The 144,179-nt window shown below is 43.8% G+C and overlaps 1 protein-coding gene across 2 annotated transcripts; it reads right to left on the bottom strand.

Annotated features, from left to right (window-relative positions):
• Nucleotides 1-59,269: 59,269 nt before the first annotated feature.
• LOC138662009 (uncharacterized) lies at nucleotides 59,270-133,277 on the bottom strand. 2 transcript variants are annotated; one of them, XM_069747094.1, is made up of 20 exons: nucleotides 133,041-133,277; nucleotides 120,355-120,415; nucleotides 118,279-118,507; nucleotides 116,183-116,316; nucleotides 112,025-112,271; nucleotides 107,332-107,369; nucleotides 105,078-105,169; nucleotides 103,843-104,001; nucleotides 102,659-102,784; nucleotides 100,793-100,903; nucleotides 99,776-99,889; nucleotides 96,824-96,962; nucleotides 96,153-96,211; nucleotides 95,094-95,196; nucleotides 70,874-70,935; nucleotides 69,792-69,957; nucleotides 66,419-66,449; nucleotides 63,379-63,560; nucleotides 62,798-62,901; nucleotides 59,270-60,330 (listed from the first exon to the last, which is right to left on the bottom strand). In XM_069747094.1, exons 1-20 carry the CDS (start codon nucleotides 133,215-133,217, stop codon nucleotides 60,283-60,285), a joined length of 2,382 nt encoding a protein of 793 aa, XP_069603195.1. In that variant the 5' UTR covers nucleotides 133,218-133,277; the 3' UTR covers nucleotides 59,270-60,282. The 2 variants fall into 2 exon arrangements, with proteins under 2 accessions (XP_069603195.1, XP_069603196.1); XM_069747095.1 differs by lacking the exons at nucleotides 70,874-70,935; nucleotides 95,094-95,196 and having other exon boundaries at nucleotides 60,138-60,330; nucleotides 133,041-133,252.
• Nucleotides 133,278-144,179: the final 10,902 nt, after the last annotated feature.

The following is a 144,179-nucleotide window of genomic DNA, read 5'->3' as shown; positions in this document are numbered from 1 at the left end:
GACGAACCCCTCTCGGACGAGCTGACCAGGTGGACCGCCCCCTATACAGGGAGAGTTAGGGGCAGGCCCGTGAGGGACTATCGCCACGGAAGCTGGAGGGTCGACTGAGAACAGATGGGAACACAGCAGGCACAAAGGGAAAGAGGGAACAGAAAGGAAATACTGAGACAAGGGAGAAGATGGGAACGCTACAGAGGCACGGAGACTGGCAGGACAATATGGAGAGACCGAGGCTGACGGGAGCAAGGAAAAGATATAGGAGCCGGGCAGGTACTGCAGAGGAAAAAGAACTGAAGGAACAAGGCAGGAACACAGGAAACAGGCAGGCACTGCAGAGGGCGGAGGAGACCCAAAGTCAGAGAGCTAGGAACGCTCAGAGACCACAGGTGGCCAGAAGCACTTGTAAACACAAATGAACATCAGGCACAGAGAAGCAGCAGGAAGCAGTTTACATAGCAGCATGGGAGCTACTTCCGGGTTACAGTCCTCCAGGATGACAGAGAGGACAGGAAAGAGCGCCAACAGAGGAATCAGATGTGCGCACGCGCAGAGCTGAATGCGGCGCGCGCGCGCACCCGGCGAGCTGCAGTGGGAAGAGCCGGCGGCAGCAACGGCATGACACATTATTAAGGAGGATCTGAAATACCATCCTGACCTGTTTCACATGAGACTCCCAATCATTGGAAAAAATCAAAATATCATCCAAATATACAACCATGAATTTATCAAGATAACTCCGAAAGATATCATGCATGAAGGAATGGAATACAGATGGGGCATTAGAGAGTCCGAATGGCATTACAAGGTATTCAAAATGGCCTTCGGGCGTATTAAATGCAGTTTTCCATTCGTCACCCTGCTTGATACGAATAAGATTATATGCCCCTCGAAGGTCAATCTTAGTAAACCAGCTAGACCCCTTAATCCTAGCAAACAAATCAGTAAGCAAAGGCAAGGGGTATTGAAATTTAACCGTGATCTTATTCAAGAGGCGATAATCAATACAGGGTCTCAAGGAGCCATCCTTCTTGGCAACAAAAAAGAACCCCGCTCCCAACGGTGAAGAAGATGGCCGAATATGCCCTTTCTCCAAAGACTCCTTAATATAGCTCCGCATGGCGGTATGTTCAGGCACAGACAGGTTGAAAAGTCGGCCCTTAGGGAACTTACAACCTGGAATCAAATCAATAGCACAATCACAGTCCCTATGCGGCGGACGGGAACTGGATTTGGGCTCATCGAATACATCCTGGAAGTCAGACAAAAACTCAGGAACTTCAGAAGAGGGGGGAGAGGAGATTGACATCAAAGGAACCTGATCATGAACCCCCTGACAACCCCAACTAGTCACAGACATGGATTTCCAATCTAACACCGGATTATGTAGCTGCAACCATGGAAAACCCAGCACAATATCATCATGCAAATTATGCAACACCAGAAAACGACAATCTTCCTGATGGGCTGGCGCCATGCGCATGGTCAGCTGTGTCCAAAACTGAGGTTTATTTTTAGCCAACGGTGTAGCATCAATGCCCCTCAAAGGAATAGGGTTCTGCAAAGGCTGCAAGGGAAAACCACAACGTCTGGCAAATTCGAAGTCCATTAAGTTCAGAGCGGCGCCTGAATCCACAAATGCCATGACAGAAAATGACAACAATGAGCAGATCAAGGTCACAGATAACAGAAATTTAGGTTGTATAGTACTGATGGCAACAGAACTAGCGATTCTCTTAGTACGCTTAGGGCAATCAGAAATAACATGAGCAGAATCGCCGCAGTAAAAACACAACCTATTCTGATGCCTGAATGTTTGACGTTCAGCTCTAGACAAAATCCTATCACACTGCATAGGCTCAGGGCTCCGCTCAGAGGACAAAGCCACAGTGTGCACAATTCTGCGCTCACGCAAGCGCCGATCAATCTGAATGGCCAGAGACATAGAATCACTCAGACCAGCAGGCGTGGGGAACCCCACCATAACATCTTTAACGGATTCAGAAAGACCCTTTCTGAAAATTGCCACCAAGGCATCCTCATTCCATTTAGTCAGTACAGACCATTTTCTAAATTTCTGGCAATACAATTCTGCCGCTTTTTGACCTTGACACAGGGCTAACAAGATTTTCTCAGCCTGATCCACAGAATTAGGATCATCATACAACAACCCCAATGCCTGAAAGAACGAATCAACATTAAGCAAAGCAGGATTGCCAGATTCCAGGGAAAATGCCCAATACTGTGGGTCACCACGCAGCAGAGATATGATGATTTTAACCTGCTGAATAGGATCACAAGAAGACCGGGGTCTTAATGCAAAAATCATTTTACAGTTATTTTTGAAACTCAAAAATTTGGATCTGTCACCAAAGAATAAATCAGGAGTGGGAATCTTAGGCTCTAAGGCAGGAGTCTGAACAATGAAATCTGAAATATCCTGTACCCTAGCAGCAAGCTGATCCACCCGAGAAACTAACTCCTGAACATTCATGTTAATACTAGACTCCGTAGCCACCCAGAGGTAAAGAGGGAGGAACAGACCAAACAGACTAAGGAAAAAAAAATGGCTCAAAATCTTTCCACCCTTCTTCTGAGATGCAATTAACTCATTGTTGGCCAGTTGTACTGTTATGATCTGGTGGCCTTGGAGCAGCATGAGACGTAGTCTGGAGAAGGTGGTCCCTGTACTGACCGCAAACCCTGAACCTAGCAGCGCAACTAAAAGTAGCCGTGGGGGGGTACCTAGCACTCCCTAGACCCCTCGACACAGCCTAAGATCTAACTACCCCTAAAGACAGAAACAGGAAACCTATCTTGCCTCAGAGAAAATCCCCAAAGGATAGATAGCCCCCCACAAATATTGACTGTGAGAGGAGAGGGAAAAAACATACGCAGAAATGAAATCAGATTTTAGCATAGGAGGCCATACTAGCTAAAAAGAAAGAATAGAACAGAGTACTATGCGGTCAGTATAAAAATACTAGAAAATATCCACCACAGAAAATACGGATCACCACATCTGACTAAAGACATGGGGGGTATATCTGCATCTCCAGAGAAATAGCTAGGCTGCAAAAAATCCTTCACAGACCAAGCTGGACAAGACAAAAACATGAAAATGCACAGAACTATAAGGTCCACTGCAGGTGGACAGCAAAAACAAAGCCAGGACTTATCTTTGTAGAAAAACACAGCAAACTGGAGAGACCAGCAGGGAAGTGAATCCTTCAAGAACAATGGACAACTGGCACTGACTAAAGGATCCAGCAAAGCTATATACCCCAGTCAGTTTTGCAATTAGTAGATACACCTGTCCACTCCTGCAGTCCAGGCACAACTGCATTACCCTCTACAACCACCGGAGGGAGCCCAAAAGCTGAATTCACAACAGCTGGCCTGCAAGACATCTGAGCTTCTCCAGACTGACATCTGTCCACAGGACCTCCTGGAAGCTCTGACTGTCAGACTGCAGGCCCTGGCCTAGTGTGACTGCCAGGGCCTGGTGTGAAGCTGAGTCTTCAGTGTCTGTTATCAGGGTGTAAGAGGGTGGTGCTGTTATGGACAGTAAGGAACACGCTGTCACTTTAAGAGACTGCACCCCCTTGGCTGGCGTGATGGAATGTTCTGCTTCTCCCCTGCAATAGACTGTGTGAATGAACTGGACTGAGCAGAGGGTGGGGGTGGAGCCTGGACAGTGTGTGTGAACTTTGTGCTTATAGCTGCAAGAGAGGACCCACAGCCTGTAGTGGAGTGGACTTGTGAAATTTGACAGACTTTTTCGGGTGCAGCAAGAGTGGCTGTCCTGTGTGAGTTTGAGAAGCCATGAAGATAGCGAGAAAGGGATTTACAGTTTCCAGGAGCACCTCCAGGACCCCGAAGCAAGGAGAAGACCACGTTCCACGGAGCTGGCAGAAAGCCGTGTGCACCACCGTACTAGACTGTTGGGGGCCCCTGGGACTGGATCTGAGTTCCCAACATCACCGTGAGTTTGTTCCTGTTTGTGCACATGTCAGGGCCTAGTGTAGGCTTCAATAGTCAGTACACGGGAGCCGTGTGGCCTGCTTAGTAAATGCCAGGAAGGTTATACGTAGAGGTAGAGTAGCATCATTATTTGTTTATTGTTTGCATTTGCTTGTGTTCTGTAACAGTTGGAGCACCGTGCTATTTTACGGACAAGCTAAAGAATATAACTCTTGTAAATTATGTTTTGCCATTGCATAACCCTGTTTGCATCTTCCTCATCCACTTCATTCCTTGCCTTCCAATAAATCTACCCTTTGTTGTTTGCACCTCATCTTGTGTACGGTAGTCTTCCTGCACCGTGGTGGTCCCCCGGCCATCGCTTCAAGGGACCTTGGTGGGTCTTCCATGTGAGGAGGCTCTGGGACCACAGTATGGGCCTCCTGTTCTGGCAGTTGTGTCTGAGACTCATTCTCTAATCTCTGGGGCTGAGTCTGAGCAGCATCCTGACTCCGGGTCACAGCTGTCACATACGTACAGTCCTGTGCATTGGCACATTTTCCCTCCTCGCACGGGATCTCAGGTGGGTCACTTGCTTCCACCTTCTCTGTAGCATTTACTTGCAAGGGAGGAACATAGTGGGACACCATCCTCCCCAGGTCTGTGCCTAGCAATACATTGGTGGGGATAGCCTCTGATACTCCTACTTCTCTCAGTCCTTTCCCTGCTCCCCAGTCCAGGTAGACACGGGCCATGGGCACGGCAGGGCTGACCCCTCCAATCCCGGTTATAGACATAGAGTAGTCTTTCCTGGTATGATATTGGCAGGGTTCACTATAGGCTGAACTGGATGGACAAATGTCTTTTTTCGGCCTTACTATGTTACTATGTTACCATTGCTGGACGCACCAGGGTCACCTCTGCCCCAGTGTCTCTGAGACCAATGGTTACTTTATTGCCAACAGTGACAGATTGACAGTTCTCATTAGCCCTCGCATCAGAGCCGGCCACAAAAAGGACAGACGGTGGGGACATAGACAGCTTTGTGGCTGTGGTTGGGCGTTTCTCCCTATCAGGGCAGACAGCGCTAACATGTCCCACTTTTTTGCAGGAGAAGCACCGGCGTGCATCACCTAAAGAATGTCTAGTCCCTGGGATCCCATAGGAGGTGGGCTTGGACAGCACTGGTGATCGTCCAGCAGAGGGAGAAGGGTTCCTGTTTGGCTTACCTCCCTTCCAGCTAAATCCTGATGGCTTTCGCACCTCAGGCATCCTGTTAACCACATAGCAGTCCGCAATCTTTGCAGCCTGATCCGCAGTTTGTGGCTCCCGATCACACAAAAATTGTTGTACATCCGTGGGGCGCATGTGAACAAATTGATCCTTGACCATAAGATCTGTTAAGTTCTCAAAGCTGTTAACAGAAAGTCCCCTGATCCATTGGTGGAACAGTCGGTTGATCCATGTTGTAGGTTCCGGAACTTTCTCCGATACACTTCTGGGTTAGGTTGTATTTCCTGATCAAGGATTCTTTTATGGCCTCATAGTTCCCATCTAGCTCTGGTGGGAGGCCAGCAAAAACTTGCAGGGCTTTGCCGCTCAACCCTGGGGTTAGATACTGCGCTCACTGCTCACGGGGTAGATGGTATTGCCTGCAGGTTTTTTCAAAACCCCGAATGACAGTATCTAAGTCTGTATCCGTCTCCATCACAGGGAAGTATTCCAGACGTCTCCTCAGATTTATGTCCTGGGAGGGGGTTAGCTGAGAACTGATACCCCTCTCTATTTGAGCCATCTGAAGCTGGAAAGCTCTCTCGTCCCGGCGTTCTGCAGCCTCTCTCTCAGTCTGGCGTTCTGCAGTCTGTCGGTACTGTAGAATAAGCTGCATGCGCAGATTGGGATCACTTGTTCCCAGCTATTGTAAGTCCATTTGTAAAGTAGAGTCCATATGCTCCTCAGCACTGGCACTTCGATCAAGTATCTCCGAGCTGGCATTGCTGGGTCTCTCTGAGGTGGACTCGCTCCTTGCCCAGACGTTCCAGTACTTTGCTCTATGTCCTGCTCGACCAAGGCGCTTATCAGCAGTTCCTTGGATTTGTAGGCTGTCTCTATTCCTCTCTGCGCACAGAGGTCGGTCAGAGCCTCTTTGCCCTGCTTCTTGTACTGGGCTGCCATATTGATGAACAGCCTTTGCCAAATAAGAGATAGAAAAGAAAAACGAGGAAGGAAACTGTTTGCAAGTATGTCTAAGTAAGCACTGAGTTGAACCTTGTAGAACTGGTGCACTCCTCGCAAGGATACCAATTATTTAGTACAGGCAATAATTGCTTGACCATGCACTAACGCTCTAATAGAAATAATTCTATCCCACCGCTCTGCCACCAATTTTTCACGTACCTGCTCTCAGTACGTGACTTGGGGTTGCGCCTGCAAGAGTTAATCTATCTCCCCTCTCTCAGTCCAGCATTCAACCTCTCAAATAGATCAATGGCTGCACTCAATATTACTGTGCTAAAGCAAGGAAATGTGCAATACATGAAATGTGAATAGCATAATGGCTTGTGAAATCTATGAAAAAACACATGAGATGCTTAGCACATGATTTGGCCAAAAATTGTGAGCCCATCCACCAAACGTCAAGGTAATCTCAGATCGGATGGGTACCTGACCTGTCTGCCTAGTGTGAACACTTACCTCTTACTAATAACATGGTAAAGCCTGCATTTATAGGAAGGTCGGAACCAACTGTGTTTGGATGTAATTAAAATCACAGCATGGTGAAGAGCGGGGCGTTCAAGTCAGAAAGTCAGAAAAAATAGTACATAGTAAATATAGGAAAACAGACTGAAGAGCAATCTAGTCTGAACTGGTGCATAACCAAAAAAGACTTACATAGCAAATAGATCAATGGCTGCACTCAATTTTACTGTGCTAAAGCAAGGAAATGTGCAATACATGAAATGTGAATAGCATAATGGCTTGTGAAATCTATGAAAAAACACGAGATGCTTAGCACAAGATTTGGCCAAAAATTGTGAGCCCATCCACCAAACGTCAAGGTAATCTCAGATCGAATGGGTACCTGTCCTATGCTGTAATGGGAGCATAAATCACACACCGACCCAGGCCACACACCCTCTCATACACGCTGCCACCACTCACCGAACACATGGGCGATGAGTCCCGGAAATATTACTACTACTGTCTGCCACTTCTAAGGCTCACACAGTTTAAGGCTTTGGATTCTCTAGAACATACAAGGTTCAACTTGTTAAAATTTTATGCTTTAACCCTGCTGTTCTGTTGGTCAAAAATGACCGACTTTGAACTTCAATATTCTTTAAAATATTCAAGATGCGGCTCTGAAACCCGTGGCCGACCGACCCATCCTCATTTAAGTCAATCAACCACAAGTTTCAGAACCGCATCTTGAACACCCCAAAAAATACCAAAGTTCAAAATAGGTCTCCCCAGACCGAACAGAACAGCAGGGTTTGCAAAAAGGTACAGTGCTTATAATAAGAAAAAGGTTTAAAAATATGGTAATAAAAAGACATACAACTATGCAAAACAGTTATAAATATAAACAGGAGAAAACTTACAGAAATAGCTAACTTTGTAGTCTGCTTCTTGCTCCATGAAGGGGGGATGAATATGGACTGGAACACATCAGCTAGGCTGCCCCTCAATCTGTGAACACGATTCTATGTATACAGGCCTAATTTCTAGAGTCACCCTGGAGGTCAGATTTCTAGAACAGCCTCTAAGGTTGATATTATAATTGCTTGCTTTTCACTGGGCCATGGCCACTCCACCAATAAATATATTATTTTCTCTGAAATTCTTTGTGTAAATTTTCTCACAGATAGTGTCAGGCTGTAATTGACATCTCTCTTCAAAAGAGCTAGAAGGTGTGAAAAGTTTCCCTTTCCTGGTTCCCAGCAACACCCCCCTGGCAAGATTGGAGACAGTAGACTGCTTGCTCAGGATACCATATGCTGTGACCCCCTGTGAGACCTGCAGTCTCAGGAAAGATGTTAAATTATTGCTAGTCACACATATATACCTATCCATATTTCACTACACACATATATACCTATACATATTTCCCCACAGATAGCATAAAGGATGCCGCATATATAACACTATACTAGTGGTCTAGTTAGGGGACCTGACAAGTTCTCTGTATAAAAATAGTAGTTCACTAATATCCTTATCACAGATGCCCAAACCCTCAGCTCTCGCCCCTCTGGTCCCCAGTATGGGACGTACACTTACGGCTCTGTGCTTAATACAGGAGAGAGTTTTCTATGATCATATGCCGCCATAAGATACACGCTCTGTCAAGGAGACATAAGATATAGAATCTGAATGGTCATTCACTGGACAATCCCTTTAATTAATGACCATTCCTATTCTGTGGCAGATATATTTTACTGGCCTGAAAATTATTAAGATAAAAATTTCTTTGTGGAGAGAGATAACCAACAACTTATACTTGATATGGAAACCTATATGGAAAGTTTTTGGAGGAACTCATAAGGTTTTACACGTTTGCCCTTTTTGATCAAATCAGAGAGTCGATCGATCGGTGATAAGGACACACAACCAGTGTCTGCTAGTGCAGGGGTCCCCAACTCCAGTCCTCAAGGCCCACCAACATGTCATGTTTTCAGGATTTCCTTAGTCTTGCCCAGGTAATAATTGCATCACCTGTGCAATGCAAAGGAAATCCTGAAAACATGACCTGTTGGTGGGCCTTGAGGACTGGAGTTGGGGACCTCTGTGCTAGTGTACCGGCTTGTCTGACTCTCAGATGCCCAGTCACAAGTTTTTATTATTTTATTACAACCACAAAGATAAGGAGAAGTTGGAATGGCTTCTTACATTGCATTACCTAAGTCAGAAGATATATAAGTTGTGAAAAACAAAATTGTAAATTTTGGATTCTGCCAAAATTGCTGTCAGACTAGTTGTACCCAGCTTTTATGCCTTCTGTAGCAAAGAAAGCTTAATACAAAGACACCTCTATATCAGAGACAACGACCTGTCTGTGTTATTGCTTTTCTGAATAACACTTATCAAGTTAACACTAAAATACTAAATTATCAAAGATATATAGGTAGATTTAATGGTCTAAAGAATAATCAATGCAAAGTATAAATATTTACCATGACATACTCCACTACGAGTCCTGCCATTGTAGGTACATTTGTTTGCATCTTCTTTGGTAGAGTAAACACATGTGATATGCTGGGTCACCTCAGTTTGCATATATTTGTATGTTTCATATCTCTATACACTGGCTGTGATATATCTGTAGGCATCTACTTAATGCGGAAATATGACCCTTCATACTTGTAGCCCTAGTGATTGCACAACACTTCCACAGCACAGACTTTACTGTGGGCATGAAGCAGATGAACTCTACTCTCTGAAAGGCGTAAATGCAAAATGCAGATATTTATAACACTTATACAATAAAGTCCATGATATTATGTTCTTGGACTGAATAGTGATGTCTTCCATGAAGCATGTTGTGTTTTGTGATGGAAGGACCTCTGGTGAAATTTGAGGGTCTGATGATGAATAAGTAATGATAAGGTGCTCTCCACCTGTCCTCCAGTCCATGAAGATTGACAGATGGAGGCAGATCACTACCATTGCCTCCAGACGACATATGCCTGCAAACTAATTGTCCTTATTAGTTTGAACATTATGGGTCATGATGTTAAGTCCACGGGCATCATAAGGAATTGCTTGAAGTAAAACTTAGTCCTTCCTAGTGCCCAGTTGATGATAGCAGAACGGAACCAGGATAAGTAGGAGATACAGAGAAAGGGGGTCATAAGAATGGTCAGACAAGTGTCCAGACTAAAAGTACTAAGCAAAAAATAATAAATAAAAACAGTTAAAACCAACAAACAAAAAAAGTGCATATTAAAAGGAGAAACCTGTGAAGGAAAATACATAACACGATTATAGAAAGGGGGCAAACGATAGTTTTTCATTCTAGTCATGGGGAGACATTGTGTCTAGGGTCACAAACCACCTGCACTCAAGCTGCGCCAAGATACGTTTGTAATCCCCACCTCTGGTGCCACAGTTCACCCTATCAATGCCACGTATATGAAGTGTGGTGGGGTCACAATCATGGCAGAGCTTGAAAGGGCTCACATGCTTTCTTGCCCTAATGCGGAATTTGTTAATCCTACATAACCCAGTTTGCACATACAAGTGGCATAATTAACGAGATACCTAGTGCTACACAAGATGTGGCAAGTAGTAGTAGTCCCTACCTCCTTCAGCCGTTGAAAAAGTAGTGGTCCTAATGATATTCTTGCATGCCATACAAGAGCCACACGTATGCCAAGCTCATTTTTGCCCTACTATGCCGAAGGGGTTGGAAGGACTTGCCACATAATGGCTCCTTACTAATAAGTCCTTCAAATTTCTCCCCTTTCTTGCAGTCACTAGTGGGCAATCGGGTAGATTCTTACTATATTTGGTAGACGCCTTGCTACACTCATCAGAAGAGCTTTAAACTACAGCAATATGGGATGGGAAATATACAGCCAGGAAAAAATATACAGCTACTGAATTCTTTTGAGAAACCTGCTATTAGAAGAGGAAATAGAAAACAAAAACAACAAACTGTGAATGAAAATAGAGGAGCAAGAGAATCCGACTACAAAATAAAATGTTTCTACACAAATGCACAGAGCATGGAAAACAAACAAGGAGAATTTGAGCTAACACAGGAATAGAGATATGATGTAATAGGCATAACTGAAATTTGGTGGGAGGATACATATGATTGGAATTCAAACCTTGAAGGCTACAACTTATTTATTACAAACAGGATTAACAAGAAGGGAGGAGGTGTTGCATTGTATGTTAGGAAAACATGCCTCCACAGAGATCCAAGCTTCAGAGGCTGGTAGCTCTGTAGAAACTGTTTGGGTAAGAATACAAGAAGAGAAGAACAGAAAGAACACTATTGTAGGTGTTTACTATACGCTACCTGGACAGACTGAAGATTTGGATGAACTTTTTTTTTACTTCACATGTCTCTGTTGTCAAAAAAGTACGACATTGAGATTATGGGAAATTTTAACTATCCAGATATTTGTTGGGAATCTTTCTCAGGCAAAAGTAATGGGTCCAGAAAATTCTTATCTTCTCTTGCTGACAACTTTATCTTTCAAAAAGTAGAAGAGAAGACAAGAGGATCTTCAGTCTTGGTCCTAATTCATACCAACAGGGAGGAAATGGTTGAAGAAGTAAAGGTGGCTGAGAATTTTGGATTACAAGAGGCGGAAGACCTGCGTGGACTTCAGAAAGTCATATTTTAAGGGACACAGAAAGAGGGTAGGAAAGGTCAAATAACTGGATGTTGCAAAGGACAGAAATATCCAAGAAGGATGGGAGGTTTTGCTAAATTGAATTCTCACCTTACAAATGGTAACAATGCTGAAAAGAAGGAAGAATTTGGAACATTTAAATAAACCAGGGTGGATTAACATATAAATTAATCCCTTGTTAAAAAGGAAAAAAGAAATGGCAAATGTTGTCCCTATCTTCAAAAAAGGAATGAAGATGGGGCCAGGAAATTACTGGCCAGTGAGCCAGGAAAGCTCTTTGAACAAATTCTTAACAAGCATGTATGTAAAGTACTTGGATAATAATACAGTAATTAACCAGAGTCTGCATGGGTTTGTAGCAAACAAGTCATGCCAGACTAATCTAATTTCCTTCTTTGATGGAATCACTGACTGGGTGGATCAGGGAAATGTGGTAGATATACTATGTCTTGACTACAGCAAAGAATTTGATAAAATATCTCATGCTATCCTTATTGAAAAAATGACCAAGTATGGGATTGACAAGGCTACTAACCGTAGCCTTGTCAATCCCATACTTGGTCATTTTTTTTGGTGGATTCATAACTGGCTCAGTGATCGTACTCAAAGAATGGTAATAAATAGTTACACATGTAGTTGGAAGAGTGTATCAAGTGGGGTACCACAAGGCTCTCTCTTGGCCCCAGTGTTGTTCAACATTTTTATAAATGATCTAGGTAAGGGAACTGGAGGTACCTGATCAAATTTGCAGACAATGCAAAGCTAGGAGGGATAGCTAATACTAGAGAAGACAAAGAAAGGATTCAGAAGAATCTAGATAAGTTTGAACAATGGGCAGCGACTAATAGAATGGTATTTAACAGGGAGAAATGCAAGATTCTTCATCTGGGCAAGAAAAAGAAAATTACATCTACAGAATGGAAGGAATAGAACTAGGCAACAGCACATGTGAAAAAGACTTGGCTGTACTAATAGATCACAGACTGCACAGGAGTCAACCAACAGTTTGATGCAGCAGTAAAAAAGGCAAACTAAGTTGTAGGATGTATTAAGAGAAGCATAAAGTCTAGATCATGTGAAGTAATTATCCCTCTCTACTCCTTCTTAGTCAGGCCTCATTTGGAATACTGTGTCCTTTTTTTGACACCACATTTTAAAAAAAGACATTGAAAAACTGGAGCAAGTTGAGAGAAGAGCTACCAGGATGGTGAGCGGACTGCAAAGTATGTCCTAAAAGAAACAATTACAGGATCTGAGAATGTTTAGCTTGCAAAAAAGAAGGCTAAGAGGTGACTTAGTAGCTGTCTACAGCTAAATATCTAAAGGACTGTCACAGTGCAGACAGATCATCCTTATTCTCATTTGCACATGGAAACACGAGAAGCAATAGAATGAACCTGAAAGGGAGAAGATACAGATTAGATATTAAAAGAAAAAAAAAGCTGAAAAGGCCACCACAAGAGGTGGTGAGTAGGGTTGAGCGAAACGGGTCGAACATTTTCAAAAGTCGCCGACTTTTGGCGAAGTCGAGTTTCATGAAACCCGATCCGACCCCTGTGCGTGGTCGGCCATGCGGTACGCGACTTTCGCGCCAAACTCGCGTTTCAATGACGCGAAAAGCGCCATTTCTCAGCCAATGAAGGTAAACGCAGAGTGTGGGCAGCGTGATGACATAGGTCCTGGTCCCCACCATCTTAGAGAAGGGCATTGCAGTGATTGGCTTGCTGTCTGCGGCGTCACAGGGGCTATAAAGGGGAGTTCCCGCCGACCGCCATGTTACTGCTGCTGATCTGAGCTTAGGAAGAGGTTGCTGCCGCTTCGTCAGAAGCAGGGATAGCGTTAGGCAGGGTCCATTAACCACAAAACCGCTTGTGCTGTAGCGATTTCCACTGCCCAACACCACCTTCGGTGTGCAGGGACAGTGGAAGCTCCTTTTTTTTTTTTTTCCTCAGTGCTGTAGCTCATTGGGCTGCCCTAGAAGGCTCCTTGATAGCTGCATTGCTGTGTGTATGCCGCTGTGCAAACCAACTGCTTTTTTCAAAGCACAAATCCTCTTGTTCCTTCCTTTCTGCACAGCTATCTTGTTTGTTTGTCCACACTTTTTATTTAATTTGTGCATCAGCCCACTCCTTATTGCTGCCTGCCATACCTGGCTGAGATTACTGCAGGGAGATAGTAATTGAAGGACAGTTCCTTTTTTTTTTTTTTTTGTGGGAGATTAAGATTGACATTTCTGCTAGAGTGCCATCTCTGTCTGTGTCATCTCTCACTCAGTGGGCCATAGAAAGCCTATTTATTTTTTTGCTTGATTTGGGTTCCAAAATCTACCAGAAAAAATCACAACATCAATCAGTGGGAGAAAAATATTGGCCTCAGGGCTTGTGTGCCACTCCTTACTCCTGTGTGTGCCATCTCTCACTCAGTGGGCCATAGAAAGCCTATTAATTTTTTTGCTTGATTTGGGTTCTAAATTCTACCTGAAAAAATCAATAAATCAATCAGTGGGAGATTAATATTGGCCTTTGGGCTTGTGTGCCAGTCCTAAGCGTGCCATCTCTCTCTCTCTCAGATAGTGGGCCATAGAAAGCCTATTTTTTTATTATTTTATTGGGTTTATAAATTTTCCCTGGAAAAAAAAAAAAAGTGGGAGATTAATATTGGCCTCTGGGCTTGTGTGCCAGTCCTGAGCGTGCCATCTCTCTCACAAATAGTGGGCCATAGAAAGCCTATTTATTTTTTTGGTTGATTTGGGTTCATAATTCTACCTGAAAAAATCAATCAATCAATCAGTGGGAGATTAATATTGGCCTTTGGGCTTGTGTGCCAGTCCTAAGCGTGCCATCTCTCTCTCTCAGATAGTGGGCCATAGAAAGCCTATTTATTATTATTTTTTTTATTGGGTTTATAAATTTTCCCTGGAAAAAAAAAAAAGTGGGAGATTAATATTGGCCTCTGGGCTTGTGTGCCAGTCCTGAGCGTGCCATCTCTCTCACAAATAGTGGGCCATAGAAAGCCTATTTATTTTTTGGGTTGATTTGGGTTCCTAATTCTACCTGAAAAAATCAATCAATCAATCAGTGGGAGAAAAATATTGGCCTCAGGGCTTGTGTGCCACTCCTTACTCCTGTGTGTGCCATCTCTCACTCAGTGGGCCATAGAAAGCCTATTAATTTTTTTGCTTGATTTGGGTTCTAAATTCTACCTGAAAAAATCATTAAATCAATCAGTGGGAGATTAATATTGGGCTTTGGGCTTGTGTGCCAGTCCTAAGCGTGCCATCTCTCTCTCTCAGATAGTGGGCCATAGAAAGCCTATTATTATTTTTTTTATTGGGTTTATAAATTTTCCCTGGAAAAAAAAAATATGGGAGATTAATATTGGCCTCTGGGCTTGTGTGCCAGTCCTGAGCGTGCCATCTCTCTCACAAATAGTGGGCCATAGAAAGCCTATTAATTTTTTTGCTTGATTTGGGTTCCAAAATCTACCTGAAAAAAATCACTAAATCAATCAGTGGGAGATTAATATTGGCCTCTGGGCTTGTGTGCCACTCCTGACTCCTGTGTGCGTCATCTGTCACTCAGTGGGCCCTAGAAAGCCTATTTTTTGTTTTATTTGTTTTCTAAATTCTCCCTGAAACAATCATTTTATTTTCATTGGTTTCTAAATTATTCCTGAAAAAAATCATTTTTTTGGTATTTTTTTTCTCTCAAGTCTCCCTGAAAAAAAAAAAAAAAAAATCTGTGGGAGATTCATATTGCCCCTTCTGCTTGTGTGCCAGTCTTGACTCCTGGGTGTGCCATCTCTCTCTCTCCCCAATTGTGGGCCATAGAAAGCCTATTAATTTTTTTGCTTGATTTGGGTTCCAAAATCTACCAAAAAAAATCACTAAATCAATCAGTGGGAGATTAATATTGGCCTCTGGGCTTGTGTGCCACTCCTGACTCCTGTGTGCGTCATCTGTCACTCAGTGGGCCCTAGAAAGCCTATTTTTTGTTTTATTTGTTTTCTAAATTCTCCCTGAAACAATCATTTTATTTTCTTTGGTTTCTAAATTATTCCTGAAAAAAATCATTTTTTTGGTATTTTTTTTTCTCTCAAGTCTCCCTGAAAAAAAAAAAAAACTGTGGGAGATTCATATTGCCCTTTCTGCTTGTGTGCCAGTCTTGACTCCTGGGTGTGCCATCTCTCTCTCTCTCCCCAATTGTGGGCCATAGAAAGCCTATTAATTTTTTTGCTTGATTTGGGTTCCAAAATCTACCAAAAAAAATCACTAAATCAATCAGTGGGAGATTAATATTGGCCTCTGGGCTTGTGTGCCACTCCTGACTCCTGTGTGCGTCATCTGTCACTCAGTGGGCCCTAGAAAGCCTATTTTTTGTTTTATTTGTTTTCTAAATTCTCCCTGAAACAATCATTTTATTTTCTTTGGTTTCTAAATTATTCCTGAAAAAAAATCATTTTTTTGGTATTTTTTTTTCTCTCAAGTCTCCCTGAAAAAAAAAAAAAAAAACTGTGGGAGATTCATATTGCCCCTTCTGCTTGTGTGCCAGTCTTGACTCCTGGGTGTGCCATCTCTCTCTCTCTCCCCAATTGTGGGCCATAGAAAGCCTATTAATTTTTTTGCTTGATTTGGGTTCCAAAATCTACCAAAAAAAATCACTAAATCAATCAGTGGGAGATTAATATTGGCCTCTGGGCTTGTGTGCCACTCCTGACTCCTGTGTGCGTCATCTGTCACTCAGTGGGCCCTAGAAAGCCTATTTTTTGTTTTATTTGTTTTCTAAATTCTCCCTGAAACAATCATTTTATTTTCTTTGGTTTCTAAATTATTCCTGAAAAAAATCATTTTTTTTGTATTTTTTTTTCTCTCAAGTCTCCCTGAAAAAAAAAAAACTGTGGGAGATTCATATTGCCCTTTCTGCTTGTGTGCCAGTCTTGACTCCTGGGTGTGCCATCTCTCTCTCTCTCCCCAATTGTGGGCCATAGAAAGCCTATTAATTTTTTTGCTTGATTTGGGTTCCAAAATCTACCAAAAAAAATCACTAAATCAATCAGTGGGAGATTAATATTGGCCTCTGGGCTTGTGTGCCACTCCTGACTCCTGTGTGCGTCATCTGTCACTCAGTGGGCCCTAGAAAGCCTATTTTTTGTTTTATTTGTTTTCTAAATTCTCCCTGAAACAATCATTTTATTTTCTTTGGTTTCTAAATTATTCCTGAAAAAAATCATTTTTTTGGTATTTTTTTTCTCTCAAGTCTCCCTTAAAAAAAAAAAAAAAAAAAAAACTGTGGGAGATTCATATTGCCCCTTCTGCTTGTGTGCCAGTCTTGACTCCTGGGTGTGCCATCTCTCTCTCTCTCCCCAATTGTGGGCCATAGAAAGCCTATTAATTTTTTTGCTTGATTTGGGTTCCAAAATCTACCAAAAAAAATCACTAAATCAATCAGTGGGAGATTAATATTGGCCTCTGGGCTTGTGTGCCACTCCTGACTCCTGTGTGCGTCATCTGTCACTCAGTGGGCCCTAGAAAGCCTATTTTTTGTTTTATTTGTTTTCTAAATTCTCCCTGAAACAATCATTTTATTTTCTTTGGTTTCTAAATTATTCCTCAAAAAAATAATTTTTTTTGTATTTTTTTTTCTCTCAAGTCTCCCTGAAAAAAAAAAAAAAAAAAAATCTGTGGGAGATTCATATTGCCCCTTCTGCTTGTGTGCCAGTCTTGACTCCAGGGTGTGCCATCTCTCTCTCTCTCCCCAATTGTGGGCCATAGAAAGCCTATTAATTTTTTTGCTTGATTTGGGTTCCAAAATCTACCAAAAAAAATAACTAAATCAATCGGTGGGAGATTAATATTGGCCTCTGGGCTTGTGTGCCACTCCTGACTCCTGTGTGCGTCCTCTCTCACTCAGTGGGCCCTACAAAGCCTTTTTTTTTTTCCTAAATTCTCCCTGAAACAATCATTTCATTTTATTTGTTTTATAAATTCTTCTGTAAAAAATAATTTTTTTTTAATTTTTTTTTTTCTGAAGTCTCCCTTTTAAAAAAAACAAACACAAATCAGTGGGAGATAAATATTTACATTTGCGCTTCAGTGACAGTCCTGCGTGTGTGCCATCTCATTTGTTGCCAACAACAACAGAGTGTGTAACATTGTGGCTGATTTTCGTTGTGGTCTCACCCACCTGTAAAGGGGTAGCTAAATCATACTGAAGTTATAGCTCACCGTGTAAGTTGTGTGACAGCAACAAATACCGTTCGTTTGTTAACGTTTTTAAAACAATGAGGAAGTCTGGTGGAAGAGGTCGTGGCCGGGGGCGTTCATTGTCAGCTGGTAATGAGGGTAGTGGTAGTGGTGGAGCATCAGCTGGTCGTGGGAAAAAAAATATTGCACCTAAGTCTGGAGCTGTGGAGCCAGGTTCGTCGTCTGGCTACACAAGGCCTCGAATGCTCCCTTTTCTGGGAGTAGGAAAACCGCTTTTAAAGCTGGAGCAGCAAGAGCAAGTTTTGGCTTATCTTGCTGACTCAGCCTCTAGCTCTTTTGCCTCCTCTCGTGAAACTGGTAAATGTCAAAGCAGCGCGTCGTTAGTGGATGTTCACGGTCAGGGACAAGTCGCTTCTGTGACGCCCGAGAGACCGGGGTACCCAGCACCGGACCAATGGGGTCTGTCTCTTGAGGGGAATGTCACAGGTGGCTTGACCCGGTGCTGTGGCCTCAGGCAATGCACAGTGTAAGGGGTATCGTGAGGGGACAGGCACTTACTTGATCAGCAGCAGGTTCTCCCAGCGGTGATGATCCCAATCCTGGATAGATGGCTATTGTCCAAATGAAAGACTGAGGCACTGAAACGTTTAACCAGTTTACTTTAACATAAAAGGATTTACAACCAGTCCTGTCACCGGCGTCTGTATGGGAACTCTGAGTTACTTTGACCCTGCCGGGGTCTTCGCCTCTTATTGTGCGCAATTTCTGTGTGGCCCTGCTGCTGTATGTGAACTGGCTGCCAGCCCAATCTGTCCCCTCCGGGTCCTGGTTCGACGGGCAACCCGAGTCCTTTTATCGGCTTACACCCTCCGGGAGTACCGCTGAACTCTGTGTCTGTTGCTGCGTCCGACCCTAGTGAAGCTGATATCACCTCACGTTTTTCCGGTTGCTGTATTATATATAATGAATACAGCCACGGATCCGGTATCCGTCTTTGCGCCTGTTCTGGGTAGTGATTAATGCTACCCGGTTCTCACAATGTCCCTTTTCTCTGTCCCTCTTCTCCTCAGGCTGGTGATTTGGGCCTGGAAACCGTCATAGGGCTGTTAGAAATTCAGCTGTATGACCTCTCACTATCAGCTCCTTAGCCCAACTGCCATTTCTTCTCTCAGACCAGAATGGATCAAGGGGAGTCTCTGGAGCTCCCCCTTCTGGCCGGAGGTGGTAGTGCAGTCTTGCTACTTTAGTATTTGTATTTACTGTCAGTAACTATTTTTGTGGCAAATACCCCTAGGGGTGCCACATTCCCCCTTAGTTAAGAACAGTACTCCGGGACTGTGGGACAATAACATTTTGAAATAACAATTAATATGTACAGAGTCTTAAAAAGGAAAAGTTACAAAAACCACTCAAGGAAACAAAAATAGAGTTCTGCAAAAAGTCACTTCAAATAGCGTCCATTAATACAGTTCTATCCTTGAAGGTATTAGGAAAGGCACTGTACTTAGTGTCCAGGAATTTAGTACCATTTTTCCAACGGAGTTATCAATATAAAGTCTAAAGAAAGTTCAAAAAGAGCAAAAAGCAAAGTTCAAAAAGCAGTCTTTCCGGAGCTTTGATTTAGTGCCTCCGGGCTGATAAAAAGTTCCAGAATATGCAAGAAGTTCATACAGACAAGTCTCTGTAGGCACTGGGCTTAAACGTTGCAGACTGATAACAATGACTATACTACATTTTCTGTTTAACTATATACGGCATAACATATATACAATTCACATTATGAGCTTTATAGTTGGTAATCTGCATACCTGGCCGGTAATTGACCCTGGGTACTACGCTGTGATCTACGTAATAGCGGTGTCTCTTCATGTGGTGTACTACTGTCTACTGCGGATGTAGTATCTGCCCGCCCTGCTAAAGATAATTCCACGACTATGGAGTTGGCAAGTCCACCGTGAATGGGATTACTCTTACCAGGAATCTGTTCTTCCTGGCCTGGAACCTCCTGTAGTACGGGGTCAGCCTCTTCCTGTCTTGGGACTTCTGGTATTGGGTTCGGTGTTGGGGGGTAAAAGGCCACCATGGGAACCACTACTGCACCATGGTATGTTAGCAGGGTTTTGGGAAAGTCTCCGATACAGGTGTGATACACTTCCTCTTCTTTTTCCTTTACTGGTTGAACTTGTATGGGTTGAATAACTTCTGGTTCTGGCTGGACAACTTCTGGCTCTTTCAATGCTTCCGGACATAATTTAAGATTGTCTCTTGACACTAGTACAGATGTTAAGCCTCCGTTTTTGCTAATGAGACACATTTTAGGATTATCCATTCTTGTTGGTAAAACTCTGTAGGGTACGGCTTCCCACTGATTGTCTAGTTTATTGGTTCGACGATTTCTCTTGAGCACTTGGTCACCCGGTCTTAATGGGGTCGCTAGAGCATTCTGGTTGAAAGTTCGCTCTTGTCTTTCTCTAGTTTGCTGAAGACTTCTTTCCACACTCTCTTGCACTTGGCGATACTGCTTTTGCCGTATGATATCCCAATTGGAGTCTTGAACTTCTGCGTCTGGTTTCAGAATTCCCATTTCTAGATCGATTGGTAATTGGCCGGGTCTTGCACGCATAAGGTAAGCTGGGGTGCAGTTGGTGGAGCTTACCGGGACATGATTATATAGATCTACCAAGTCAGGCAATTTCTCTGGCCATTGATTCCTTTCTGTCTCAGGTAAAGTCTTTAGTAGGTCTATTATAATATGGTTCATCTTCTCGCATAAGCCGTTTGTTTGTGGATGATAGGCCGTCGTCCGGATCTTTTTGCAACCATACATATTACAGAATTCTCTGAAGATCTCTGATTCAAAGGCTGTACCTTGGTCGGTGAGAACCTGTTCCGGATATCCATGGGGTCTACAAAAGTACGTTTGGAACACTTTGGCTGCTGTTTTTGCTGTCAGATCTTTTACGGGTACTACTACCAAGAAGCGTGAATAATGGTCCACGATGGTCAAGGCATAGACATAGCCGGACCGGCTTGGTGTCAACTTCACGTGGTCCATGGCTACAAGTTCAAGTGGTTGTTTGGTGATTATGGGCTGCAGTGGTGCTCTTTGGTTCTTTTGATCGTTTCTTCTGAGGTTGCACGGGCCACAATTTCTGCACCACTGTTCGATTGATTTTCTCATCCCGACCCAATAAAATCTTTCTCTTAGAAGTACTTCTAACTTTTTCCAACCGAAGTGACCAGCACCATTATGGTAAGCTTCGAGGACCATCTTGACATCTTGTTTAGGCACGATAATCTGCCAAACCAATTCATGTGTTTTCGGATTGGTGTACCTTCTACAGAGCTTCCCTTGATACAGGAACATTTTGTCTCTCTCTTTCCAGAGTTGATGCGTCTCTTCTGGGGCATCCTCATCGGGATATGCACTTTGCTCAGTCAGCAGTTCCTTCACCAACTTCACAGCCGGATTGCTGTCTTGAGTGTCAGCCCATCTATGGTGTGCTAACGGATTAAAATTCACCTCTTGTTGTTTCTGATAGGTACTTGACTGATGATGTTTTGCCTTGGGATGATGGAAGGCTGGTAGTTCAATTTCTTCAAGCTCCCCCGTTTCTTCTTCTACATCTCTCAAGTGTGGCATCCGGGATAGGGCATCGGCATTTCCATTCTTGCGACCTGCTCGATACTTGATCTTGAAGTTGTAATTAGATAACCGGGCTATCCATCGCTGTTCTAACGCACCTAATTTGGCTGTGTCCAGGTGGGTCAACGGATTGTTGTCAGTATAGACAATAAATTCTGCAGCAGCCAGATAGTGTTTGAAACGTTCAGTCACAACCCAAACTACTGCCAGTAGTTCCAATTTGAAGGAGCTATAATTTTCTGGATTTCTTTCAGTAGGCCGGAGCTTTCTACTTGCAAAGGCGATGACTTTCTCCCGACCTTCTTGCTTTTGTGACAGCACCGCTCCTAGTCCCACATTACTGGCATCGGTGTAGAGGATGAAAGGTTGATGGTAATCTGGGTATGCCAGAACCTCTTCTCCGGTTAGTGCCTTCTTTAGTTGTTCAAAGGAGTCTTCCCTTTCATCGTTCCACTGAAAAGGAGGGTTTCGGTTTGAAGGTTTCTTCGTCTGCCCTACCAAGGCGTCTTGCAAGGGTGCTGCCAATTTGGTAAATCCTTTTATAAATCTGCGATAGTAACCCACCAATCCCAGGAATTGCCTCACTTCTTTTGCGTTGGTAGGTCTTGGCCAATCCCTTATGGCGCTTATTTTCTCGGGATCCGGTGCTACTCCCTCCGAACTCACGATGTGTCCCAGGTACTGTACCTTTGGCTTGAGAAGGTGACATTTGGATGGCTTGATTTTCATGCCATACCTGGATAAGGCTTCGAACACTTCTGCCAGGTCTATTAAGTGTTGTTCGTAAGTCTTTGAGTAGACGATCACATCATCTAGGTACAGGAGGACGGTCTCGAAGTTCTTGTGTCCGAGGCAGCATTCCATCAGCCGCTGGAAGGTACCGGATGCGTTGCAGAGTCCGAATGGCATGCGATTAAATTCACTTAGACCCATTGGTGTGGTGAATGCTGTCTTTTCCTTATCTCTCTCAGCCACAGGGACTTGCCAATACCCGCTTGTTAAGTCTAAGGTGGAAAAATAATTAGCAGATTTCAAAGCAGTCAAGGACTCTTCTATCCTAGGCAAGGGGTAGGCGTCTTTATGGGTGATGTTATTAATCCGCCGGTAGTCTACGCACATTCTCATGGTTCCGTCCTTTTTTTTGACAAGCACTAGAGGGGCCGCCCAGGGGCTACAGCTGTCTCTTATTACCCCGGCCTGTTTCATTTCCCTCAGCATATCTTTTGCACATTGATAGTGAGCGGGCGGTATGGGTCTATATCTTTCTTTTATTGGGGGATGGTCACCTGTGAGGATTGTGTGTTCTACCCCTTCTATCCGTCCGAAGTCCAATGGGTGTTTACTGAAGACTTGTTCATATTCCGTCACTGGCCTATACACCCCTTGTTTTTGATGGGTAGGTGTTGAATTTATGCCCACGTGTAGCTGTTGGCACCAATCCTCCATTTCTCCATCTGAGCCATTGCCTTCCACCTGACAGGTTGGTTCTAAGGGCTCAATGGTTGTGATGGCATTGTTGTCAACAGTATATAGCTTTGCCATTGTAGCATACCTTGGCAAAGTGACCTCTTCCTCTCCACAGTTCAAAAGTCGTACCGGCACTCGTCCCCGGTGTACCTCGACTATACCTCGTGCTGTGAGTATAGTGGGCCTGCTGTCGGTGTACACTGGTTCTATTAACCCTGCTGTTCTGTTCGGTCTGGGGAGACCTATTTTGAACTTTGGTATTTTTTGGGGTGTTCAAGATGCGGTTCTGAAACTTGTGGTTGATTGACTTAAATGAGGATGGGTCGGTCGGCCACGGGTTTCAGAGCCGCATCTTGAATATTTTAAAGAATATTGAAGTTCAAAGTCGGTCATTTTTGACCAACAGAACAGCAGGGTTAAAGCTTGATAATCTCGTCCCTTAGTACCAATGGCTGCTCTACACCATACCAGCATTTCTGTTTTTGGTGGGATTACAATAGACGTTGGATCACTTACCCTCACACTGCCGATTTCTCCACCTGCAACTTCTACCTGTTGCCTTAACATCAATACTTTTATTTCCCTTTGGAGAACTCTCTGCTGGCAGGATTGGGCAGTTTCAGCAATTTGCTGTAAGACAGAAATGACTTCGGAAAAGCAGTTCTCTAACACATTCATTCCTATCAATACAGTTGGTTCACAGTTCCGCCGGTCAACATCAACAACAATTATACCCTGTTTCTTCAATTCTACTTTACCAATCTTTATGGTCATCTCCCTGAATCCTAGTTTCGGTACCAACTTACCATTACTGGCCCATATATCTAGTTCAACATCAGAGGGCCCTTTATCAATATCTGCATCAGCCCAGTACCTCTTATAAAGGATATACGGTATAGATGAAATCTGGGAACCTGTGTCCAGCAAAGCGTAGAGGGGCATTCCGTCCAGCACGATAGGGATAATGGGTCGTCCTCCGATGTACCTGTCGTGCCAGGGTGTTGGGCCTTGAAAGTTCATTCCTGGGAAGCGGCCCGCATTCCCAGGGGATTCCCGTTTAAATCACAATCTCGTGCAAAGTGGCCTGGCTGCTGGCAACGGCGGCAAATGGGCTGTCCATCCGGTTGGTAGCGGTCGCGGGGTCGTCCTCTCCATGTCGGGTATTTCCGGGGTCTCATCCATGGAACATCCTCTCTACGGTTTGCCAACTCCATCTTGGGTCCTCTCATCTCCTGCATGGTTTTAGCCATTGAAGCAACAACATCAGTTAAAGAGTCAAGCTTTTGTTGAAAAGCCTCATTAGTACTGGGCCCCAGGGGCTTAGCAATGGCCCCGGACATAGCTGATGTCACTGGTACTCCATGTTGTTGAGGAGCCTCTGCCATGAGTTGCGCAGGCTCCTGATCCCGAGGTGCCTCTGCCAGCTGGAGACGTATAACGCTCTCCTTTAATTGAGCAAATGTCAATTCAGGGTTCTTAAAAACAAGCATGCTCACATGCCCCCGGTGAGAAGGGGTGTAGAGTCCCTCAATAAATTGATCTCTTAGCAGTTTATCCGCTCCGGTATTAAAAATGGGTTCAGCCAGTGTAAGTGATTTAAGGGCTTCCTGCAGGTTTAAGGCAAAGTCTCTCACGCCCTCATTAACTTTTTGTTTGCAATTAAAGAATCGTACTTTAGCTTTGCTGCTGGCAGTGGTTTCAAATGTAGCTTTTAATCCAGCAAATATGCGTTCAACAGTGCCTTTTAGATCAGCTGCCCATGCTGTGACTTCTCGCTTAGCATGGCCACTTAACTGCATCATCAGGAGACTAACACGCTGAACTTCACCCACGGGGAACATGTCAAAATGAGCCAGCATCTTTTCTCTGAAATCGTCAAGGGTATTAGGCTCACCTTCATACATTGGAAGCCATGGGCCACCCGGGGTATATGGCATCAGCACCGGTATGATGGGCGCCACTCCTTGCACCACTGCGCTACCGGACTCTCTATCGACACTCTGTCTTTCAGCTGCATTAGCGTCGCCGGATGCTGCGGCGTCTCCGTGCTGCGACATACTGTGCCCCCTTAGTTAATCCGGACCCTTCCGGTCCTCCGCTTCCGTCGGGATAGTGTAGATTCGTTCCGCTGTGCAGCAGGATCGATTTTCCCCTTGCTCTGATGTCAGAGCGCTCAGCTTGGTGCCGCCCACAATGACACGCCCCCTGCTGCTCCTGACGGCCGCGCGCTCTGTAATGGCGGATTCTGAAGTTTTTCAGTTAGACTGGGGCTCAGGTGATGGCGTAGCTCAATTAACAGTCTCGTGCCTAACGGTTATGAGGTGATTACCTCAGGGGATGGCGGCCATCTTTACTCCATTATAGCCAATGGGGAAAAGTCACTTTCAATAGTTTTCAATGGGGAATGGATTTTTCTTTAATAAAGTCAATTTTCAAGATTTTTCATCCAAGTTTTCACAGTTTTGGGCTCCAATCACGGCACACAATACCCGGTATATGGGCTGGCTCTATCCTGTTCGTGACGCCAATTGTGATGCCCGAGAGACCGGGGTACCCAGCACCGGACCAATGGGGTCTGTCTCTTGAGGGGAATGTCACAGGTGGCTTGACCCGGTGCTGTGGCCTCAGGCAATGCACAGTGTAAGGGGTATCGTGAGGGGACAGGCACTTACTTGATCAGCAGCAGGTTCTCCCAGCGGTGATGATCCCAATCCTGGATAGATGGCTATTGTCCAAATGAAAGACTGAGGCACTGAAACGTTTAACCAGTTTACTTTAACATAAAAGGATTTACAACCAGTCCTGTCACCGGCGTCTGTATGGGAACTCTGAGTTACTTTGACCCTGCCGGGGTCTTCGCCTCTTATTGTGCGCAATTTCTGTGTGGCCCTGCTGCTGTATGTGAACTGGCTGCCAGCCCAATCTGTCCCCTCCGGGTCCTGGTTCGACGGGCAACCCGAGTCCTTTTATCGGCTTACCCCCTCCGGGAGTACCGCTGAACTCTGTGTCTGTTGCTGCGTCCGACCCTAGTGAAGCTGATATCACCTCACGTTTTTCCGGTTGCTGTATTATATATAATGAATACAGCCACGGATCCGGTATCCGTCTTTGCGCCTGTTCTGGGTAGTGATTAATGCTACCCGGTTCTCACAATGTCCCTTTTCTCTGTCCCTCTTCTCCTCAGGCTGGTGATTTGGGCCTGGAAACCGTCATAGGGCTGTTAGAAATTCAGCTGTATGACCTCTCACTATCAGCTCCTTAGCCCAACTGCCATTTCTTCTCTCAGACCAGAATGGATCAAGGGGAGTCTCTGGAGCTCCCCCTTCTGGCCGGAGGTGGTAGTGCAGTCTTGCTACTTTAGTATTTGTATTTACTGTCAGTAACTATTTTTGTGGCAAATACCCCTAGGGGTGCCACATTTCCTTGTCCTCTTCAGCAAAAACAACAACAGAGAAGAATGCAGCAGGCGACACAACGGGTTACTCCATGGAGCTCTTTACACATACCGTCCCTGGCTTAGAAAGTGAAGCAGTTAACAGTCCATGCCCATTACAAGTTGAATCTGACATGGAGTGCACTGATGCACAGCCACAGCCAGACTACTATCCTGGTCCTTTGACTCAGACCACAACATTGCCATCGCAGGGTGCTGATCAAGAATCAGACCCTGATGAGACTATGTTGCCCCATCACGAACGCTATACCACTGACCACCACGGTGACACAGACGAAGTTGCACACGAGCTACAAGAAGAGGTAATAGATGACCCAGTTTTTGACCCCGATTGGCAGCCATTGGGGGAACAGGGTGCAGGCGGCAGCAGTTCTGAAGCGGAGGAGGAGGGGCCGCAGCAGGCATCAACATCGCAACAGGTTCCATCTGCCGGGCCCGTATCTTGCCCAAAACGCGTGGCAAAGCTAAAACCTGTTGGAGGACAGCGTGGCCATCCGGTTAAAGCTCAGTCTGCAATGCCTGAAAAGGTATCCGATGCTAGAAAGATCCAATTGATCAGCGCAAAGTCATCTGTCAAAAATGTTCAACTACCTTAAGCAGAGGACAGAATCTGAAAAGTCTCAATACAAGTTGCATGCATAGACATTTAACCACCATGCATTTGCAAGCCTGGACTAACTACCAAACGTCCCTTAAGGTTGTAGCACCCTCGGCCAATGAAGCTAGTCAGCAACGCAACATCCCTTCCGGCAGTGTAGGGCCACCATTTTCCGCACCACCTGCAGTATCTGTGCAGGTTTCTTTGCCAGGCCAAAGCCGTTAGGGTCAGGGAATCACCAGTTTCGTAGTAGGAAACACTGCATCTAGGGCACCGGTGGCAACAATACCATCTCCCACCGTCTCGCAGTCTGCCATGTCCACCGGCACCCCCGCTAGTTCCACGATCTCCAGCTCTCCAGTCCAGCTCACCCTACATGAGACTATGGTTAGAAAAAGGAAGTACTTAGCCTCGCATCCGCGTACACAGGGTTTGAACGCACACATAGCTAGACTAATCTCGTTAGAGATGATGCCCTACCGGTTAGTTGAAAGCGAAGCTTTCAAAGCCCTGATGGACTACGCTGTACCACGCTACGAGCTACCCAGTCGACACTTTTTTTCCAGAAAAGCCATCCCAGCCCTCCACCAGCATGTTAAAGAGCGCATCGTCCATGCACTCAGGCAATCTGTGAGCACAAAGGTGCACCTGACAACAGATGCATGGACCAGTAGGCATGGCCAGGGACGTTACGTGTCCATCACGGCACACTGGGTAAATGTGGTGGATGCAGGGTCCACAGGGGACAGCAAGTTTGGGACAGTTCTGCCTAGCCCACGGTCTAGGAAACAATTGGCTGTAGCCGTTCGCACCCCCTCCTCCTCCTCTTCGTCCTCCTGCAGAAGCGAGAGCTCGTCCACAGACCGCAGTCGCACAACCACTCCATCCGCAGCTGCCACTGTTGCACACCAGGTCTCCCATTATGGGGCAGCTACTGGCAAACGTCAGCAGGCTGTATTGGCTATGAAGTGTTTGGGCGACAACAGACACACCGCGGAAGTTCTGTCCGAGTTCTTGCAGAAAGAAACGCAGTCGTGGCTGGGCACTGTAGATCTTGAGGCAGGCAAGGTAGTGAGTGATAACGGAAGGAATTTCATGGCTGCCATCTCCCTTTCCCAACTGAAACACATTCCTTGCCTGGCTCACACCTTAAACCTGGTGGTGCAGTGCTTCCTGAAAAGTTATCCGGGGTTATCCGACCTGCTCCTCAAAGTGCGTGGACTTTGCTCACATATCCGCCGTTCGCCCGTACACTCCAGCCGTATGCAGACCTATCAGCGTTCTTTGAACCTTCCCCAGCATCGCCTAATCATAGACGTTGCAACAAGGTGGAACTCAACACTGCACATGCTTCAGAGACTGTGTGAACAGAGGCGGGCTGTTATGTTTTTGTGGGAGGATACACATACACGGGCAGGCAGTAGGATGGCAGACATGGAGTTGTCAGGTGTGCAGTGGTCGAAGATTCAAGACATGTGTCAAGTCCTTCAGTGTTTTGAGGAATGCACACGGCTGGTTAGTGCAGACAACGCCATAATAAGCATGAGCATCCCCCTAATGCGTCTGCTGATGCAAAGTTTGACGCACATAAAGGATCAGGCGTCTGCAGCTGAGGAAGAGGAAAGCCTTGATGACAGTCAGCCATTGTCTGGCCAGGGCAGTGTACAGGACGAGGTAGCGGGCGAAGAGGAGGAGGAGGACGAGGAGGATGATGGGGATGATTATATTTTTAATGAGGAAGCTTTTCCGGGGCCACTGGAAATTGGTGGCGCGGCAAGGCCGGGTTCTGGTTTTTTGAGGGACACAAGTGACGTGGATTTGCCTGAAACTGCCCCTCAACCAAGCACAACCGCAGATTTGAGAACTGGAACTTTGGCCCACATGGCGGATTATGCCTTACGTATCCTCAAAAGGGACACACGCATAACTAAAATGATGAATGATGACGATTACTGGTTGGCCTGCCTCCTTGATCCTCGCTATAAAGGCAAATTGCAAAATATAATGCCACATGAGAACTTGGAACTAATATTAGCAACCAAACAATCAACTCTTGTTGACCGTTTGCTTCTGGCATTCCCTGCACACAGCGCCCGTGATCGTTCTCACACGAGCTGCAGGGGCCAGCAGACCAGAGGAGTTAGAGGGGCAGAAATCAGAAGTGGCGTTGGCCAGAGGGGTTTTCTGACCAGGTTGTGGAGTGATTTTGCTATGACCGCAGACAGGACAGGTACTGCAGCATCAATTCAAAGTGACAGGAGACAACATTTGTCCAGTATGGTTACAAACTATTTTTCATCCCTTATCGATGTTCTCCCTCAACCGTCATTCCCATTTGATTACTGGGCATCAAAATTAGACACCTGGCCAGAATTGGCAGAATATGCATTGCAGGAGCTTGCTTGCCCGGCAGCTAGTGTCCTATCAGAAAGAGTATTCAGTGCTGCAGGTTCAATACTAACAGAAAAAAGGACTCGTCTGGCTACCCAAAATGTAGATGATCTAACCTTCATTAAAATGAACCACAACTGGATTTCGAAATCTTTTGCCCCACCTTGCCCGGCTGACACCTAGCTTTCCTATGAAAAGGTCTTGCCTGTGGACTATTCTGAATGCCTTTTCCAATCTCGTAATTTTCAGCACCTGATTGTCCAGCATACGACATGTTTACACCTCACTAAATGGCCAAACTCCCCACACGGGGCCGTGGTATCGACACTTGGCGACAGCACCCGTGAGAGTGCAGTTTGTCTGAAGAGGTGGGTGAGCCCGCTTTTGGTCGACGGCACTGCCACTGGGTCCCTCCTAGTACAATAAAGTGTCTCTGGCGGTGGTGGTGCGCACCCAACGTCAGACACACCGTTGTAATATGAGGGGCCCTGGGCCTGTACCGCCGGCCACAAGACAGTTTCCCCCCACCCCAGCTCAAACAGTGCTCTACCACTTGCAAAATTATCTCACAGCTCCACCAATGTTTAGTCTATGCGCTGACATCCTTCAATGCCTGCCACTGACAATACCATTGTATTGACATTTTTGTTATGTTAGGCCTTCGATGCCTGTCTGTGGTCACTCCTTCCACTAGGCCTCCACTGACCACACCACTGCTGCCCGTGTACCCCTGGAACCAATTTAAAATTGCCTACAGCCAGCCCAATTTTTTTATTTTAGGCCTTCGATGCCTGTCTGCGGTCCATTCTTTCAACTACTACTACACTGACCAGGTCACTGCTGCCCGTGTACCCCTGGAACCAATTTAAAATTGCCTACAGCCATGTGTTATTATTTTAGGCCTTCGATGCCTGTCTGCGGTCACTCCTTCCACTAGGCCTCCACTGACCACACCACTGCTGCCCGTGTACCCCTGGAACCAATTTAAAATTGCCTACAGCCATGTGTTATTATTTTAGGCCTTCGATGCCTGTCTGCGGTCCATTCTTTCAACTACTACTACACTGACCAGGGCACTGCTGCCCGTGTACCCCTGGAACCAATTTAAAATTGCCTACAGCCATGTGTTATTATTTTAGGCCTTCGATGCCTGTCTGCGGTCACTCCTTCCACTAGGCCTCCACTGACCACACCACTGCTGCCCGTGTACCCCTGGAACCAATTTAAAATTGCCTACAGCCAGCCCAATTTTTTTATTTTAGGCCTTCGATGCCTGTCTGCGGTCCATTCTTTCAACTACTACTACACTGACCAGGTCACTGCTGCCCGTGTACCCCTGGAACCAATTTAAAATTGCCTACAGCCATGTGTTATTATTTTAGGCCTTCGATGCCTGTCTGCGGTCCATTCTTTCAACTACTACTACACTGACCAGGTCACTGCTGCCCATGTACCCCTGGAACCAATTTAAAATTGCCTACAGCCATGTGTTATTATTTTAGGCCTTCGATGCCTGTCTGCGGTCACTCCTTCCACTAGGCCTCCACTGACCACACCACTGCTGCCCGTGTACCCCTGGAACCAATTTAAAATTGCCTACAGCCAGCCCAATTTTTTTATTTTAGGCCTTCGATGCCTGTCTGCGGTCCATTCTTTCAACTACTACTACACTGACCAGGTCACTGCTGCCCGTGTACCCCTGGAACCAATTTAAAATTGCCTACAGCCATGTGTTATTATTTTAGGCCTTCGATGCCTGTCTGCGGTCCATTCTTTCAACTACTACTACACTGACCAGGTCACTGCTGCCCGTGTACCCCTGGAACCAATTTAAAATTGCCTACAGCCATGTGTTATTATTTTAGGCCTTCGATGCCTGTCTGCGGTCACTCCTTCCACTAGGCCTCCACTGACCACACCACTGCTGCCCGTGTACCCCTGGAACCAATTTAAAATTGCCTACAGCCATGTGTTATTATTTTAGGCCTTCGATGCCTGTCTGCGGTCACTCCTTCCACTAGGCCTCCACTGACCACACCACTGCTGCCCGTGTACCCCTGGAACCAATTTAAAATTGCCTACAGCCAGCCCAATTTTTTTATTTTAGGCCTTCGATGCCTGTCTGCGGTCTATTCTTTCAACTACTACTACACTGACCAGGGCACTGCTGCCCGTGTACCCCTGGAGCCAACATCAGAAAATATAAAAATAAGTATTTTGCTTACAAAAAAGAAAATACTGGAGAGATATCAAATGCAGACATTTTAACATTAAAAACAAACACACAACTAAAATCTGGTACAGTACTAAAAATGGCCACCAGCTACAATTACTTTCTCCTGCAAGTAGTTAACTGAAAGGTTTTTTAAATTGAAAACACACATATGGCATCCACCGAGTGTTGTCCTGTCGCGTCTTCTTTATATTATTGCCGAGAAGATGCAAAACAATGAAAATAATAAAATCATTAATTACCAAAATAATAGAGAAAGTCAGCACCACATTGCAAATAAACATTAATTCCAAATAAAGAAGCAGGGCGCGTCCGAGGGTGAGTATATACCTAATAAGAATATAATCACCCTCGGACGCGCAATGCTTATTTCCAACAGCCTTCCTTCCTAAGAATCAGCCCTTCCGTGGTGTAGAGAGATGTTGTGTTACACTCCAAGGTGTTCCCCAGGTTGCCTTTCCTGAGCTTCGATCTTCCGGCTCTCGTTTAGTAGTTGTTGGAAACTACGCTGCATTAGGCCTTCAAATTGGGTATGGGGTGTAGAGACATGGTCTGTTCCACTCCAAGGTGTTCCCCAGGTTGCCTTTCCTGAGCTTCGATCTTCCGGCTCTCGTTTAGTAGTTCTTGGAAACTACACTGCATTAGGCCTTCAAATTGGGTATGGGGTGTAGAGAGAGGGTGTGTTACACTCCAAGGTGTTCCCCAGGTTGCCTTTCCTGAGCTTCGATCTTCCGGCTCTCGTTTAGTAGTTCTTGGAAACTACACTGCATTAGGCCTACAAATTGGGTATGGGGTGGAGAGAGATGGTGTGTTACACTCCAAGGTGTTCCCCAGGTTTCCTTGCCATTGCTTCGGTCTTCCGACTCTCGTTTAGTAGTTGTAGAAAAGTACACTGCATTAGGCCTACAAAATGGGTATGGGGTGGAGAGAGATGGTGTGTTACACTCCAAGGTGTTCCCCAGGTTGCCTTTCCTGAGCTTCGATCTTCCGGCTCTCGTTTAGTAGTTCTTGGAAACTACACTGCATTAGGCCTTCAAATTGGGTATGGGGTGTAGAGAGAGGGTGTGTTACACTCCAAGGTGTTCCCCAGGTTGCCTTTCCTGAGCTTCGATCTTCATGCTCTCGTTTAGTAGTTGTCGGAAACTACGCTGCATTAGGCCTACAAATTGGGTATGGGGTGTAGAGAGAGGGTTTGTTACACTCCAAGGTGTTCCCCAGGTTGCCTTTCCTGAGCTTCGATCTTCCGGCTCTCGTTTAGTAGTTGTTGGAAACTACGCTGCATTAGGCCTTCAAATTGGGTATGGGGTGTAGCGAGAGGGTGTGTTACACTCCAAGGTGTTCCCCAGGTTGCCTTTCCTGAGCTTCGATCTTCCGGCTCTCGTTTAGTAGTTCTTGGAAACTACACTGCATTAGGCCTTCAAATTGGGTATGGGGTGTAGAGAGAGGGTGTGTTACACTCCAAGGTGTTCCCCAGGTTGCCTTTCCTGAGCTTCGATCTTCCGGCTCTCGTTTAGTAGTTCTTGGAAACTACACTGCATTAGGCCTACAAATTGGGTATGGGGTGGAGAGAGATGGTGTGTTACACTCCAAGGTGTTCCCCAGGTTTCCTTGCCATTGCTTCGGTCTTCCGACTCTCGTTTAGTAGTTGTAGAAAAGTACACTGCATTAGGCCTACAAAATGGGTATGGGGTGGAGAGAGATGGTGTGTTACACTCCAAGGTGTTCCCCAGGTTGCCTTTCCTGAGCTTTTATCTTCAGGCTCTCATTAAATTGTGGTTAAATGGAACAACTGCATTTGGCGTACTAGTTGGTTTGGGGCCTACTATCGGTGTCTGCCACTCCTTGCTGTTCTCCTGGTTTCCTGTCCTGAAATTCCATTTTCAGGCTCTCGTTAAGTAGTTGTTAATGTTGGACTGCATTTGGCCTACTAGTTGGGTTGGGGCCTACTATCGGTGTCTGCCACTCCTTGCTGTTCTCCTCCACTGAACAAAGCTGTGCCGCCTGTTTACTACGGTTGCCAATTTTGAACTGCATTTCGACTACTTACTGATTTGGCCCTACTCTCTGTGTCAGCCTCTCATTCCAGTTGTCCTCCACTGCAATGCCCCCTGGTTATTCCTGTGTTACCAATTTTGAACTGCATTTAGCCCACTTTATTCTTTGGGCCTATATCTGTGTTTCCACTTCATCGTGCCCATTGCCCAGCCAGTGATAGATGAGTCTGCTGGTACATTGACCTATAACGCAACATTCCCCGTGCATGCTACACAACAACATTGTGACCCTGCTGAAAGTCAGGTTGCTCTTCCCGCATACCATACCACCTTACACGGGGACAAAGAGGAAGGTGCAGATGAAAGTGCAGGTTCCTTCATCAGGTGGGGGGAGGAATACTAGTTGGCGACGTCACTGGCACAGGGCCTCTCATAGTACGCAAAAGTGTTGCTGCCGGTGGGAGGCGCCCCCGCCGTGCAAACACACCGCTGTACTTTGAGGGGCCCTGTGCCAGTGCCAATGCCAACAAGTGGGCCCCCCCTGCTTGCTCAGGATCACAGCACTTGCAAAGTTGAAATACTTACCTCTCCCTGCTCCACTGCCGTGACGTGGTCCAGATTTCCTGGGCCCACTAATTACTTGAACCAGCCCTACACCACACAACTTTAGCCAAATGACCCCCAATTTCAAATGCCTTCCAATTATTATAAGGTAAATTACGCTTGACAAGCTTCATTAAGAAGAATGGATGGTTTTGACATTAAAATGGGCACTCTAGGTGTTTTCCTGGCCCCCACTCACTGCCGACTATGCTGCCCCATTGACTTGCATTGGGTTTCGTGTTTCGGTCGATCCCGACTTTACGTCATAATCGGCCGATTTCACTCGACCCGACTTTTGAGATAGTCGGGTTTCGCGAAACCCGGCTCGACTCTAAAAAGGTCAAGGTCGCTCAACTCTAGTGGTGAGTTTTCCTTCAATGGAAGTCTTCAAACAGAAGCTGGACAGACATCTGTCTAAGATGGTTTAGTGAATCCTGCATTGAGCAAGGGGTTGGACATGATGACCCTGGAGGTTCCTTCCAACTCTAATATTCTATGATTCTATGATTTTATTATTCCTATCTGTGACTTAGGCACCTTTCTCCATAAGAAGACACAATTATGGACCATATGGACCCGTAGAAGTGCAAGCCAAGTGCAAAACGGCCATAGTCTGTCAGGTCTCCTGTCTCTCCTTTTAAACTCCCCTGCCACCTACACAACCGCACTTTCTGATGTCATTCACACAATTAAAAGTCTGCATTTTCAAGGATCGGGTGAGTTCTGAAATTCTTCTATTCTTTTATAATGGTCTATTATTATTATTATTATTATTTTTTATTATTATAGCGCCATTTATTCCATGGCGCTTTACATGTGAGGAGGGGTATACATAATAAAAACAAGTACAATAATCTTGAACTATAGATACTATTACAACATTCAAGTTTATTACTGGGATTCAAGCTTCAGGAGGCTAATTTGCATATTCCAGGTGCCTTCTGGGAGAAGCGAAGTCTCCCTAAGCTAGAAGATCGTTGGGTACAGCCGGGACCAGCTGCTTCGAAAGCATCACCAAACCAGGGATTCAAGCTTCAGGAGGCTAATTTGCATATTCCAGGTGCCTTCTGGGAGAAGCGAAGTCTCCCTAAGCTAGAAGATCGTTGGGTACAGCCGGGACCAGCTGCTTCGAAAGCATCACCAAACCAGGGATTCAAGCTTCAGGAGGCTAATTTGCATATTCCAGGTGCCTTCTGGGAGAAGCGAAGTCTCCCTAAGCTAGAAGATCGTTGGGTACAGCCAGGACCAGCTGCTTCGAAAGCATCACCAAACCAGGGATTCAAGCTTCAGGAGGCTAATTTGCATATTCCAGGTGCCTTCTGGGAGAAGCGAAGTCTCCCTAAGCTAGAAGATCGTTGGGTACAGCCGGGACCAGCTGCTTCGAAAGCATCACCAAACCGCGCGCCGTAAGGCGCGCGAATTTTTGCCTGTAGGACATTATTGCAAGAGAGCTTGGCTGAGTAGATTACACAAGAAGGAAAACACACAGCAAGTCAGCAGGATCTAGGAGCAACATGGCAGATGTGACAACCTACATGGTGAGCTGCAGCATGTGCTACATGTTCACAGATCGACCAGAAGAAGAATCCAATTTCACCTGTCAGAAGTGTAGACTAGTGGCCCTTTTAGAAGAAAAGGTGCGGGGTCTGGAAGAAAGAATAGCAACTTTGAAACTCATCAAAGAGAATGAAGACTTTCTAGACAGAACAGAAGCATCTCTACTGGTCACAGAAGGTGCAAAAAGTGTCAGAGAACCTCCAAAAGCAGATGAGTGGAAGCATGTGACCAAAAGAAGCAAGAAGACCATGGAGAAATCACCAACCACACAACTGAAGAACCGATATCAAATCTTTGTAGAGGATGAAGATGGCACACCTAAGAATGAAGCAATACCAGCAAGCAAAAAAGAAAAGGGCACACAGCAACAAGTGACAGCAAAAAGTACAGCCAAGAAGCAACGAAGAGTGGTGGTGGTGGGAGACTCACTACTGAGAGGCACAGAAGCAGCCATCTGCAGACCGGACATAACTGCAAGAGAAGTATGCTGCCTTCCAGGTGCGATGATCAAGGATGTGACCGATAGGATACCAAAGCTCTTCAGCTCCAAGGACGTCCACCCATTTCTTCTGATACATGTTGGCACCAATGACACGGCAAGGAAGGACCTACCGACAATCTGCAAAGACTTTGAAGAGTTGGGGAGGAAAGTAAAGGAACTGGATGCACAGGTAGTTTTTTCTTCTATCCTTCCAGTAGACGGGCATGGCACCAGGAGATGGAACAGGATCCTTGATGCAAACAACTGGCTAAGACGATGGTGCAGACAACAAGGATTTGGATTCCTGGACCACGGTGTGAATTACTGGTATGATGGACTCCTCGCCAGAGACGGACTACACCTCAACAAACCTGGGAAACACACATTCGCCAGAAGACTCGCTACACTCATCAGGAGGGCGTTAAACTAGAAGAAGAGGGGACGGGAAGAAAAACATTAGACTCGAACAAAGACGACCCAGGAAAACATACTCAGAAGGGAGGTAAGAACATTTCTAAAACAATCCACAGTGAGGAGATTGGAACAAAACAAAATCCTCTAAACTGCATGCTCGCAAACGCCAGAAGCCTGACAAACAAGATGGAAGAACTAGAAGCAGAAATATCTACAGGTAACTTTGACATAGTGGGAATAACCGAGACATGGTTAGATGAAAGCTATGACTGGGCAGTTAACTTACAGGGTTACAGTCTGTTTAGAAAGGATCGTAAAAATCGGAGAGGAGGAGGGGTTTGTCTCTATGTAAAGTCTTGTCTAAAGTCCACTTTAAGGGAGGATATTAGCGAAGGGAATGAGGATGTCGAGTCCATATGGGTTGAAATTCATGGAGGGAAAAATGGTAACAAAATTCTCATTGGGGTCTGTTACAAACCCCCAAATATAACAGAAAGCATGGAAAGTCTACTTCTAAAGCAGATAGATGAAGCTGCAACCCATAATGAGGTCCTGGTTATGGGGGACTTTAACTACCCGGATATTAACTGGGAAACAGAAACCTGTGAAACCCATAAAGGCAACAGGTTTCTGCTAATAACCAAGAAAAATTATCTTTCACAATTGGTGCAGAATCCAACCAGAGGAGCAGCACTTTTAGACCTAATACTATCTAATAGACCTGACAGAATAACAAATCTGCAGGTGGTTGGGCATTTAGGAAATAGCGACCACAATATTGTGCAGTTTCACCTGTCTTTCACTAGGGGGACTTGTCAGGGAGTCACAAAAACATTGAACTTTAGGAAGGCAAAGTTTGAACAGCTTAGAGATGCCCTTAATCTGGTAGACTGGGACAATATCCTCAGAAATGAGAATACAGATAATAAATGGGAAATGTTTAAGAACATCCTAAATAGGCAGTGTAAGCGGTTTATACCTTGTGGGAATAAAAGGACTAGAAATAGGAAAAACCCAATGTGGCTAAACAAAGAAGTAAGACAGGCAATTAACAGTAAAAAGAAAGCATTTGCACTACTAAAGCAGGATGGCACCATTGAAGCTCTAAAAAACTATAGGGAGAAAAATACTTTATCTAAAAAACTAATTAAAGCTGCCAAAAAGGAAACAGAGAAGCACATTGCTAAGGAGAGTAAAACTAATCCCAAACTGTTCTTCAACTATATCAATAGTAAAAGAATAAAAACTGAAAATGTAGGCCCCTTAAAAAATAGTGAGGAAAGAATGGTTGTAGATGACGAGGAAAAAGCTAACATATTAAACACCTTCTTCTCCACGGTATTCACGGTGGAAAATGAAATGCTAGGTGAAATCCCAAGAAACAATGAAAACCCTATATTAAGGGTCACCAATCTAACCCAAGAAGAGGTGCGAAACCGGCTAAATAAGATTAAAATAGATAAATCTCCGGGTCCGGATGGCATACACCCACGAGTACTAAGAGAACTAAGTAATGTAATAGATAAACCATTATTTCTTATTTTTAGTGACTCTATAGCGACAGGGTCTGTTCCGCAGGACTGGCGCATAGCAAATGTGGTGCCAATATTCAAAAAGGGCTCTAAAAGTGAACCTGGAAATTATAGGCCAGTAAGTCTAACCTCTATTGTTGGTAAAATATTTGAAGGGTTTCTGAGGGATGTTATTCTGGATTATCTCAATGAGAATAACTGTTTAACTCCATATCAGCATGGGTTTATGAGAAATCGCTCCTGTCAAACCAATCTAATCAGTTTTTATGAAGAGGTAAGCTATAGGCTGGACCACGGTGAGTCATTGGACGTGGTATATCTCGATTTTTCCAAAGCGTTTGATACCGTGCCGCACAAGAGGTTGGTACACAAAATGAGAATGCTTGGTCTGGGGGAAAATGTGTGTAAATGGGTTAGTAACTGGCTTAGTGATAGAAAGCAGAGGGTGGTTATAAATGGTATAGTCTCTAACTGGGTCGCTGTGACCAGTGGGGTACCGCAGGGGTCAGTATTGGGACCTGTTCTCTTCAACATATTCATTAATGATCTGGTAGAAGGTTTACACAGTAAAATATCGATATTTGCAGATGATACAAAACTATGTAAAGCAGTTAATACAAGAGAAGATAGTATTCTGCTACAGATGGATCTGGATAAGTTGGAAACTTGGGCTGAAAGGTGGCAGATGAGGTTTAACAATGATAAATGTAAGGTTATACACATGGGAAGAGGGAATCAATATCACCATTACACACTGAACGGGAAACCACTGGGTAAATCTGACAGGGAGAAGGACTTGGGGATCCTAGTTAATGATAAACTTACCTGGAGCAGCCAGTGCCAGGCAGCAGCTGCCAAGGCAAACAGGATCATGGGGTGCATTAAAAGAGGTCTGGATACACATTATGAGAGCATTATACTGCCTCTGTACAAATCCCTAGTTAGACCGCACATGGAGTACTGTGTCCAGTTTTGGGCACCGGTGCTCAGGAAGGATATAATGGAACTAGAGAGAGTACAAAGGAGGGCAACAAAATTAATAAAGGGGATGGGAGAACTACAATACCCAGATAGATTAGCGAAATTAGGATTATTTAGTCTAGAAAAAAGACGACTGAGGGGCGATCTAATAACCATGTATAAGTATATAAGGGGACAATACAAATATCTCGCTGAGGATCTGTTTATACCAAGGAAGGTGACGGGCACAAGGGGGCATTCTTTGCGTCTGGAGGAGAGAAGGTTTTTCCACCAACATAGAAGAGGATTCTTTACTGTTAGGGCAGTGAGAATCTGGAATTGCTTGCCTGAGGAGGTGGTGATGGCGAACTCAGTCGAGGGGTTCAAGAGAGGCCTTGATGTCTTCCTGGAGCAGAACAATATTGTATCATACAATTATTAGGTTCTGTAGAAGGACGTAGATCTGGGTATTTATTATGATGGAATATAGGCTGAACTGGATGGACAAATGTCTTTTTTCGGCCTTACTAACTATGTTACTATGTTACTATGTTACTGGGTGATATATGATTTATATCACAGACACAAGCAGAAGGTTGTTGCATTGCACATAGTAGGAGCAGAATGTGCATGCAATAATTCACTTAGCAGTAATAATATTATGCTTTATGTGTCATATACCTTGCAAGAAAGTCTTTTTTTGTGCTCCTCTTTTGTTAGGCACCCTTGTTATATACATTATTTTTATATATTTGTTGTACTCAATAAAAGTTTATTCATTTTAAGGATGTTCAGTATTCACTTCTCTTGCCCTAAACTATATATATTTGTACATGGACTTGGTCATTTGGGTTTATTTAGTGTTGTGAAGTGTAATCCAACACATGATTTATGATTAGTATATGAGTGGACATTTTTTGTTGATTTGTTTATCTTCTATATAATTGTCTAAGGGTCACTTCCGTCTGTCTGTCTGTCCGTCTTTCTGTCTGTCTGTCTGTCATGGATATTCATTGATCGCGGCCTCTGTCTGTCATGGAAATCCAAGTCGCTGATTGGTCGTGGCAAAACAGCCACGACCAATCAGCAACGGGCACAGTCCGGTGGCAAAATGGCCGCTCTTTCCTCCCCGCAGTCAGTGCCCACTCCGTACTCCCCTTCAGTCAGCGCTCACACAGGGTTAATGGCAGCGTTGACCGCAGTGTAACGCACTCGGTTAACGCTGCTATTAACCCTGTGTGACCAACTTTTTACTATTCATGCTGCCTATGCAGCATGAATAGTGAAAAGATCTAATGTTAAAAATAATAATAATAAAAAAAAATAGTTACATACTCACCCTCCGTTGGCCCCCGGATCGAAGCGGTTACCGACGCTCCTCGCGACACCCCGGTGACCGCTCCATGCAATGCGGTCTCGCGATATGATGACATGCGGTCTCGCGAGACCGCTACATCATAATCTCGCGAGATTGCAATGCACTCTTCAGACCAGAGCGTGCGAGGAGCATCGGTCACCGCTTCGATCCGGGGGCCAACGGAGGGTGAGTATGTAACTTTTTTTTATTTTAATTCTTTTTTTTAACAGAGATATGGTGCCCACATTGCTATATACTGTACTGCGTGGGCTGTGCAATATATTACGTGGGCTGGGCAATATACTACGTGGCTGTGCAATATACTGCGTGGGCTGTGCTATATACTACGTGGGCTGTGCAATATACGCTGTGCAATGTACTGCGAGGGCTGTGCAATATATTACATGGGCTGTGTTATATACTACGTGGGCTGTGCTATATACTATATGGGCTGTGCAATATACGCTGTGCAATGTACTGCGCGGGCTGTGCAATGTACTGCGCGGGCTGTGCAATGTACTGCGCGGGCTGTGCAATGTACTACGCGGGCTGTGCAATGTACTACACGGGCTGTGCAATGTACTACGCGGACTGTGCAATATACTACATGGGCTGTGCAATATACTGCGTGGGCTGTGCTATACACTACATGGCCTGTGTTATACACTACGTGGCCTGTGTTATTCACTACCTGTGTTATATACTGCGTGTGTGGTACTGCACGGGCTGTGCAATATACTACGCGGGCTGTGTAATATACTACGTGGCTGGGCAATATACTACGTGCCTGGGCAATATACTACGTGACTGGCCAATATACTACGTGACTGGGCAGTATACTACGTGACTGGGCAGTATATTACGTGTCTGTGCTGTATACTACGTGGCTCTGTGCTGTATACTACGTGACTGGGCAATATACTACGTGGCTGGGTAATATACTATGTGGCTGGGCAATATACTATGTGGCTGGGCAATATACTACGTCGCTGGGCAATATACTACGTGGCTGGGCAATATACTACGTGGCTGGGCAATATACTACGTGGCTGGGCAATATACTATGTGACTGGGCAATATACTACGTGGCTGGGCAATATACTACGTGGCTGGGCAATATACTATGTGACTGGGCAATATACTACGTGGCTGGGCAATATACTACGTGGTTAGGCAATATACTGCGTGGCTGGGCAATATACTACGTGGCAGGGCAATATACTTCGTGGCTGGGCAATATACTACGTGGTTGGGCAATATACTATGTGGCTGGGCAATATACTACGTGGTTGGGCAATATACTACGTGGTTGGGCAATATACTACGTGGCTGTGCAATATACTACGTGGACATGCATATTCTAGAATACCCGATGCGTTAGAATTGGGCCACCATCTAGTACATAAGTAGTTAAAAAATGCCAGCAACCAAAGACATCTAAAAAAAAAGCTTAGGTAATGACTAAAAAGACACTGAAACTTAAAAGACAACGACATGTCCTGAAGCATCTTTCTCACAAAAACTCGGCAGTGTCACGATTCCTATCTGTGTGTCTGGATGTAGTGAATGACAGTTCTGCTGTCCAGTCTAGGAAGGGGTATGCTGTGCTGTCAGTATGGTGATGGACAACTGAGCCATCCTATCGGATGCTGGGGCGTGCTGAGTTGTCAGTGTCTTGAGTGACAGTTTAGCTGTCTAATGAGGGCCACAGTTTGCCGGGCTTCATCCATGTGTCTCCTGTTCGATGTAATTACAGGGCTATTTAGACAGCTCTCTGCCTTAGGTTGCTGCCAATTTTAGCTTTGCTCAAGAGGTGTGTGTGTGCTCTGTGCTCCTAATCTTGTATTCTGATGTTTGTTTCTCAACCTTGCATTTGCCTTTGTAAGGATTCGGACAAAAATCCGAGAGTGGACCCTCTGGGTCGTGACTCTAGAGCCCCCGGGGTCGAGCGGACCAGATGGAATCACCCCCTATACAGGGAGTGTTAGGGGCAGGACCTCGGGGGAATGGAGACACAACAGCTAGAGCCAAAGGGACGACCCAAGATAAGGAAGGTGACCACAGAGCTATTCGAATGGCGGTAAAATGATAGGAAAACAGGACTTAACTGATAAAGACAGGAACACGAGACGGTGCAGGACACGGCAGGAACACAGGACTTGGCAGGAGACGGCAGGAACACGGAACTTGGCAGGACACGGCAGGAACACGGAACTTGGCAGGACACAGCAGGAACACGGAACTTGACAGGACACGGCAGGAACACGGAACTTGGCAGGACACAGCAGGAACACGGAACTTGGCAGGACACAGCAGGAACACGGAACTTGGCAGGACACAGCAGGAACACGGAACTTGGCAGGACACAGCAGGAACACGGAACTTGGCAGGACACAGCAGGAACACGGAACTTGGCAGGACACAACAGGAACACGGAACTTGGCAGGACACAGCAGGAACACGGAACTTGGCAGGACACAACAGGAACACGGAACTAACACTGAGACAAAACGAGAACTAAGCTGGGAAAAGATACAGGGGAGCCTTAGGGCATAGGGACACTGACAGCACGCAGTGCACCTACAAGGCAAAGGCGTCTTGCCTGGAAAGACGCCGCGAAGAAATAGCCGATGGGCGCCGCCATGTTGGGGCGGAGCCATCGGGTCGCGACCTCCCAGCAGGCCCAGCGACAGAGGAGACGCGACCGCGCATGCGCAGAGAGACCGGACGCCGAGAGCCGGCAAAGGAGGACGCAGCGCGGCGCGGGACAGGATCGCGAGCGCGCCGCGGGATGGAAGAAGCCGGGTGAGTATGCGCAGCGGGCGTGACAGCCTTTGATCTTGCATTTGCAAAGCCCTTTTGTTGTGATCCACTACCTTCCTGAAATTCTTACCCTGGACTGTGATGTGACTACGCCCTTTTTCTCACCCCACTATGATTTACCCTCCTGGTGTTTGACCTCAAACCTCTTGACTACCCAGCCTCGCGGTTTGTCAGTGAGTAGTGACTACCTTCACATTACAATTGGTATTATATTTGTCTTTTTCGCCAGTATGGTCCTGTTCCCACGCACTGTGACCAGGTGGTGTATCTGACACAGATGATTCAGGATCTGGTGAAGGAATACCAGAGTCTTGAATCGTCACAATATCTGTTGCTGGATCAAATGATTAGTTTGATGAAAGCTTTCCATAGCTCTCCACTGCCGGCAGTGGCTGTCACGTCAGAATCTTCTGATGTGCAGGTGGCTTATCCTGAACCAGTAATGACCCTTCCAGACACATTTTCAGGGAAGAAAGACCTTTTTAGCATGTTCAGGGAGAGCTGTAGGCTATGTTTTACCCTGTGACCCCGGTCATCAGAGAATGAGTCCTGGCAGGTTGGAATAATCATGTCCTTACTGCAAGGGGGTCCTTGGGCATTTTCTTTATTTCCCCAAGCTCTGCAACAGTCATCTGTTGACACTTTTTTGACACCGTAGGGTTAATCCATGAAGAAAACTAAAGGTACCATCACACTCAGCAACTTTACAACGAGAACGACAACGATCCGTGACGTTGCAGCGTCCTGGATAGCGATCTCGTTGTGTTTGACACGCAGCAGCGATCTGGATCCCGCTGTGCCATCGCTGGTCGGAGCTAGAAGTCCAGAACTTTATTTGGTCGTCAGGTCGGTGTGTATCATCATGTTTGACATCAAAAGCAACAATGCCAGCAACGTTTTACATGGAGCTAACAACCAGCGAGAACGATAAGTGAGTCGCCGTTACGTCACTGGATCGCTCCTGCATCGTTCTGGAGTTACTGTGTTTGACATCTCTACAGCGACCTAAACAGCGACGCTCCAGCGATCGGCTCGTTGTCTATATCGCTGCAGCGTCGCTGAGAGTGACTGTACCTTAAGTCTCCTAATTTTGCTATTTAACATCACTTATTTCATTTGTTAGCCATTAAAAGGTATCATAACTACAAGATGAATATTTTGCTTCTCCCACTGAGAATCAATCTTTTACATACACACACAGTATACATTACCACATTGTGCAGTTCCTTCTAGGCTTGGAAGGTCCTGGATCTAGTAGGTTGAAGATCCTTTGGCTGATAAGGACGTGCAGCCTCCGTGCAGATCCTAGTAGCTTCCGTTCTTCTCTCCACCGATCACATAGTTCAGTGCAGGGTAGCAGGATTGAGAGCGGTTCTCTCGGTGATTGGGAAGGACATGGAGTCAACGTTCTCCTCCATCACAGGGAGCTACCTCCGGACTTTAAGACTCACACACTATTTAACAAGAATTTTTCTTGCTCAAAAATGCATTTTAAAGTCCAAAAAAATACTATTTATATAAATGCACAATCTCTTTCTTCACATTCATGGTCCTGACTGTGTAAGAAGTCTGCTTTGTTAGTGGCTGGTTAATGGATGTACGTACATCTCTATCACTGAAGGCTGCGCATGTCGGGGGGTTCTGGGAGCAGCCGGGCAGTGGGCGGGCGCTGGCCGCCATGTTGAGCGCTTTGTGTATCTCTAAATAATGATCGGTGGGCGTGCTAATAATGTTCAGAACCTGCACGGCGTCTGCACTTAGAGCCCCACTACCTCGAGGAAATTAACTTAATTCACCCGGCAGCTTTTGGGCTTCCGTTACGGGGTCGGCACAAGCATAGTTTCAGATGTATCTCTGCGTATAGAGAGTGGAGGATGTAACCGCACCCCGGGACTGACTGACAGATTCAGAACCTTATTAACCCCATATCTGCAGGTTAATAGCGTTTTTTCATGTGACAGGTTCCCTTTAGGCGGGTAATCTCTCTCTATAAATATATATTTATTACCTATATACAGGATAGATGATAAATATATGACCATTTGGCATTTGACTGCTAGGACTGTCATTGCTGACAAGAACGGTTTCAAAGTCCGCTGTGTGAATGGAGCAGTATTGCAGAGGCTTCTTTGACTCTGACTGAGATTACTACACCATCAGTTCTGTTGAAATGAATCATGCAAGATAAGCGACATATTTATCATCAATTTTGTGGATAGGTGATACATTTATATATGTGCAAAATCCACTATACATGTTAATGTAGAGGGGTGTATAAAGCGCTGTCATTTGTGACTATTTGTGAGTTTGATCAACTTTGACACTGGTACAAATCAGACAATTTTGCCCTGGTAGAAAAGCCTGGGGCCCTAATAGACAGAGGATGGGAGTGAAAGGGTCAAAGGGGTTATGAATGGGTCAGAATTAAATACATTGTTTGGTGGTGGATGTGTCAGGGATTTGATTGGTTAGGTGGATGGAAGGGGGTTGGGTTATAGGGGACAATATAAGAGGAAGGGTAAGCAGGTACCTTCTCTTACCTCTTGGATCCAGCTGGAATTGTTATCTAGCAGCAGCAGCAGACAGGAACCATGCCATCTGCAGTTCATGGCCCCCAGTTCATGCAGGATCATCGGTGTGCGGCCTGCATAGCCTTTCCAGGAGACGTGACAGTGTCCTCCACCCTCCCAACATGCACTCGGCGGTAATGGGTAGTTAAGGAGCCCGGCGGCGATCCAGGAGCCCCCTCGGGGATCCTCTGGGTAGGGCGAGTGAAGTGCATGTCCTGCTTCTCTTCATGTCCTCAGGAGGAATCGTCACCGATGCCACGGCCTTCTGTAAGTGGGCAGAGCTAAGTTGTGGCCTTCTGGGACCCGGACCTGTCCAGCGGTGGCCCCTGGTGAAGTGCCAGCTAGGGAGTCGAACCCAGCTTCATGGAGCAAAAGAGCGAGGAAACGAGGAAACACCAGTAGACAACGGTACTGCTGATCCGAGGATACCTCTGATGTAGCCTGGTGAGCAGACTATAACTCCCATACCTAGAGTAAAGCATCAGTCAACTCCTGAACATTCTGTGGTGCGTCGTGGCATTGGTGGATGGAATGAGACATGATGTCTCAGATGAGCTCGATTGGATTTAGGTCTGGGGAAAAGGCAGGCCAGTCCATAACACCAATGCCTTCATCATGCAGAAACTGCTGACACACTTCAGCAGCATGAGGGCTAGCATTGTCATGCATCAGAAGGAACCCAGGGCCCAGTGGTCCTGCATATGGTCTCACAATAGGTCTGAGGATCTCATCCCTGTACCTAATGGCAGTCAGGGTACCTCTGGCTAGCACAAAGAGGGCTGAGCAGCCCTCCAAAGAAATGCCTCCCCACACCATGACTGACCCACTGCCAACCCGGTCATGCTGGAGGATGCTGCAGGCAGCAGAACGTTCTCCACGACGTCTCCAAACTCTGTCACATCTGCTCAGTGTGCACCTGCTCTCATCAGTGAAGAGAACAGGGCGCCAATATTGAATTTGTCAACCCTGGTGTTCTCTAGCAAATGCCAATTGCCCTGCACGGTATTGGCCTGTAAGCACAACACCCACTTATCAACATCGGGCCCTCATATCAACCTCATGCAGTCTGTTTCTGACAGTTTCAGCAGATATATGGAGGTCATTTTGTAGGGCTCTGGCACTGCTCCTCCTGTTCCTCTTGCACAAAGGAGGAGGTAGTGGTAATGCTACTGGGTTGTTGCTCTCCTACGGCCCCCTCCACGTCTCCTGGTGTACTGGCCTGTCTCCTGGTATCTGCTCTATGCACTGGACACTGTGCTGATAGACACATCTACCCTTCTTGCCACAGCTCGCATTGATGTGCGATCCTGGATGAGCTGCACTACCTGAGCAACTTCTGTGGGTTGTAGACACTGACTCATGCTACTGTACTGTTCCTCTAGGGGTGACAGCAATGACAAAATGCAAAAGTGACCAAAACACCAAAAAAGGATGAGAACAGAGAAATGGTCTGTGGTCACCCCCTGCAGAACCACTAATTGCTAATTGCCTATCGCTTCTACCTGTTGTCTGCTCCATTTTCATAACAGCAGGAGAAATTGATTCACAATTGGTGTTGTTTCATAACTGGAAAAGTTGATCTCACAGCAGTGCGATTGACTTGAGTTACATTTGGTTGTTTAAGTGTTCCCTTTACTTTTTGGGGATTTGTTTCTAATGGCCATGAAGCTAGGAATATGGGTAAAGCAGTACGGCATAGTCAGGGCCCCTATGCTGGGACTTCGGATTTGAGGGGTTAATTATTGGGTGTACTGCAAGGTTTGTTAGCAGAACAGTTAAAGGCCATTAATTTGCGATCTTCTGATGGAGGTTGGATATCCCTCTGTGTGCAGGATTAGCAGCTGAGCGAGCCCCTAGCGAGGAACAGCAAATGGGGTGTCTGCTGGGGTGGTGGCAGAAAAGGGTTCTAAGGATAAGGAAAATGAGGTAGTGTGTTTGGATGATCAGGTGAAGGGTGAGGTTCATGTTTGTTTTGAGGGCCCTTTTAGGGGTGCACTTGGAGCAGGATGTTACTGTTAACATTTGGAAGGGGGAGTATGTGGAAATATTGTCACTACTTCCTTTGAAGAAGTTCAATTTGGATAAGGGGAAGCCTAGCGATTCCAAAAAAGAGGAGGAGGGAAAAAAACAAAAAAAAAACATCAGTATTGGTTAATTCCATGGATGTTTTCTAACTGGTGCAGGAGTTTGCAATTCTGGCAAGTGATATTGTTAGGGTTGGTGGAACGTACCGAATATATATATATTGAGTAGTAGGTACGTTCGCAACCCGGGGTCCACCTGTCAAAGTGTTTTAAGTGAGCAACAGCAAAGTCTGGTGAGGGTGCTGCAAAAATGGAGGACTCCGATGAAGATCGCGGCGATGCCCCTCTTTTTTAAGTAGATACCCGAATTTAGAAGCGGTGCTTCCAATTCAGTCTGTTTTTTTCGGAAGGCTTTTAGGATTTTGTTTGATCTGTAGGCTCCAGTTTTTCAGGCCAGGTAATTTGAAAGCAGGAGGAAGTGGAACTTGGGTGTATGCCATGTTAAATTTTCAGACTCTCCATTGCTAATTTTGAGAGTGTCTCCATTGGGCATAGTCCCAAAAGGTAAACCTATTAAGTTTAGGTTTATTCTTCATTTGTGCAGGAGAGAACCTGATGCTAGTAAAAGACAGTACTATATCGTTTTATAAGCGAACTCTTTTACTTCACAGATTCGCTTGAGAAAGAGAATGCTGTGCCCTGTTAACCTCACAGGTGAACAGCTACATAATAGAGCCGACAGTGGTCATGCAGTCAGCATAGCATACACAAAACTCCTCACCGGAGGTGCCGGTATTCTAGGGGCTTATTTCAGCCGAACCTTGACCACATGCAAGCATGACCACACTGGCGCTGAGATCATAACTTAGGTTAATACTAGCGCATGGCCATGCAGCCATGCAAACTTTTTATAGCTGCAGCAACTTCAGGACCTTCCTAGAGGACCAATGGGAGCTGCTACAGTACCTGAGCAACTTCAGCACCTTCCTAGAGGACCAAAGGGAGCTGCTGCAGTACCTGAGCATGTGACCCTCGACCTCCAATGAGAGGTCTTACCCTGGGCATGCTCAGAAGGGGAAAAGCAGGACTTAGTCCCAGAGACGTCTGCTCGCCGCTGACCAGTACTGGCTACAATGGCTGAGCCTGGAAAGGCAACAGTAATCATCCGCACCGTATCAGGCTGAGCCAGACGCTGGGACCGAAGTCTCCGCTGAGCAGGCTCCACTGCGGCTGGAGAAGAATGAGAGACCTGTTGTGAATTCCGCTCTTGGGCTCCCTCCGGTGGTTGTAAGTAGCATTTTTGTGAGTTCTGCTCTTGGGCTCCCTCCTGTGGTTTTGAGTGGTATGGCTGCTTCTTGAATTTAGCTTCAGCAGCTGTTTTCACTGATCGTCTTTCTGGCTCGGCTATATTAGTCTGGCCTTATCCCTCATTCAATGCCAGTTGTCAATTGTTCCTGCATGGAGTCATTGCTCTTAGGATTTTCCTGACACTCTGACCAGTTCAGCAAAAGCTAAGTCCTTGCTTGTCCTTTTGCAGTTCACTTGTTGTTCACTTTGTTGTTCAGCACTTTCTATGTTTTGTTCATTTGTCCAGCTTATCAGTATGGATCTATTCAGCTAGGCTGGAAGCTCTGGGCAGCAGAGTTTGCTCTCCACACCTTTAGTCAGGTGTGGAGATTTTTGCATTCCTCTGCGGTGGACTTTTTCTAGTTTTTATTACTGACCGCACAGCGTTCTGTCCTGTTCTATTTCTATCTAGCTAGAAGTGGCCTCTTGTGCTTAATCTTGTTTCATACTACGTATGTCATTTCCTTCTCCTCTCACAATTATTACTTGTGGGGGCTAATCTATCCTTTGGGGATTTTCTCTGAGGCAAGATAGTTTTCCTGCTTCTATCTTTAGAGGTAGTTAGCTCTTAGGCTGTGACGGGATGCCTAGGCAGAGTTAGGAGCATTCCACGGCTACTTCAAGTGTTGTGCCGAGCTTAGGGACTGCGGTCAGTATAGTTACCACCTGCTCAGAGCTAGTCGCATGTCGCTCCTTAATCACCAGACCATAATAGTACAACTGGCCAAAAATGAGCTGAATGCATCTCAAAAGAAGGAAACGAAAAAGAGTTCTGAGCCATTTTTTTTTCTTTAGTTTGTTTTGTCTTTTTCCTTCCTCTTATCTCTGGGTGATTCAGGATTTGGATGCAGGCATGGATGTTCAGGGGTTGTTTTCTCGTGTGGATCAGCTTGCTGCAAGAGTACAGAGTATTCAAGATTATGTTGTTCAGACTCCGGCCTTAGAGCCTAGAATTCCTACTCCGGATTTGTTTTACGGGGATAGATCTAAGTTTTTGAACTTTAAAAATAACTGCAAATTGTTTTTTGCTTTGAAACCCCGTTCCTCTGGTGACCCCATTCAGCAGGTAAAGATAGTTATTTCTCTGCTGCGTGGCGACCCTCAGGACTGGGCATTCTCTCTTGAGTCAGGGGATCCGGCATTGCTCAATATAGATGCATTCTTTCAATCGCTCGGATTATTGTATGACGAACCTAACTCTGTAGAGCATGCTGAGAAAACACTATTGGCCCTGTGTCAGGGTCAGGAAGCGGCAGAATTATACTGCCAGAAATTTAGAAAATGGTCTGTGCTCACTAAATGGAATGAGGACGCTCTGGCAGCAATTTTCAGAAAGGGTCTTTCTGAAGCCCTTAAAGATGTTATGGTGGGTTTTCCCACGCCTGTTGGTTTGAGCGAATCTATGTCTCTGGCCATTCAGATTGATCGGCGCCTGTGCGAACGCACCATATGGCAGTGTCCTCTGAGCAGAGTCCTGAGGCCATGCAATGTGATAGGATTTTGACTAGAGTGGAACAGAGGGGATACAGACGTCAGAATGGGCTGTGTTTTTACTGTGGTGATTCTGCTCATGCTATTTCTGATTGCCCTAAGCGTATTAAGAGGGTCGCTAGATCTGTTACCATTAGTACTGTGCAGCCTAAGTTTCTCCTGTCTGTGACCCTGATTTGCTCATTGTCATCTCTTTCTGTCATGGCATTTGTGGATTCGGGCGCTGCTCTGAACTTAATGGACTTAGAATTCGCTAGGCGCTGTGGTTTTTCTTTGCAGCCTTTGCAGAGTCCCATACCCTTGAGGGGTATTGATGCTACACCATTGGCCAAGAATAAACCTCAGTATTGGACTCAGCTGACTGTGCATAGCTCCTGCACATCAGGAAGATTGCCGTTTTCTGGTGTTGCATAATTTACATGATGTAGTTGTACTGGGTTTTCCATGGTTACAAGTACACAATCCAGTGCTAGATTGGAAATCAATGTCTGTGACTAGTTGGGGTTGTCAAGGGGTACATAGTGACGCTCCTTTAATGTCAATTTCCTCTTCCCCCTCTTCTGATGTTCCTGAATTTTTGTCAGATTTCCAGAATGTATTCGATGAGCCCAAGTCCAGTTTCCTTCCTCCTCATAGGGACTGTGATTGTGCTATTGACTTGATTCCTGGCTGTAAGTTCCCTAAGGGCCGACTTTTCAATCTGTCTGTGCCAGAGCATGCCGCCATGCGGAGCTATGTTAAGGAGTCTTTAGAGAAGGGGCATATTCGGCCGTCTTCGTCACCATTGGGAGCGGGATTCTTTTTTGTTGCCAAGAAGGATGGCTCCTTAAGACCCTGTATTGATTATCGCCTTCTTAATAAGATCACGGTCAAATTCCAATACCCTTTGCCTTTGCTCTCTGATTTGTTTGCTAGGATTAAGGGGGCTAGTTGGTTTACCAAGATTGACCTTCGAGGGGCATATAATCTTGTTCATATTAAACAGGGTGACGAATGGAAAACTGCATTTAATACGCCCAAAGGCCATTTTGAATACCTGGTGATGCCTTTCGGGCTTTCTAATGCTCCTTCTGTATTTCAGTCCTTTATGCATGATATTTTCCGCAATTATCTTGACAAATTCTTGATTGTGTATTTGGATGCTATTTTGATTTTTTCCAATGATTGGGAGTCTCATGTGAAGCAGGTCAGGATGGCATTCCAGATCCTTCGTGATAATGCTCTATTTGTGAAGGGTTCTAAGTGCCTATTTGGAGTTCAGAAGATCTCTTTTTTGGGGTTTATTTTTTCCCCTTCGTCTATAGAAATGGATCCTGTTAAGATCCAAGCCATTCATGACTGGATTCAACCCACATCTGTGAAGAGCCTTCAGAAATTTTTGGGCTTTGCTAATTTTTATCGCTGTTTCATTGCCAACTTCTCTAGTGTGGTTAAACCCCTGACCGATTTGACGAAGAAAGGCGCTGATGTGACTAATTGGTCCTCTGAGGCTGTTGAGGCCTTTCAGGAGCTTAAACGCCGATTTACTTCTGCCCCTGTCTTGCGTCAGACGGATGTTTCTCTTCCCTTTCAGGTTGAGGTTGACGCTTCTGAGATTGGGGCAGGGGCCGTTTTGTCACAGAGGAATTCTGATGGTTCCTTGATGAAGCCATGTGCCTTCTTTTCCCGAAAGTTTTCGCCTGCGGAACGCAATTATGATGTTGGCAATCGGGAGTTGTTGGCTATGAAGTGGGCATTTGAGGAGTGGCGACATTGGCTTGAGGGAGCCAAGCATCGCATTGTGGTCTTGACCGATCACAAGAATCTGATTTACCTTGAGTCGGCCAAGCGGCTGAACCCTAGACAGGCTCGGTGGTCCCTGTTTTTCTCCCGTTTTGATTTTGTGGTCTCGTATCTTCCAGGATCTAAGAATGTTAAAGCGGATGCCCTCTCTAGGAGTTTTTTGCCGGATTCTCCTGGAGTCCTTGAGCCGGTTGGCATTCTTAGGGAAGGGGTGATTCTGTCTGCCATCTCCCCTGATTTGCGGCAGGTGCTTCGGGAGTTTTAGGCTGATAAACCTGACCGCTGTCCTGTGGGGAAGCTGTTTGTTCCTGATAGATGGACAAGTAAGGTAATTTCTGAGGTCCATTGTTCTGTGTTGGCCGGTCATCCTGGGATTTTTGGTACCAGAGATTTGGTTGCTAGGTCCTTTTGGTGGCCTTCCTTGTCGCGGGATGTGCGTTCTTTTGTGCAGTCCTGTGGGACTTGTGCCCGGGCTAAGCCTTGCTGTTCCCGCGCTAGTGGGTTGCTTTTGCCTTTGCCCGTCCCGGAGAGGCCTTGGACGCATATTTCCATGGATTTTATTTCGGATCTTCCTGTGTCCCAGAGGATGTCTGTTATCTGGGTGGTTTGTGACCGGTTCTCTAAAATGGTCCATTTGGTACCTTTGCCTAAATTGCCTTCCTCCTCTGATTTGGTTCCATTGTTTTTTCAACATGTGGTTCGTTTGCATGGCATTCCGGAGAATATTGTGTCTGACAGAGGTTCCCAGTTTGTTTCCAGGTTTTGGCGGGCCTTTTGTGCTAGGATGGGTATTGATTTGTCTTTTTCTTCGGCGTTCCATCCTCAGACAAATGGTCAAACTGAGCGAACTAATCAAACCTTGGAGACCTATTTGAGATGCTTTGTGTGTGCTGATCAGGATGATTGGGTGACTTTCTTGCCGTTGGCCGAGTTTGCCCTTAATAATCGGGCCAGTTCGGCTACTTTGGTTTCGCCTTTCTTTTGTAATTTTGGTTTCCATCCTCGTTTTTCTTCAGGGCAGATTGAGCCTTCTGATTGTCCTGGTGTAGATTCTGTGATGGACAGGTTGCAGCAGATTTGGACTCATGTGGTGGACAATTTGACGTTGTCCCAGGAAAAGGCTCAGTGTTTTGCTAACCACCGTCGGTGTGTTGGTCCTCGGCTTCGTGTGGGGGATTTGGTCTGGTTGTCCTCTCGTCATGTTTCTATGAAGGTTTCTTCCCCTAAGTTCAAGCCTAGGTTTATTGGTCCTTATAAGATTTCTGAGATTATCAATCCTGTGTCTTTTCGTTTGGCCCTTCCAGCCTCTTTTGCCATCCACAATGTTTTCCATAGATCTTTGTTGCGGAGATATGTGGTGCCCGTTGTTCCATCTGTTGATCCTCCTGCCCCGGTGTTGGTTGAGGGGGAGTTGGAATATGTGGTTGAGAAAATTTTGGATTCTCGTTTTTCGAGACGGAAGCTTCAGTATCTTGTCAAGTGGAAGGGTTATGGCCAGGAGGATAATTGTTGGGTTGTTGCCTCCGATGTTCATGCCGCCGATTTGGTTCGTGCTTTTCATTTGGCTCGTCCTGATCGGCCTGGGGGCTCTGGTGAGGGTTCGGTGACCCCTCCTCAAGGGGTGGTACTGTTGTGAATTCCGCTCTTGGGCTCCCTCCGGTGGTTGTAAGTAGCATTTTTGTGAGTTCTGCTCTTGGGCTCCCTCCTGTGGTTTTGAGTGGTATGGCTGCTTCTTGGATTTAGCTTCAGCAGCTGTTTTCACTGATCGTCTTTCTGGCTCGGCTATATTAGTCTGGCCTTATCCCTCACTCAATGCCAGTTGTCAATTGTTCCTGCCTGGAGTCATTGCTCTTAGGATTTTCCTGACACTCTGACCAGTTCAGCAAAAGCTAAGTCCTTGCTTGTCCTTTTGCAGCTCACTTGTTGTGGACTTTGTTGTTCAGCACGTTCTATGTTTTGTTCATTTGTCCAGCTTATCAGTATGGATCTATTCAGCTAGGCTGGAAGCTCTGGGCAGCAGAGTTTGCTCTCCACACCTTTAGTCAGGTGTGGAGATTTTTGCATTCCTCTGCGGTGGACTTTTTCTAGTTTTTATTACTGACCGCACAGCGTTCTGTCCTGTTCTATTTCTATCTAGCTAGAAGTGGCCTCCTGTGCTTAATCTTGTTTCATACTACGTATGTCATTTCCTTCTCCTCTCACAGTCATTACTTGTGGGGGGCTAATCTATCCTTTGGGGATTTTCTCTGAGGCAAGATAGTTTTCCTGCTTCTATCTTTAGGGGTAGTTAGCTCTTAGGCTGTGACGAGATGCCTAGGCAGAGTTAGGAGCATTCCACGGCTACTTCTAGTGTTGTGTCGAGCTTAGGGACTGCGGTCAGTATAGTTACCACCTGCTCAGAGCTAGTCGCATGTCGCTCCTTAATCACCAGACCATAACAGAGACCGCAGCGGAGATGGTTTGAGATTCCCTCTGTGCAGAGGCGGGAACTCGACCCCTAACAGATATAGGGGAGAAAGAGCCTCAGCATCCTTAGGCTATGTTGGGGTATACAGATGCGATCGCCGAGGTTTACAGAGTGTATGGGGGTATAGCCTGGTTTTGGTTTGATGAGCAATTTAGACAGTGTAAAACTATGAGGTCAGGCATGAGGTGGGATCATAAGGACATATGCTTGTGGATGCGCCTAATGACGGTTCCCGCCTCACTGTCATTTCGGGAGGGTGTCTGTTATGAACTGGTGGTTTAGGAGCAACATGGGACGAGCTCTGAAGGAGGTGGTACCTGTACTGACCGCAGTCCCTAAGCTCAACACAACACTAGAAGTAGCCGTGGGATGCTCCTGTCTCTCCCTAGGCACCTCGTCACAGCCTGAGAACTAACTACCCCTAAAGATAGAAACAGGAAAACTATCTTGCCTCAGCGAAAATCCCCAAAGGATAGATAGCCCCCCACAAGTAATGACTGTGAGTGGAGAGGGAAAAGACATACACAGAATGAAACCAGGATGTAGCACAGGAGGCCAGTCTAGCTAGAAAGATAAGACAGGATAGAATACTGTGCGGTCAGTATTAAAAAGTACAAAAATCCACACAGAGTTTACAAAAATCTCCACACCTGACTAAAGGTGTGGAGGGTAAATCTGATTCCCAGAGCTTCCAGCTTAACTGAATTAATCCATACTAACAAGCTGGACAAAACATAGAATGCACAGAACGAATAAGTCCACAACATGTGGACAGAAAAGAGCAAAGCAAGGACTTAACTTTGCTGAACTGGTCAGGATATCAGGGAAATCCAAGAGAGATGTGAATCCAACCAGGAACCATTGACAAGTGGCACTGGCTGAAGGGAAGAGCCAGGCATAAATAGCCGAGCAGAAAGACAATCAGTGGAAGCAGCTGCAGACTACTAAATCCAAGGAGCAGCCATACCACTTAAAACCACCGGAGGGAGCCCAAGAGCGGAATTCACAACAGGTGTCGGGGTTTCTAGCCCAGCAGGTGGATCCTTGGCACTCCAAAGAAGAGTTTTTTTTGATGGCAGTATAACGAGGGACAGTGCAAATTTTGGGCTTTGTGTAAGTTCAAGCACGAATGTTTCAGTTGTGGGGTTGAGTCACAGCCTGTCAAAGTGTTTTAAGTGAGCAACAGCAAAGTCTGGTGAGGGTGCTGCAAAAATGGAGGACTCCGATGAAGATCGCGGCGATGCCCCTCTTTTTTTTGGAACTTGGGTGTATGCCATGTTAAATTTTCAGACTCTCCATTGCTAATTTTGAGGGTGTCTCCATTGGGCATAGTCCCAAAAGGTAAACCTATTAAGTTTAGGTTTATTCTTCATTTGTCTTATCCAGCTGGTACGTCTTTAACGACAACATTGATACGAAAATGTCCTCCTTATCATATGTGTCATTTGATAAAGGGGTGAATTTAGTGAGATTAAATGAGTGTGGGGCTTTAATTGCAAAGTCAGACATCAAAGTGGCTTTTTGTTTGCTTTTAGCCCACCCTGACAGTTTTTCACTTGTGTTGCATGTGGGATGGTGAATTTTATGTTGATTGTAGTTTACCAATGGGTTGTTCTATCTCTTGTTCATATTTCAAGGCCTTTAGTTTGTTTGTTGAGTGGGTGCAGGATGTTTCTGGCATTCCCTTATAATTCATTACTGTGATAATTTTTTCTGTGTAGGCCCTTCTGGTTAGGCGGTCTGTTCAATCTGGTTGCTTATTTTGAAGAAAATAGCCTCAGCATTTGGAATTCCTTTGTCCCCAGATAAGACTGAAAGTCCAGTTATGGCTATGTGTTCTGGTTATTGAAAATGATTCGGTGACGATGGAATGCAGGCTTTCGGTGAAAACCTTAGCGGATTTAAAGTGGGCAGTGGCTGTGCTTAGGCAGACTAAGAAGGTGCACTTGAGAGGGTACTGTCATTATTAAGTAAGCTCAATTTTGCATGTTGTATTATGCCTATGGGTCATATTGTTTTTCTTGGCGTTTGGCAGCTGTCAAGGCAGGAACAAAATCTCCGGCGCACTTTGTGAGGACCAAGCGGGAAGTTAGGGCCAATTTGTCAGTTTAGAATTCGTTATGAAGAAATATAACGGACGTTCATTGTGGATGGAGAAAGTTGTGTCTAATGGTGATTTGCAACTGTGTACCAATGTTGTGGATTCAGTTGGTTTTGGGGCATTTTCCAAGGACATTGGTGCGCAGGCCGATGGCTTGTATGTTAGTACAATACGGTTTCGGTGAGGATTGGTGTTTTTTGGATATTTTCCAATTATAGTGGTGTTTGGAACTTTGGGGTTCAGAATTCAGAAATAGGAAGGTTTGTCTTCATGGTAATAACTTGGCTGTGGTTCAACTTGTCTGTGTGTAATAAATTCTCTTAAGGAAAAATAACTCCTGGTAGTAGCTTATTTGCGGCATCTGGTATTACGGCATTTGTAATGGAATGTGTGCATTATAGCTAGACACATGCTGATGAGGTAGCTGCAGGTTGTTCTGTTTGCAGTTCGGCAGGTTTTGGAGTCTGGTTGCGAGGGCGTACAATGTGATTGCGGAATGTCTTAGCTGGTTATGAAGTCTGCTAACGAGGTAGTTTTTATTTAAATACACAATCAGTGTGCAGAGCTACGTTGTGCCAGTACACAAAAATGTGGGAAGTTATAGATATGAGTGTGGGAGTTGGTTCCTCGTAGAGGGATCGGTTGCTTTGGCGTTGGCTTTGGTTGATCATGATTTTGTCAGGGGTAGATCAACGCTGACAGTGATGCAATGTCTGGAGGCCTTAGCAATTTGCTTAAGTTGCAGGGGTTGGAGGAAGTAATGAAGGAATTTTGGTTGGACAAGCGTTAAGAGTTTTTTTTCATAGAGGGACACATAGTTGTTATAGGAGAAGACTGGTTTCCTTCAGATAAATGAACAGGCTACTGTATTGTTGAAGAATGGATTATTTTGATTATGTGGTGTTACTGTTCTTGGCTGCTTTTGCATTATCGTTTTTATGGGGATTTTCAGATTGGTGAACTGGTTACTTCCTCTAAGCGGGCACAAAGGGCATCTGCAGGTCAGTGAGACGAATTTGATGGAGGATAGCGTGGAATGTTTTCAGGCGTTCAAAGATGAATCAAGTTGGCCGGGGTATGCTGGTAAGCCTGTATAAGGTTGCAAGGCATGGGAGCTGCCCCGGTAAAGCAGTTAAGGATTTCTTGGGCAATAGAGGTGGTTCTTTATAGAGACATGTGGATGGTTCTGCATTATTTCAATGTCAGTTTATTGCAGTATTTTGAGCATTTTTGACTCGTGAGCAAGTACCTCAACAAATATGGGTTGCATTCTTTTCACATTGGGGCAGTAACAGAAGTGTCACGCTGGGGTTTGGGTGACGAGTTGGTTTGGCACATTGTATGTTTGCCCTCATGGGTTACATGTTAAGGGACTGTTTTTGTTTGTATTTCATTAGTATAAGTGGTGTATTAACCCAGTCAGTTGTCTTTCATGGTAGGACCGTGCCTGGTTTGGATCCTGCGGGCACTTGTATGTTTTTTTAGGGTGGGAGGTGGCATCTCGAGAAGACATGCGCCCTGATGGTTGGCTGTCTGTGCAAAATAGGGAACGGCCTGGTGAAATGGCTGGGAAACCGTGGTATGACGTGGAGAAGGTTGTCGCTGTTTTTTTCATATTACTGTCAAGGGGACCGTACATCGGTTAGTGTTGCACATTGGAAGGATCGACACTGGTGTCAGATCCTTCAGGGAATTAATACAAGACATAAAAGTTTGATTTGTTGCAGTTTTGGTCATCCTATCCGAGAATCATAATAGTTTGGCTGACATTGTAGCACGGACTACTTAGAGGTATGTGAGGTTGGTGTATAGTCTAAAAAAGTCAAGGATTAAAGTGAATAAGGTTGTGGCTTGTTTGGTGGCCAGGAATGGCGGGATTGTGGTGCTGCACAGACCCTTGGAGACTTTGTCAAGAGAGTTTTTGGTATTTGATGGTGTCCATCTTAATGCACTTGACATGGATGTATGGATATTGGGATTCTGGGACAGCATAGAACAAGCTTCTGAGATGTGAAGGGACCGGCCCGTGTAATGTGTCACATGGTCAGGTCTGTGGCGGGGGATAAGTTTGGGTCAGAGGCTCGTTAAGTGTAGTGTCCTTTTACATAAAGGCCACTATTGGGGGATAGTGACTTTGGTTACATCCCAATATAACTGTCGGGCTTAGGTCCTGCAGGTCCATGTGGTGTTAATACCTTGCTCCCTGGGCTGGTGTGCCAGGGAAAGTTCTCTAGGATGTGGGGTTTGCCTCTGGCCTGGGCCTATTAGCCTTCAGGTAGTTAAAAATGTTTATTATAGAGTGGTCGCCAACGTTGTGGTTTTGTTATGTTATAATTTAATAAACGACTGCTGTGGCCATGTTACCCAAGTCGTAAGCAGTCATGTGGTTTATTTACATACGGGAAGGAGGTGTTATTGGCTAAGGAATAATTAAACGACCGGATCTCTAGCTTGTCATGTATAGTACATTTATTCACATGGGCAATAACTATTGCTGATCATATTTATACATGTAAACATTAAATGTAAACAGTCAGGAAAAGGAGATTTAAGTCGAAGAGCAAATCCCACTGCCAAGGTCCAGTATCCAGTCCAGGCCTCTGTGGCAGCCAGTCTTAGGCTACTTTCACATATCAGGTTTTTGCCGTCAGGCACAATCAGTCGAATTTTGAAAATTCATAAACTTGTATTAGCGCCGGATGGCCTCAAGTTTCATTGCGTTTTTCACCAGATCCATAAAAAATTATCAGTCCGGCGACCGGAGAGAACGCACAGAGGAACGTTTTTTATGTCTGTCTAAAAAACAGCCAGTGACGGATCTGGCGCCATGCGGCTTTTGCTATAATGGAAGCCTATGGGGCCGTATTCATCAAATGAGTGAATCCGGCGACCAATTACATTTTTTTACATTGAGGATGCCCCGTAGCTGCATTATCCATTCCGGATATCAGCGAGTCGGATCTGGCGAAAAAACAGATCCTTTGCATCAGTTTTCCACAATTTGCAACGGATCCGTTTTATCCTAAAGTCACCGGATTCAGCTTGACTGCGAAAACCTGATGTGTGAAAGTAGCCTAATCTTCTATGCCCATAATCCTGGCTATCTCTTGCACTTACTAAACACCTCAATGTTATGACGTCATGGTGCTTTGCACCTTATGATATCATGGGGCATAGTGATTAAGACACACATGACATCATGACGTTGTGATGCCAAGTAAAAGCCAACAGGGTGTTATAACTTCAGGCATGGCATCAGGGGCGGATGTACAACTGGTGCAATTTGTGAAGGCGCACAGAGGACCAAGAGCAAAGGGTGACGATTTCCAGCTCCAAATCAGGTAGAATTGTGCTTTATGATGTGCTATTGGGCTGAAAATGACCCATATATTGTTCTTGCACAGGGGCCTCTTCTGTCTCTGTCTGTCATAGTATATAATATTATGCCTCTGTACAATGTATTATTAGTGATGGTCATTAGTGATAATCTTTGTAAGATCCTCCAGAAGACACTGAAAATAGAGAAAAGCACTATATAAGTTCACTGTACAAAAAGAAAGCTCAATAAGCACAGCAAATTATAAAAGGAGGTAATGGGTTTTGTGTACTATGGCATGAAGGACCACCTTCCTACAAGCAGCGCCCAAATCGGAAATGCGCCAGCAAGTAAGATGTGATGTGTACGGGGAATACCCATAATAAATATCCTTCCTGTCCCATGAAGAAATGAGAGACTACAAGAACTCATGTAACATGTCCTGTCCTGCAAAATATGGATAAGCTGTTCCAGACATGTGACATACATGTATCTCATATGTCAGATGCAGGTATAGAGAGCAGGTGCTTTCTTGGCAGCCAGGAGAGTTCTGAAGTCGTTGATTTGTCAATATACCACAATTCTTCAGTACTCTATGAGGACTAAAATAATATGTAAAAAATTATGTAAAACATGATTACAATTACTTAAAAAAAGAAAAAAATTACCTCTGTTTACCTATTCCAAAAATAAAGTAAACAAATAAATAAATATGCATTTTTTTTGTATCATCACGTCCATAAAAGTCCAATGATTTTTTTAAAGTATAAAACGGTTTCTCTCACAGTGTATTAGGCGAAAAACAAAAATTATGGAATAAAAAACGATCGAAAAGTTGTATGGACCTCTTGGTACTGTGGTAATTACAGCTTGACCTGCAAAAACAAACTCTCACACAACTCCATTGAAGGAAAAATGCTAAAAGTTCCGAGTCTCAAAAAATTGCAAAGCTAAACAAATTGTTGTTCTTAAATGTATGAATTCTTTAAAAGCTGAAAACAAAAAATCCATACATTGGGTAGCATAGTACAGACCCGCAGAACTCAACTTACCACACCAGGTCATTTTTACTGTACAGTGAAGTTACGTTTTTCCCCATCACCCCTCATTTAACGTATTTTGCGGATTATAAGATGCATCGGTTTATAAGACGGACCCCAAATTTTGGGGAGTCAAATAGGAAAACATTTTTTTTTTTTTTATAAAATCTGCTTTACCTGTACCTTACCAGGGGGGTGGATATGATGGAGTGGGGCCCCAGGTGGCAGGGTCGCTGCTGCAGGAAGCTTGTGTAGGCAAGAGAGGCTGTGGACCCCAGGCTGGTAGGATGTGGTGTTCAGCGGCGGCAGGAGTGGGGTGATGCTACGAGACCTAGGCTGGTAGGACAGGTTGTTCGGCGGTGCAGGTGTTCTGCCGACATTTTGTCAAAGCCCGGAGCCTAGCATCTTCCATAATTTTTTATGTGGTGGACTCCGGGAAAATGGCCACAGGAGTCGGCGCATGCTTAATTGGGATCTTGGAAGTCAAGATCTCAATCTGCGCCTGCCCTGCCGGAGGCGGCCATTTTCCTGGAGTCCTCCGCATTGAAAAGTGTTCAAAGTGGGGGTTCCAGGCTTTGACAAAATGTCGGCGGAGCCCCTACCAGCCCAGGGCCCCACTCCTGATCCGACGCGGCTAGATGCTTTTTGCTAAAGCGACTCTGGGACCCCGCTCCACGGCAGCTGGTAAGCTTCACCGCAGCTACTATTCGGATTATAAGACACATGTGAATGATGTCACTCAAAACTGTAACTCATCCCGCAATAAATAAACCCTCATTCAGCTACATTTATTGAAAAACAAAAATAAATTATGGCTCATAGGCTACATTCACACCAGCTTACAGTATTTTCAATCCGAGTGCTGTCTGTGAAAAAAACTGACTTCACACAAACATCACTCTGTGTTTAATTAATTGGGCTTAAGATAAGTTTTGTGACACTGACTAGACGGGTAAAAAAAAAAATCACAGCACACACTGGTTTCTTCTATATTTTAGATGAAACTAAGAGATCCCATATGGATCAACAGTGCAGCACCTGACTCGTAAGGGTACATTGCAATTCTTTAGCATAAGAAACTGTATTACTTCTTGTAAATTTATTAACTGCTGATGTACTAAAATGGATGCCAGAATACAGATGACAAATCATTTGTTTATTTTCTGAATGGAAGGAAAATGAATTTTATACACTCAGGTCAGAAAGGAGAGAAAAAATGAAAACAAAAAAGCTAAAATTTGCCCCAACGGGAAGGATGTAAAATATCAATATCAATCTCTGTTCTAAACATCTGAACTAAAATCTTTAGGCTGACACTTCCTATTTATGTGTTAGGTAATCCTTTTTTTATATATATTTTTGAATATTTATCCAAACAGACGGAGCTATAGAATTAAATCATTTTATCTTATATTTGAAAAATATATGAAGACAGCATGATCTAGGGTGGAATTTTATATAAACATCTTATAAAGAAACTCAGAAGGAGACAATTGGAGACTAAAGTTTATAAAAAGTTTTGCATTAGAGCCACAAATAATTATAATCATTGTAAGGAACATTGGGATTACATCCAACATAATTATTATATCTGTTTTTAACACTTTAAATACAGTTACTTACATATAGGGTTTCTTTGTTTGCGAGTCGGTCTTGTAGAGCCTGATGGGATGCCTTCAAATTGTTCTCATTAAGACCGAATTTCACCCAAAAATTGGTCACAAATCCTGCAGGAGGTCAGTAGTTAGATTCAGCTTAGATTGATTTCATATTTTTATCTCCAGAAACCTTGGAGAACTGAACATGTCGTCCCAATATGCTGCACAATTAATGCTTTGGCGTCTCAATAAGTGATTCCATCATTTGGGCCAGAACAAAAAGCGTTGAATTAAACATTAGCTTGTGCTAATAAATGCCAGAGACCATGACAAAAATCCAGTAGGGTCAAATGGGCACCAATAGTGTCCGTAAATGCGGTGAATTTAGTGGTCTTGCTCCTAAGATGGTGTTAAATACAGGGTGTAATCAGAGACTAAGTACCGTAGATATGGCACTCGGGAGCATGACAAAGCCATTTTAAATAATTTTACATAAACTTATATAATTAAGAATTTAACTTGATAGAAGATGAAAACTAAAATGCTTTAATTGTGTTTTTTTTTGGAAAACAGTAATATTATTTAAATATTACTGGTGCAACGTACCTTGAACTTTATTTTTTAAGACATCTAGTGCCTTAGCCTGTAGTTCACTTGGTGTCAGCTCTTGTGGACAAAATTCAGACATTAGCAGATCAGCAACTTGATTCAAGCACCATATAATCTGTTCCTCTGCATACATGTCAGGTATACGGTTTAGTATATATTTATTATAGTTCTTCATAGCACTTAGAAAAAGATAAGAAAATAGAGTTGTTAAAGTTTTGATAAAATTATTAAGTCATTAATATGACTGGTTAGAAATTACATCATAGACCTCATTCAGACGTCAGTGTTTTTCACATATGCAAGAAAATGGTCCCTGTGTCATCAGCGAGTGGTCCCTGTAATCACTGTGTCATCAGTGTTTTCGATCCGTGTGTCATCAGTGATTGGTCCTTGTGTGTGTTATCAGTGTTTTGGATCCTTGTGTCATCAGTATTTGGTTCCTATGTTATCAGTGTTCTGGATCCGTGTGTCATCAGTGATTGGGCCTTGTGTTATCAGTGTTTTGGATCCTTGTGTCATCAGTATTTGGTTCCTGTGTTATCAGTGTTCTGGATCCGTGTGTCATCAGTGATTGGGCCTTGTGTTATCAGTGTTTTGGATCCTTGTATCATCAGTATTTGGTTACTGTGTTATCAGTGTTTTGGATCCGTGTGTCATCAGTATTTGGTTCCTGTGTTACCAGTGTTTTGGATCCGTGTGTCATCAGTATTTGGTTCCTGTGTTATCAGTGTTTTGGATCTGTGTCTCATCAGTATTTGGTTCCTGTGTTATCAGTGTTTTGGATCCGTGTGTCATCAGTATTTGGTTCCTGTGTTATCAGTGTTTTGGATCTGTGTCTCATCAGTATTTGGTTCCTGTGTTATCACTGTGCCATCAGAGTTCTGGATCTGTGTGTAATCAGTATTTTGGATCTGTATGTCATCAATATTTGGTTCCTGTGTGATCACTGTGTTATCAGTGTCTTGGATCTGTATGTCATCAGTATTTGGTCCCTGTGTCATCAGCGTTTTGGATCTGTGTGTTATCAGTATTTTGGATCTGTATGTCATCAGTATTTGGTCCCAGCGTCATCAGTGCATCATCAGTATTTGGTCCCAGTGGCATCAGTGTTTTGGATTGGTGTGTGATCAGTATTTCGTCCCTGTGTCAGCAGTGTTTTTCATAGATGGATAAATAAATTACACAGCTTCTATCTTCTATCTTTGGCATGGCTGTCATCGTTGTGTTTGTCAAGGACCCATAGACTTGCATTGGCACTGTTCATCTGTGCTGCCGGTAAAAAACAGGCATGTGAACAGCACCATAGACTACAATGGGTACTTGTTGTATCCGTAAGACAGAACAGATAGAACACGTACTTGCAACATAAAAGTCTGAATAAGGCCTTAGACCATAAGAAAATGAGCAATTTAAGCTTACCAACTCTGCAAATGGCCTGTATACTTTGAGGATATTAGCAGTCAAGTTCGTTGCCCAGATGTTTTGCTGCAGTGCTCACATTGTATAAAAACGTTACACAAGTTCTGGGAGACCCGGTGCTGAAATCACCGGAACGGCACCAGTGCAAGAGATTTGCTTTGATTTTTTTCTTTCTTTTGTTGTTGTTGTTATTATTATTTATTTTTCTATACTATTATTAAAAGTTCTCTACTATTTTGCTGTTGTAGAGTCCTGATTGTCCTACAACTTCTGCAGCCCTGCTCCTGACTATAGTCTGCTCTCTCCACTTTCCCATCCCTTCTCTCAGTGTTACATATAGCAGCAGAGAGGGGTGGGAGCATGTCAATGGGAGATGATAGTATGGAGGGGTAAAAAGGAACAAGTCATCAAGAAGGGTAGATCATACAGGCAGTACTGAGAGTAGGTAGGAAGATAAGTACACGCATGTGCGCGGAGGGAAGGAGGATGTGGGGAATGGCCGTGTTTGAGCGCACAGACAGAGAAATTATGGGGATAGATGAGGGAATCACATATTCATCAGTATCAGTATCTGTCGGTACACAAAGATCCCTCATAAGGGCTATGGGATCACATAATAGCTAGTGGCAGCATCGGTGTACTAGATTCACTGCCGTCACATTCGGTATAAATGGGAGAGTCAACCCACGAAAGAAATGGAAATCTAGGAGCAAGCTGCACATCAGATGGTCTAACAGTGAAATAAGAAATGAAGATTGCAAACTGAAAGTTAAAGGTGTTGTCCGATACCTAAGATGTCATTTATAAATATCTATCTCGAACCCCTAAACACTTTAGTAATTTGCACCTGCAGTAGATGATGGGGGCGCCTGGTGGCTATCGTAACAATATGACATCACTATCTATCTGCTGGACATCCCTCTTAGGCTACTTTCACGCATCAGGTTTTCACCATCAGGCTGAATCCGGCTACTTTTGAAAAAAAAAGGATCCGTTGCAAATTGTTTAAACTGATGCGACGGATTCATTTTTTTGCCGGATCCGACTAGCTGATATCCGGGCACTAGCTGGGAGAGAGAGAGAGCAAGAGGGAGAGAGAGACCAGAATGGAAAATGCTGCTACGGGGCATGCTCAATTTAAAAAAATTTAATCCGTTGCCGGATTCATCATTTCACGGATCCAGCGTCATAGGCTTTCATTATAGCAAACTCCACACGCCGCCGGAGTCGTCGCTGTCCGTTTTTTTTTACGGACAAAAAAAAATGTTACTATGTCTGTTTTCTCCGGTCGCCGGAAAACACATTTTCAGCGAAAACTGGATGAAACGTGAGGCTATCCGTCACAATCCTTCTCTAATGCAAGTCTATAAGAAAAGAACGGATCCGGCAGCAACTTTTGCCAGATCCGTTTTATCAAAATTCACCGGATTAAGCCTGACAACAAAAACCTGATGTGTGAAAGTAGCCAGTAAGCATACATGTCCTGCGTCAGTATTGGTAAGCTCTGCATGCTGAGATCGGACACACTGATTACTGCTGATGACCCTTCTCTTATTTTTAAGACTGAAAAGTGGGTAGAAGCCATGATGTTCCCATAGTGAATGAAGATTGTACTTACCCAATACTGTGCAGGAAACTAACGACACCCCCTAAAATGGGTAATAATTATTAGTTAGGTGTAACATCTATAAATCATCACCTAAAACTGCCGGCAACACAAGAATAAAGTCTTCAATACACAACAGATGGCTGTCGGCAGAACGATTGCTCAGCTGACGATACACAGGAGTGCTCACTTGTCCAGCCACTTCTGTGTTCTCCATGGAAGCCCCTGACAGACCCCAGGTAATGGCTCATCTCTATAAAAAAAAAATGAAAGCCACACCTTCTGGAATTTGGATATGGCAGATCCTTATCTTCAGATATAATCTGTCAGGGGAGAGTCGGGAGAGTCGGGAGGCCCCAATGTCCATTAGACTATCAGCCAATCCTGCCAGTACCAATCTCGGTAAGTTCGGATGACCTCAGTCTAATGTGCAGGGGGCCACAAGGCTCTGCTCACATCTCTTTTTATGAATATAGTTTTAGGTTGTGTCTTGTAAAAAGAGATAACATATAGATAACATACAATTTGGTCACAAGCACCCAGCATATGCCAAAAGCGTGTCCATTTGGCATAAAACTGGACAGTATGAGTCAATATAATGTATAGGAAAGCATAGTCAGCTTCACTTTCCAACACAAAGGGATACAGTAAAGTATATAATTTCCAAATGAGCGACGTATGACACTGCATGCCCATTAAGAGGCATATATCACAGCCTTCGACTGGAGATATACCTTGGACATCCCACTTTCTATGAAAGGAAGAAACGAGATGTCAACAGATCTGTATATCTTTTAACACAGCAACCAGCTGGATTCTCGGAGAAAAGGAGCAAGATTTGTTAAAAGAATTTCCATTATTATTATTATTATTATTATTAATTTCCAATCATTAGGATAGGCCATCAATCTTACATAAGTGGGAGTCCAATGGACTAGGGATTGAGAAAAGGCACTCATAGGTTATTAACCAAATAGCATGCGGTTTTATTGCATTTTTTTGCGCTCACCATATGAAGCAATGAAACTACAACAATTTACAATTTAATAGCCCTAGATAGCAATACCCCAGCTGCTGATGCTCCACTGGTTGGATAAACCAACTTTGATGTGTACCAAAGGGAGAAATGGGGGTGTGCTGCACTGCTGGTGAACCATTCACAGTATACAGGAGAGTTCAGTGTTTTTCAGGAGATTGCTGCATGGAGTTGGTTTGTGTGTTTATCCTTATCCTCTCCCATTTGGTTTGTTCCTGCTATTCCTCCTCTGTTTCCTACTCTGTTGTTTTGTGAGTGTATTTGCATGATTGTAGTTTTCTTTTATCCCTGTCTGTTAACCCCTGTCTATCTGGTTAGTATTTTCCAATACACTTTGGCCGCACATGCCCCTAGTTCGAGGGATCGGGTAGGTGCCCACGGTTACTTGTCATTACATGACAGGACCACTCTGCTTGTGCGATCACTGCAAAACAGCTGATCATCAGCAGTGTTGAGGGTCAGAACTCCACAGGGATAACATTTATGACCTTTCCTAATGTTAAGCCATGGATATTCTAAACCCAGAAGCCTTTTTAAAAATATTGCATATTGAATAAACAGAGAATGGAAATATATCAAACCTGGCACAATGAAAAAGTGGAGTAATTGCCCAAAGTAACAAGCCAGATTTAGGCTTTGATATTTCACATGGTCTGCACCTTTCCTCTGCACCCACTATTTGTAAAGCCCCTATCAAAAATGTGTTTGGAAAACGTGAATAGAGCTATAGGGTTACTCGCTCCGAGATTAATTTATGAACCTTTTTAGAGATTTTTTCAAGGCTTGACGTTGTTTTACAGATTCATTAGCAGGTTCTTAACTGTGGACTCAGACAGAAATACTGTAGCACTGCTCACATGGTGTACTAATCATACAGACTAATTAAAATTATAAGTGAAACCCACTATAACTAAACAGAAGTATATTAAATAATTATTCCTCATGATAGCCAAATTTTCAAGTCGTTTCTGCTTCATGGATGTCCTTAATCGGTTTTCAACTAATTTGAGTTTTGAGAAGGAACGCTCACCACTGCAGTTTGTTACCATCAAAATTAGATATATCCTTAGAGCTCAGCTATCTCAATATTTGGGAAAGTGTCCTGCACACCCTTTTCCATGATAAGCTTGCACATGAAAAGTTCAGTGCTGATATCTTTTGGCTCCTCGTCTGTGAATAAATTGGCAAATGTTGCAAACTGACATAGTTCTTCGATAAATGTAAGGTCCAAGTCATCTGAATAAGACCTGACGAGTTGCTCTGCTGTGGCTTTAAGCTCGTCTGAAGACAGGTCTTTCAGATGGCTAAAAAAACTAAATTTGCTTGATATATCTTTATATGCTTGAAGACGTTGGTCAAGAGAAGCGATAAACTGATCAATGATAGGCAAGAAAGTTTCTGTTCTTTATTTTTCGGAAGGGCTGAGTTATACTTCTTCCGTATGGCCATAATCCAATGGAATGAGACACACGTTTCGGCGCCTGTGTCGAACAGATGAACCAGGCAGCTCTTCGCCTTGCTTGTCCTAAATTTTGAAGGAGTAACGCTTTGATGCGACATAGTTTTTTAAGCTGGTCAGTGACGCCACAGCAGTGTTTAGATCGAGTTTTGCTTGTTGCTGAATAGGTAGCGCCTAGAAGCTTCTGTTGGGATCGGAGAAGGCTGCCGCATGCTATAAGCTAAGCATTAGGTACAGGGAGGGTACTAAGGAAGTCTAGCTAGGCTAGCCAGGTCAGTGGATGCTGACACAGGTCAGGTGCCATGATTCTGCCGCTATGCGCCAGCCACTGAGATGTAGGACCGTAGCCAGGTCCCTACACTTTCAATAGTTTCTCTTTTGTTAAATGTTCCTTAACATTAGAAACGGTTCACAGCCAAGAGACGAGTTTTTTACATGTTTTGAGATATTTATCCCTATATTGGTGGGAGGCCCCCACCTGGTGGGTGGCCCAGGGCCCGGGCCCCTCGGGCCCACCCCTAAATCCAGGCCTGAAGCTAACACCTGAGAGTATGTGCACACAGTGTTTTTCAGGTGGTTCCGATGCAAAACCTTCCTGAAAAAAACGCAATCTAAATGCTCAAAAGAATCAGCATATTCATTTCTATATATTAAAAAAAACAACTTGCTGTTCATACGTTCAGGTATTTGAGCGCCTTTTAACCCCTTCAGATAGGCAAAGATGCCGAGCGTTATCTACGCTGAAAATGTATACTTTACAATACAGCAATGGGAGGGCTAAAAAATAACACCAGAGGCCAAAAACATTAAAAAAGCAATCAGGAAATTACCCAAATAAAACTAAAAGTAATGAAAGGATGACTTATATACAATTATACAATGTGCTGTACCTGTTAAAACTTCATCGACTAATTGATAGATAACAATAAGGAAGACCTTCTGTAGCTTCTGCTTCTGTTGTTCCATAGTTTGTGCAATGTTCTGGTCGATCACATCTAAACCTTTCTGACCTTGCTTTTGTGGCTTCAACCTGGTAGAGTCCAAATTGTTGGGGGGCTGTAAAGATATCAAAACAATAGGGAAACTTACAATTGGACCTTTTTGCAAATATGTCCTTGCAAGGTGGTCTCAAATCAATTGGTTTCCTAGATTATTCCTTGAATGTAGAGGAAGTTATAAGCACAGGTATTAATCAATAAGTGGTTTCTCTTAGATAGATATCCTCTGACTATTAGCTATTGTCCTAAGAAATAGAGCTCTCACTATGGTACAGAACTGCCCATAGGAAAATGTATAGCTGATGGGAACTTATCTGGCAAAATCAGCTGTGAAGCACCCCGGTTGAAAGTGCTCACCAAACATCTAGATACATTCCGTGAGTAGTTTAGTTTCCCAAATGGTGTCACTTTTGAGGGGTTTTCACTGTTTAGGCACATCAGGGGCTCTCAAATCACGACACAGCGTCCGCTAATGATTCCAGCAAATTTTGTGTTCAAAATATCTACTACTTCGGATTTCTAGGACTACTTGGGATCTTCTTTAAAAAAAAAAAAAAAAGTTGGTGAAACAGGGCTAGAGATGGGGTCTGTTTTGTTTAAATTGCAGGGTGGCTGTGGGCTTGTATTTTAGGCTAGAGTGGGGACCTTCCCAGTCTGATAATATACGGTCAGCCTACAGCTGTCTGCTTTACCTTGGCTAGTTATTAAAAATAGGGGGGACCCCACGTCATTCATTCTATCTAAGATTGCTTTATTAGTATGAAAACTAGCTTTAAATTACATGCAGAATTACAGTGTGTAAAAAAAGATGTTAAAAGCACATTGCATGTGGATTGCAAACACATGTCATACGGATTGTGGTTGAGAAAATCGCATTGTACTCGCATGACTGTGGGACTCCAGCCTAAAAAGAGTTTTTAAGTTTGACATTTCTATCAACAATGGCAAAAAATTACCAGACATAATAAACCTACCTCATCACTACGTGTACTGGTGCTGGGCTTGTCCTCTTGCTTATTACGAGAATCACTTTTACCTAGTAAATATGAAAAGTGAGGAGTACTTCATTTACTAGCACAGGTATTGGGCCATGTTCACACGTTCTGTATTTGTTTAGTATTTTACATCAGTATTTGTAAGCCAAAACCAGGAGTGGAACAATCAGAGGAAAAGTATAATAGAAACATATGCACCACTTCTGTATTTATCACCCACTCCTGGTTTTGGCTTACAAATACTGAGGTAAAATACTGACCAAATACTGAACGTGTGAATGTGGCCTTACAGCTATTTTCTGTTAGGCTGGAGACACACGAGCATATGGCATCCGATGCGAGAGCTTTGGATGTAATATGCTAATGACAGTCAGCTCCAGCTCTGCTGCGAGTGTAAGCCGATCTTCAGTGCTCTGTGCTCCATTTCTGTTGCAGCTGAGAATCGCAGCACAGGTGAGGAGGAGACGGAGAAGGTAATTTTTTCATCTCCATTGCCTGTCACAGAGTATACCAGACAGCACTCGGGTGACATCAGAGTGCAGCCTGATGTTTCACACGCACCCATAGACTTGTATGCATGAGTGTGAGACAAATCTCGCCGCCAATTGCAGCATGCTGTGATTGTCTTCTCATACCAAATCTTCATGAGAAAATCATCTCTAATCAGCACTGCCCCATAGAATAACACTGGGACGAGTGCTATCCGATAAATCACCGGTGTGTTAAACAGCAGTGTGAGTGAGGCCTAACGCTACTACATTTCCATGAAATATATTCACTGTGGACCTCCGGCAGTGGATAGGTGGGAAAGCCGCATAGTTTACCATTTGCAAAGAAAAAGGTGAAACTCACATCTACATCGGCAGCATAAGATGACGCTGCGGATCTCAAACCCCCGATTTACACTGTAGATATATTTTGCAGCATGTGCATGAGGTTTCTTAAAGGAAACCTGACAGCTGATCCCTGCTGGCTGATTCACGGGCTGCATGTATCGGACACTGGCAGATGGAAGATTTCAGCCAGTTATTTGTGAATCTGTGAGGCAAACATACATTAAAAGTTACAGGGGACAGAGCCGCACAGGAGACTAGTCACAGGCTGGCCCCGAGGGCCTCTCCTGGCCCACTCCACTGGAGAAGCAGATGTAGCCCTGCGTGCATGTATAAGGAAAGACCTGACCGACTGTCCGCAGGAAGGAGCCATTAGGGGACCCGCCTGTCTGACTAGTCTCCTGCGCAGCTCGGTTCTGGCAGCTTTTAAAGTATGTTTTTCTCTGAAACGCTGCAAGGTTTCAGACTCAATAGTGTATACAAAATAAGAATCTGGCAGGTTTCAGACTCAAACATACCTGGCTGAATTCATCCAGCCAGTGCCTGATACATGCTGCCCGTGGATCGAATAGCATGTATCACTGTCAGGCTCCTGATACAGTAAAATGTCATGCACTTTGCAGCGTTTCAACAGAGTTTGTGCAGCATTTTCACATCTAAATCGACAAGAATTACATGCAGATTTTGCAGCTAATTTTGTTGAGAAACATGTGAAATCTATGCTTGCACTACAATTGTGCGTTTCTTCAGAGTCTTCTCTGGGGAGATCCTCTTTCACCCCTCTCTCCCAGACGCAGTCCATCACTGCTCAGCAGCTGACCTATCAGTCTCAGACACTGCTGAAATCTGATTGGTAGCCTCTGGAAGGGAGATGTCCCCTTTTGTGAATTCTGTTATCGGGCTGCCTCCTGTGGTCGTGAATGGTACTTCGGCGAGTTCTGTCCGTGGACTTCCTCTGGTGGCTGTGAGTGGAGTTGCTGGATCTGAGGTTCCTTCCACAGGTGACCTATGTTATTCTTAGGCTGGCTTCTCTATTTAACTCCACTCAGATCGTTACTCCTTGCCAGCTGTCAATGTTACTGTGCTGGTTCAGTTTGCTCTTGGATCTTTCTGGAGACCTGTCTCTTCCTGCAAGAAGCTAAGTCCCCGATTGTTATTTTCTGTTCATGGTTTTCTAGTCCAGCTTGCTTTCATGATTTTGTCTTGCTAGCTGGAAGCTCTGAGATGCAGGGTGACGCCTCCGCACCGTGAGTCGGTGCGGGGGTCTTTTTGCACACTCTGCGTGGTCTTTTGTAGTTTTTGTGCTGACCGCAAAGATACCTTTCCTATCCTCTGTCTATTTAGTTAGTCTGGCCTCCCTTTGCTAAAACCTGTTTCATTTCTGTGTTTGTGACTTTCATCTTAACTCACAGTTAATATTTGTGGGGGGCTACCTTTTCCTTTGGGGAAATTTCTCTGAGGCAAGGTAGGCTTTATTTTCTATCTCTAGGGCTAGCTAGTTCTTAGGCTGTGCCGAGGCGTCTAGGCCATGTCAGGTACGCTCCACTGCTATTTCTAGTATGTGTGATAGGATTAGGGGTTGCGGTCAGCAGAGTTCCCACTTCCCAGAGCTTGTCCTGTATCGGTTTAACCATCAGGTCTTTCCAGGTGCTCCTAACCACCAGGTCATAACAGTACAGCTGGCCCAAAGTATTAATGCATCTCAATAGAGGGATAAGAGAAGTTCTGAGACCATTTTTTTTTCTCTGCAGTGTGTTTTGTCTTTCTTTTCCCCTAGATCTCTGGGTGGTTCAGGACACAGGTGTAGATATGCATTTCAAAAACCTGACCTGCACATCCAAACATAGACTACGTGTGAACAGGTGCTGAACCCAGAGTCGCCAACTCGCACATAGTTAAATAAATAAGGCAGCACACTTCAGCGCTAGAACATACAAACTTGAAATACGAAATTTGAACTGCATTACTGCACTAGAAATATGAAAAATGAGAGCGTTTAGCGCATAAAAATGGCCAATTTTATGTGTACCTGGTAGCCACTTTACGGCATCTCTCTTATACCAGGTCCTATGCTTGCCTTACCTCGCTGAGAATAAACGTCTACATCTGCATGGGTACATGTGAAACCTCTTCCTAGACTAAAATTCTCTCTCTCTATGGAAGGTGTCATGATCCCAATGGCAGGGGATCACAAAAGGACAAGCACAAAAACAAAACAAGCTCTAGGGTGATGGAACCTGAGCTGACCGCGATCCTGAACCTAAACACACAACTAGCAGTAGCCGGGGAACGTGCCTACGATGATTCCTAGACGTCTCGCGCCAGCCGAAGGATTAACTTCCCCTATAAGAAGAAACACAGACCTCACTTGCCTCCAGAGAAACACCCCACAGAAATAGCAGCCCCCCACATGTAATAACGGTGAAATGAGAGGAAAGCACATACGTAGTTATGAAAATAGAATCAGCAAAAATGAGGCCCGCTAAAGCTAGATAGCAGAGGATACAAAAGTGAACTGCGCGGTCAGCGAAAAACCCTTCAAAAAACCATCCTGAAATTACTTGAACTCATGTGCCAACTCATGGAACATGAGGAGTAATTTCAGCCCACTAGAGCAACCAGCAGCAAGGAATCACATATCTGCAAGCTGGACTAAGACAAAAATTAAGCAAAACGTGGAACAGGAAAATCAAAACTTAGCTTGTCCTGAAGATAACAGACGCAGGGAGCAGAGGTAAAAAGACACGCTGATTACATTGATAGCCGGCGAGGAAATGACAAAAAAGCCAGGTTAAATAGGAAACTCCCATAACCTGATGGAACAGGTGGACACCAGAGACCGCAGAGAACACAAGTCACCCAGTACCATCAGTAACCACCAGAGGGAGCCCAAAAACAGAACTCACAACAGTACCCCCCCTTGAGGAGGGGTCACCGAACCCTCACGAGAACCACCAGGGTGACCAGGATGAGCCCTATGAAAAGCACGGACCAAATCGGCAGCATGAACATCAGAGGCAATCACCCAAGAATTATCCTCCTGACCATAACCCTTCCACTTGACCAAATACTGGAGTTTCCGTCTGGAAACACGAGAATCCAAGATCTTCTCCACAACATACTCCAATTCACCCTCCACCAGCACCGGAGCAGGAGGCTCAAGCGAAGGAACGACAGGTACCTCATACTTCCGCAACAACGACCGATGGAACACATTATGAATAGCAAACGATGCCGGGAGATCCAAACGAAACGACACAGGGTTAAGAATTTCCAAGATCCTATAGGGACCGATGAACCGAGGCTTGAACTTAGGAGAAGAGACCTTCATAGGAACAAAATGAGAAGACAACCACACCAAGTCCCCAACAAGAAGTCGAGGACCCACGCGGCGACGGCGATTAGCAAACTGCTGAGCCCTCTCCTGGGACAACTTCAAATTGTCCACCACATGACTCCAAATCCGATGCAACCTATCCACCACCATGTCCACTCCAGGACAATCAGAAGGCTCCACCTGACCAGAGGAAAAACGAGGATGAAACCCCGAATTACAAAAGAAAGGAGAAACCAAGGTAGCAGAACTAGCCCGATTATTAAGGGCAAACTCGGCAAGCGGCAAAAAGGAAACCCAGTCATCTTGATCAGCAGAAACAAAACACCTTAAATAAGTTTCTAAAGTCTGATTAGTTCGTTCCGTCTGGCCATTCGTCTGGGGATGCAATGCAGACGAAAAGGACAAATCAATGCCCATCTTAGCACAGAACGTCCGCCAAAATCTAGACACAAACTGGGATCCCCTGTCAGAAACGATGTTCTCCGGAATGCCATGCAAACGGACCACGTTTTGAAAAAACAGAGGGACCAACTCAGAGGAGGAAGGTAACTTAGGCAAGGGTACCAGATGAACCATCTTAGAAAAGCGGTCACACACAACCCATATGACGGACATTTTTTGAGAGACAGGGAGATCCGAAATAAAGTCCATGGAAATGTGCGTCCAAGGCCTCTTCGGGATAGGCAAAGGTAACAACAATCCACTGGCCCGAGAACAGCAAGGCTTAGCCCGAGCGCAAACTCCACAAGACTGCACGAAAGAACGCACATCCCTCGACAAGGAAGGCCACCAAAAAGACCTGGCCACCAAGTCTCTAGTACCAAATATTCCAGGATGACCTGCCAACACAGAAGAATGGACCTCGGAGATGACTCTACTGGTCCAATTATCCGGAACAAACAGTCTTTCCGGCTGACAACGATCAGGTTTATCCGCCTGAAACTCCTGCAAAGCACGTCGCAAGTCTGGAGAGACAGCCGACAAAATCACCCCATCCCTAAGGATACCAGTGGGCTCAAAATTTCCAGGGGAGTCAGGCACAAAACTCCTAGAAAGAGCATCCGCCTTCACATTCTTTGAACCTGGCAGGTATGAAACCACAAAATTGAAACGGGAGAAAAACAGTGACCAACGAGCCTGTCTAGGATTCAGACGCTTGGCAGACTCAAGGTACATCAGATTTTTGTGATCAGTCAAGACCACCACACGATGTCTAGCACCCTCAAGCCAATGACGCCACTCCTCAAATGCCCACTTCATGGCCAAAAGCTCCCGATTACCAACATCATAATTCCGTTCAGCGGGCGAAAATTTTCTAGAAAAGAACGCACATGGCTTCATCACTGAGCCATCGGAGCTTCTCTGTGACAAAACCGCCCCCGCTCCGATCTCGGAAGCATCAACCTCAACCTGAAAAGGAAGCGACGTATCTGGCTGACGCAACACAGGAGCAGAAGAAAACCGGCGCTTAAGTTCCTGAAAGGCCTCCACAGCCGCAGGAGACCAATCAGTAACATCAGCACCCTTTTTAGTCAAATCCGTCAAAGGCTTAACAACACTAGAAAAATTAGTTATGAAGCGACGATAAAAATTAGCAAAGCCCAAGAACTTCTGTAGACTCTTAAGAGATGTAGGCTGCGTCCAGTCACAAATAGCCTGAACCTTGACGGGATCCATCTCAATAGTAGAAGGGGAAAAAATATACCCCAAAAAAGAAATCTTCTGGACTCCAAAGAGACATTTAGCACCCTTTACAAACAAAGAATTGGCCCGCAGGACCTGAAACACCTTCCTGACCTGCTGAACATGAGACTCCCAGTCATCAGAAAAAACCAAAACATCATCCAAATACACGATAATAAATTTATCCAGATATTCACGAAAAATATCGTGCATAAAAGACTGGAAGACAGAAGGAGCATTAGAAAGTCCAAAAGGCATCACCAAATACTCAAAATGGCCCTCAGGCGTATTAAATGCGGTTTTCCACTCATCATCTGCCTTATCCGCACAAGATTATACGCACCCCGAAGATCAATCTTAGTGAACCATTTAACCCCCTTAATGCGAGCGAACAAATCAGTCAACAATGGCAAAGGATACTGATATTTGACTGTAATCTTATTCAAAAGACGATAATCTATGCAAGGCCTCAAGGAACCATCTTTTTTGGCCACAAAAAAAAACCTGCTCCCAAAGGGGACGAAGATGGACGGATATGTCCCTTTTCCAAGGACTCCTTAACATAATTCCGCATAGCAGTATGCTCTGGCACTGACAGATTGAACAAACGACCTTTAGGGAATTTACTGCCAGGAATCAAATCTATAGCACAATCGCAATCCCTGTGAGGAGGAAGCGAACTGAGCTTAGGCTCCTCAAAAACCTCCCGATAATCAGACAAAAATACCGGAACCTCAGAAGGAGTAGATGAAGCGATAGAAATTGGAGATGCATCATCATGAACCCCCTGACATCCCCAGCTTAACACAGACATTGTTTTCCAGTCCAGGACTGGGTTATGAGTTTGTAACCATGGTAGACCAAGCACTAAGACATCATGTAAATTATACAGTACCAGGAAGCGAATCACCTCCTGATGAACGGGAGTCATACGCATGGTCACTTGTGTCCAGTACTGAGGTTTATTCATAGCCAAAGGTGTAGAGTCAATTCCTTTCAAAGGAATAGGAACTTCCAGAGGTTCCAGACTAAACCCACAGCGATTGGCAAATGACCAATCCATAAGACTCAGGGCAGCGCCTGAATCCACATAGGCATCGACGGAAATGAATGATAATGAACAAATCAGCGTCACAGACAGAATGAACTTAGACTGTAAAGTACCAATGGCAACAGACTTATCAACCTTTTTTGTGCGTTTAGAGCATGCTGATATAACATGAGCTGAATCACCACAATAAAAACACAATCCATTTTTCCGCCTATAATTTTGCCGTTCACTTCTGGACTGAATTCTATCACATTGCATTATCTCAGGTGCCTGTTCAGAAGACACCGCCAAATGGTGCACAGGTTTGCGCTCCCGTAAACGCCGATCAATCTGAATAGCCATAGTCATGGACTCATTCAGACCTGTAGGCGCCGGGAACCCCACCATAACATCTTTAATGGCCTCAGAAAGGCCATCTCTGAATTTTGCAGCCAGAGCGCACTCATTCCACTGAGTAAGCACCGACCATTTCCGAAATTTCTGACAATATATTTCTGCTTCATCTTGCCCCTGAGAGAGAGCCAATAAAGCTTTTTCAGCCTGAATCTCTAGGTTAGGTTCCTCATAGAGCAAACCCAATGCCAGAAAAAACGCATCCACATTGAGAAACGCAGGATCCCCTGGTGCCAATGCAAATGCCCAATTCAGAGGGTCACCCCGCAGGAAAGATATAACAATCTTGACCTGCTGAGCTGAGCTGACCTGATTTCAAGGAAAGAAACAACTTGCAATTGTTCCTAAAATTCAGAAAACTAGATCTATCTCCAGAAAAAAACTCTGGGACAGGAATTCTAGGTTCAGACATAGGCGTATGTACAACAAAATCTTGAATATTTTGAACCTTAGCAGCAAGATTATTCAGGCTGGAAGCCAAACTCTGGACGTCCATGATAAACAGCTGAGGTCAGAGCCATTCAAGGATTAAGAGGAGGAAAAAAGCAGTCAAGCTGCAATTAAGGCTAGGCAGCAAACACTGAGGAGGGGAAAAAAAAAAAAAAAACTTCCTCAGACTACTTTTCCTCCTACTTCAGCCAAAACGATGACCCATTTTTTCGGGCCGGCTATACTGTCATGATCCCAATGGCAGGGGATCACAAAAGGACAAGCACAAAAACAAAACAAGCTCTAGGGTGATGGAACCTGAGCTGACCGCGATCCTGAACCTAAACACACAACTAGCAGTAGCCGCGGAACGTGCCTACGATGATTCCTAGACGTCTCGCGCCAGCCGAAGGATTAACTTCCCCTATAAGAAGAAACACAGACCTCACTTGCCTCCAGAGAAACACCCCACAGAAATAGCAGCCCCCCACATGTAATAACGGTGAAATGAGAGGAAAGCACATACGTAGTTATGAAAATAGAATCAGCAAAAATGAGGCCCGCTAAAGCTAGATAGCAGAGGATACAAAAGTGAACTGCGCGGTCAGCGAAAAACCCTTCAAAAAACCATCCTGAAATTACTTGAACTCATGTGCCAACTCATGGAACATGAGGAGTAATTTCAGCCCACTAGAGCAACCAGCAGCAAGGAATCACATATCTGCAAGCTGGACTAAGACAAAAATTAAGCAAAACGTGGAACAGGAAAATCAAAACTTAGCTTGTCCTGAAGATAACAGACGCAGGGAGCAGAGGTAAAAAGACACGCTGATTACATTGATAGCCGGCGAGGAAATGACAAAAAAGCCAGGTTAAATAGGAAACTCCCATAACCTGATGGAACAGGTGGACACCAGAGACCACAGAGAACACAAGTCACCCAGTACCATCAGTAACCACCAGAGGGAGCCCAAAAACAGAACTCACAACAGGAGGGGTACTGGACCTGCTGTAATTAAAACACCTGTGGCTAGAAGGCGGAGTGCACGATCAGAAGGCTAGAGAATACATTTCAAAAACCTGACCTGCACATCCAAACATAGACTAAGTGTGAACAGGTGCTGAACCCAGAGTCGCCAACTCGCACATAGTTAAATAAATAAGGCAGCACACTGCAGCGCTAGACCATGGAGAAATCACCAACCACACAACTGAAGAACCGATATCAAATCTTTGTAGAGGATGAAGATGGCACACCTAAGGATGAAGCAATACCAGCAAGCAAAAAAGAAAAGGGCACACAGCAACAAGTGACAGCAAAAAGTACAGCCAAGAAGCAACGAAGAGTGGTGGTGGTGGGAGACTCACTACTGAGAGGCACAGAAGCAGCCATCTGCAGACCGGACATAACTGCAAGAGAAGTATGCTGCCTTCCAGGTGCGATGATCAAGGATGTGACCGATAGGATACCAAAGCTCTTCAACTCCAAGGACGTCCACCCATTTCTTCTGATACATGTTGGCACCAATGACACGGCAAGGAAGGACCTACCGACAATCTGCAAAGACTTTGAAGAGTTGGGGAAGAAAGTAAAGGAACTGGATGCACAGGTAGTTTTTTCTTCTATCCTTCCAGTAGACGGGCATGGCACCAGGAGATGGAACAGGATCCTTGATGCAAACAACTGGCTAAGACGATGGTGCAGACAACAAGGATTCGGATTCCTGGACCACGGTGTGAATTACTTGTACGATGGACTCCTCGCCAGAGACGGACTACACCTCAACAAACCTGGGAAACACACATTCGCCAGAAGACTCGCTACACTCATCAGGAGGGCGTTAAACTAGAAGAAGAGGGGACGGGAAGAAAAACATTAGACTTGAACAAAGAAGATCCAGGAAAACATACTCAGAAGGGAGGTAAGAACATTTCTAAAACAATCCACAGCGAGGAGATTGGAACAAAACAAAATCCTCTAAACTGCATGCTTGCAAACGCCAGAAGCCTGACAAACAAGATGGAAGAACTAGAAGCAGAAATATCTACAGGTAACTTTGACATAGTGGGAATAACCGAGACATGGTTAGATGAAAGCTATGACTGGGCAGTTAACTTACAGGGTTACAGTCTGTTTAGAAAGGATCGTAAAAATCGGAGAGGAGGAGGGGTTTGTCTCTATGTAAAGTCTTGTCTAAAGTCCACTTTAAGGGAGGATATTAGCGAAGGAAATGAGGATGTCGAGTCCATATGGGTCGAAATTCATGGAGGGAAAAATGGTAACAAAATTCTCATTGGGGTCTGTTACAAACCCCCAAATATAACAGAAACCATGGAAAGTCTACTTCTAAAGCAGATAGATGAAGCTGCAACCCATAATGAGGTCCTGGTTATGGGGGACTTTAACTACCCGGATATTAACTGGGAAACAGAAACCTGTGAAACCCATAAAGGCAACAGGTTTCTGCTAATAACCAAGAAAAATTATCTTTCACAATTGGTGCAGAATCCAACCAGAGGAGCAGCACTTTTAGACCTAATACTATCTAATAGACCTGACAGAATAACAAATCTGCAGGTGGTCGGGCATCTAGGAAATAGCGACCAATATTGTACAGTTTCACCTGTCTTTCACTAGGGGGACTTGTCAGGGAGTCACAAAAACACTGAACTTTAGGAAGGCAAAGTTTGACCAGCTTAGAGATGCCCTTAATCTGGTAGACTGGGACAATATCCTCAGAACTAATAATACAGATAATAAATGGGAAATGTTTAAGAACATCCTAAATAGGCAGTGTAAGCGGTTTATACCTTGTGGGAATAAAAGGACTAGAAATAGGAAAAACCCAATGTGGCTAAACAAAGAAGTAAGACAGGCAATTAACAGTAAAAAGAAAGCATTTGCACTACTAAAGCAGGATGGCACCACTGAAGCGCTAAAAAACTATAGGGAGAAAAATACTTTATCTAAAAAACTAATTAAAGCTGCCAAAAAGGAAACAGAGAAGCACATTGCTAAGGAGAGTAAAACTAATCCCAAACTGTTCTTCAACTATATCAATAGTAAAAGAATAAAAACTGAAAATGTAGGCCCCTTAAAAAATAGTGAGGAAAGAATGGTTGTAGATGACGAGGAAAAAGCTAACATATTAAACACCTTCTTCTCCACGGTATTCACGGTGGAAAATGAAATGCTAGGTGAAATCCCAAGAAACAATGAAAACCCTATATTAAGGGTCACCAATCTAACCCAAGAAGAGGTGCGAAACCGGCTAAATAAGATTAAAATAGATAAATCTCCGGGTCCGGATGGCATACACCCACGAGTACTAAGAGAACTAAGTAATGTAATAGATAAACCATTATTTCTTATTTTTAGGGACTCTATAGCGACAGGGTCTGTTCCGCAGGATTGGCGCATAGCAAATGTGGTGCCAATATTCAAAAAGGGCTCTAAAAGTGAACCTGGAAATTATAGGCCAGTAAGTCTAACCTCTATTGTTGGTAAAATATTTGAAGGGTTTCTGAGGGATGTTATTCTGGATTATCTCAATGAGAATAACTGTTTAACTCCATATCAGCATGGGTTTATGAGAAATCGCTCCTGTCAAACCAATCTAATCAGTTTTTATGAAGAGGTAAGCTATAGGCTGGACCACGGTGAGTCATTGGACGTGGTATATCTCGATTTTTCCAAAGCGTTTGATACCGTGCCGCACAAGAGGTTGGTACACAAAATGAGAATGCTTGGTCTGGGGGAAATTGTGTGTAAATGGGTTAGTAACTGGCTTAGTGATAGAAAGCAGAGGGTGGTTATAAATGGTATAGTCTCTAACTGGGTCGCTGTGACCAGTGGGGTACCGCAGGGGTCAGTATTGGGACCTGTTCTCTTCAACATATTCATTAATGATCTGGTAGAAGGTTTACACAGTAAAATATCGATATTTGCAGATGATACAAAACTATGTAAAGCAGTTAATACAAGAGAAGATAGTATTCTGCTACAGATGGATCTGGATAAGTTGGAAACTTGGGCTGAAAGGTGGCAGATGAGGTTTAACAATGATAAATGTAAGGTTATACACATGGGAAGAAGGAATCAATGTCACCATTACACACTGAATGGGAAACCACTGGGTAAATCTGACAGGGAGAAGGACTTGGGGATCCTAGTTAATGATAAACTTACCTGGAGCAGCCAGTGCCAGGCAGCAGCTGCCAAGGCAAACAGGATCATGGGGTGCATTAAAAGAGGTCTGGATACACATGATGAGAGCATTATACTGCCTCTGTACAAATCCCTAGTTAGACCGCACATGGAGTACTGTGTCCAGTTTTGGGCACCGGTGCTCAGGAAGGATATAATGGAACTAGAGAGAGTACAAAGGAGGGCAACAAAATTAATAAAGGGGATGGGAGAACTACAATACCCAGATAGATTAGCGAAATTAGGATTATTTAGTCTAGAAAAAAGACGACTGAGGGGCGATCTAATAACCATGTATAAGTATATAAGGGGACAATACAAATATCTCGCTGAGGATCTGTTTATACCAAGGAAGGTGACCGGCACAAGGGGGCATTCTTTGCGTCTGGAGGAGAGAAGGTTTTTCCACCAACATAGAAGAGGATTCTTTACTGTTAGGGCAGTGAGAATCTGGAATTGCTTGCCTGAGGAGGTGGTGATGGCGAACTCAGTCGAGGGGTTCAAGAGAGGCCTGGATGTCTTCCTGGAGCAGAACAATATTGTATCATACAATTAGGTTCTGTAGAAGGACGTAGATCTGGGGATTTATTATGATGGAATATAGGCTGAACTGGATGGACAAATGTCTTTTTTCGGCCTTACTAACTATGTTACTATGTTACTATGTAACATACAAACTTGAAATACGAAATTTGAACTGCATTACTGCACTAGAAATATGAAAAATGAGAGCGTTTAGCGCATAAAAATGGCCAATTTTATGTGTACCTGGTAGCCACTTTACGGCATCTCTCTTATACCAGGTCCTACGCTTGCCTTACCTCGCTGAGAATAAACGTCTACATCTGAATGGGTACATGTGAAACCTCTTCCTAGACTAAAATTCTCTCTCTCTATGGAGGGGTACTGGACCTGCTGTAATTAAAACACCTGTGGCTAGAAGGCGGAGTGCACGATCAGAAGGCTAGAGAATACATTTCAAAAACCTGACCTGCACATCCAAACATAGACTAAGTGTGAACAGGTGCTGAACCCAGAGTCGCCAACTCGCACATAGTTAAATAAATAAGGCAGCACACTGCAGCGCTAGAACATACAAACTTGAAATACGAAATTTGAACTGCATTACTGCCTCGCTGAGAATAAACGTCTACATCTGAATGGGTACTAGCGCTGCAGTGTGCTGCCTTATTTATTTAACTATGTGCGAGTTGGCGACTCTGGGTTCAGCACCTGTTCACACTTAGTCTATGTTTGGATGTGCAGGTCAGGTTTTTGAAATGTATTCTCTAGCCTTCTGATCGTGCACTCCGCCTTCTAGCCACAGGTGTTTTAATTACAGCAGGTCCAGTACCCCTCCATAGAGAGAGAGAATTTTAGTTTAGGAAGAGGTTTCACATGTACCCATTCAGATGTAGACGTTTATTCTCAGCGAGGTAAGGCAAGCGTAGGACCTGGTATAAGAGAGATGCCGTAAAGTGGCTACCAGGTACACATAAAATTGGCCATTTTTATGCGCTAAACGCTCTCATTTTTCATATTTCTAGTGCAGTAATGCAGTTCAAATTTCGTATTTCAAGTTTGTATGTTCTAGCGCTACAGGTGTAGATATGGACATTCAAGGTCTGTCCTCTTGTGTGGATAATCTCTCTGCAAGCGTACAAAGCATTCAAGATTTTGTAGTTCAGAATCCGATGTTAGAGCCTAGAATTCCTATTCCTGATTTGTTTTCTGGGGATAGATCTAAGTTTCTGAATTTCAAAAATAATTGTAAACTGTTTCTTGCTTTGAAACCCCGCTCCTCTGGTGATTCTGTTCAACAAGTGAAAATTATTATTTCTTTCTTGCGTGGCGACCCTCAAGACTGGGCATTTTCCCTTGCGCCAGGAGATCCTGCATTGCGTGATGTTGATGCGTATTTTCTGGCGCTTGGATTGCTTTATGATGAACCAAATTCAGTGGATCAGGCAGAGAAAATCTTGCTGGCTTTGTGTCAGGGTCAGGATGAAGCGGAGGTATATTGTCAGAAGTTTAGAAAGTGGTCTGTGCTTACTCGGTAGAATGAGTGTGCCCTGGCGGCAATTTTCAGAAAGGGTCTTTCGGAAACCCTTAAGGATACTATGGTGGGATTTCCCACGCCTGCTGGTCTGAATGAGTCTATGTCCTTGGCCATTCAGATCGATCGGCGTTTGCGTGAGCGCAAAGCTGTGCACCATTTGGCGGAACTCTCTGAGCATGGGCCTGAGCCCATGCAATGCGATAGGACTTTGACCAGAGCTGAACGGCAGGAACACAGACGTCAGAATGGGCTGTGTTTTTACTGTGGTGACTCCACTCATGCTATTTCCAATTGTCCTAAGCGCACTAAGCGGTTCGCTAGGTCTGCCACCATTGGTACTGTACAGTCTAAATTTCTTTTGTCCGTTACTCTGATTTGCTCTTTGTCGTCCTATTCGGTTATGGCATTTGTGGATTCAGGCGCTGCCCTGAATTTGATGGACTTGGAGTTTGCCAGGCGCTGTGGTTTTTTCTTGGAGCCCTTGCAGTATCCTATTCCTTTAAGAGGGATTGATGCTACGCCTTTGGGAAAGAATAAGCCTCAGTACTGGACTCATTTGACCATGTGCATGGCTCCTGCACATCAGGAGGATATTCGCTTTTTGGTGTTGCATAATCTGCATGATGTGGTCGTTTTGGGGTTACCATGGCTACAGATCCACAACCCAGTATTGGATTGGAAATCAATGTCTGTGTCCAGCTGGGGTTGTCAAGGGGTACATGGTGATGTTCCATTGCTGTCAATTTTGTCTTCCACTCCTTCTGAAGTCCCTGAGTTTTTGTCGGATTACTGGGATGTATTTGATGAGCCCAAATCCGGTGCCCTACCTCCTCAGGGTATTGTGATTGTGCGATTGATTTGATTCCTGGTAGTAAGTTTCCTAAGGGTCGACTGTTCAATTTATCGGTGCCAGAACACGCCGCTATGCGGAGTTATATAAAGGAGTCCTTGGAGAAAGGGCATATTCGCCCGTCGTCATCACCGTTGGGAGCAGGGTTCTTTTTTGTGGCCAAGAAGGATGGTTCTTTGAGACCTTGTATTGATTACCGCCTTCTTAATAAGATCACGGTCAAATTTCAGTACCCTTTGCCGCTACTGTCTGATTTGTTTGCTCAGATTAAGGGGGCTAGTTGGTTCACCAGGATAGATCTCCGAGGGGCGTATAATCTTGTGCGTATTAAACAGGGCGATGAATGGAAAACAGCATTTAATACGCCCGAGGGCCATTTTGAGTACCTGGTGATGCCATTTGGGCTTTCTAATGCTCCATCTGTGTTTCAGTCCTTTATGCATGACATCTTCCGAAAGTACCTGGATAGATTCATGATTGTATATTTGGATGATATTTTGGTCTTTTCGGAAGATTGGGAGTCTCATGTGAAGCAGGTCAGAATGGTGTTCCAGGTCCTTCGTGCGAATTCCTTGTTTGTGAAGGGGTCTAAATGTCTCTTTGGGGTTCAGAAGGTTTCATTTTTGGGTTTCATTTTTTCCCCTTCTACTATCGAGATGGACCCTGTTAAAGTTCAGGCCATTTATGATTGGACTCAGCCTACATCTGTGAAGAACCTGCAGAAGTTCCTGGGCTTTGCTAATTTTTACCGTCGCTTCATCGCTAATTTTTCTAGTGTTGTTAAACCGTTGACTGATTTGACCAAGAAAGGTGCTGATGCGGTCAATTGGTCCTCTGCGGCCGTTGAGGCTTTTCAGGAGTTGAAGCGTTGTTTTTCTACTGCCCCTGTGTTGTGTCAGCCAGATGTTTCGCTCCCGTTTCAGGTCGAGGTTGATGCTTCTGAGATTGGAGCAGGGGCTGTTTTGTCTCAAAGAAGTTCGGATGGCTCGGTGATTAAACCATGTGCTTTCTTTTCTAGAAAGTTCTCGCCTGCTGAGCGCAATTATGATGTTGGCAATCGAGAGTTGTTGGCTATGAAGTGGGCATTCGAAGAGTGGCGACATTGGCTTGAAGGAGCCAAGCATCGCGTGGTGGTCTTGACGGATCACAAGAATTTGACTTATCTCGAGTCTGCCAAACGGTTGAATCCTAGACAGGCTCGATGGTCGCTGTTTTTCTCCCGTCTCGATTTTGTGGTTTCGTACCTTCCGGGCTCTAAGAATGTGAAGGCTGATGCCCTTTCAAGGAGCTTTGTGCCTGACTCTCCGGATGTTCCTGAGCCGGCTGGTATTCTCAAAGAGGGGGTAATTTTGTCTGCCATCTCCCCTGATTTGCGGCGGGTGCTGCAGAAGTTTCAGGCTGATAGACCTGACCGTTGTCCAGCGGAGAAACTGTTTGTCCCTGATAGATGGACTAGTAGAGTTTTCTCTGAGGTTCATTGTTCGGTGTTATGTTATGATAAGGTAATTCAGTACCACAATGGACATAGAGGTCAGAGCACATACAGTGACCTGACAATAACCCAAAAACATAGAACGAGCTCTGAGACGTGGGAACTCTGCTGACCGCAATCCCTAATCCTCTCCAACCACACTAGAGGCAGCGGTGGATTGCGCCTAACGCTCCCTATGCAACTCGGCACAGCCTGAGAAACTAGCTAGCCTGAAGATAGAAAATAAGCCTACCTTGCCTCAGAGAAATACCCCAAAGGAAAAGGCAGCCCCCACATATAATGACTGTGAGTTAAGATGAAAAGACAAACGTAGAGATGAAATAGATTTAGCAAAGTGAGGCCCGACTTTCTGAACAGAGCGAGGATAGGAAAGGTAACTTTGCGGTCAACACAAAACCCTACAAAAACCATGCAAAGGGGGCAAAAAGACCCTCCGTACCGAACTAATGGCACGGAGGTACACCCTCTGCGTCCCAGAGCTTCCAGCAAGCAGGAAAAAACAAATAGACAAGCTGGACAGAAAAAAACAGCAAACAAAATAGCAAAGCGGAACTTAGCTATGCAGAGCAGCAGGCCACAGGAACGATCCAGGAGGAAACAGGTCCAATACTAGAACATTGACTGGAGGCCAGGATCAAAGCACTAGGTGGAGTTAAATAGAGCAGCACCTAACGACTTCACCACATCACCTGAGGAAGGAAACTCAGAAGCCGCAGTATCACTTTCCTCCACCAACGGAAGCTCACAGAGAGAATCAGCCGAAGTACCACTTGTGACCACAGGAGGGAGCTCTGCCACAGAATTCACAACAGTACCCCCCCTTGAGGAGGGGTCACCGAACCCTCACCAGAGCCCCCAGGACGACCAGGATGAGCCATGAAAGGCACGAACAAGATCGGGAGCATGGACATCAGAGGCAAAGACCCAGGAATTATCTTCCTGAGCATAACCCTTCCACTTAACCAGATACTGGAGTTTCCGTCTTGAAACACGAGAATCCAAAATCTTCTCCACAACATACTCCAACTCCCCCTCCACCAAAACCGGGGCAGGAGGATCAACAGATGGAACCATAGGTGCCACGTATCTCCGCAACAATGACCTATGGAATATGTTATGTATGGAAAAAGAATCTGGAAGGGTCAGACGAAAAGACACAGGATTAAGAACCTCAGAAATCCTATACGGACCAATGAAACAAGGTTTAAACTTAGGAGAGGAAACCTTCATAGGAATATGACGAGAAGATAACCAAACCAAATCCCCAACACGAAGTCGGGGACCCACACAGCATCTGCGATTAGCGAAACGTTGAGCCTTCTCCCGGGACAAGGTCAAATTGTCCACTACATGAGTCCAAATCTGCTGCAACCTGTCCACCACAGTATCCACACCAGGACAGTCCGAAGACTCAACCTGCCCTGAAGAGAAACGAGGATGAAACCCAGAGTTGCAGAAAAACGGCGAAACCAAGGTAGCCGAGCTGGCCCGATTATTAAGGGCGAACTCAGCCAAAGGCAAAAAGGACACCCAGTCATCCTGATCAGCAGAAACAAAGCATCTCAGATATGTTTCCAAGGTCTGATTGGTTCGTTCGGTCTGGCCATTAGTCTGAGGATGGAAAGCCGAGGAAAAAGACAAGTCAATGCCCATCCTACCACAAAAGGCTCGCCAAAACTTCGAAACAAACTGGGAACCTCTGTCAGAAACGATATTCTCTGGAATGCCATGCAAACGAACCACATGCTGGAAGAACAATGGCACCAAATCAGAGGAGGAAGGTAATTTAGACAAGGGTACCAAATGGACCATCTTAGAGAAGCGATCACAGACCACCCAAATGACTGACATCTTTTGAGAGACGGGAAGATCTGAAATAAAATCCATAGAGATATGTGTCCAAGGCCTCTTCGGGACCGGCAAGGGCAAAAGCAACCCACTGGCACGAGAACAGCAGGGCTTAGCCCGAGCACAAATCCCACAGGACTGCACAAAAGAACGCACATCCCGCGACAGAGATGGCCACCAAAAAGATCTAGCCACTAACTCTCTGGTACCAAAGATTCCAGGATGACCAGCCAACACCGAACAATGAACCTCAGAGATAACTTTATTCGTCCACCTATCAGGGACAAACAGTTTCTCCGCTGGGCAACCATCAGGTTTATTAGCCTGAAATTTTTGCAGCACCCGCCGCAAATCAGGGGAGATGGCAGACACAATTACTCCCTCTTTGAGGATACCCGCCGGCTCAGATAAACCCGGAGAGTCGGGCACAAAACTCCTAGACAGAGCATCCGCCTTCACATTTTTAGAGCCCGGAAGGTACGAAATCACAAAGTCAAAACGGGCAAAAAACAGCGACCAATGAGCCTGTCTAGGATTCAACCGCTTGGCAGACTCGAGATAAGTCATGTTCTTATGATCAGTCAAGACCACCACGCGATGCTTAGCTCCTTCAAGCCAATAACGCCACTCCTCGAATGCCCACTTCATGGCCAGCAACTCTCGATTGCCCACATCATAATTTCGCTCAGCAGGCGAAAACTTCCTGGAAAAGAAGGCGCATGGTTTCATCACCGAGCAATCATAACTTCTCTGCGACAAAACAGCCCCTGCTCCAATCTCAGAAGCATCAACCTCGAACTGGAACGGAAGCGAAACATCTGGCTGACACAACACAGGGGCAGAAGAAAAACGACGCTTCAACTCTTGAAAAGCTTCCACAGCAGCAGAAGACCAATTGACCACATCAGCACCCTTCTTGGTCAAATCGGTCAATGGTTTAGCAATACTAGAAAAATTGCAGATGAAGCGATGATAAAAATTAGCAAAGCCCAGGAACTTTTGCAGACTTTTCAGAGATGTCGGCTGAGTCCAATCATGGATGGCTTGGACCTTAACAGGGTCCATCTCGATAGTAGAAGGGGAAAAGATGAACCCCAAAAATGAAACCTTCTGAACACCAAAGAGACACTTTGATCCCTTCACAAACAAAGAATTAGCACGCAGGACTTGAAACACCGTTCTGACCTGCTTCACATGAGACTCCCAATCATCCGAGAAGATCAAAATGTCATCCAAGTACACAATCAGGAATTTATCCAGGTACTCTCGGAAGATGTCATGCATAAAGGACTGAAACACTGATGGAGCATTGGCAAGTCCGAATGGCATTACTAGATACTCAAAATGGCCCTCGGGCGTATTAAATGCAGTTTTCCATTCATCGCCTCGCTTAATACGCACAAGATTATACGCACCACGAAGATCTATCTTGGTGAACCAACTAGCCCCCTTAATCCGAGCAAACAAATCAGATAACAACGGCAAGGGGTACTGAAATTTAACCGTGATCTTATTTAGAAGGCGGTAATCTATACAAGGTCTCAGTGAACCATCCTTCTTGGCTACAAAAAAGAACCCTGCTCCTAATGGCGACGATGACGGGCGAATATGCCCCTTCTCCAAGGACTCCTTCACATAACTCCGCATAGCGGCGTGCTCAGGCACAGATAAATTAAACAGTCGACCTTTTGGGAATTTACCACCAGGAATCAAATCGATAGCACAATCACAATCCCTATGCGGAGGTAGGGTATCGGACTTGGGCTCATCAAATACATCCCGGTAATCAGACAAGAACTCTGGAACCTCTGAAGGGGTGGATGACGAAATAGTCAGAAATGGAACATCACCATGTACCCCCTGACAACCCCAGCTGGACCCAGACATGGATTTCCAATCTAATACTGGATTATGGACTTGTAGCCATGGCAACCCCAACACGACCACATTATGCAGATTATGCAACACCAGAAAGCGAATAACCTCCTGATGTGCAGGAGCCATGCACATGGTCAGCTGGGTCCAGTACTGAGGCTTATTCTTGGCCAAAGGCGTAGCATCAATTCCTCTTAATGGAATAGGACACTGCAAGGGCTCCAAGAAAAACCCACAACGCCTAGCATACTCCAAGTCCATCAAATTCAGGGCAGCGCCTGAATCCACAAATGCCATGACAGAATACGAAGACAAAGAGCAGATCAAGGTAACGGACAGAAGAAATTTTGACTGTACCGTACCAATGGTGGCAGACCTAGCGAACCGCTTAGTGCGCTTAGGACAATCAGAGATAGCATGAGTGGAATCACCACAGTAGAAACACAGCCCATTCAGACGTCTGTGTTCTTGCCGTTCAACTCTGGTCCAAGTCCTATCGCACTGCATAGGCTCAGGTTTAAGCTCAGGTAATACCGCCAAATGGTGCACAGATTTACGCTCACGCAAGCGTCGACCGATCTGAATAGCCAAAGACATAGACTCATTCCGACCAGCAGGCATAGGAAATCCCACCATGACATCCTTAAGGGTTTCAGAGAGACCTTTTCTGAAAATAGCTGCGAGCGCACCTTCATTCCATTGAGTGAGTACGGACCACTTTCTAAATTTCTGACAATATACCTCTATCTCATCCTGACCCTGACACAGAGCCAGCAAATTTTTCTCTGCCTGATCCACTGAATTAGGTTCATCGTACAGCAATCCGAGCGCCAGGAAAAACGCATCGATATTACTTAATGCAGGATCTCCTGACGCAAGAGAAAATGCCCAGTCCTGAGGATCGCCACGTAAAAAAGAAATAATGATCCTAACTTGTTGAACTGGGTCACCAGAGGAGCGAGGTTTCAAAGCCAGAAATAGTTTACAATTATTTTTGAAACTCAGAAATTTAGTTCTATCTCCAAAAAACAAATCAGGAATAGGAATTCTCGGTTCTAACATAGAATTCTGAACCACAAAGTCTTGAATATTTTGTACTCTTGCCGTGAGCTGATCCACACATGAAGACAGACCTTTAATGTCCATCGCTACACCTGTGTCCTGAACCACCCAAATGTCTAGGGGAAAAAAAAGGCAAAACACAGTGCAGAGAAAAAAAAATGGTCTCAGAACTTCTTTTTTCCCTCTATTGAGAATCATTAGTACTTTGGGCCTCCAGTACTGTTATGATAAGGTAATTCAGTACCACAATGGACATAGAGGTCAGAGCACATACAGTGACCTGACAATAACCCAAAAACATAGAACGAGCTCTGAGAAACGGCACGGAGGTACACCCTCTGCGTCCCAGAGCTTCCAGCAAGCAGGAAAAAACAAATAGACAAGCTGGACAGAAAAAAACAGCAAACAAAATAGCAAAGCGGAACTTAGCTATGCAAAGCAGCAGGCTACAGGAACGATCCAGGAGGAAACAGGTCCAATACTAGAACATTGACTGGAGGCCAGGATCAAAGCACTAGGTGGAGTTAAATAGAGCAGCACCTAACGACTTCACCACATCACCTGAGGAAGGAAACTCAGAAGCCGCAGTACCACTTTCCTCCACCAATGGAAGCTCACAGAGAGAATCAGCCGAAGTACCACTTGTGACCACAGGAGGGAGCTCTGCCACAGAATTCACAACAGTGTTAGCTGGTCATCCTGGAATCTTTGGTACCAGAGATTTGGTGGCTAGATCCTTTTGGTGGCCTTCCTTGTCACGGGATGTGCGTTCTTTTGTGCAGTCCTGTGGGATTTGTGCTCGGGCTAAGCCCTGCTGTTCTCGTGCCAGTGGGTTGCTTTTGCCCTTGCCGGTCCCGAAGAGGCCCTGGACGCATATTTCCATGGATTTTATTTCAGATCTCCCTGTCTCTCAAAGGATGTCGGTCATCTGGGTGGTTTGTGATCGCTTCTCTAAGATGGTCCATTTGGTACCCTTGTCTAAATTGCCTTCCTCCTCCGATTTGGTGCCATTGTTTTTCCAGCATGTGGTTCGTTTGCATGGCATTCCGGAGAACATCGTCTCGGACAGAGGTTCCCAGTTTGTTTCAAGGTTTTGGCGGTCCTTTTGTGCTAAGATGGGCATTGATTTGTCTTTTTCTTCGGCCTTCCATCCTCAGACAAATGGCCAAACCGAACGAACCAATCAGACTTTGGAAACATATCTGAGATGTTTTGTTTCTGCTGATCAGGATGATTGGGTGTCCTTCTTGCCTTTGGCTGAGTTCGCCCTTAATAATCGGGCCAGCTCGGCTACTTTGGTTTCGCCTTTTTTCTGTAATTCCGGTTTCCATCCTCGTTTCTCTTCAGGGCAGGTTGAGCCTTCGGACTGTCCTGGTGTAGATTCTGTGGTGGACAGGTTGCAGCAAATTTGGACTCACGTAGTGGACAATTTGACATTGTCCCAGGAGAAGGCTCAACGTTTCGCTATCCGCCATCGCTGTGTTGGTCCCCGACTTCGTGCTGGGGATTTGGTTTGGTTGTCGTCTCGTTATGTTCCTATGAAGGTTTCCTCTCCTAAATTTAAGCCTCGTTTCATTGGCCCTCATAAGATTTCTGAAGTTCTCAATCCTGTGTCATTTCGTTTGGCCCTTCCAGCTTCTTTTGCCATCCATAATGTGTTTCATAGGTCGTTGTTGCGGAGATATGTTGCGCCTATGGTTCCCTCCGTTAACCCTCCTGCCCCGATGTTGGTCGAGGGGGAGTTGGAGTATGTGGTGGAGAAGATTTTGGATTCTCGTATTTCGAGACGGAAACTCCAGTACCTGGTCAAGTGGAAGGGTTATGGTCAGGAAGATAATTCCTTGGTTGTTGCCTCTGATGTTCATGCTGCCGATCTGGTTCGTGCCTTTCATTTGGCTCGTCCTGATCGGCCTGGGGGTTCTGGTGAGGGTTTGGTGACCCCTCCTCAAGGGGGGGTACTGTTGTGAATTCTGTTATCGGGCTCTCTCCTGTGGTCGTGAATGGTACTTCGGCGAGTTCTGTCCGTGGACTCCCTCTGGTGGCTGTGAGTGGAGTTGCTGGATCTGAGGTTCCTTCCACAGGTGACCTAGGTTATTCTTAGGCTGGCTTCTCTATTTAACTCCACTCAGATCGTTACTCCTTGCCAGCTGTCAATGTTCCTGTGCTGGTTCAGTTCGCTCTTGGATCTTTCTGGAGACCTGTCTCTTCCTGCAAGGAGCTAAGTCCCCAATTGTTATTTTCTGTTCATGGTTTTCTAGTCCAGCTTGCTTTCATGATTTTGTCTTGCTAGCTGGAAGCTCTGGGATGCAGGGTGGCGCCTCCACACCGTGAGTCGGTGCGGGGGTCTTTTTGCACACTCTGCGTGGTCTTTTGTAGTTTTTGTGCTGACCGCAAAGATACCGTACCTTTCCTATCCTCTGTCTATTTAGTTAGTCTGGCCTCCCTTTGCTAAAACCTGTTTCATTTCTGTGTTTGTGACTTTCATCTTAACTCACAGTTAATATTTGTGGGGGGCTGCCTTTTCCTTTGGGGAAATTTCTCTGAGGCAAGGTAGGCTTTATTTTCTATCTCTAGGGCTAGCTAGTTCTTAGGCTGTGCCGAGGCGTCTAGGCCATGTCAGGTACGCTCCACGGCTATTTCTAGTGTGTGTGATAGGATTAGGGGTTGCGGTCAGCAGAGTTCCCACTTCCCAGAGCTTGTCCTGTATCGGTTTAACCATCAGGTCTTTCCAGGTGCTCCTAACCACCAGGTCATAACAGTCCCCAGAGAATACTATGAAGAAACACGCAGTTGCACCACAAGCAGAGATTTCACATACTGTGCTCCAAAAGCTACAAATGTGAATCTCTCTGCAGTGCAAAAAGGAAAAGAGCAGCACAATCAGGGGAGTCTAGGGATTTCTAAAAGGTATTTATATACCGTAATTATTTCTTTTAAATGTATCAGTTTTTCATCGGTTGAAACTGATCCAGTTTTCTTTGTTTAATGGATCCATTTTCAAACGAATGATTACTGGACATGTGAACGCAGTCTTAGATTTCTTGCTTGTAATGATACACTATAAATAACCAATTAAATACTTTTTTTGTGTTTTCTCTTGAGTCGTTGCCATATACCATCTGGTTGATAACAGTCCTTAGAATCACTTTTGTTGAACATGGTGAATTCACTGTCATTTTTGGACTGTACAATAAAGAAATAGAATATAATTTAGCAGGTTACTTTACTTGAAAGCATTGACAGCGTAGCATGTGGTTACAATAGGTCTGCATATAAAATCTTAATACTTTAGCCATATTAGCACTAAAACCATAGTATTATATGTATTAGTCAATGCAGAACAAGCAACGCTGCAGAAGAGCATCACTTCAAAAGGTTAAAGATTAGCATGAAAAATAAACCAACAAATGCAAGATGGAAGATTTTGGTGCTAAATTTGTATAGTATAAAGTGGTATTCTCACCTGGGACATTTATAGCATATATGTCTTATAGATGCAGATACATACATTGTGCTTGCATAATATTCTTATGTCAGTGCATCTAATTTTGTCTACACCATAGAATGATACAGTCCATAAATAAGTCATAATTAATGAATCTATGGGCAAACAGAATAGAGCTACACAGGTCTTCATTCACTTCACCCTGTGCCAGATGTCGCAAAGCAGCCCCAAAACATAACTGAGCTTCCTCCATGTTTCACAGTAGGTACGATGTTCTTTTCTTTGGATGCTTCATTTTTATACCAGTTTACATAGAGCTGATATAACATCAAAAAGCTCCAGTTTTATCTCATATATCCAAAGCACACTCTCAGAGAAGATGTGTGACTTGACAGCTTATCTCGCTGAAAATATAAAGATCGGATCAAGGATCACCTTGAACAACCTCTGTTGGGAGAGAGTCGGGAGGCCTCCTCACATTAGACTGTCAGCCGAGCTGGCGAATATTGGCTGGTTTGGCCGCTGTTAGTCTTATGTGTATGGGGGCCTTTAGACATTGACTGACCTACAACAGCAAAGATTAGCCACGAAGGGTTTTAACAGAAGGGGAAAGTTTCAATTTAACTTTATATCAATAGTAGAATAAAACACAAAATAAAAAGTTTGACAAAAGATAAAATCTAACTTTTAGTACCTTGTTTTCCTGTTCTGATGTGTCCAGAAGATTGCTGGATAAAGATTTTTTATCTGCAGCTGTAGAAAGGTAAAAATCGAGTTCGGTTATTCATAAGCATTTATGATTCTTTTTTTTTTGTTTTGTTTTGTTACATCTATATTTTATACTACTTTTCTTAAAACCTTTTGGTACTGCAGGCAATGTAGCTATTGCCTGGAATGGAATATTTTACTGTAGTCTCCAAGTCTCGCTTATGTGGTTTCTGTTGAAGGAGAACCACAAGGGACAAGCGGGTCCCGAGCCATGGTTGTAATTACCAATTATATAAGAAAGGACACACTGCAGCATCTGAATAAAGTCACAACAACCACCCAGGATCTGAATATACTGTGGACTGCTAGAAAACATCCACAAATTCCCCAAAACTTTCAAGGCTGCAGCTGAATTTTTGGTTTGTGCCAAAAGTATCACTTTTAATTTCCCAAAAAGCTTTTTTTCATATTTAGTTTTAGAAATCAACATCTACACCAATGCTTACCCTAGAAAGACGATGGCCATTGATTTGTTAAGAAAAAAAAAAAGAGAAGGGCATTACAGAAATATTATGGTGGTTTATTGTGAAATATATGAATGAGTGGGAGGTGTTATGTTTATTATGGTAGTTACAAAACTAGCTATTAGATACAGACCCTCATTGGATTTTTCCTCATCATTTTCTTCACAAAGAGATCTAAATGCAATCTTGGGGTAATGAGGATCCTTTCCGCTATTATTAGAGTCTCCACAGGATTCATCATCGCTGGTGGTCTGCTCACTGAGATGTTCCTCCTAAGTTTTTATTAAATGACAAGTGTATTTTTTGGTGAATACATTGTATACATTGTAGGATATTTGTTATATCAAGGATAATTGTTTCCATCATTGTTTTTATATTCACATAATGATAACCATTAAAGAACTGCAGCAATCTTTTTAATGGGACAAATCTTGAATTGAAGCTCAATTCAATTTACTTTTATGACAATGAGCTCATGGACAAGACGTCCTTGTTTCTGGGACAAAAAAAGTCTTCACTCATAGTAAACACCTATCATAACTATGATAAGCCCTTTACTATGCAATATATTTTTTACATGAAACTAAATACAACAAGCTGACCTGCTATTTTTTATATCCTACTCACAATTTCATCAAAGCTTAAAGGGTTATTCCCCCAATCACTTTATTTTTTCACAAAGTGCTATCGATGCATGCTTAATGTTAAGATACAGACCAAGCCCAAATATTCTTTTCTTCTATCTTTGTGTCTTCTTTCCACTCTATGTGCCCCTACCTACATCCAGCTTCAAAGAACTGAATGAGCGATCTATTCTTACAATGATAAAGCACCATTTCCCAGCAGCACCCAGCTTCTCCTCAGTGCTACAGTCCCCTCTCTCTGATGTGTGCTCCTGATTACTCCCACCTCTCTGAAATAATGTTTCAGAGCTGTCCTGTAAACCATTTGACTGATGAATGTGTAATATAGCAGCAGTTTCCTACACAGCTATGCTAAAAGGTACTCAGCTCAACTGTATCCCCAACAAATATAGCATAGGGCTAATCTATGGTAAGACTCAGCTTTATTCTCCTGTGTATGGTCTTGTGTGTCTAAAAAATGTTGTCTTCTGTCATCTACATCAACATAGCCACAAGAGTATTTTTACATCTGTCAACTGGTTTCTAGGGAAGGACAACTTTCCTGCAGGTCTGAGCTGTGTTTGAAAACTGCTGCTGACAGGTCGGTGATGTAAGGCCAGTCTCACACGTCCAAATAATTCCGGTACCGGAGAAAACGGTACCGGAGTTATCCGTGTCCGTGTGCTCACGTAGGCCATCCATGTGGGATCCGTGTGATGTCCGTGAGTACGTTTTTAGGGTCCGTGTACTGTACGTGTGCTGTACGTGTGTCCGTGTATTGCAACAATTTTTACAATTTTAACCTTATGACAGGAAAAACGTACACGAACAGCACACGGATGGCACATGGACAGCATCCGTGTGCGGTACGTGTTTACACGGACCCATTGACTTTAATGGGTCCGTGTGATCCGTGCGCTCCCACGAACACTGACATGTCTCCGTGTTTTGCAAATGGACAAACGGTCAGTGAAAACACGCTGACATGTGCAGAGACACATTTATTTTAATGTGTCTACGTGAGTCAGTGTCTCCGGTACGTGAGGAAACTGTCACCACACGTACTGGAACCACTGACGTGTGAAACCGGCCTAAAACTGTAAATGCTGCTCTGCTGATGGATATGGCAGAGGATTATCTTGTGGAGGCGATTATCTTGTGGAAACCAGATAACAGATCAATGATGTAAAAACACACATATAGCTACAGTGAATGTAAAAAGTCTACACACCCCTATTAAAATGCCAGGTTTTTGCAAAAAAAAAAAAAAAAACATACCAAGAAGAATCATTTCAAAACATTACATTTAATTTACAATTCAAATGAAAAATCAACTGTAATCTTTTTTTTGGTGGAAGAAAAGCAGTTCAAAACATACTGCAGCCTAGACCATGCTTCACTGTGGGTATGGTGTTCTTTTGGTGATGAACATTGTTGGCTTTGCATCAAACATATCTTTTGGAATTATGGCCAAAAAGTTCAACCTCGTCTCATCACACCATAGCACGTTTTCCAACAAGCTTTTGGTAGTCTTGATATAGGTTTTGGCAAAACATAGCTGGGCTGGATGTTTTTCTTTGGAAGAAAAGGCTCCCTTTTTCACACCATACCACAAAGGCCAGACATATGAAGAATACAGGAGATTGTCACATGTAGTACACAACCAGCACTTGCCAGAAATTCCTGAGGCTCCTTTAATGTTGTTTCTACACCTCTTGGCAGCCTCCTGGACCAATTATCTTCTTGCCTTTTGATAACATTTTTGATGGCTGTCCAGTTTTAGGTAATGTCACTTTTGTACCAAATTTAAGCCACTTGTTGATCGTCTTCACAGTGATTCTGGCATATCTAATGCCTTGAAAAATGATTGTATCCTCCTCCTGACTGATAACATTCAACAATATGATTCCTTTGCTGTGTTGTAAGCAATTTACAAACCATGGCTTTTAATGGAAATGTCTGGAAAATCCTCCTAGAACAGCTAACCTTTATATGGAGGTTAATCAGAATCACTGTGAATTGTAGCAGCTATGCACTGACTTCTATTTATCATTAATGTAAATGTGATTGGCCTAATCTGGCAATTTTACAGGGGTGTGTAGACATTTTATATCCACTGTAAGTTGAGGGCAAAAGATAAAATCGGGCTGACAGACTTCTGTATAGAACCAAACAGCGCATAGAAGACTAGCGTCCTGCCCAGTGGACTTCTAAGTATTTTCCTACAAATATATATTATGTATCACCTGCTCAGCTCCTTCTGCTCTATAACACACTGCCACAACTGCAGGTCAGACAAGATGTTTAATGGAACAAGTTCCCTTTTACATATTTAAAACATTTCGGACATAAGCCCCTCTCCAATCACTGTCTCCTGCTTGTAGCCCACTGTCTGCATTTTATTCCTCGGTTCACCATAAATTGGTGCCTCTTCTTACGATCCTTCCATCTTTCTCATTTACCTCACTACATGAAAGATCTTTTCGAATTCCTTTTACATCATCTTCATAGTCAAAAGGTGAGAAGAAAAACACAGCGTCCGAATCCTGCTTTACTTTGATAAGATCCAACAGTTTCTGAAAAAGAAAGTTCCAAAAAAAAGAAAAATTAATTAAATAAGTTTAGTATGTAAAGATTCTGTATACATTATGAAATAAATCAAATATATCACACAGTTACTTAATAACCCTTTCCGAATACTGAGCGTTGTACGAGTCCGACTACACATTGCCAGATTTTATGAGACCAAGCTGCCGTCCCTATAGCACTATAATATGAAAGCGCCAGTCTTCCAGCAGCGCGTTCAGTGTATAGTAACAGTGTCTAATACCATCTAATGCAAAAGCCATGTTCACAAAAAGGAACTCTGCATATGTGTATTGTGTGTTGTAGATTTGAGCTTTCAGCAGAATCATGAGCACTTAGACATTGTGGGAGAATGAACTGGAGAATTACAAGAACGAACTGAACACTAAGAAGCCATACAATACAGTATAGAGCGGAACTACGTTCACACAGAAAAACTACAATAATGAACACAGTGCTATCTACTATCTGCTTAAGGTATTTCCTCCACAGCATAAGCCTGCAGTTCCTGTATATTCCAAGACATTATAGTTATATGGTACAATGTGTCAGATTTGCCTAAACCTATCACAGGTCATTCACAGTTGACTGCACATCTTGTGCCGGCGCAGGTAAAGCACAGGCCTGTGCCCGCACATTTGGTTAGGTGAGTGGCCTCTAATCGGGATCAGATCTCCTGCTTTTCACTGAGGAGGGGCAACACTCTGAAACATGTGTCTGCAAATGGAGTTTCTAGTTTGGCTTCTAATCTCAGCTCATGTGGCAAATGTCGTTAAAGTGTCGATTTTGACTTTTAGGATTGTTACATCCAATAGGTGGTACCGGAGATAAAGTCCTTTTCCTTTTGAAGAGTCTATTTGGATATTCGTTATTGTAACATTTCACTGACTCACTTTTATAAACTTATCTGGAGTTGTGCCTATGGAGTAGAAAAATGGACCGTCATCACTTATGGATCCTCCGAAAGCATCTGACTTTGGAAACTTTGAGAAATCAGTATATTTCTGGGAAACAAACAATGAAACATTTTTTTTCAATGTTATTTATGAGACAAACAATACAGCTCTTATTTATCGGAGACCAAAAATCATTCTCATAGACACTTGTAGTTTATAGAATTTGGCATGTAGTGTGCTATTATGATTCTAGCGATTTTACCTTACAGAATTAGAGTCCTGGGATCTAATCTCCTGTCCAATAACATATACCCATGGCTTCCTATGAAATTTGTATGTGCGTGTCTAAAATAGGAAAGCTATATTGTAAGCCCCACTAGGGACAGACACTGATGTGATTGGTACTTGCATTAGTAATCGCACTTTGGATTCCAAATCAGACATTTATAGCATGTGGCATTTTGAGCCATAAACATATGAACTGAGGACGCCCCATAAAGGAGTTGTCTGCTACTTTGATAATGATGTGGTGCACACGCTGTCAGGATTCTTCACTGTCGGTGGCAACAGCATGTGGACAAGTGACCACAAGTATGTGATTTGCAGGTTTCTGGCCACAATCCAACTGGACTAATTCACTTGTATTGAGCGAGACTGCACAGTTTAGTTGGAATGTGTCCACTAATTCACTTGTATTGAGCGAGACTGCACAGTTTAGTTGGAATGTGTCCACTAATTCACTTGTATTGAGCGAGACTGTACAGTTTAGTTGGAATGTGTCCACTAATTCACTTGTATTGAGCGAGACTGTACAGTTTAGTTGGAATGTGTCCACTAATTCACTTGTATTGAGCGAGACTGTACAGTCTAGTTGGAATGTGTCCACTAATTCACTTGTATTGAGCGAGACTGTACAGTTTAGTTGGAATGTGTCCACTAATTCACTTGTATTGAGCGAGACTGCACAGTTTAGTTGGAATGTGTCCACTAATTCACTTGTATTGAGCGAGACTGTACAGTTTAGTTGGAATGTGTCCACTAATTCACTTGTATTGAGCGAGACTGCACAGTTTAGTTGGAATGTGTCCACTAATTCACTTGTATTGAGCGAGACTGTACAGTCTAGTTGGAATGTGGCCAGAGTATGCAAATCACTTACTTGTGGGCATGTGACCACCCGCTCTTGCTGCCGACACCAGAGAATCCAAACATCATGAAGTGCACACGCTTTGAAGATCTAGAATTCTGCTGTCACACTGTAGACTTTTATCAGAAGAATGGACAACCCCTTTAAGTACAGTAATTTTGACTTACTTTGTTTTTTTTTCTTCAACTTAATCTATTAACCGTTTACAGCGGGGGAACTATTAAAAAAAACAGCGATTCTTGATATGTTACTTCTTTAAACATGGTTGACCATTCAGTATAAATGACGGGTTACATGTATGTGATACATGAATAACGCATTTATATAGTCTGTACTACTATTGCAAAAATTAAAATAACTTTATCAAAATATATTTTCTTTTGTTGGCATGCTCTGACACCCATGACATTTTTTTTCTGTAGTTTGCACTGATACAATTTTGGGTTACATACTGTACAAAAATCCAAAACAATAAATCTGGAATATTTTTTTCCCCAGTTTTTAAGGCATTCAGCATACATTACATTTCACATTTTAACTTTACTTTGTGGGTTGATGAAATGAATGAGATACAAACTTTGTACTTTTACCACTCACAACTCATATTGCTCCATCAGTAGATGACAATGAATAGACTTAATTCACAACTACATAAACACAAAGTATAACAATATCAAGATTGTGTGTTTGCTAGTATAAAGCAATGTTAGTGTCACCTGGCCTATTTTTTCATATATTAATTTAAAGTCTTGAGCACGTCTCTTAGTATTCCAGAGGGCAGTATCTGGCGCACTCTCGGCGTATACAGAAATCAGGTATTCATCTTCTTTTTCTACTAGGCTCTAAAGAAAGGTAAAAATACATTTGATTGTTAATATACCATTATAATATATACAAACTATCAGCAAAAATACTGTATATGTATTTGCGTTCGAACCTACTCAGAATTTCAGAAAAATGTTAAATGTTGCAAACACAACTGTAATATTTGACCTATTTTATAAATGAAAAAAAAAAAAATGAATTAAAAATGCTGCAAAAGTAAATGATTTACTTTGACAAGCGTAAAAATATTTCTCCCATCGTAGGGTTATCCAGATTTTACTTACATGGGTTATCCAGGACTACAGAATATTTTCTACTATGGGCCTAAGAACTAACGAGCAGGCAGTTGCTAACTACCTGCCTTTTCTGCTCAGCGCAGATCTCTGCCAACACACTGACCTCTCCTGTCGGTGATTCTGTGGTCTCTGCTGATGTCATGTCGACAGAACAACGGCTTCTTTTCCGCCCTGCTCCGCTGACGAGCCGTGACTGCCAATGTCATGATAATTGACAAGCGGCTCTCTACTGCCTAACTGCAGGAAATTGGCTGTCAATCAGCATGACGCCGCACTCTCGCACTGTCGACAGAAAAGCCCAGAAGAAGAAGAGCTGCTCTGCTGACATTCGGCAGCTGAATCGCCGCTAGGAGCAATCAGTGACCGCTCTGAGCCAGTGGCGGATAGAACAGGTAAATTATATTTTAACTATGAGCCAAAAAACTAATATAATCCTGCATAACCCTGTTAAATATGACAGGTGAGCTAAAATAACAAAAGGTAACGTTATCACATTTTACAATGCCTCCCATACCTGCATCTGGTATTCCTGATCCTGTGCCAGGACCTGGCCGAAGGGATCACATGGTGAAGAGTCAAGACAGTATGGTGATGGGGACTGAAAACATGTGGTTGGGCCTTTTTGAAAGGTAAGTATTGCAGCCTTTACCATTTGGAGACTCTTGCCTTATTTTTATGAAGTTTGGAAAACTCATGATTAGAGTTGATAAATTCACAGCTGGCAATCCAGCCGCAACTCATGATGCAGGAAGAAACTTTTTTTTTAACTTTTCAAATACCTTAGAAACTTTAGCAGTCCAGTGATTCTGTTGCCACTTCTGAAGTGCAGTGTCAATAATGGATATAGTTGACGTTATACCATCTTCTCTGTCATCATCATCATCATCATCAGAGTCCTCTCTGCCATCATTGGAGTCCTCATTGTCTTCATCGGAGCCCTGGATATAAATTAATCAAGGCATAAACATCCCACAGCGAGACAGCAGTGTTTCAGCCATATAATAGGAACTGCAGAATGGTATATTTATTGTAGCAATTTATTACACTTACATACACAAGCCCTGAGCTTACATAAGGCACCACAATTCCACAACAAATATTTTAATTGAGGCTTTTGTGTTAAATGTAAATGTATTTATTTTTTTATTTATTTTTTTTTCTATATATCACAGTTTGTATGTAAAAAAAAAATCTTGCCATTTTCACATGGACACTGTGGCTATTTTAGACTAAAACTTCTTGTTCATTATAGAAGACTTTTCAGAAGTCTCATCATCATCACAGGCAGAAGTACACTGAGAGTTAGACACCTCTACTCACAGCTGATAACAAATGATCCACCAGACATAAGAGATTATGTCACATCTGATCGTGCTCTCCCTCCCTACACAATGACCTTTGCACACCCTCATTAGATGCTTTCATATAAAAAAAGGTCAGATTCTGACAATTGCTGCTAATTTACATGTGAATATCCTGAAAGAACAGGAATTATAAGTCTAGCATAGCCCCTGTGGTCAGTGTAACATTGCAAGAACTCTCATCTTTTTTTAATGTGGATCACGAAATTAAAATTAAAAGAGAAAATGGAAATAATTTTTCTTAAACACATTTAACATAAAATTCTGATTTAAACAGTAGGCCATTTACTGACGACACATTTCCTTAAAGTGCATGGATATTGCATCTTCTCGAGGAACGAGTAATGGGCTGCTTCTTCCTGCCAACATGGCCAAAAACACTAGTGTGCCAGCAGATTGTGATATTGCCATTTTTATTTATTTCTATGGGACTAGTATTCAGGTGGTGAAATGCTCCGATTCCAAAAAACGCCTTCCTGTTAGCCAAATAGGAAGCATTTCTATATCAAGAACTGTACATAAATGCTGCTAATCCTAATAAGTGCATAAAACAACATAAATACAAAACGAACCATTATTCACCCTACACCTTTCAATAGGTAAAATGTGAAATGGAAACACATTTTAGTATAAAAAATGGATTGGCTACTTACCCCGTCCGTAGCATCACTATCAGAATGTAATGATCGGAAGTTAATCCCTCTCTTTGATTTTTTTGTTTTTGATTTATCTTTCTTAAATAACCCTAAATGAAAAAAAAAAATAGGGAGAAAACAACTTAAAGGATCTTATTCCCATTATGAATATAAAAGTAATGAAGTATCACACAAGGCTATCGGTTTTGAAAGAATGAAGCCAGTATTGCCCCTTATGGAGGAAACAAATGAGCCATATATTAACAGACATGTGGGGGTGCAGTTTCCTGAGGCAGCCCAGAAGTCCCTGAACCCCATATATGTGGAGATTAGTATTATAAATTATGTATGGTAGTTTCAGGACCCTGTTACAGATTTTGAGGCCCAGAAGTTTTATTTTACACCACTGAAAAAAATCAGTATGAAAGCTTTCAAAAAAAGTCAGGTCTCTGGTTTTCGAAACATGAATGAAGGTAGAGGTCACTGGGAAGAACCTGCTCCACCAGTGTAAATGAAGAATCCTGCTTATTGTCCAGCCTATTCTTTCATAAACTGTAAAGATCTACTTAAAGAGAACCTAGCACCTGTCTGAGGCCCCCCTTCATATTTAAAGGGACACTGTCACCTGAATTTGGAGGGAACAATCTTCAGCCATGGAGGCAGGGTTTTGGGGTTTTTGATTCACCCTTTCCTTACCCGCTGGCTGCATGCTGGCTGCAATATTGGATTGAAGTTCATTCTCTGTCCTCCATAGTACACGCCTGCACAAGGTGCAATCTTGCCTTGCGCAGGCATGTACTATGAAGGACAGAGAATGAACTTCAATCCAATATTGCAGCCAGCATGCAGCCAGCGGGTAAGGAAAGGGTGAATCAAACACCCAAAAACCCCGCCTCCATGGCTGAAGATTGTTCCCTCCAAATTCAGGTGACAGTGTCCCTTTAAGAAAACAATGGGCAGCCACAGACAAGTGGCAGTGCGCATGATCCATCTCTGATCCATTCACATGGCGCTCTTAGGCTATGTGCACACGTCAGGATTTCTTGCAGAAATTTTCCTGACAAAAACCGGACATTTCTGCCAGAAATCGGCATGCGTTTTTACCGCGATTTTACCGTGTTTTTGACGCGTTTTTGGTGCGTTTTATGCGTTTTTTCCCAAATGCATAGAATAGCAGGAAAAACGCAGAAAATCCGCAAAATTAATGAACATGCGTCTTTTTTTACCGCAATGCGTTTTTTTTTGCGAAAAAAAACGCATCATGTGCACAAAACATGCAGAATTCATTCTAAATGATAGGATGCATAATGTATGCGTTTTTAATGAGTTTTTATAGCGTTTTTACCGCGAAAAAAACGTAAAAAAACTCAAAAAAACCTGAACGGGTGCACATAGCCTTAGGAGTCACGGTTCTCAGGATCGGTAGGGGTCCCAGGGCTCAGACCCTCAGTGATTGGTAAAGGTATTCCCCATGGGTAGGAAATATTATCCAAAATTGAAAATACCCCTTTAATTTCAAAAAAAGTGTCCCTAAAGTCCCAATAGAAGACTTTCTTAGAATACTTGTGGACAAATTTCCAGTTTGTGAGCTCCTGGCATGCAGAGCAGCACACCGCAAACGTCGACAGCCCCGTTACAGGGGGAGATCTCGCTGTACTCTAAAACAGTGCTGCTGCCACATCATGTTCTGTGCATTATGTACTCGGCAGCCGCCGATCGGTAACATCCTTCCTTCCTTTCACTAATCGATGTGTACATAATGTGGCAGCTCTGTTTTAGTTAAAAGCATGAGATCTCTCCCTGTAACGGGGCTGCGGAGGTTTGCAGGGTCATGTTCTGCATTCCGGGATCACACAATCCAAAATATAGGGATTTACTTTTGCTAGAAAGTCTTTTACATTAGTATTAGGGGAACTCTTGGGCATTTTTTTTTCTAATTAATGTTATTCAGTAAAATCACCTGTCTGCAGCTGCCCACGTTGCCTTAAATCAGTGTTCCCCAACTCCGGTCCTCAAGAGCCACCAACAGGTCATGTTTTCAGGATTTCCTTGGTATTGCACAGGTGATAATTGCATCACCTGTGCAATACTAAGGAAATCCTGAAAACATGACCTTTTGGTGGCTCTTGAGGACCGGAGTTGGGGAACACTGCCTTAACTAAAAAGGACAACCAAACATCGGGGATTGCCCACACACAAACCTGAACGACAATCATAGGACACCTACAGGTCAAAACATTTCATGATATCAATAAATGAAGCGATCCTTTACCTGTAACTCTCTTTATAATCCCCTTCTTTCCTTTTTTTCTGTAATAAATACAAACATAAAATCATAAGAACAAAGTGTCTATAATTCTGTGTCACAGAAAAGAAAATGTATCAAAATGTATATGAAAACGTCAAACTCTGGCTTGTGGGCCAAATCTGGCCTGCAGGGTGATTATATTTGACCCTTCAAGCTGGCACCGCCCACCGGCCCGACATTGTTTTCAACTGTATCGGCATCATGGATGCCAATACAGTTTTAAAGCAATTATGGAAGGGGATCATCAGTTAATGCTCCCTCCTCCGTTATTATCCCTCTGTGTCTGACTTTTCAGCACAGCGGGGGCAACAACATCACTATTTCACATACTCTGTGCTGAAAAATGAGCAGCTTCAGAATGCTCGCTGCCAAGATCGGAGCAGTGGGTGAATGAGGAGAGGTGAGTATTTAATAATTTTTTAATGTGTGGCCTATTAATCGGTATGGAAGACTATTTGGGCCAATTACAACACCTATACAAAATTTCCCTCTCGGCCAACAGAGGGCATACCTCTAGGCCTAAACATATAAACCTATAAAGCAACGTTAGGCTGTGGAACAATGACTGATATCAAAACGGCCTAATTATCAAAAGTTCGTACGAAGTAAATGAGTTGTGGCCAGGAGGTCCACACCAGAAATAGAGGTATCAAAAATAATCAAAACATGTTTATTGAGATATCAAATATACATAAAAAATTACATATTCATAAAATATATAGACAAAAAGTAGTGAATGGGGGTAGCAATTAAGAACGGCCAGTATGCATAGATGGTGATAGATGGAAAGAATAATACTGGCAATAGAACACACAGAAAATCCAGAAAACCCTGCTACAGCATCGGAATGATGTGTGCTAAATGGTCATTATAGAGTCAATCGGCTATAGACATGCGCTGGAGCGATAGCTGCAACAGTAGGGAGAAATAAAATCTTATAGAGCCAAAGTACCCCAGTTTATAAAAATAAAAATAATCTGGTGTCCAAATCAACGCCAATATAGTGGCGGTGTGTATGCTTCACAGAGAAAAAAAAAAAAGTGTATGGCAGCGCTTAGAGATTGTTCCTACCTCCGTTGCTGGCTGCTGAGTATGAGCGTTCCTCCTGCGAGAGAGAGGTCCGTCTGAAGAAGATGCTGTGAGCGGGTGGCTGCCCTGGAATGTTGAGCAGCCAACCTGGAAGATGGCAGCTATCGAGAGGAATATAGCTGTTGGTGTCAGTTGGTTTAACAAAGGTGCATGTGTGTATTTGCGAGTCTTCAATAATTGTTCAATAACTCATATAATTCAATAATAATTCAATAATGGAAGACTCGCAAATACACACATGCACCTTTGTTAAACCAACTGACACCAACAGCTATATTCCTCTCGATAGCTGCCATCTTCCAGGTTGGCTGCTCAACATTCCAGGGAGCCAGTTCACCAGGATTCACCGAAATTGTTCTAGACCTCAGGACTTTGAGGCGGAATCGCAAATTTTAATGAATAAATTCCTGGAAAAAGGATATGAAATAACAATGCTGGAGGAATCCAAATTCAAGGCCGCCAGTAAACCTAGACAGGAACTTATTAATCCAGCCCAAAAAATCAAAGCGACTCTGGAATTTATCCCTATTATTACCAAATATAACTCAAATTCACATCTCTTCCGCAAAATAGTCAGTAGACACTGGCACATTTTAAAAAATGACAAAATATTGGGAGAAATTATCGGCGACCATCCACGCTTTGTCTTTAAGAAAGGCCAAAATCTGGGTAACATGATTGCCCCCACAGTACAGAAAAAATTCCCCCTGGTACAGTCCTCTCTCACACACATGAAATGAAAAGTTTTTTTTCCCATGCCATAAATGTAATGCATGTAAAGAAAAAATAACATCAAAATGCATGGATATTAAAAAAGGTTATAGGACATTTCTAATCAGGGACTGTATCACTTGTTCTACTACTGGGGTAATTTACATTATAGAATGTCCATGTGGAAAATTCTATGTGGGGAGAACAAAACGACCCTTAAAAATCAGGATGAATGAGCACATCCGCAATATTAAAAAAAAATTTATGGGTCATCCTCTGTCCCAACATTTTGCAGAACAACATAGCGGAAGAGTATATGGGACGAAAATAACGGGTATAGCTGTGGTGCATCACCATTGGAGAGGGGGCGACTTTATCAAGGCAATGTCCGATTAGTCCCTCCCTTACTCCCCTGCAATCACTGCCCGGCGCCCGCTCCGTAATCCCCTCCACTCACCGCTCACACAGGGTTAATGGCAGCGGTAACGGCCCACGGTGTAACGCACTCCGTTACCGCTGCTATTAACCCTGTGTGTCCCCAACTATTTACTATTGATGCTGCCTATGCAGCATCAATTGTAAAAATAGGTCATGTTAAAAATAATAATACAAAAAAAAACCTGCTATACTCACCCTCCGCCGCCTTTCCCGCGCCTCGCCACGCTCCCCGGGCCGCGCCATTGCAAGAGGCAGCTTCCGCTCCCATCCCAGCGCTGGTGTGCGACAAGGACCTGCCGTAACGTCACGGTCATGTGACCACGACGTCATCATAGGTCCTGCTCACACCAGCGCCCGGATGGGAGCGGAAGCTGCCGCTTGCAATGGAGCGGTCCGGAGAGCGTGGAGAGGAGCGAGAAAGGCGGTGGATGGTAAGTATAGCAGGACTTCCAACGGGCCCTCGGAAGGTGAGTATATGTTTATTTTTTTTTTTTAAGTCTCTATACTACGTGGCTCTGAGCTGGCCAATATACTATGTGGCTGGGCAATATACTACGTGGCTGGGCAATATACTACGTGGCTGGGCAATATACTACGTGGCTGGGCAATATAGTACGTGACTGGGCAATATACTACGTGGCTGGACAATATACTACGTGGCTGGGCAATATACTACGTGGCTGCGCAATATTGGAAACAGGAACAAATGGGCTACTTGCACAGTGAACAAGTCTGTAGGAACATGCTGACACACCACCAAGAAACTTGAGGACACAAAAGAGCATAATAAAACCAAAAACACTCAGTGGTGTGTGAGCATGTTCCTACAGACTTGTTCACTGTGCAAGTAGCCCATTTGTTCCTGTTTCCATAATTGTTCTCTTGTGTCTACAAGACTAGGGAGTTACCCACCACTCCTCTTGGGTTATCTGCACAAAAGCTGTTCCACTCAGCATGTCCACATGGACTTTTCCTCTCTGAACCCTGTTCACACAGGTAATATACAAATGATCAGGTTTTTAAATATATCAGATAGGGATTGCATACATCAGTTAGGACTGCTCTGATATGGGTATACCTTGACGTTTGGTGGAGCAGCTTAGTATACATTTTTTGCAAAAAACGTATCAACCAAATACCCTGTTTTTTACATCTTTTTACTAGTACTTGCGGATTACTGTGATGTTTTTGGTTTTACTATGCTCTTTTGTGTCCTCAAGTGGCTGGGCAATATACTACGTGGCTGGACAATATACTACGTGGCTCTGCTATATACTACGTGGCTGGGCAATATACTATGTGACTGGGCTATATACTACGTGGCTGGGCAATATACTACGTGGCTGGGCAATATACTACGTGGCTGGGCAATATACTACGTGGCTGGGCAATATACTACGTGGCTGGGCAATATACTACGTGGCTCTGCTATATACTACGTGGCTCTGCTATATACTACGTAGACATGCATATTTCTAGACTACCCGATGTGTTAGAATCGGGCCACCATCTAGTATATATATATATATATATATATACTGTATATATATATATATATATATATATATATATATATATATATATATATATATATATAAAATTATTTAAACTGTCCGGTAAACTTATCCTACCCCAAATAAAATGCAATAAAAAGTAAGCAAAATAACATGTGTATCCCAAAATGGCATCAATAAAAACATTAGCTCAAGATGTAAAAACTAAGTTGTCAATCGCTGGGACAAAAAACCAAAATTATGGGTATTAGATGATGGTAATACATTTTTTTTGTTTTTGTTTAAAATTTTCATATTTTTTTCACCATTGAAATAAAAAGGCCCTCGATTCTCAGTTCAATTCCAGTATTACCGCAAATGTTTTACTATGGGAGTGAAAACTTAGGCTTAAAAGACAACGGCAAGTTAGATATCCTCGTAATCTTACTGACCTGAAAAAATGTCAGGATAATTTGACCACATTATAACAACTTAAAAACAAAAAGCACGTTTTACCGCATCATTTTACAATACACAGTATGGTGAAATGAATGGTGTCGTTCAAAACTACAAGCCCTTTTAAGGTCATGTAGAAGGAAAAAATAAAAAGTTATGACCCTTGGAAGAAGGTTAAGAAAAAACAAAAATGTAAAAAAAGATAATTGGATGAGTCAGAAAGGGGTTAATACCAGTGCATAAAACAAAATTATCACAAAAAAAAGTCACATTTCCCACAACTTTTCTCTGCACTCGGAACAAATAAAATGACAAAAATGACATTTAAAGGAAGAAAAATGTAACACCGCGGCTGCCATAATAAGGATGTCATCATAATATCCAGACAACGAATCATTTTATGTGGCTCATATCTAGCAGAGAAATACACCAGTACATTAGAGGCTAGCCTGTCGTAGTAGTATACTTACATTGTGCCCGCTGCCTCTGCTCCTGTAGAGGTATCGGACTGATTGTCACAATGGTAACTGCACATGATATTATCACTTTCCATGACCGTATTGGATTCATCTTGTAGGCTGCAGCGACTGCCCTGATTCTTCTTATCACGTGCGCCGGAAACATTTTTCTGCTGAGCTGCCGGGTTATCATTCAACAACACTATTGCTTCATTTATAAACGTAGGTTCAGAAAAATTGTTGATAGTTTGTTCTAAGACTGAAAAATTGTGCAAAGAAATGTAAGACGTTAAAAAAACAGTTACTAATTATTGCAAATGTTCTCTCCAGAGAGAGACTTTCAATTATGAAAAAAAAAATTGTAAAGCCAGGACAGTCATTTGTACAACCCATTAGTCCTAGAGATTAGCCAATCTGGCAAAATTTGAATTCCCTAATTTGTGTGGATTTTCCAGGGAAATTCGAATTGCCCAATGATCTTCAGGACCTTGTGCTGTTGGGAGAAATGGTCTACAGTGAATAAAGGGCCTGAGATTCAGTACAACAGAGTTGCAGAGAACAGGAAGCAGTAGTGGCAGACGGAGAGGTGAGAGGCAGGCAAAAGGTTAAAAAGGAAAAAAAGCCATACTTTCCGGCTGCTCCCTGCGTCTTCTGCTCGGTGTTAACTGCGTGTGCCTGCAGCCAAAACTCACAGCCCAGTGTTCACTCTATACCGGGCTCTCAGCTGTAAGTAGGCCCCAATACATGGGCAGTGAACCCAGGGCCGACTCACAGCCATAACCTATGGCCTAGAGCAGAGATGTCAAACTCAAATACACAGGATGCCAAAATTAAAAGCTTGGACAAAGTCACGGGCAAACCTTGATATTTATTAAAAAAAATGTTTACAATTGAGAAAGTTTTTCCTTATCATCAAATATAACGAGGAATCTTTTCATATGGAAATAAACTTAAAGGAGTTGTCCCACAGGCAAATACAAGTTTCTTAATGGATCTTAAAGGAAATCTGTCACCTCAATTGTGCCCTATAAGCTGCGGCCACCGCCATCAGGGGCTTATCTACAGCATTCTGTAATGCTGTAGATAAGCCCCCCGATGTAACCTGAAAGATGAGAAAAACAGGTTAGATTATACTCACCCAGGGGTGGTCCCGGTTTGGTTCGGGTCCAATGGGTGTCGCGGTCCAGGTCCGGCGCCTCCTATCTTCATACGATGACGTCCTCTTCTTTGCTTCCTGCTGCGGCTCTTGCGCAAGGGTACTTTGTTTGCCCTGTTGGGGGCAGAGCAAAGTACTGCAGTGCACAGGTGCCGGGCCTCTCTGACCTTTCCCGGCACCTGCGCACTGTAGTACTTTGCTCTGCCCTCAACAGGGCAGAGAATTACGCTTGCTCAGGAGCCGCGGCAGGAAGCAAAGAAGAGGACGTCATTGTATGAATATGGGAGGCGCCGGACCCGGACCTCAACACCTATCGGACCCGAACAGAACCAGGACCGCCCCTGAGTGAGTACAATGGCCCTCCACACAGTATAATGGGCCCCACATAGTCCTACATACATTATAATTGGCCCCATATAGACCTCCATACAGTATAATAGGCCCCACATAGTCCTACATACAGTATAATAGGCCCCACATAGTCCTACATACAGTATAATGGGCCACACATGGCCCTCCACACAGTATAATGGGCCCCACGTAGTCCTCCATACAGTATAGTGGGCCCCACATAGTCTTCTATACAGAATAATGGCCCCACATAGTCCTCCATATAGAATAATGGCCCCACATAGTCCTCCATACAGTATAATGGGTCACACATAGGGGAAAATAAGCAGGAAGGAAGGTGTATTTAAATGATTGGACACGCCATGATACCCTGAGTGGCGGGACTTAGTTTGGACAGTCACTCTCTGCCGACAGAGTCCCTTTAAACTGATCTTGCAGACATGATTGACCACACCAACCTTCCTGCCTTCCAACTGCCCCTGGTGAGAAAGAATAATAATTTGTGCTTTACTTCATTAGAAGCGTTTTCATTGCGGCTCTGTCCATCACTATCACCATGGTCTAATGAGTGTGAAAACACCGATCAGAGCAGAGAGCAGCGTGACAGTCATGGCCAGTGAAGAACTTGCTGAGAAAATGAAAAGTCTACTAATGTAGTAAAATGTTGTCCTTCAGAGCGCTGCCTGTTTCTCCTGCCTGCACATGTGCATTAGAAGTGTGCGTGGTTCAGAGGGATCGATGAGAAGCCGTGCCATCCACAAGATGGCAGCACACTTCTACTGAAAAATAGTTCAATAAATGAAAAGTTGTTAGATAGGTTTTGACTGCTTTTATAAGTCAGAACCTAGGTAAAACAAGTACCTTTCAATAAAAGTAGATTTTTGCTGACAGGCAGCCTCTATTGTGGGCCTTCGGCTTGTATTCATTTCAATACGTCAGGATGAGAAGTGAACGTAAGAAACACCCTTCCCAGCAATGACACAGAATGAAATATAGAAGAATAACCTGCTCAGCAGAAATGAAATGTGACACCAACGGTGGACTCTAATAAGCAGGATACTCAGAGCTAACTCCACAGTCTGAGTGTGAAGCCTGTAGATATTTTGGACTTTTGCATTGAAGTGTGATTCACTTTTACGACTTAAGGAAAAAAACAAGTGACCATTAACAAGAACTGTTCGGGGGTTATCTTTAAGACATAAGAAATCATTATAGCCTGGACATAAAGCCTTCAATGACCTGAAAGTGCAAACAATACTGTGGCCTTCCCTTGGGGAACCAGCGGACATTTGTGTCTCCAAGCTGCTCTTGTGTCCTAAACAATACAGACTGTTCCTACCCAGGATGTGACCTACTACGAGGTGATCGGTGACAACCACCCAAACTACTGGTCTTTGTTGATTGCGGATACTGCCTGCTTTAGTTGTTAGAAACTGTTCTTTATAATAACAGAGACCCAAACAAAAAAGCCCGGTTACCAGAAAAGCTCATCCATAATAATTACAATACCTGAAGAGATGGACACAAGAGCTTGTAAAAAAATATTAATGCTCTTATTATTATAATTTCATAAAAAAACAGAGAGAAGTAAATGCAAATAAAGGACCGATAACACTGTGTTACAAAGGTTTTGTCCCTCGGACAATTTTGAGTGTTCCTGATAGATTTTTTTCATGCTGATTTTAGAAATGACTTCAGATTTTTCCTATCACGAAAGGTTTTTGAAAAATGATACGAAACATTATAATATTCTGTTATAATTCTAAAAACTCATATGATTTTTTTTCTGAAACAGTATATTCTGAATGTTCCACTGAAATAACATAAATCGTTGATCTACACATATGCAAGCACTTGTTGGTCTTTTTTGACTGTATTGATTGTTTATTATTTGCATTTAGCTGTATTCCTTATGTATATCTTCTGTGGTTGGCAGTATTCTTTTCTTGGCACCTTACCTTGAATACTAAAATTACCAATTTCTACTTTTTGCACAAGCACTTTATATTGCCCCACTGATTTTATACATGTAAACATGTTTCTATGTAAATTTTTTATATATTGAAGATCTTTTATAACAGCCCCTTTTGTGTGGTGTATATTTATGCATATATTTTTGCTCTCCCAGTTTTTTGCTTGTAATTATCCATCTATATACCTACGCATCCCATACATTGTGACTCTGCTCGGATGTGGCACTATGGTGTCGCTGCGCTTTTAATTATCAGTCCTTTATTTGCATTTACTTCTCTTTGTTTTTTGTTGAATTATAATAATAAAATCATTAATTTTTTACATGCTCTTGTGTCCATCTCTTCTCTTTGGTTATTCTTATAATAACAGTAACCACCAAATTCTATGTCACCATGGAGTAGTGTAACTACCAAGCTCAGTGCCCCAATATTGTAACGTAACCTTTCAAGCAGAGAGATGGTTCCTGATATTGTGTAACCTCCATTGCACCGTGGACGCCATTAATCCCAGAAAGATCTCACTGCCTTTTAATTGGGTCTATCAGGTTCTGACGTGGTGTTCTTCATTTTTTACAGCAAACAAATGTGGTATGCAACAGTGTTTTTATTTATTTTTATTTATTTTTCTAGAAAAGAAGCAGAAGTAATCCATTTTTTAGCGTATCTTAAGAGTATTGTGTAAAATATTACCATTTACTGAAAGGATTTCAGTTAGGAAGACATAAAGAAGCTGCGATCTCTTTATCGAGTCTGGTAGCCAATAGTCTAGAAGACATGCAGTGTGTTGTCTAAGAAAATCAATTTCTTCTTGACGCCTTGTAAATCTGCAAAACGTGAAAACAGAATATGTTTTTTTTATGTAAATACAAGCTAAAAGGGACACACTCTTTCTTTTGTGGAACATCGTGGGGACATATCTCAAATCAATTGCAAATAAAAAGGGGGTAATTTCCCATAGCAGCCAATCAGTTTTCAGATCCCTTAAAAAAAAAAAGTAATAGTGTCTGAGCATGGATGGGAGCAGGTAACCTCACTCTCTGAATACAGATCTCTGCTAGACCTACAGTTCCAATCAGCCACTAAGACAGAATGAACTAGGCAGATAAACCAGCCACTTTCAGCATGGAGTTAGAAGAAAGCAAAAAAAGGTAACGCACTTTATTACAAAGATTAATAACTTTGCGAAATAAGGTCAATAATTAAATAAAAAAAGTTTAGTTTAGTTACTCTTTAATAATGTCCTGCCTGTAACATCCTTTTCTGTGCCTTTCCTCTAAAAGTGCATTTAGGTGGTTACAAGAGTTTGAAAGATTGTGTGTTTCCGATTACTGACCCGGCAAGAGTACGACGAACGAGCTAAACACTCATTCGTTAGGTGATTAGATTGTTTATGCAGGCATAAAATTAATCTTTATCAGCGGCACATTGCCTTGCGTGCCAACAGCATGATGCTGTTTAGCGACAGAATTATCATAAAAATGAACGTTCTGTTCCCACCAGTACTCATCGGCCTACACAGGGTGCCACAGACAAGTCAGTAAAAGAGTGATAATCAACTTGTACTTACAGTAGTCAATTGGCCTTGGCTAATGAGCCAAAATTGGGCAGCCTAAATGAAGCTAGACTCTCCCCTCCAATCCATCCTCAACTACGATGCCAAGTTTACCTCTCTTGTCATTCTCCTAATTCCTCTCTGCCAGTTCCATCTCTCGATAGTAGCTACCTATTGCCAAAGGAAAAATTGAAAATGCCAACAATGACAAACAAGACTGTCCTCTATCTGCCCCCCATACATCTCTGTACTAGTCTCCTGAAACTCACACAATTTTCGGTACAAACCACACCCTGTTCTCTGCTCTCCTCTTGACTGGTCCTTCCACAGTTGTCTCAAACTTTCTCTTTTGCATTCCTCTTACTCTAAATCTCACTACATCAAATTATTCTGCTCCACGATGTAACCTTTCCAAAGCAACCTGCTAACAGAGCTCTTCAGAAATACGATAAACCCAATGTCACCACACAAATATTATTACACTACTGTCCCTTTCCCGTTTCTTTTGTAGAATGCAATACCTGGTCCGTCATTCTGTACCAGTCTGTCACTCAATTAGCTCATTTGATGTCATATGTAGAAAGTCCTGGAAGATAATGATGTTTTCTATACAGTACTGGATTGTGGTCCAGGTTACTCCTCCAGTTTCTAGAAGTTATATGTTGCATAACTTGGGTTTCTGAAAGAGGTTGCCCACTACTAGGACAAGCCCTTTTTATAATGTATGTTTGCCCCTCTCAAAATAAAAACACCCATACTCACCTGCCATGTCGACGCTGCTTCAACGGTGTGAGTACTTGTATTCTGACCGGCGCTGGCATCACTGCCCCCTTCTTCGGACATATAAGTAATCAAGAGGAGGTGATCGGCCAGCCGCGCCTCACCCATTCCTCTCCATTGTGTATGAGGACGGGGACAGGCTGATTGGGCGCAGGGCTCACGTGAAGTAACAAACTAACATGAGTCCTGGAAACGCAATTACCCACAACACTGGACCAGCACCGGCACGAGAGGTGGCTTTATTTTAACATGGGTGAACATTCAGGATGAGTAGGGGTTGTCCTGAAAGTGGACAACCCCTTTAAATTTCATCAAAGTGAAGCACTCATAGATAATGATGAACTATGTAATTCATAATAATCAGTATGGAAGGCGATCTCATTTTTCAGAGAATGGTCTCAGTGGGCTGAAGGGGAAAATTTACAGCGACCTGTATCCAATCTTTTTTTCTTACCTGTAAGTCACCTTTTGCTTTTTCTTTTTCTTGTTTTGAAAATGAGCAATCAGCCTGGTAGCGACAGATATTATTATTTCATATTCCTCCAAGGGACGCGCTCTGCTTTTGATATTAAAGAAGACATTCTGTAATCCAGAGTTAATCTCTTTATAAAGAGGTTGATTCTGTAGTGTCTCAGGTGGGCTATGCCAGACTAAAATAAACTTCCGGTAGATGGCCTCCGATACTGCAAAGAGACAAGTACAAGAAGTGAGCTGGGCAAGCATTCCTATGAGCGGCAAAATCACCTTCACAGCTTTAACATTTCTCTATTTGTAATGACTAGCACAGACCTCTAAAAGTATTAAGGTTTATAGGACCGGTGTATGTATGACAACTAAAGAAGACCTACAGAATATTGCATAGGCCTCACCTTTGAAGTCCAAAATTAAAAAAATAAATTTTATTTTTCTCCTGATCCCAATATAAAATGAATCCATTAAGGGCAAAAACGGAGAAAGAGAGATTTGTTTTGCAGGGTGAGTATTATATTTAATTGGCACCCTTTTGGGGTACTTACAATGTATTTTATAAGTTTGTTTTAGGGGGGGGGGGGATGAAAATAACATCAGTTCCATCGTTATTATTTTCTTTTTACAGAATTCACTGTGTTATAAAAACACATTATTCTCAGAATGGATAAAACTACAGTGCAAGCACCTTTTTATATTTTGTCTCATCCTTTTTGTTATATTTCCATTATACGAATGTTTTTGTTTAAATTGCTTTCTAAGAGCCTTAAGCCATTAAGGCTTAAGGCAGCTCAACTGCCAGCTCAACAGCCAGCAACTTCTCTGTGTCATATTTCGCCTCCTTTACACAGAAAGATAGTGCTGAGCTTTCCAACAAGTTTTTCCCCCATCTAGAGCTGGATTTACATCTACACAGCTGAGTAATGTAGTAGAATTACGTCCATGCTGCTGCTACTTCTCTCTGTGCTAAATTAGGAATGAGCAGGAATCTCTCTCTGTGTGGGCTGTGTATGGGAGACATCGTAGCAGTTAGTCTGCTTCCACCAGTTCATAGTCTACTGCCAATTATTAAAGACCCTGCGGAGGGGAAACCGGTGAAAATGAAGAGTACAAGACATATAATGACCAGGAATAGTCTTATTCTTCATGTACACATACAAATTATTCTGTAAAGTTACTTGAAAGTATAATTCTAGAGATGAGTGAATATATTCGAGTGGAATTAGGTTCTACTCAAATTTTATAAAAATCTGCATTCGCCAAAATGCAAACTTTTTGTAATTTGCTTCCACAAGGATTTAACAAAATGTCATCCGCCATTTTTCTGAACCATGCAGGGTCATCAAAAGGTAAAAAAATAATACAAATATATTTTCACTCTACTTACTGCTCATCTCTCCTGCCTCTCCGCTCCTCGCCATTACCTGTCTGGTTCTCGTTGCATCTTCTGATTGCCAATGAAGGGCCTGAACTCTGCATTGTGACATTATGACCTTTCTCGTGCTCACCCAGCGGCAATCAGAAGATGTGAAGAGGACTGAGACGGGTGACGGTAAGGAGCCAGAGAGGTGAGCGATGAGGGGAGTATAAGGATTTTATAAGGGGCAATATATTGGAGAATAACTTCTCCATAAATCGAATTTTCTGAGAATATCTGCATGAACAGGAGAATTTGATCTTTGCCTAGTCCACTCATCTCTACTAGTTATCCTTTAACGTAGACCACATTTGTGTGGTAGACACATTAACATCTAATTATAATATTGGAACTTTATAATAAAAGTTCTTCGCTTCTACAGTTGCTTTCAATATACCGTACGTAGATCCCCCAAAGAGTGTAAAAATAGAGGTAAATATTAATTTGCCCATACACATCAATATTTTGGCCATATTTGACAAATGGTCTCAGAAATGTGCATTGACTTAAGAGCAGGATCTTTGACTCTCATAAAGTGGCATCAATATCATGTTTCAAGTGTTCATCAAGTGGTATAAAAAATGAAATTCGAGGAAAATACTTGCAATTACATATGTGATATTATTAAGCATAAAGATAAAATACCTTTCTCCAGAGATTTTGTCAGGTCACTAGTCAGACTGAAGTCAACTGTGTCTTCTCCTTCCTATTTAAACAATTATAATATGGATTATTAAAAAAAGTAAACAATTGGACAATTTTAAAAACTGGCTCAAGGTTTTGGATAAGATATGCAGAACTTACCATCTGGCCAAAACATTTTTACACTTGCAGGTTAAAACATAGTGCAGATGTAGACATGTGTGCCTTATTAATTAATGTTAAATTCTCTACTAAAACTGTTAATCAGGTTAGTGCAGACACCCAATTGACATAGCCCAGTGGAGCCAGCCTCGAACTCCTGGACTCAAGCGATCCACCAGACTAAGCCTCCCTAGTTGCTGGGATTACAGGCGCACGCCACCACACCCTGTTAAGGCCGGGTTCACATTGCCTTATGGGCGTCCGTTAGACGGACTAAGTTACACCGCGGCATAAACGCGGTGTAACGTAGTCTGTTAAGGCTGCCATTAATTCCTATGTCGGACGCATCGCTAGCGCATGCCCAAAATGGGCGTGCGCTAGGGATGTGCCATCATTGAGTGACGGACCCTGAGACGTGGGCTGCAGCATTTCCGGGTCCATCACTGCTAGCGCAGATAGAGCTAGCAGATACTCTATCTGCGCTAGCATGCTGCCATACCGGCACTTGCGTTTACAGCAGCCCGTTACCGTATGTGTTGAACGGGCTGCTGTAAACGCAATGTGAACCCAGCCTAACCAGTAGTCATCAGGTCAGATTTATGGTACGTTGTCAAGTTTTTTGATAAACAGGAATATGGCAACATGGGCATTGCAATTATTTAGCAATAATTAAATTAGTCGTATTGTGCTCTGACTGGTATGTGGATTCCGGCTTATAAAGTAGGAATAAGGGAAGGTGTCCCATTGCCTCCACCATCTTGGAGATCAAGTGGTCTCAAACAATCAGTTCCTTGCAAGTTTTCGCCGACACTCTCATTAGCAAGACCACCATAAGAAGATGGAGAAAAACAGCTGAGAAATACCTATGGATCTGCCATTCTCTGGGATGAACACATGATCTGGCATGTTAAACGCCAACATGCTGACTGTCACGAATCTGTTGTCGGGTGTTCCGGGACCCGGGGCTCCTTCACTGTCCCTAACACTAGGGGTGCCCTAGCTCGTTCTGTTCCCCAGATTACTTCTGATAGTGAAGACACTGGGGCCACGTTCCTTGCCTTAGCTCCTGAATCCGCCCTCTGTCTGTACCCTTCCCCCACCCAGGGAAGAGAGGAGTAGTAGTGTACCATACTACACCAACCAGACTAACAAGGTAATATGAACAGGGGTAACGAAAAATACCAAGCATACAAATATACACACATAAACAACAGAGGTATGCACCAGGGAGTGGAAGATGGGGTAAAACCAAAGTAGGAGAAGGAGGGGAATTAGAACAAACCCAAAACCTAACAACAGTGTCAGATAAATCCACCAAACACCTTCTCAAACAACAACCACAAACCACCATCTCCTAACCATGCAGCATGACGCTAGCTCTGACAATGAGTGCTTACCAGGGCCCAGGTTATATATGAGATGGGAGAGGCTAACATTGAACAGCTGAGCCTTAATGCAGGAAAGCTTCCAAGAGCTCTCAACTGAGCAGATTAACCCCTATACTGCTAAAAGAAATCTGCACAGTTTAATACAAAGGTGAAGTGCTTCTAATCAGTGCAGGAGTTGGAGAGATCAGACACTGCAGTCTTTTGTCTCTTCTCTGTTATGGTAAACCCGTGAAATAGATCCAAAAAAGACACTTCCCATCCCTATGCATATTAAATTGTTGTTAAATCTTGTACTGGGTATGCAAGAGGAGCATGTGAACTCATGACAGCCTGCAATCATGCAGAAATTAACAGCCATTTGGAAATCGTAATGAAATCGTTGTGATTTGCAAAAAAAAAAACACCTCATGGTGGTATTTGTTTGGAGGAGTGGCCATTCTTTAGCCACTACACATGTCCTTATCTAATTGTCTGAATCAGCAGAGGTTGAGCTATGCAGTAAAGACTATATTTGTCATGGTGATCAAGGCAATAAAGGGCTTGGTTATGCAAACAGAGCCAATGGTAAATTATATCACAATTGTGGTAAAGTATTACATGATTGCTACACTGTGTGTTCATGGAAAAATATGATTGGAATTGAAGCACTTGATGAAAACAAACTTAGGTCTCCTGGACGTCCTATTGCAGCACAGTATGGGGTCAAGATTACTTCCCTGATACAACAGAAGAGACAATTAATTAGCAGTGATTAGCAGCAAGAATGACTACCACTATATTGTGTCACGTGAAGAAACTAACCTTGTGTTTTTATTTCCTCTGCTCCATGGAAAGACAATCTATGATAGTCCTCTGATGCCTTTAAGGATGATTTGAATGCGATCTCTAACCTAATTTTCACCTATTATACTAAGGGTACCGTCACACAGTGGCATTTTGATCGCTACGACGGCACGATCCGTGATGCTCCAGCATCGTAACAATATCGCTCCAGCGTCGTAGACTGCTGTCACACTTTGCAATGTACGATGCTGGAGCGATAATTTCATGACGTTTGTGCGATGTAGAAGCTGTTGGTTACTATGCGCACATCGTATACAATATCGTGCACACCTTTTTTACACCATGCGATCATGCAGCCACAGCGGGACACTAGACAACGAAAGAAAATTTCAAACGATCTGCTACGACGTACGATTCTCAGCGGGGTCCCTGATCGCAGGAGCGTGTCAGACACAGCGAGATCGCTGGAACGTCACGGATATATCGCTCGAACGTCACGAATCGTGCCATCGTAGCGATCAAAATGCCACTGTGTGACGGTACCCTGAGAGTGATCTTGGTGGGAACGTTGATGGAAGGCGCTTGCTCCCGCTGACTGAAAGTGAGTTCTGTCATGGGCTACGCAACATTATAGTGCAGCTACTGTCATTTTCCGTTTGTGAGCGTACTTCCTGTACACAGCGGGCCGATGATGCATGTGCAAGGTTTGCGGTGACGGACTCTTCAATTACGCATTCCTGCGGGCAGGTCAATCATCAGCAGAGCTTTGATGTCTGCAAATCCCATCTGCGTCTGCGCTAGTTTGTGAGAATCTTGTGCTGCGTCCACTCTTTAAGCACAGCACGGACGCCGCACACCATGTCGACACTCTGCCAGGCAGACGGGCTCACCGCCCACCAAGGAGGGTACAGGACAATCTCCATTTTTGTCATCGGGTGTCTGTTGATGTGAGATTTGTTTGCATTAGTTCATGTAAGTCTGGGCTAAAATATATTCAGGCTGTTATGGTAAATATTTATACTTTGCTTTGATTATTATTTAGACAATTAAATCTACCTATATATCTTTAAGAATTTAGTATTTAAGTTGGCTTCTAAGTGTTATGCATAAAAGCTATGACAGAGGGCCTTGTCCTTTATATAGAGGTGTCTTTGTGTTAATGCTTTCCTTTGTTTCTAAAAGTATAGTTAATTGGACAGAGTCAGTTTCAAGGAATTCAGCAGAATCCATCATATACGAATTTCTCTCCCCAATTAAAATATTTTCTGTCTTAGGTAACGTAAAGCTATTCTCTTTTCCTTATCTTCTGTGGGTGTAATAAAATACTAGTTACTTGGGATCTGTACCTTGACAGAAACTGGCTGAGTGTATTTTCTTGCCTCCGATGCATCATATTTATTTTATATTAATTTGAACCAATAATGGCAGAATGGAGATCATTTGCATCTCAGCCCAAATTAGTTCTCATTGGAAGGGGCTACCACGACAAGGCATATGCCTGTGCTTGGTGTTGCTTCCTATCAGTAATTGGGATACACTTTTCTATTGTTAGGGTTGGCGGAACGCACCGAATATATTTATTAGATGAGATAGGTGCGTTCGCAACCCGGGATCCACCGTACAGGAAAGAACCTGCTGCTAAGCAAGGTGGCGAAGCAAATTAGTACAAACGAACTCTGTTACTTCACAGAGCCCGTAGTAAAGAGAACGCTGTGCCCTGTTTAGCTCACAGGGGACACAGCTACTGTGTAGCGCCAACAGTGGTCATGCAGTCCAACCAACAAGCAGCTCCTCTCCGGTGGAGCCGGAATTCTAATGGCTATTAGCCAGCCCTGAATTCAGACATAAACTCCTCGCCGGAGGTGCCAGCATTCTAGGGGCTTATTTCAGCCGGGTCCCTGACTGCATACACAAAACTCCTCGTCGGAGGTGCCAGCATTCTAGGGGCTTATTTCAGCCGGATCCCTGACCACACACGACCACACTGGCGCTGGGCTCGTACATATTTGATACTAGCGCATGGCCGTGCGGTCATGAGAACCTTTTATAGCTGTAGCACCTACAGGACCTTCCCAGAATTACCAATGGAAGGCTGCCACAGAACTTGATCAGGTACAGGACCTTCCTGGAGGAGCAATGGAAGTTGCTGCAGTACCTGAGCATGTGACCCTTGATCTCCACTGAGAGATCTTACCCTGGGCATGCTCAGTGTGTGCAAAGCAGGACTTAGTCCCAGAAAAGCCTGCTCGCCGCAGACTAGTGCAGGGTACAATAGTAGAGCCTGGAGAGGCAGCAGTAACCCTTTGCACAGTATCAGATTCAGTGAGACGCTGGGACCGACGTCTCCGCTGAGCAGGCTCCACTGCGGCCAATGCAGAATGGGAGACCGCAGCAGACATGGTTCGAGATTCCCCCTGTGCAGCAGCGGGAACTCGACTCCTAACATCTATATACACTAGTGTTCTATGTCTTGTGTATATTCCAATACTTATAGTTGTTATTTGTTGCAGATGTGTAAGTCTTCTCCCATTCCTACATAGAGGAAAGGAAAGTCTAAGATAGAGCTAGTGCATCTTGCCAATAACCTTTTCTTGATGACTGCGCAGAAGAATTTGCTATAGTTGCATTTCATCAAATAGAGAAGATTAATTTCTTTCTTAATCTAAGCATTTTTTTCTAGTTTTGCTTGCAATTCTTGGATATGTTTAATGAGACCAAGACTGGCAAAGGAAGGAACTACAAATCAGGAAAAATACTCTGTCCCCAGCTACTTCTTCTGTCTTAGATCTTTCAGATTCAGACTCTTCTAATGGCTTTGATTTAGGAATTCCTGAGGACTATTATTTGTTTCACAAAGAGACTGTATATAAGCTATTAAAGGGAACCTGTCACGTCCTTTATTGATATTAAACTGCTCCCATTGTCTTGTTAGTGGTGCACATTGCATTACTAACATGTTTGTCTTACGCAAAAAATCCTAGTATTTAGCGCAAAAATCACTTTTTATACTTTAGTTGCCCCACATACCTTCTGTTTCAATCATAGGGGTGGGCAGCTCAAGCTTTTCGGTCACAGTCAATCAAATGCATTTTGAAATTCTCCACGCCCATCGCATTCACATTCCTTCCCGTCACTGCTCCCTACATCGCCGCAATCTCCCAGGAAATCCCGCGCTTGTGCAATGAAGCTCAGCTTTCCGGGCATTGACTGAATCTTGGTGTACGTTCCAGCTTCATATCCTATGTGCGCATGCTCCTGAGCCGCTTTTGAACAGTTGGAAGCTCCCTCAAAAGGTAAATCTAGCAGTGGCCAAACTGGCTAAAGATCCTATGCACAGAAACGCAGACTTTTGGGAGGAAACCTGTCATAGTGCGAAGAACCAGACAATCACAAAAGTCTTGGAGGTAGGGCGCTTTACAGGACAAAGCTTGAATCTCACTGATCTTTCTTGCTGATGAATTTAGCATGGATGAGCAACTTTTTCTTCAATTCCAAGGGAACAATAAGGGTCAAAAAGCCAAGAAAGCTTCTCTTTCCAGCTGGTGGAAGAATTCAATTATCCTTTTCTACAAACAGGAAGAACTTCAATCCCCTACTGTTAAGGCACATTCTACACGCTCCACAGCAGCATTTTTGGAAAAATCCCCCTATATTCCTTTGGATCAAATATGCAAAACTGTAATGAGGTCAACACTGTCTACCTCTGTTAAACATTAAAGACTAGAAATGACAGTGATCTGAGCCTTCAGTAAGAGAGTGTTAGAGAAAGATGCTCCTTAGCCCCCTTTATTTTTTTTTCCTTTTTATTGTGTATTAAGTCTCCCATACTGTGCTGCCATTGGATGTTCAGGAAAGAATAAAATTTGCTATCTGAAATTTTTGTTTCCTGGAGTCCGTAGGCAGCACAGGATTCCACCCCCCAATAATATTTATTGCTGCGTACTACCTCAATGCTAGTTTATTCTCGTGACCTTATACAGTGGTAGTCATTCTTGTTGGTAATAACTGCTAATTAACTGTCACTTCTGCAGTATCAGAGAAGTAACTGTGGCACCCCAGGAGTTTGGGTACCACAGTAGTGCTACCTTCCTCTCGGGGAGGGTAATGCCATGCCTGGAGGCAGGAGGGATCCCTTTGGCAGGTAATCTTACATGCAACACTTTCTGACTCCAGGCCAGAAGGGGGAGCTCTAAACCCAGTTTTAGGGGAGCTTCCCGCAATATATATCCTGGTCTGGAGGAGGAGTTAGACAGTCTGGCGTAGACAAGCAAAGAGTGAAGGAGGACAAAGGAACCTAAGAGCTAAAGGAGGGCTGCGATTGGGCCTACTTAAAGATAGAGCACAGAAACCGGGCATCAGGAGCCCGAAGAAGTGGGGAACTATAGGTCCCACGGCAGAACCGGGGGGCAAGAAACTAACAGGGACTTGCCCACATTAAACCTAAGGTACAGCAGCATTCCAGAGCCCGGAGTCACCATGTAAAGAGACCCCAGAGAAATGGCTCAATTGCCTACCGTGCAGGTACTGTCCCAGGACGGACGATAAGTGTACCTTGTCAGACAACCTCAGGTAGAAAGGGACCAGAAACCAGCACATACAGTTAGGGCCAGAAATATTTGGACAGTGACACAATTTTCGCGAGTTGGGCTCTGCATGCCACCACATTGGATTTGAAATGAAACCTCTACAACAGAATTCAAGTGCAGATTGTAACGTTTAATTTGAAGGGTTGAACAAAAATATCTGATAGAAAATGTAGGAATTGTACACATTTCTTTACAAACACTCCACATTTTAGGAGGTCAAAAGTAATTGGACAAATAAACATAACCCAAACAAAATATTTTTATTTTCAATATTTTGTTGCAAATCCTTTGGAGGCAATCACTGCCTTAAGTCTGGAACCCATGGACATCACCAAACGCTGGGTTTCCTCCTTCTTAATGCTTTGCCAGGCCTTTACAGCCGCAGCCTTCAGGTCTTGCTTGTTTGTGGGTCTTTCCGTCTTAAGTCTGGATTTGAGCAAGTGAAATGCATGCTCAATTGGGTTTAGATCTGGAGATTGACTTGGCCATTGCAGAATGTTCCACTTTTTGGCACTCATGAACTCCTGGGTAGCTTTGGCTGTATGCTTGGGGTCATTGTCCATCTGTACTATGAAGCGCCGTCCAATCAACTTTGCAGCATTTGGCTGAATCTGGGCTGAAAGTATATCCCGGTACACTTCAGAATTCATCCGGCTACTCTTGTCTGCTCTTATGTCATCAATAAACACAAGTGACCCAGTGCCATTGAAAGCCATGCATGCCCATGCCATCACGTTGCCTCCACCATGTTTTACAGAGGATGTGGTGTGCCTTGGATCATGTGCCGTTCCCTTTCTTCTCCAAACTTTTTTCTTCCCATCATTCTGGTACAGGTTGATCTTTGTCTCATCTGTCCATAGAATACTTTTCCAGAACTGAGCTGGCTTCTTGAGGTGTTTTTCTGCAAATTTAACTCTGGCCTGTCTATTTTTGGTATTGATGAATGGTTTGCATCTAGATGTGAACCCTTTGTATTTACTGTCATGGAGTCTTCTCTTTACTGTTGACTTAGAGACAGATACACCTACTTCACTGAGAGTGTTCTGGACTTCAGTTGATGTTGTGAACAGGTTCTTCTTCACCAAATTAAGTATGCGGCGATCATCCACCACTGTTGTCATCCGTGGACGCCCAGGCCTTTTTGAGTTCCCAAGCTCACCAGTCAATTCCTTTTTTCTCAGAATGTACCCAACTGTTGATTTTGCTACTCCAAGCATGTCTGCTATTTCTCTGATGGATTTTTTCTTTTTTTTCAGCCTCAGGATGTTCTGCTTCACCTCAATTGAGAGTTCTTTTGACCGCATGTTGTCTGCTCACAGCAACAGCTTCCAAATGCAAAACCACACACCTGGAATCCACCCCTGACCTTTTAACTACGTCATTGATTACAGGTTAACGAGGGAGACGCCTTCAGAGTTAATTGCAGCCCTTAGAGTCCATTGTCCAATTACTTTTGGTCCCTTGAAAAAGAGGACGCTATGCATTACAGAGCTATGATTCCTAAACCCTTTCTCCGATTTGGATGTGGAAACTATCATATTGCAGCTGGGAGTGTGCACTTTCAGCCCATATTATATATTTAATTGTATTTCTGAACATGTTTTTGTAAACAGCTAAAATAACAAAACTTGTGTCACTGTCCAAATATTTCTGGCCCTAACTGTAGTGGAAGGCTCCCAAACTGGCCTGTCAAAAGGATTCCCACTTGTTTTCGGGCTGCCTGGACTCCATCAACAGCTGTTGCCGGTACCCTGGACTGAGGCTGACTACAACTTCAGTAAACCAGGTAAAGACTGCAACCCTGTGTCCTCCATTTATTTGCCGGAATTCACCATCCCTGCCAAACACACCAGGAACCCTGGGGACCCCACTTCACCTGTGGGAAGCGTCACCATCCTTGCTGCAGTAAACATCGCCCCAGAGGACGCCTTTAAGCAGCGTCGGACAACTCTGACCCAGAACCACAGGTGGCGTCACAGACACAAACTTTATTAAAATCCCTTTAAAGACCTTTCCCCTTTTACTTGACGGCCCAGGGCCACGGACCGGGTCGCTGTCACCGTGACCACCCCTTTAATTGCGTCCGGACCCGGTACCGTTGCCCTGGTGGGTGACTCATAACCTTAACCCTATACTCTGCTACCTACGGACTCCAGGAAATGAAAACTTCAGATAACAAATTTTATTCTTTCATTTATAGTTTTCTTGTGTGGTTTTTTTTCTTGAAGCTGGTAAAAAAGGCAATAGTTTCCATGCATTTTAACTAAAGTTTTTCTATACATTCATGGATTTCTTTAATGCATTTTTTTCCCTATCAAGGGAACCTGACATGTCAAAAACCACTATTAGGCCGGAATCACACATACGCAAGATACGGCCAAGTCTTGCAGGTGAAAACCAAGCTCTGGCGCCGGAACTCCGGAGCGGAGCGTGCAGCTCCATGTGTTGCTGTGCGGCTGCACGCTCCCCTCCGGACTGCCACCGGCAGAGCTGGGTTTTCACCTGCGAGACTCGGCCGTATCTCGCTGTGTGTGATCCCGGCCTTAGACTCCAAATATGGGGTTAATCTACAGGTTAACAGGGTTCTAAAGCCATTAGGTTGTTGATGAAAGCCCGGTTAGTGGAAAGAAAATGATTCCTTAGAGTCAGAGGTGTGACGGCGCGGCTACAGTCACTGCTCAGTACAGTGAGCGGGGTCTGTAACCACAGCCCCGGCAGTGACTGACAGCCGGCCCGGCAGTGACTGACAGCCGGCTCTGCAGTGCATCAAACTTTGATGCCGATTTATTATTGATTTTGCACTTGTTTTTTTGTATGAATTTATCTTTTTTTTTTAAAGTTTTTGTTTACTAATTCATTATCTGTGACTTTTCTCTACCTTTTTAAAGCTCTTTGCCACTTTTCTTTCCAGGTTGTCAATATAGGCGTGGTAAGGCATTTTCCGATATTTGAGCATAATTTATATTTTTAAAAAGTCTCAACACTTTGTGCAGTTATAGTGGTGCAAAAAAAAGCTTTCACATTTTTCTGCTGTGCAGTTGAAGACTAATGTGACATTTTAATGCTTCTTGATGGGAACTTGCTAATTTTGACTCTAATAGCTCATGCAGACAAGCGTATACATCGGACATGTGCGGTATGATTTTTTATTGTATAGCACACGGACAGTACACTGACCCACGTTATTCAAAAGGGCAGTTCAGATGAATGATTTTTTTTTTTCTCGGCGCGACTGTAGCATGTACAAATTTTCAAGTCTATGGCTGCATTAAAAATAGGATCTGACATAGAAAATCAGCTTAGCATCCAATTTTTATGGATACATTTCTGTTATAGAGCTGGGAAACTGTATATGAACTTGTATATGTTTTACTGTTGATGTATGAAAACAAATCGCACAGGAGTGTATGAAAAATTATCCCTGTTTCATCCAGAAAACTCCGACAATATTCATCTGATTTTCTTCCATGTGTCCGTCCTTTTTAAGTCCATATGACGTCCTTGTGCAATCTGTTTTTATATATCTACATTAAAACATCTACATGATCAATCACAGTCTGCTAGGTTTATAATATAAATGTATCTGTAAAAATCTGTAAAAATCAGATGCAACATGGATGTTCTGTATGGGACCTAATATTTTTTACGCAATCATAAATAGGAATGGGTAAGTCTCATCCGAGACTCTGAAGAAAGTAGCACATGCCGCCATTTTTTTCTCACCCACAGTTGGACAGACAGAAAAATCATTCATCGGAACCACATTATTGAATAATATGGGTCAGTGTGCGTCCATTCAAAAAATTTGGATAGCACATGTCCGATTTATATGCATGTCTGCATGAGCCCTAAAGCTAACTTCCTATGGAACATATCTATTCTGGACCTCCAGCAGCGGAGGTCCAGCAGTGATACCCTCAGCGGTATATAATGCTGCAGATATCACTGAGAAAAAGTTACTGCATCTCAAAAAAGGCAAACAAAAAAAATGCATTGTGTGAATGAATAAATTTTATTTATTTTGCTTGTACTGTAAAATGCAAGAAATAATTTGCGGAAACAAATGCAGCGCTTCGTGTGAACAAGTGCTGAAGAAGACATCAGATTTTTTACTTTGAGAACTTAGCCTAAAAAGTCGCAAAAGATGGAAACAAAATGGTGTCTATGATTTATCAATACATCAGTCAAAAAAGACAAAAACAGAAAAGTGACAAAAAAAACGTAATAAACAATTGGCCCCTTTGTGCCAGTAATTTAGCAAAAACTATTGCACAAATCAGGCACAACATCTTTAGTAATTGTGGGCCAATGATTTACAAAATTCCGTATATTCAGGACATGTTTACAGCTGTCAACACAATCGCAACAAACCCCATGATGAGTGTACCATGCAGGAAACAATAAAGACTAACCCCATTTCCCCTAAATCGCCTTCCATATGACTAAGTGGAGTGTCATGTATGTACAGACAGGCTCGGACTGGCCCATAGGGTAACAGGGAAATCCCCCGGTGGGCCCCTGTGCAGATCTGGGCCCCCAACCCGACTATATGGGCAGTACTTGGCATAATTCAGTGGATTCACTCTGTACTAGTGTTGAGCGATACCGTCCGATACTTGAAAGTATCGGATAGTATCGGCCGATACCCGAAAAATATCGGATATCGCCGATACCGATATCCGATACCAATACAAGTCAATGGGACACCAAGTATCGGAAGGTATCCTGATGGTTCCCAGGGTCTGAAGGAGAGGAAACTCTCCTTCAGGCCCTGGGATCCATATTAATGTGTAAAATAAAGAATTAAAATAAAAAATATTGATATATTCACCTTTCCGGCGGCCCCTGGACATCACGCTGGTAACCGGCAGGCTTCTTTGTTTAAAATGCGCGCGTTTAGGACCTGCGAATGACGTCGCGGCTTCTGATTGGTCGCGTGCCGCTCATGTGACCGCCACGCGACCAATCAGAAGCCGCGACGTCATTCTCATTCACTAAACTCCTAATTCTAGGAATTTAGGACCTGCGAATGACGTCACGGCTTCTGATTGGTCGCGTGGCGGTCACATGGGCGGCACGCGACCAATCAGAAGCCGCGACGTCATTCGCAGGTCCTAAACGCGCGCATTTTAAACAAAGAAGCCTGCCGGTTACCAGCGTGATGTCCAGGGGCCGCCGGAGAGGTGAATATATCAATATTTTTTATTTTAATTCTTTATTTTACACATCCCTATGGATCCGATACCGATACCCAATACCACAAAAGTATCGATACCGCAAGTATCGGCCGATACCCGATACTTGCGGTATCGGAATGCTCAACACTACTCTGTACACAAAAAAGCAGCATCTCATCATTCATTTACCAAACTACTCAGTGTATTATTATATAGAGTTATAGGTAAATTTGTGAATGAGGGTAGTGTAATATTTGTTTGCAGGTGAACAGTGGGCCCCCAGAGTCAATGTTACTGGTGGGCCCTTGTCACCCCAGTCCGACACTGTCTACACATTATGGTTTACCTTCGCTCTGCTGTACACAAACTGGATCTGCCACTTTTTCAAGCTGAGAGTTGTCACCGTACAGATATAATGTACGACTTCATAACGTTGAAAAGTATATTTTTCTATCTACTGGCTAACACGGTACCAAGATATATATCTTTCCTGTTTCATAACATTGGACATTAGACACACATCATTCTGATTCTTCTTCCACAGACGGACACACAGTATGGCACCACATGATCTCACAGACAGCTGCACTTACCCCGGTGTTGGCTGTCCCTCGCCCAGACTCTACATTGCTCTCACCGCTTTCTTTGCGTATTCCCTGGTGAATGTTCCAGGTCTCGCTTCCTTCACTATAGAACAGCGCAATCACAATATTAAGGAATAGATTGTAGAGAAACCCTAAAGGCTTCTGTATCCATTGAAAGCCAGACATAGCTGAAGTGTGCTCAGGAACTAGGTTGTTGTTTCATTTTTTTAAAAATGCTACGTCATTACCAGAAGGTGGCGCCAGAGCAAAATAAACTATGGAAAGGGGTTGAGCAATGTCCATATATTTACTTTGTGTCCAGAAGTGGCACTCTATAATTAGTGAACTCTGTATTATGTCACCGCGGAAATTTTAGTAACACTTTTTTTTTTTCATTTACTTGTTATGCAAAAAAGAAATGTACAGTTTGTTCTTTTTTTATTTAACATATGTGGACATTTGTATTTTTGTTTACCTACATTACTTGTATTTACAAACAAATCGACTCTGTATCATTTTAGGACTTGTTTTTTTGAGACGCTCTGATGCGCTCCATACTCCAAATTGTGATGCAGTTTTTAACTACAGGCTTTTTACAGGTGAAATATCAATTAATGCTTTTAATCTTATTTATAAATTTTGACAATTCTCAATTAAACTAATTGTGGGTTTGTGATGTGGTTTTGACTGAGAGGTAAGAAACATCTCCTGGAAACATACCCTGAAACATAAAATTCACAGATATGCCATTTCCTGTTGCCTCATTCAGTCGTCCTTTTCTTCCATGGATAAAAGTTATACCCATTATAATCTAGAATCTATTCACACGCACCAGTCAAACTTGCCAGTGAAAGTCGATGGGTCCATGAAACAAACAGATAGTTCTTGGATGCCATCAGTGTGTCATCTAAGTGCTGTCTGTTTTTTACTGCTTAGGAGAAACTTGGAAATTTTGTTCCATACGAGAAAAATGGATGAAAAACTGATGGTAAGAATGGACACATGGACATAAATTCAATGAAAAGTAGGCTCAGCACATTGATGAAAAGTAGTCTAGTGTTAAAGAAACTACAAAACATGTCTGTATGAGGCCTAATGAGGTACATAATTACATAGGTTGAAAAAAAAAGATCTAGATCCATCAAGTTCAACCTTTCTCCACCAATTATACATTTTGTCACTAAATTATCTTTAACCCACAATGTTATGTGCATTGAGTTAATCATCCTATAATTATCTTGTTATTGTAATATTTCAGGCTACGTCCTCATGATCAAGAATAGGGACATTTTGGAAACACTCTGTTCTAATTGCCTCACTTGTTTGTGGATTCACTGCTGCTAAAAAAATACGCATCAGGGACTAGAGTCTCCACCACAGAAATTGACATGCTGCTGCTCGTAAACCGTTTATTCAGCGTTGAATAAAATAACAGTGGGCACGGGATTTCTATAACTCCCATCCACTGTGCTTCTATTCCTGATCATGGACACGCAACCTTAATGGGCAGATGACATCCTTTTTTTTTTCTTTTTGGCATTAATATATTTGTTAAAAAAAAATGGCATTTATTTTAATACTTGATTTCTTTTTTACATTTCTTATTGAGATCTTTATACACTTGGATGCTATTTCTGTATTCTCACGATTTTGAATGTCTTTTGTTTTTGTCTTATTAAACTTTGTATTGTCTTTTTTATCCATAACGGTTTCTTTTTATCCCTGGACATTTTATTACCAGAGGGTATAAGTTTTCTACAGGATTCTAGTAGCATATCCTTAAACATGCCCCATTTATGGTCGGTATCCCCAGTTACCATCACATGGTCCTAGTCTACACAATTAAGTTCTTCCCTTAATTTGTTGAAATTATCTTTAATAAAGTTCCAGGACACTATTATTATTTGCTGCCTTTTAAATTTGTTGAAACATTTCATCCTTTACCTGTTCAGCTATATTATGAGGCTATTATTAACCCCTTACCGGCATCGGACGTACTATACCGTCCGATGCCGGCTCCCCTGCTTTGATGCAGGGCTCCGCGGTGAGCCCGCACCAAAGCCGGGACATGTCAGCTGTTTTGAACAGCTGACATGTGCCCGTAATAGGTGCGGGCAGAATCGCGATCTGCCCGCACCTATTAACTAGTTAAATGCCGCTGTCAAACGCAGACAGCGGCATTTAACTACCGCTTCCGGCCGGGCGGCCGGAAATGACGTCATCGCCGACCCCCGTCACATGATCGGGGGTCGGCGATGCGTCTGGATGTTAACCATAGAGGTCCTAGAGACCTCTATGGTTACTGATCGCCCGTCGCTGTGAGCGCCACCCTGTGGTCGGTGCTCACAGCACACGTGCAATTCTGCTACATAGCAGCGATCAGCAGATCGCTGCTATGTAGCAGAGGCGATCGTGCTGTGCCTGCTTCTAGCCTCCCATGGAGGCTATTGAAGCATGGCAAAAGTTAAAAAAAAAAGTTTAAAAAAATGTGAAAAAAATAAAAAAAAACGTAAAAGTTTAAATCACCCCCCTTTCGCCCCAATCAAAATAAATCAATAAAAAAAATATCAAATCTACGCATATTTGGTATCGCCGCGCTCAGAATCGCCCGATCTATCAATTAAAAAAAAGTATTAACCTGATCGCTAAACAGCGTAGCGGGAAAAAAATTCGAAACGCCAGAATTACGTTTTTTTGGTCGCCGCGACATTGCATTAAAATGCAATAACGGGCGATCAAAATAACGTATCTGCACCGAAATGCTATCATTAAAAACGTCATCTCGGCACGCAAAAAATAAGCCCTCAACTGACCCCAGATCATGAAAAATGGAGACGCTACGAGTATCGGAAAATGGCGCAATTTTTTTTTTTTTTTTTTAGCAAAGTTTGGAATTTTTTTTCACCACTTAGATAAAAAATAACCTAGTCATGTTTGGTGTCTATGAACTCGTAATGACCTGGAGAATCATAATGGCAGGTCATTTTTAGCATTTAGTGAACCTAGCAAAAAAGCCAAACAAAAAACAAGTGTGTGATTTCACTTTTTTTGCAATTTCACCGCACTTGGAATTTTTTTCCCGTTTTCTAGTACACGACATGCTAAAACCAATGATGTCGTTCAAAAGTACAACTCGTCCCGCAAAAAATAAGCCCTCACATGGCCAAATTGACAGAAAAATAAAAAAGTTATGGCTCTGGGAAGGAGGGGAGCGAAAAACGAACACGGAAAAACGAAAAATCCCCCGGTCATGAAGGGGTTAAAAGCAAAACTCCAATCGGCAGCTTTCCATTATTGCCATAACCATGCACATTTACCCATAGTGACTGTACATTGCCGCAGCTCCCCCCAATATCGTCACTGAGCACAGGTCCTAAGCAGTAGATAATGAAAATACTCACCCCTTCACTTTTTTGTCTTTCCTGTAATTTCAGAATGTAGCGTAACCCTCTAAGCTTGTCATCCAGTCATGACTTTGATCCAGTCAGGTTTCCGTAATGCCCATCACATCGCATTCTGTGGTTCACATAAGAGTCTCCCATTTATTCATTTTGTTTGCAAGACTTCTTTCATTTTATTATTATTATTGCAGCGCGCCAGAGATCTGGTCGTTGCAGTATGACACTCTGCCACTAAGGGGAGTGATGGTATGTCTGATGGCACTGAAGGAATTCTACTGACCAGGTATCACCAGAACACATTACACTTCACACTCCGGCCACCTTGGGGAGCAAAAGGCTTTATTTATTGGGCCCCTCCTCACACTGGTAAAACTAGGGGTTGGATAGAAAGTTAGTCAGAAGCTGACTGGGTTGGATTCAGGCAACATCCCGTGGCAGGTGGTGTTGCAGGGAGAAGACACAGGTGGGTTCCTGTTATGATCTGGTAATTCAGTACCACAATGGACATAGAAGTCAGAGCACATACAGTGACCTGACAATAACCCAAAAACATAGAACGAGCTCTGAGACGTGGGAACTCTGCTGACCGCAATCCCTAATCCTCTCCAACCACACTAGAGGCAGCCGTGGATTGCGCCTAACGCTCCCTATGCAACTCGGCACAGCCTGAGAAACTAGCTAGCCTGAAGATAGAAAATAAGCCTACCTTGCCTCAGAGAAATACCCCAAAGGAAAAAGCAGCCCCCACATATAATGACTGTGAGTAAAGATGAAAAGACAAACGTAGAGATGAAATAGATTTAGCAAAGTGAGGCCCGACTTTCTGAACAGAGCGAGGATAGGAAAGGTAACTTTGCGGTCAACACAAAACCCTACAAAAAACCACGCAAATGGGGCAAAAAGACCCTCCGTACCGAACTAACGGCACGGAGGTACACCCTCCGCGTCCCAGAGCTTCCAGCAAGCAAGAAAAAACAAATAAGCAAGCCGGACAGAAAAAACAGCAAACAAAATAGCAAAAGCGGAACTTAGCTATGCAGAGCAGCAGGCCACAGGAACGATCCAGGAGGAAACAGGTCCAATACTAGAACATTGACTAGAGGCCAGGATCAAAGCACTAGGTGGAGTTAAATAGAGCAGCACCTAACGACTTCACCACATCACCTGAGGAAGGAAACTCAGAAGCCGCAGTACCACTCTCCTCCACCAACGGAAGCTCACAGAGAGAATCAGCCGAAGTACCACTTGTGACCACAGGAGGGAGCTCTGCCACAGAATTCACAACAGTACCCCCCCCCCTTGAGGAGGGGTCACCGAACCCTCACCAGAGCCCCCAGGACGACCAGGATGAGCCATATGAAAGGCACGAACAAGATCGGGGGCATGGACATCAGAGGCAAAGACCCAGGAATTATCTTCCTGAGCATAACCCTTCCACTTAACCAGATACTGGAGTTTCCGTCTTGAAACACGAGAATCCAAAATCTTCTCCACAATATACTCCAACTCCCCCTCCACCAAAACCGGGGCAGGAGGATCAACAGATGGAACCATAGGTGCCACGTATCTCCGCAACAATGACCTATGGAATACGATATGAATGGAAAAAGAATCTGGAAGGGTCAGACGAAAAGACACAGGATTAAGAACCTCAGAAATCCTATACGGACCAATGAAACGAGGTTTAAACTTAGGAGAGGAAACCTTCATAGGAATATGACGAGAAGATAACCAAACCAAATCCCCAACACGAAGTCGGGGACCCACACAGCGTCTGCGATTAGCGAAACGTTGAGCCTTCTCCTGGGACAAGGTCAAATTGTCCACTACATGAGTCCAAATCTGCTGCAACCTGTCCACCACAGTATCCACACCAGGACAGTCCGAAGACTCAACCTGCCCTGAAGAGAAACGAGGATGGAACCCAGAGTTGCAGAAAAACGGCGAAACCAAGGTAGCCGAGCTGGCCCGATTATTAAGGGCGAACTCAGCCAAAGGCAAAAAGGACACCCAGTCATCCTGATCAGCAGAAACAGAGCATCTCAGATATGTTTCCAAGGTCTGATTGGTTCGTTCGGTCTGGCCATTAGTCTGAGGATGGAAAGCCGAGGAAAAAGACAAATCAATGCCCATCCTAGCACAAAAGGCTCGCCAAAACCTCGAAACAAACTGGGAACCTCTGTCAGAAACGATTTTCTCTGGAATGCCATGTAAACGAACCACATGCTGGAAGAACAATGGCACCAAATCAGAGGAGGAAGGTAATTTAGACAAGGGTACCAAATGGACCATCTTAGAGAAGCGATCACAAACCACATAAAAATGACTGACATTTTTTGAGAGACGGGAAGATCTAAAATAAAATCCATAGAGATATGTGTCCAAGGCCTCTTCGGGACCGGCAAGGGCAAAAGCAACCCACTGGCACGAGAACAGCAGGGCTTAGCCCGAGCACAAATCCCACAGGACTGCACAAAAGAACGCACATCCCGCGACAGAGATGGCCACCAAAAGGATCTAGCCACTAACTCTTTGGTACCAAAGATTCCAGGATGACCAGCCAACACCGAACAATGAACCTCAGAGATAACTTTATTCGTCCACCTATCAGGGACAAACAGTTTCTCTGCTGGGCAACAATCAGGTTTATTAGCCTGAAATTTTTGCAGCACCCGCCGCAAATCAGGGGAGATGGCAGACACAATTACTCCCTCTTTGAGAATACCCGCCGGCTCAGATAAACCCAGAGAGTCGGGCACAAAACTCCTAGACAGAGCATCCGCCTTTACATTTTTAGAGCCCGGAAGGTACGAAATCACAAAGTCAAAACGGGCAAAAAACAGCAACCAACGAGCCTGTCTAGGATTCAACCGCTTGGCAGACTCGAGATAAGTCAAGTTCTTATGATCAGTCAAGACCACCACGCGATGCTTAGCTCCTTCAAGCCAATGACGCCACTCCTCGAATGCCCACTTCATGGCCAGCAACTCTCGATTGCCAACATCATAATTTCGCTCAGCAGGCGAAAACTTCCTGGAAAAGAAGGCGCATGGTTTCATCACCGAGCAATCAGAACTTCTCTGCGACAAAACAGCCCCTGCTCCAATCTCAGAAGCATCAACCTCGACCTGGAATGGAAGCGTAACATCTGGTTGACACAACACAGGGGCAGAAGAAAAACGACGCTTCAACTCTTGAAAAGCTTCCACAGCAGCAGAAGACCAATTGACCACATCAGCACCCTTCTTGGTCAAATCGGTCAATGGTTTAGCAATACTAGAAAAATTGCAGATGAAGCGACGATAAAAATTAGCAAAGCCCAGGAACTTCTGCAGACTTTTCAGAGATGTAGGCTGAGTCCAATCATGGATGGCTTGGACCTTAACAGGGTCCATCTCGATAGTAGAAGGGGAAAAGATGAACCCCAAAAATGAAACCTTCTGAACACCAAAGAGACACTTTGATCCCTTCACAAACAAAGAATTAGCACGCAGGACCTGAAACACCGTTCTGACCTGCTTCACATGAGACTCCCAATCATCCGAGAAGATCAAAATGTCATCCAAGTACACAATCAGGAATTTATCCAGGTACTCTCGGAAGATGTCATGCATAAAGGACTGAAACACTGATGGAGCATTGGCAAGTCCGAATGGCATTACTAGATACTCAAAATGGCCCTCGGGCGTATTAAATGCAGTTTTCCATTCATCGCCTCGCTTAATACGCACAAGACTATACGCACCACGAAGATCTATCTTGGTGAACCAACTAGCGCCCTTAATCCGAGCAAACAAATCAGATAACAACGGCAAGGGGTACTGAAATTTAACCGTGATCTTATTTAGAAGGCGGTAATCTATACAAGGTCTCAGCGAACCATCCTTCTTGGCCACAAAAAAGAACCCTGCTCCTAATGGCGACGATGACGGGCGAATATGCCCCTTCTCCAAGGACTCCTTCACGTAACTCCGCATAGCGGCGTGCTCAGGCACAGATAAATTAAACAGTCGACCCTTTGGGAATTTACTACCAGGAATCAAATCGATAGCACAATCACAATCCCTATGCGGAGGTAGGGTATCGGACTTAGGCTCATCAAATACATCCCGGTAATCAGACAAGAACTCTGGAACCTCAGAAGGGGTGGATGACGAAATAGACAGAAATGGGACATCACCATGTACCCCCTGACAACCCCAGCTGGACACCGACATAGATTTCCAATCTAATACTGGATTATGGACTTGTAGCCATGGCAACCCCAACACGACCACATCATGCAAATTATGCAACACCAGAAAGCGAATAACCTCCTGATGTGCAGGAGCCATGCACATGGTCAGCTGGGTCCAGTACTGAGGCTTATTCTTGGCCAAAGGCGTAGCATCAATTCCTCTCAATGGAATAGGACACTGCAAGGGCTCCAAGAAAAACCCACAACGCCTAGCATACTCCAAGTCCATCAAATTCAGGGCAGCGCCTGAATCCACAAATGCCATGACAGAATAAGATGACAAAGAGCAGATCAAGGTAACGGACAAAAGAAATTTTAACTGTACCGTACCAATGGTGGCAGACCTAGCGAACCGCTTAGTGCGCTTAGGACAATCAGAGATAGCATGAGTGGAATCACCACAGTAGAAACACAGCCCATTCAGACGTCTGTGTTCCTGCCGTTCAACTCTGGTCAAAGTCCTATCGCACTGCATAGGCTCAGGTTTATGCTCAGATAATACCGCCAAATGGTGCACAGATTTACGCTCACGCAAGCGTCGACCGATCTGGATGGCCAAAGACATAGACTCATTCAGACCAGCAGGCATAGGAAATCCCACCATGACATCTTTAAGGGCTTCAGAGAGACCCTTTCTGAAAATAGCTGCGAGTGCACCTTCATTCCATTGAGTGAGTACAGACCACTTTCTAAATTTCTGACAATATACCTCTATCTCATCCTGACCCTGACACAGAGCCAGCAAATTTTTCTCTGCCTGATCCACTGAATTAGGTTCATTGTACAGCAATCCGAGCGCCAGGAAAAACGCATCAATATTACTCAATGCAGGATCTCCTGGCGCAAGGGAAAATGCCCAGTCTTGAGGGTCGCCACGCAAAAAAGGAATAATAATTCTCACTTGTTGAACTGGGTCACCAGAGGAGCGAGGTTTCAGGGCCAGAAACAGTTTGCAATTATTTTTAAAATTCACAAACTTGGCTCTATCACCATAAAACAAATCAGGAATAGGAATTCTTGGTTCTAACATAGGATTCTGAACCACCAAATCTTGAATCTTTTGTACATTTATAACGAGATTATCCATTGAAGAGCACAGACCCTGAATGTCCATGTCCACACCTGTGTCCTGAACCACCCAAATGTCTAGGGGAAAAAAAGGCAAAACACAGTGCAAAGAAAAAAAAATGGTCTCAGAACTTCTTTTTTCCCTCTATTGGGAATCATTAGTACTTTGGGCCTCCAGTACTGTTATGATCTGGTAATTCAGTACCACAATGGACATAGAAGTCAGAGCACATACAGTGACCTGACAATAACCCAAAAACATAGAACGAGCTCTGAGACGTGGGAACTCTGCTGACCGCAATCCCTAATCCTCTCCAACCACACTAGAGGCAGCCGTGGATTGCGCCTAACGCTCCCTATGCAACTCGGCACAGCCTGAGAAACTAGCTAGCCTGAAGATAGAAAATAAGCCTACCTTGCCTCAGAGAAATACCCTAAAGGAAAAGGCAGCCCCCACATATAATGACTGTGAGTAAAGATGAAAAGACAAACGTAGAGATGAAATAGATTTAGAAAAGTGAGGCCCGACTTTCTGAACAGAGCGAGGATAGGAAAGGTAACTTTGCGGTCAACAGAAAACCCTACAAAAAACCACGCAAAGGGGGCAAAAAGACCAGCCGTACCGAACTAACGGCACAGAGGTACACCCTCTGCGTCCCAGAGCTTCCAGCAAGCAAGAAAAAACAAATAAGCAAGCCGGACAGAAAAAACAGCAAACAAAATAGCAAAAGCGGAACTTAGCTATGCAGAGCAGCAGGCCACAGGAACGATCCAGGAGGAAACAGGTCCAATACTAGAACATTGACTGGAGGCCAGGATCAAAGCACTAGGTGGAGTTAAATAGAGCAGCACCTAACGACTTCACCACATCACCTGAGGAAGGAAACTCAGAAGCCGCAGTACCACTCTCCTCCACCAACGGAAGCTCACAGAGAGAATCAGCCGAAGTACCACTTGTGACCACAGGAGGGAGCTCTGCCACAGAATTCACAACAGGTTCCTGTCAGGCGTGGGAACCTGGCAGGCACCTAGCGACCAGAACAGAACATTACGGAACCGCGCCTGCACACCCCGCGGCGGTATCCTAAGAAAGAGAAACGAAGCGAAAGATATTGTGAGACAGTGAGAAACGAGATCAAGCAAAAAGGAGAGCCAGTAGGAGTCGTGCCGTGAGACCGAGGCAACATCTTACTGAGGCGCGTAGCCGGTGGCCGGAACACCGAGGGAGTAACCAACTCTACGCCTTACTCCAAACTCCGCAGGACAGTTAATTATAGGTTGGCTGTCTAACCTAAACACCTACGAAGACATAGGGGGCAACAGTGGGAGAGAGGCGTCTCTAGGGTCCCGGAAGACCTCCAGGCCTTCCCGTCATACGGGTGCGTCCTAGCCATAACATACCTGGGGGACGTTAAACTAGAAACATCTGGAACTAAAGAGAGAGAGAGCTGTAAAGAACGAACGAAACGAGAACAGCAGTTGTGAGGACTATTTCGAATGCTAAGCAGGGTAGCACTACAACACACAGGCGCTATTGGTAGGCAACAATTTACACCTGCAAAGGGAATTCTGGAAGTGCCCATCGGACTGGCCGGTCTCAGATAGCCCTGTTAAGCGTGCTCTGGATTACGGATCCTGAAGTCTTCAGTAAAGAGGTAAAGAGACTGCAACCCTGTGTCCTCGTTATTGACTGCACCTCACACCATCACCATCCACCTTACTGGGAAGTCCTGGGGACATACTTCACCTGTGGGAAGGTATACCATCCAGCTGCCATTCCATCACCCCAGCGGACCCCACAGCAGCGTCGGTCACCCTGACCGAACACCACAGGTGGCGTCACGAACCCCTGACAGACTGTACCACCTTTATTGGACGCCCCTTAGCAGGGTCGCGGACCGGGCCTAGACACCGTGACAGCTCCAGAACCGAATCAGAGAAGCCCGGTACCGAGAATGCGTGGCCCTGTGTCTGGGGGCGCTCCATTATTATTTATTTATATAGCACCATTAATTCCATGGTGCTGTACATGAGAAGGGGTTACATCAAAATACAAATATCACTTATATATTAAACACCTTCTTCTCCACGGTATTCACGGTGGAAAATGAAATGCTAGGTGAAATCCCAAGAAACAATGAAAACCCTATATTAAGGGTCACCAATCTAACCCAAGAAGAGGTGCGAAACCGGCTAAATAAGATTAAAATAGATAAATCTCCGGGTCCGGATGGCATACACCCACGAGTACTAAGAGAACTAAGTAATGTAATAGATAAACCATTATTTCTTATTTTTAGTGACTCTATAGCGACAGGGTCTGTTCCGCAGGATTGGCGCATAGCAAATGTGGTGCCAATATTCAAAAAGGGCTCTAAAAGTGAACCTGGAAATTATAGGCCAGTAAGTCTAACCTCTATTGTTGGTAAAATATTTGAAGGG

This window comes from Ranitomeya imitator, chromosome 2 (genome assembly GCF_032444005.1).
Source record: "Ranitomeya imitator isolate aRanImi1 chromosome 2, aRanImi1.pri, whole genome shotgun sequence".
Lineage (NCBI taxonomy): Eukaryota > Metazoa > Chordata > Amphibia > Anura > Dendrobatidae > Ranitomeya > Ranitomeya imitator.
This window is presented reverse-complemented; position numbering and strand designations above follow the sequence as displayed.

What these genes read in the sequence shown, in the direction of transcription:
- LOC138662009 (XM_069747094.1), bottom strand. Translation starts at nt 133,217, where the DNA reads ATGTCTGGCTTTCAATGGATACAGAAGCCTTTAGGGTTTCTCTACAAT. An exon ending in TATATGAAAAAATAGGCCAG is followed by an intron (nt 100,904 to 102,658) that starts GTGACACTAACA and finishes TTTGTTTCCCAG; the next exon opens with AAATATACTGATTTCTCAAA. An exon ending in CTTAAAAAATAAAGTTCAAG is followed by an intron (nt 62,902 to 63,378) that starts GTACGTTGCACC and finishes GACCTCCTGCAG; the next exon opens with GATTTGTGACCAATTTTTGG.